General features: G+C 42.9%; 5 protein-coding genes across 7 annotated transcripts; 4 read left to right on the top strand and 1 right to left on the bottom strand.

The window, feature by feature from the left end:
• The first annotated feature begins 7964 nt into the window (after positions 1 to 7964).
• On the top strand, positions 7965 to 35466 carry LOC125078659 (olfactory receptor 151). 2 transcript variants are annotated; one of them, XR_007120950.1, is made up of 4 exons: positions 7965 to 8849; positions 12068 to 12141; positions 12494 to 12534; positions 34874 to 34902. XR_007120950.1 is itself a non-coding variant. In XM_047691668.1 (4 exons), the coding sequence occupies exons 1-3, from the start codon at positions 7965 to 7967 to the stop codon at positions 34914 to 34916; spliced, it is 969 nt and encodes a 322-aa protein (XP_047547624.1). In that variant the 3' UTR covers positions 34917 to 34945; positions 35295 to 35466. The 2 variants fall into 2 exon arrangements, 1 of the variants encoding a protein (XP_047547624.1); XM_047691668.1 differs by lacking the exon at positions 12068 to 12141 and adding an exon at positions 35295 to 35466 and having other exon boundaries at positions 34874 to 34945.
• Positions 35467 to 39616: 4150 nt separating this feature from the next.
• Positions 39617 to 45999, top strand: PANX3 (pannexin 3). Its single transcript, XM_047691667.1, has 4 exons — positions 39617 to 39797; positions 41002 to 41144; positions 43606 to 43820; positions 45360 to 45999. Exons 1-4 carry the CDS (start codon positions 39617 to 39619, stop codon positions 45997 to 45999), a joined length of 1179 nt encoding a protein of 392 aa, XP_047547623.1.
• Positions 46000 to 49563: 3564 nt separating this feature from the next.
• Positions 49564 to 62185, top strand: TBRG1 (transforming growth factor beta regulator 1). Of its 2 annotated transcripts, none has more exons than XM_047691665.1 (9): positions 49564 to 49936; positions 51704 to 51774; positions 52422 to 52654; positions 53242 to 53378; positions 53669 to 53815; positions 58132 to 58229; positions 58473 to 58583; positions 58877 to 59106; positions 59790 to 62185. In XM_047691665.1, exons 1-9 carry the CDS (start codon positions 49787 to 49789, stop codon positions 59903 to 59905), a joined length of 1293 nt encoding a protein of 430 aa, XP_047547621.1. In that variant the 5' UTR covers positions 49564 to 49786; the 3' UTR covers positions 59906 to 62185. The 2 variants fall into 2 exon arrangements, with proteins under 2 accessions (XP_047547621.1, XP_047547622.1); XM_047691666.1 differs by having other exon boundaries at positions 49566 to 49936; positions 58964 to 59106.
• Positions 62186 to 62896: 711 nt separating this feature from the next.
• SIAE (sialic acid acetylesterase) lies at positions 62897 to 102988 on the bottom strand. The gene is made up of 10 exons (XM_047691664.1): positions 102734 to 102988; positions 98421 to 98582; positions 89978 to 90153; positions 80375 to 80513; positions 76640 to 76817; positions 74925 to 75034; positions 74241 to 74374; positions 67103 to 67257; positions 65490 to 65679; positions 62897 to 64081 (listed from the first exon to the last, which is right to left on the bottom strand). Exons 1-10 carry the CDS (start codon positions 102798 to 102800, stop codon positions 63830 to 63832), a joined length of 1563 nt encoding a protein of 520 aa, XP_047547620.1. The 5' UTR covers positions 102801 to 102988; the 3' UTR covers positions 62897 to 63829.
• A 5-nt stretch (positions 102989 to 102993) lies between these two features.
• On the top strand, positions 102994 to 115925 carry SPA17 (sperm autoantigenic protein 17). Its single transcript, XM_047691670.1, has 5 exons — positions 102994 to 103091; positions 104204 to 104384; positions 110137 to 110207; positions 112306 to 112392; positions 115592 to 115925. Exons 2-5 carry the CDS (start codon positions 104231 to 104233, stop codon positions 115724 to 115726), a joined length of 447 nt encoding a protein of 148 aa, XP_047547626.1. The 5' UTR covers positions 102994 to 103091; positions 104204 to 104230; the 3' UTR covers positions 115727 to 115925.
• Positions 115926 to 144179: the final 28254 nt, after the last annotated feature.

The raw sequence follows: 144179 nt of genomic DNA on the forward strand, positions 1-144179 counted from the left end.
AAAGATAGAAAATTTGAGTAACAAAAGGATAATAATTGTAATGACACATGCAATATGTTTAAAGTGATGAGAGTATAATGATTCTTTCATATTATGTGATGTTAGTCACCATACAGTACATCATTAGTTTTTGATGTAATGTTCCATGATTCATTGTTTGCCTATAACACCCAGTGCTCCATTGAATAACATGCCCTCCCTAATACCCACCACCAGGCTCACCCATCCCCCCACCTCCCTCCCCTCTAAAACCCTCAGTTTGATTCCTGGACACCACAGTCTCTCATGGTTTGTCTCCCTCTCTGATTTCCCCCCCTTCATTTTTCCCTTCCTTTTCCTAATATCCTTTATGCTATTTCTTATGTTCCATAAATAAGTGAAACCAAATGATAATTGTCTTTCTCTGTTTGAATTATTTCATTTAACATAATCGCCTCCAGTTCCATCCATGCTGATGCAAATGTTGGGTATTCATCCTTTCTGATGGCTGAGTAATATTCCATTTATATACAGACCACATCTTCTTTATCCATTGGTCTATTGAAGGGCATCTTGGCTCCTTCTACAGTTTGGCTATTGTTGACATTGCTGCTATGAACAGTGGGGTGCTTTCCAAAGAAAAGTAGCTGGTTACCTTTGGAGGATAATAAGAAACCAAATCATTATTTTGAAAATCAGAAAATGAAGGTCATGTGAGTGTCTTTATCTGAACTGTGAATAAAGAACCTGTGCATGAGATTAAGTTGCACTGAACTAAATGTACACACACACACAAATGAGCACAAGTAAAATGGGGGAAACCTGAATGAAGTGCATGGGGTATGTATGGGCGTATGTATGTGTGGTATTGTGATGTTGCAGTATAATTTTGCAAAATGTTATCATTGGGGAAAACTGTATGAAGGGTATGCAGGATCTCTCCACATTGTTTCTTTCAACTGCATATGATTCTGCAACTATCTCAAAATTAAACGTCTAAAAATCTTTGTTAGTGAGATGCCTGGTTGACTCAGTCGGTTAAGTGTCTGCCTTTGGCTCAGGTCGAGATCTTAGGGTACTGGGATCGAGTCCCACATTGGGCTCCCTCCTCAGAGAGGAGTCTGCTTCTCCTCTTCTTGTGTGCCCTCCCCTCCCCCTCAGACAAATAAATAAATAAAATCTTTTAAATAATTAAATAAAAATCTTCATTAGCAACATTTTCGTAAGATATCACTGAATATAATCACTAAAAGTAAATTTTCTTATGAACATATTCCCTTTATGAATGAGAATATGCATGAAGAGTTCTTATAATTCTACCTCTTACATCCCTCAACCTCTTGCCATTCATTCCACAGTGGCCATTTATAGGTATGGCAGCAGGGTGACAAGTTTAGTGTTTCTTATAAATTTAACATCCCTCTACCGAAGCTCTGGTTTGTTTTAGTAAAATATTTTCATTTGTTTCAGAAACATTTAAAATAAACATTTTCAGCCTAATTGATTATATCTACTGAAGAGCAACATTGAGTAGTAGCCATAATGGTAGTAACGGGTGATGTGGGTGGTGATGACAAGTGGCGTGGTGAGTGGGGGTGGGGGGTGAGGATCACTAGGTTGTTGGCTGTCAGGGATTTGAAGGCTGGCATTAGACTCTAGGTTTCCCAAGCTGAAGATGACTCCAGATGAAAGGAAAATTAACACACCTGGGAGACAAACCATGCTTTACACCAAGACTCTAATTGCTCCTTCAGCAAGGACTCCAGGCTCCAGAGTGACGGTATCCCAGGAGGTTCTGCCTGTGTGTTACATAAACAGACCCCCAAGTCTCCCAGTCTCAGTGACCCCATTTTTCCTAACCGTGCTGGTGCCTCAGAATCCATTTTGGACTAGATATAAATCTGTACGGTTCTCTCCTTTCTCACTCTTTATTTCCTACTACAGGAATCAAGGCATCCCCTAAAATTTCCAGGAGACCGTGTTATTTTTTTCTCACCCCAGTTATTTAATTATGGATTTAAAGCAATTGTTTTGTAAAATATTTCTTCCATGAGCTCCTGTTTCTAATGCAGGCTTTATTTCTAACATTTGTCTACCTTCATCTCTCAGAGTCTTTTCTCTGTGTTCTGCATTCTCATCGGCAGCAATCCCAAGCCTCTGATGGTCAGGTAAAGTTAGAGGTAATCCTTGTAGTAACTGACACCAAATACATGGATCATGGTTTGCCAATTTTATATCATTGGATGATCATAGGAGTAAAACATTAACTCGGTGCTGTCTAGGATTTTCGCTATCTGCACCACACTGAGGGCTGTTTACTCTACAATTTTGTAAAGCACATTGGTTTCTGGTAATAGTATATTCAAGCTGGATTTTCTATGTTTCTTACTGTTTTAAGAGGTAAATATTGGGTACAAAGGGATATGTAAGATTTTTTTAATCTATTGTGATCCAGAAGAAATTTGTTTTCTCCTCTAATAAATGGGGGAAAAGTAGGTACTTCTGAGACTAGTTATTGTGAAGTTAAATGCCATACCACCAACAACTTAACATATGAGGTTTACAATGCAATGCAGATTTTCTTGTCTTCACACCACATCCTAAGGATTTAAAGACTGTTATATCTAAGAAAAGGAAACACAGTTAGTTGCCAGAGTTATTATTATTATAGGAATCAAATGAGACAATGTATTATAAAGTACTTTATAAAGTACAAAAAGCACATTACAAAATGTTTTTTTTAAATACATATATAAAAATACCTATATACTTATACACATGTAAATATATATTATATATATATACATTCACATAGAAAAAATCTAGAAAGATAGTCACTGCCGGTATTAGTCTCCAAATAGTGGGGAAATGCTGTTTTTACCTTTGCTTATTTGTATTTTTTTTTATGATTCATTTATTTTAGGGGGAGGGGCAGGAGAGAGAGAGAGATTGAGAATCCCAAGCAGGCTCCACGCTCAGCAGGGAACCCAACATGGGGCTCGATACCATGACTCTGGGATCATGACCTGAGCCAACAGCAGAGGCTTAACCGACTGAGCCACCCAAACACCCCTGCCTTTGTAATTTCTTAAATGCCCCCCTGAATAGGCAATGAAATCCATCCTGCATCTCCAAAAATTCAATAGCTACCCAAAGATAAGCTACAGCAAAACAATACAATTTAATGGAAGCAAAAGAGATGATAGAAGTCCTGGGTTATAGCCTACTTCTGCCTCTACTAACTGTATGATTTGGGGCAACATTTAGAGCTCCAATTTCCTAGAGTAGAGGATGAGGAAATAAAATGCTCAGGTAAGCATTTTAGCTAAGACCTCAGGTGTAAAGCTTAGCACTGTAGGTGGGCAGATATACAAGATTGCACACTTGGACTAAAAGAAATGAGCTCACGATCAGGAGAGAAGAGTTTGAGTTCTAAGTCACTGATCGTTAGTATGCTTCAAGCAAGACACTGAGGATCTGGTGTTCCTGTTTTCTCCATAGGAAAATGGAAATAAAAATCCTACTCAGAACACATTTCTCCTCATACCCAAAATTTTAGGAGTTAGAGATTGACCTTTGAGGACATTATACAAAAGTTAATAATTATATAAGGAAGCAATAGAAAGAATGAGAACTCAAAGTTTTTAGCCTAAGCAATATATCTTAGAGATGGGATATCTGTAAGTATCAGACCCAACAAGGATGATTCATGCTTCTTAGGGACATGTTGACAGTTTGAGTACCATGTCATTAGGGAGCTCATGAGGCCTGGTTTCATATTGCAATCTGAAAATCATCATCATAACACTAATGGCCTTTGGGCACTTACTCTGTACTATATTATGTGCCCGTGCCCACATTGCACACAGATCAATTTAATTGAACCTCTGTGGGTAGATCCCAGGCATCCATACTTTCAAATGCTCTGGGTGATTATAGTATACAGTCGGTGTTGAGAACCACTGTCTTAGAGCCTCAAGTCCCGTGAAAAACTAAGAACAAATTTCAGACACCTAATGACAGCTCACTTTTATGTGACCTGAGTGCTTGAAAAAAATTTCTAAATATGCATTATCCTGTGTTACTTTTACAACCACCTTTGAAATTGATATTACTGATTTTTTTATTTAAATTCAATTAGCCAACATTCAGTACATCATTAGTTTCAGATGTAGTGTTCATCACATCACGTATCCTCCTTTAATGCCCATCACCCAGTTACCCCATCCCCACACCCACCTCCCTTCAACCCTCAATTTGTTTCCTAGAGTTAAGAATCTCTCATGTTTTTTCCTCCCTCTCTGATGACTACCCATCCAGTTTTCCCTCCCTTCACCTATGATCCTCTGCACTATTTCTTATATTCCACATATGAGTAAAACCATATGATAGTTGTCTTCCTCTGATTGACTTATTTCACTCAGCATAATACCTTCCAGTTCTGTCCACACTGATGTAAATGGTAAGTATTCATCCTTTCTGATGGCTGAGTATTATTCCATTGTGTGTGTGTGTGTATCTATATATAGATATGTATCTACTACATCTTCTTTATCCATTCACCTGTTGATGGACATCTCAGCTCTTTACACAGTTTTGCTATTCTGGACATTGCTGCTATAAACGCTGGGGTGCAGGTGCCCCTTTGGATCACTACATTTGTATCTTTGGGGTAAATATCTAGTAGTGCAATTGCCAGGTTGTAGGTTAGCTCTATTTTTAACATCTTGAGGAAATTCCATACTGTTTTCCAAAGTGGATCTACCAACTTGCATGCCCACGGACAGTGTAAGAGGGTTCCCCTTTCTCTGCATCCTCTCCAGCATTCTTTATTTCCTGACTTAATTTTAGCCATTCTGACAAGTGTGAGGTAATATCTCATTGTGGTTTTGATTTGTATTTCCCTTATGCCAAGTGATGTGAAGCATTTTTTCATGTGTCTGTTGGCCGTTTGGATGTCTTCTTCAAAGATATGTTTGTAATCTCTTCTGCCCATTTCTTGACTGGGTTATTTGTTTTTTGGGTGTTGACTTTGATGAGTTTTTTATAGATCTTGGATACTAACCCTTTATCTGATATGACATTTGCAAATATCTTTTCCCATTCCATAGGTTGCCTTTTAGTTTTGATGACTGTTTCCTTTGCTGTACAAAAGCTTTTTATACTGATGAAGTACCAATAGTTCATTTCCTTTTTTGTTTCCCTTGCCTTTGGAGATGTGTCTAGCAAGAAGTTGCTACAGCCAAGGTCAAAGTGGTGTTCCCAAGGATTTTGATGGATTCCTGTGTCACATTGAGGTCTTTCATCCATTTTGAGTTATCTTTGTGTCTGGTGTAAGAAAATGGTCCAGTTTCATTCTTTTACATGGGGCTGTCTAATTTTCCCAGCACCATTTGCTGAAGACACTGTCCTTTTTCCATTGGATATTCTTCCCTGCTTTGTTGAAGATTAGTTGACTGTGGAGTTCTGTATTCTCTCCTCTGAGTTCTCTGTCTCTGCTCTGTGTCTGGTTTTGTGCCAGTACCATACTTTCTCAATGATTACAGCTTTGTAATGTAGCTTGAAGTAATGTAGCTTGAAGTCCCATGAAGCTGGGATGCCACCAGCTTTGGTTTTCTTTTCCAAAATTCCTGTGGCTATTTGGGGTCTTTTCCCGTTCCATACAAATTTCAGGATTATTTGTTCCAGCTCTGTGAAGAATGTCAAAGGTATTTTGATAGGGATTGCATTGAATGTGTAGATTGCTCTGGATAGCATAGACATTTTAGTATATGTGCTGCCGAAGCGAGCACTAGCATAGACATTTTAACAATATTTATTCTTTCAATCCATGAGCATGGAATGTTTTTCCATTTTTCTTTGTGTCTTCCTCAGTTCTTTAGTAAATGTTCTGTAGTTTTTAGGGTATAAATCCTTTACCTCTTTGGTTAGGTTTATTCCTAGATATCTTATGGTTTTGGGTGCAATTGTAAATGTAAATCAATTCCTTAGTTTCTCGTTCTTCTGTCTCATTGTTTTTGTATAGAAATGCAATTAGTTTCTATGCATTGATTTTATATCCTGCCACTTTGCTGAATTCCTGTATGAGTTCTAGTAATTTGGGGGCGGAGTCTTTTGGGTTTTCCACATAAAGTTTCATGTCATCTGTGAAGAGAGTTTTACTTCTTTGCCAATTTGGATGCCTTTTATTTCTTTTTGTTGTCTGATGCCTGAGGCTAGGACTTCTAGTACTATGTTGAACAATAGTGGTGAAGGCGGGCATCCCTGTCGTATATCTGACCTTAGGGGGAAAGCTCTCCATTTTTCCCCATTGCAAATGATATTCACTGTGGGCTTTTCATAGATGGCTTTTATGATATGATATATTCTCTCTATCCCTATACTGTAGATAGTTTTAATGAAGAGAGGATGCTGTATTTTGTCAAATGCTCTTTCTGCATCTATTGAGAGGATCATATGGTTCTTGTCTTTTCTTTTATTAATGTGTTGTATCACATTGATTGATTTGTGGATGTTGAACCAACCTTGCAGCCCAGGGATAAATCCCACTTGGTCATGGTGAATAATTTTTTTAATGTACTGTTGGATCCTATTGGCTAGTATCTTGGTGAGAATTTTGGCATCCCTGTTCATCCAGGTTATTGGTCTGTAATTCTCCTTTTTGATGGGGTGTTTGTCTGGTTTAGGGATCGAGGTAATGTTGGCCACATAGAATGAATTTGGAAGTTTTCCTTCCATTTCTATTTTTTGAAACAGCTTCAGAAGAATAGGTATTAGTTCTTCTTTAAGTGTTTGTTAAAAATTCCCCTGGGAAGCCATCAGGCCCTGGACTGATTTCGTAGTCAACAAAAAATATCTTGGAATGCAAGGACTCCATCAGAGGCAAGGAAAAGCTTCATTGCCCTGCAGTTTGCCACCAGTGAGACATGACTTTGGGCTACAAAACCAAAGTAGCTCTGTCAGGGAAGGATCAGGCTTGGAGTATAAAGAAGCAAAAACCTAGGGAAAGCTCTGTGCCCTTTATGGACATTGGTCAGACTCAGGTCCCAAGCTGCAAGTTTCAGGAGCAGAGTGGCAAGCAGGATACACAGCTCGCTATTTCTGGCAACAGTTTCAGGATGTGGCAGCCGCTAAAGAGCATGACAGGATGTGTTGCGAGGGGTTTTTTTTAAATGTTGCTGAATTTTGTGCAAGCTTGTCATCTCAGGCTGTGCTGACTGGTTTTGTTCCCCATGGTCATTTGGCCTGATTAAAATTTTAGTTTTTCTCCCTTGACATGAGGGCACCCATCTTGCCTGTCAGCCATTACTGTCAAATTACTGGGGCCTCTTGTCCTCATCTGCATCTTTCAGCTACAGACGCCGACTTGTCACTCAGTGATACAATTGTAATTGCCATACTATCCTGATACTGTGTGGATTTGAGATGGGTATTTGTGCATTCACACTCGAGACTATTTGGGAATTGCACAGATGACAAGGACATTTTATTTCTGAAGCAAAATACATCTCCAAGTACAAACTATGAAACATGCTGCTTGTTACCTATAGATTAAAGGTTCTCAAACCTAAGCACGCAGCATCACCTGGAGAGAGTGTTAAACCCAGATTGCTTCCCCCTGCCCCAGGGTTTCTGATTTGGTAGGTCCTGGGTGAGACCTGAGAGTTTGTATCTCTAACATGAGGCTGATGCTGCTGATCCAGGGACAACACTTTCAGAATTGCTGTAGGATATTTGAAAAGTATACAAGGGGTAAAAGTCCCAGATCTTTCCCCCCTTTTCCTCTCATCCTCATGATCTTTGAAACACCCAGAGGCTGGTCTTTCTCCCAGCAAACTGCAAGGTGAGGAGAGGATTCATCCAGAAAGAGCCCAGGATCGTCCAGCTGAGCCCAAGTGCTCAAAACTAACTTCATCCAAAAGTCAAAGATGCAGCCTTTCATGGGCTCTTCTCTCCCATCCCCACAGGGCCTCCAAAACAGGAGAATGGCTGCAGAAAATCACTCTACAGTGACCGAGTTCATTCTTAGGGGATTGACAAATCAGCTAGAGCTCCAGCTCCCCCTTTTCTTCCTCTTCCTTGGGATCTACTTGGTCACCATGATAGGGAACCTGGGCATGTTCACACTGATTTGTCTGAATCCTCAACTTCACACCCCCATGTACTACTTCCTCAGCAATCTGTCATTTGTGGACCTCTGCTACTCCTCTGTTATTACCCCGAAAATGTTGGTGAACTTTGTGTCAGAGAAGAACACCATCTCCTATGCAGGGTGCATGTCACAGCTCTACTTCTTCCTTGTGTTTGTCATTGCCGAGTGTTACATGCTGACAGTGATGGCCTATGACCGCTACGTCGCCATCTGCAGCCCTTTGCTCTACAATGTCATCATGTGTCGTCAAGTCTGCTCCCAGCTGGTGGCTGTGGTCTATGCCATGGGGCTCATTGGCTCAACAATAGAGACTGGCCTCATGTTAAAACTGTCCTATTGTGAGCTCTTCATCAGTCACTACTTCTGTGACATCCTTCCTCTCATGAAGCTCTCCTGCTCTAGCACTTATGATATTGAGATGACAGTCTTCTTTTTGGCTGGATTCAACATCATAGTCACCAGTTTAACAGTCCTTGTTTCCTACGTCTTCATCCTCTCCAACATCCTCCGCATCAGCACCACAGAGGGCAGGTCCAAAGCCTTCAGCACCTGCAGCTCCCACCTTGTGGCTGTGGGGATGTTCTATGGATCTACTGCGTTCATGTACTTAAAACCCTCCACAGCCAGTTCCCTGGCTCAGGAGAATGTGGCCTCCGTGTTCTACACCACAGTGATCCCCATGCTGAATCCCCTGATCTACAGCTTGAGGAATAAAGAGGTAAAGTCCGCCATGCAGAAAACACTGAGGAGAAACGTGTTTTGAGGTTAAGTGTTACTCTTTCTCAATTTTAAAATTAAGTTGTTTTAATGCCAGAGGGAAGCTCCCTGAATGCTTACCCAACCATGATGGGAAATGGGTGCTTGACTACATGGTTGGATGAATGCCTCCTCCCCTTCTTTCGTCTTCCTTCCCTCTTTCTCTGGACTCTCCTTTCTGTTTGAAATCAAATAACTTCAAGTTCATGTTTTCTTTCACTTGAGATCCATTTTTTCTGTCCTGGACCCTTTGGTAAACATTTACTATCTTAACTAGAATTTAACATAAATTTTAAACTTTCAGCATTGAGTTTGAAAGTCACCCATTGTTTTATTTATTGTTTTATTACCTTCCCTACAGAAAATATTATTCAACCCAATTCTTTTCTGTGTGTGTGTGCCAGTGAGTGCACAAGGCAAAGAGAGGTGAATGTGAAAGTCACTGAGAAGTGAGACACAGCTACTTGCTCATCCGGACCTCCTCTCCTCTCTTCACTCCTCTCTACTTGTTCCTGCCCGAGAACCTCTGCGTGATCCCTTTATGTAATTTCATAACAACAATAAAAGTAGTTAAGAGCCAGGCACATGTTTTGAGATGCTTACCCTGAGCCATGCAACTCCCCTAAATGCTTTAGAGGTATTATTTCAATAATGCCTCACAACACATAGGTACTATTGTTATCCCCATCTCACAGATATGTAAACTTGGTTCAGTAACTTGCTGTGGTCACACAGCTGGCAAACAAACAACACTGGAATCTGAATCTAGTAACTTAGAGCTCACAGTTGGCTCTCACGCATTATCCCTTCACCTTCAGGCTGACACTCCATTTGAACAGCCTCTTAAGTTTGACCTATATATGCTTTTCCAGTTTCGGGTACCTCCAAAAAATAATTTCTCAGGTCCCCACCTTTTATCGCCTGCCCCAGCCTTTTTCCCTTTGTAGAAAACTTCTTCAAGATGACTAAGGGAAGATTATACCAGAGTGAACAACATGACCCGGTTTGCCAGGCCTTTTCCCAGCATTAGCACTGAAAGCCCTACATTTCAGGAAATCTGTCCAGTCCCAGACAAAGCAGGTTGGGGGAGGGGTTCACCCTAGATGACACATTGCAGCAAAATCTCTTGTCCTGCTTAAATAACTGATAGACTTAATGCCAGCCTCACTCAGTAAATCCTGTGGCCTTGGGACAAAGTTTCTTCCTGCTCCCCTTGCTTATAATGATATCAAGGGTAAAAGGGTTAAACTCAGCGGCCTGACATAGGGCAAAGGATTTATGGACATCCTCTTGTCATTTATAGCTCTTTTTGGTATCAAGCAGTGGTTTATTATGGGAAACAGAAATAACTACTCTTCTCAAGGAGAAAGGAATCTAATACAGGAAACTAGTTGCTTACAGATTTTTGAATGACTGGAGAAGGGGTGAGAAGACCCCCAGAGTGACTCCACAATAGACATGATCTAGGCGTCCTACTGCCCCTGTCCTCACTTCCCCCATGAAAATTGCCTCTCACAGTCATGAATAGCAGAACCTAGGATGAGCATCACCTGGAAACCTGTCAGAAATGCAAATTCCCAGGTCCTCTATGGGCTCCAGGCCTATAGAATTAGCCAAAATCTGTGCTTTAGTCAACCCTCAGGTGATCCCAAGACACAGTGAAGTATGGGGAAACTCCTCCCACCACCTTTCCAGTGGCAATTCACATCCCAGGGCTCCAGCTACCAGGGCATCTGGGTATGTAATAATTAGTTTTTAACCTGACCAGAAAGAGAGTAGAATGGATATTGAAAGAGCCATTCCCAGGTGGCTACCCATTCTTTCCTGATCTTTCTTCAGAAATAAGATCGCTACCACTTATAAAAGCCCACTGGTTAGGAAAAAAAAGAAAAAAGAAAAAAAGTAGGAAAATACTTTTTAGCTGAAGATAAGACACCGTAAAGCCAAATAAATTGGTGAATATCATATATCAGAAATTAGGATATTTGTTCAGCAAAGGACACAGGGGATGGAGATAATAGAAATAAAGTGGAAGATGATATCTAACTAGCATATAGTAGAAATGCAGGCAAACCAACGAGAAGAAAACCATCAAGAGAAAACATGGGCAAGGTATATACAACAATCATGTTACATGACAAAACCTGAAGGGCCACCAAGCATGTCAAGAGACGCTTCAACCAATTACTAAATGGAGCAGGGCAAATTAAAAAGCTCTCTCTTTATACCCACCACGGGGTACATAAAAGGACAGGCTGTGGCAGAGACTCAGCAGCAGTTAGAAGCAGAGGATCAGCTATGAGTGATGGAGCCTAGAGCTCGAGGGCTGTGCGAGATCTACAACACATTACTTACGTATATAAAATTACATGCACACAAACAAACAAACAAATTAGAAAGAAAAAATAATAACATAAAATATACATTAAATAGGTTGGAATGGATACCCAAAGAGACAAGATGCATGGAAGTAGGGAGTGGGGAAAAGAGAAATAGAAATAAAAGTTCCTTTTTCTAGACTCAGCCCCCAGATGCATACCAATCAACACGGCCCAAGAGCCCGGGGTTCAGAGCTGGCCACTGGACTGCTAAATGTGGACACAGGCAAGCCCACCCTCAACGTCTGTGAGACCTAGAGAAAGATTCTCTTAATATTTGGAAATGAATAATCAAGCTAACAAAATGTTAAATATTTTCTTCTTCCTACCTTGACAAATATACCTTCACAACCAGCTAAAATGCCAGGTTCAAATTTAGAAATCTCAGAATGTTAAGAGTTCTGCACCAGAATGTGATATTAAGGGAAGGCTCTGCCTGGTCTCCAGCCCCCTGCCCACGGCCACAGTGTGCTCCCTCCACGTCCTCCCACCAGATTCAGCCCCCTCTGTGAGGGGCCTCATAAAGACACATTTACGGATATCCTCGAGTCCAATCTCCATCCATATCCCCCGGACGCAGCCATCCCCTGGTAATCCCTTTGGTCTAGGGATGAACAACCAGCTGTATGGTCTACTTTTAGGGGATGGACCTTGGGAAAAGCCCTATAAGCAGGTCAAGGGCATTCGAGGAGGGAATTCTGGCATCCCAACATTGAAAGCAAGTCCCCCTTAGATCTGTTCATCCTTTGGGGAAGGGGAGGCACAGCCAGAGAGACACTGAGGATGACACACCTCTCACCAGGTCTAAGAAGGCTGGAGTGGAGGGAGATGACCTTTGCCTATGCGTCTGCTCATAGCTGCTTCTCTCCCTGACTGGTAAGTCCTACAGTTGAGATAAGTTTGTCCTTCATATTGCACTTCCCAAAGCATCTTTTTTTAGAGTGAATTCAAATTTGTATGCAAAAGACTGTTCTTTATCAGAAAGCATACTAAGTTTGAGATAACTTTAATTTCAGCTTTCTTGGGGGTTTTTCCTACTTATTATGGGTGTGGCATAGAGTTTTCTTAAAAAGAGAGGAAGGCCATGTAAGTGCATAAACTTCTCACTCATTTTTCATACCATTAGAGAGAGAAGGAGAGTGTTCACTGGAACATCCTCTCTCATGTGTTCTCTGAGAAGGACACTCAGCCTGAACCTCAAAGGGTCTTTTTCTTTTTTTGCCTGTAGGTAACAATACGGCATTGTATACTCAAAGATTTGCGAAGATGGTAAGTCTTGTGTTGTGTTGGTGTCACAAAAAATTTTTTTAGATAGGAGACAGAAGGAAACTTTTGGAGGCGATGCATAGGTTCATGGCATTGAGTGTGGTGATGGTTTTCGTGGATGTATACTTATCTATGAGCTCATCTAGTTGTATACATTCAATACATCAATCACCTCAATAAAGTGTTTTTCTTTTAAATGGCATCTTAGTGCTCAACAGCAGTTAATGCTTACTGTCTTGTGAGACCATCTTATATAGAGTTTACAAATAAGAAAAATAGGGGGTGCGTGGGTGGCTCAGTTCTTGTGGCCTCCGACTCTTGGTATCAGCTCAGGTCATGCTCTTGGGGTCATGGGGTCATGGGATGGAGCCCATTGCACTCTGCGCTCAGTGGGAAGTCTGCTTCTCTCCCTTTTCCTTTGCCCCTCCCCAACTCGCACGCACATGTGCTCACTCTGTCTCTTTCCAATAAATAAATAAATCTTTAAAAAAAAAATAAGAAAAAGAGAGCTAAGTGAGTTGTCCAAAGTGTGGAAAAAACAAAGACCACCGAAAGAGAACAAGCAAAGGCTATTTATTCAGAGCTTGCTGTAACAAGGAACGAATCACTCTGGCTTGCCTTTGGTAGAGAGATTCATGAGGATGTCAAGGAGGCAGAAAAAAGGGAAGGGCTTCAGTGGTGCTCTCATTGGAGGTGGTTGACATGGGGAAGTTAGAGGCGGGGCTCCCTCTGTGATTGGCTGGGGGAGCGGATTTGGCTTTCTCTGGTCTGGGTTAGAACAGAGGGCAGACAGCAGCAAAGCTGGCAGTCAGCAACTGAATCCTGACCATTCTGGGCTAATTCTTTTTCTTTTTTTTTTAATATTTTATTTATTTATTTGACAGAGAAAGAGAGATCACAAGTAGGGAGACAGGCAGGCAGAGAGGGGGGGGGAAGCAGGCTCCCTGCTGAGCTGAGAGCCCAATGCGGAGCTCGATCGCAGGACCCTGAGATCATGACCTGAGCTGAAGGCAGAGGCTTAACCCACTGAGCCACCCAGGCTCCCCTTCTGGGCTAATTCTTGCACAGGCTGTGGTTTGGCTTCACAGGCTGGTTGCTCCACAGGTCGTGGGTAAGAATTCCATTTTTATACAAGGTCTGGCCATTACGTGTTTGTGTATTCAGTTCCTCAAAAGTTACACAGTGAAAAAACTGATACTACCATCCCTGGTCTTTCGACTGCAGCTTTCAAAGTTCATGCCTTTTGTACTTCTGTATCCTGCTATGCGATCCAGAGCTTTTCAGAAGGCTCTCATGTAGTTGAAACAGCTTGGAAAAATTCCAGGGCAAAGGTATAGAAAAGATGCTCTTTAGAATCAAATGCACAGTTTTGGAATCAGAACCAGAGCTAAACCTTCATTAGGAAAAAGAAGAAAATGCAGTCATAATAATCCCAAGCAGAGTCTTGGGGTTCCATTCTCATTCCAAACCTCAAAATGAGAAACTTCAACACATTTAAGCAAATTTCGCTCAAAGTCCCACACCAGTTATGGAGGGTCGCTGGCCCATAGCCTCCCTTTCCCTATCACCATGCTGAAAATTCCTTTGTGAGGGTTTAGCACAAAGCAGTGGAGCTCTACCAGTTCAGGGCAGCTCAGGGTAAGCAGTCTGACACTTGGCTCAGCTGAAGTTGGATCCTTTTCCAGCAAAGACTCTCTCAAGGCCAAGTATCCCTCTAATGACCCGAGGCCAGGACAGTTAGAGAAGCATCTCCTGCTCGCAGCATAGATAACTGCTCAGAGCCAGCTGCCTGAAGTTGTCCTATCCTGGGATCCCTCCTGCGGTCTCTGCCTCCCCACCCCTCTCCACCCTACCCCAGTGCCCAGCAGTATCTTGGGGCTTGTATACACAACTGCAGGGCACATGCTCTCTGAAGGCTCGTGGCCAACGTACAGTCACATTTATATCCTTTGGCTTCCTCCTGCCACTCATATCATTGGCCCACGAGTTACCCCCTCGGGAACTGCCACTGCATCATACAGTGGGAGTCTCCACCACCTTCCTGTCTTTGCATGGAATTTAGAGTAAGGCAGCTCCAAGTGTGAAGCATACATTGACCAAGTTTCATTACTTGGGGCTGGGCTGGAAGCAATGAAGCAAGTGCTTAGGTACCAGTAAATCGGGACACCAAAAAGATTTTTTAAAACATCTCTACAATCTCCCAGTTTAAAAAAGAAAAAAAAGCCAGAAACTACTTTAATTTCAGAATAGAGGTAATTTTTGCTCCATTTCAAATATTAAAATTAAATTTTGAATTTCACGTGGCTGAGAGAGAGTGGGCACCATAATTGATTCATGGCCTGAGACCCTACTGTCATTGAAATGTGTCCTTGACTGATAGAGGAGTGGATGTCAAACTTTAGCCTGTATCAGAATGACCTAAGAGGCTTAGGAAGACAATGTGCAGGGCTGTACCCCAGAGTTTCTGATTTACTAACTCTGGGGCCCGGTTTGAGAACCTGTATTTCTATAAAGTTCCCGGGTGATGCTAATGCTATAAGTTGGGGACTGCACTTCAAGAAGCACTGCTTTAATTAAAAGGTGTCCATGTAAGTCACATTATCAGTGTGTCTGACCTTGTTCCCTGAGGAAGTGAAATTCAGAATGTAGTCGTTATTGGGCTCCCCAGCACCAGAACCCCCTTGTCTGTCTGGAGACCTTCCCGGTTCGACTGGAATTCTTCCCAGTTGGTAGCTAGTAAGGCCAGACAGTACTCTCCAGATCTCTAAAAGGTACAGAGAGACCTCAGCCAATCAGATTCCCCCACTTAGATTTGCTTCCAGAGCAAGTGGTATGAAGAAGCAAGGAGAATTTTGAGTCCATAATGGAAAGACAAAGGTTATACTCTCTTGCAACCAATGGTGATATATGTGTAATGGAACCAGTGATGATAGCCAATGTCCGGTGTGACTTAAAGCAGCACATCCCTTACTTGTGGTCATAACCATGATTCTAGCCCCTGGGCCTTCCCGTGGTTCCTAATTATTTCCTAAACTTGGTTCCCTAGATTCTGTACAGTTTTGTCAATTACCCCGTATCTGTCCAATACATTTCTCCCCTGCTGAAGTTAACCAGAGTCAGATTGCTTCCTGCAGTTAGGAACCATCACAGGCTGTATCCAGAGATAGCCAGTTGGAGCACCCAAGGGAAGGGAGGGGGGCAGAGAGCATTCCAGGCTGGAGAACAGTTCTCACATCCTGTGACTGTCATGAGCCCCTCCACCATCTTCGTAGTGGGGTGAGAACAGCCCTCCCCTCTTGCTTCTACACAATACTCAATGTGTACTTATACTTGTTTTTTCCCTTCCAGACTCTTTTTACTGGTGTAATATACCCTCTCCCCAAAAAAGGACAAATAGGCCAAATTCCAGAGATGATTATTCCTTCAGAGAGCATCATCTTTGAGGAAGTGGGTAGGGGAAGTCTGTAGGCCATTTGTCTCACAAGAACTATATTTTAAAAAGATAAACTAGGGGCGCCTGGGTGGCTCAGTGGGTTAAGCCGCTGCCTTCGGCTAGGGTCATGATCTCAGGGTCCTGGGATCGAGTCCCGCATTGGGCTCTCTGCTCCGCGGGGAGCCTGCTTCTTCCTCTCTCTCTGCCTACTTGTGATCTCTGTCTGTCAAATAAATAAATAAAATCTTTAAAAAAAAAAAAAAGATAAACTAATGCTCTAATGTGAGCAAAACAACTCTAACCACATTTGCTTGCAACCTAGATATCTATGAATCTGCTCAAAATTTACTGGGAAACTTCTTAAAATAATTTAATACGTCACCCAAATTATTTTCAAACTCAAATAAGGCTGACATCCTTATTGTTTACAGGCTAACATGTAGCATAGTTGGCATTTCTATTTTAAATGAACCCTGGTTATAGTAGTGCTCCTTTTATGTGACACACACATGCACGCACACACATGTACATGCACACATGCACACTTTGTTGTCTGCTAAGGACTAATTCATTGCCTATGTTATACAATTTATTTAATTGGTTTTATGTTTTAAATGATTATAGTGTATAATACAGGGTGTGTCTTTATTTTTATGACAGATAATTGGCCAGGCCTTTATTTGTTTTATACTCAATCTTCACTTGGAAACCATGTCCTATTTCTTAACATCGTTGCTATGGAAATACATGATTAAGTTTTACAGTGTGCTAAGCACTCTTTTCTCAGAGTCCTAAATGATAAGTAGAAGGTGTCTGGCAGACAAGGGGAGAAAGATTTCCAGGTAGGGAAAGCAAAGCTAAAAAAAAGACAAGGAGGTATAGAAAATACATTGTGGAGCATAAGGAATAACACAGAGGACACAGGGAGATGGAGAGGAGAAAGGAGTTGGGGGAAATTGGAGGGGGAGATGAACCATGAGAGACTGTGGACTCTGAGAAACAATCTGAGGTTTTTGGAGGGGAGGGAGGTGGGAGGTTGGGTGAGCCTGGTGGTGGGTATTATGGAGGACACAGACTGCATGGAGCACTGGGTGTGGTGCATAAACAATGAATTCTGAAATACTGAAAAGAAATTTTAAAAATAAATAAAAATACAAGTATATTTAGGAAAAGGTGGGTGATAAGCTAAATCAGTGAGTGTACTGAAGAGTTAAATAAGAGAGCTTTGGGTAAGAGTGCTGTGATTCTTGATCTTATGTGTCAGTTTGGCTTTATCATGTTGGGAAGAAGTATGGCTTTGTTATTGTCTTTATATGGAGATTAAGTACAGTTCAAGGAGATACATTTAGATGCCAAGTTGACCATGGATGAACTGTGACAGCTGATTTTATATGTCAGCTTCTCTGAGCTATAGTATCCAGTTGTTTGATCAAACACTAGTCTAGAAGTTGCCCTGGATGTATTTTGTAAATATGATTAACATTTATGATCATCTGACTCTAAGCCATAGTGTGGGTAGCTCTCATCCAGTTGGTTGAAAGCCTTAAAAGCAAAGAAATTTCCTGGAGAAGGAGTTTTGCCTCAAGACATAGAATCCTGCCTTAGTCTCCACCTGCTGGTGTGCACCAGATTTGAGATTCAAAACTACAACATCAGCTCTTACTGAATTCCAGCAAGCCAGCCTGCCCTACAAATTGCAGACTTGTTTGCTTCCACAACCATGTGAGCCAATTCCTTAAAACAAATCTGTAGATTGGGGGCGCCTGGGTGGCTCAGTGTGTTGAGCCTCTTGCCTTCCGCTCAGGTCATGATCTCAGGGTCCTGGGATCCAGCCCCACATCAGGCTCTCTGCTCGGCGGGGAGGCTGCTTTCTCCTCTCTCTCTGCCTGCCTCTCTGCCTACTTGTGATCTCTGTCTATCAAATAAATAAATAAAATCTTAAAAAAAAAACCTGTAGATAAGATAAATCCTATTGATTCTGCTTATCTGGAGAACATTGACTGATATCGGCTGCTGATAATTAATCCTCCTCCCCTCCACACTCTGAGTGGTGAGCTAACTGAGAAAGAAGACAGGAGCCACACAAAACAAGACCAGCCCAAACACTGAGAAGTTGATAGGACGCACCGTCACCGCTAGCCTGTTGGAGCACCCAAGGGAAGGGAGGGGGGCAGAGAGCATTCCAGGCTGGAGAACAGCTCTCACATCCTGTGACTGTCATGAGGCCCTCCACCATCTTCGTAGTGGGGTGAGAACAGCCCTCCCCTCTTGCTTCCACACAATACTCAGTGTGTACTTACACTTGTTTTTTTCCCTTCCAGGCTCTTTTGTTGCTATAGTAAACCCCCCCACAAAAAAAAAGTACAAATAGGCCAAATTCCAGAGATGATTATTCTTTCAGAGAGTAACGTCTTTGTGGAAAAGGGTAGGGGAAGTCCGTAAGCAATTTGTCTTACAAGAGCATTATTTTAAAAAGATAAACTAAACAGGTTGGAGCTGTAACCATAAAAGGACTCTGTAATTTCCTACCTACTACCCCAGATTAACTTTACAAACCAGCAGAACTGGCCATAGTAGTCTTCCCTGCAAAGGGACAGGCCTGTCCTAAAAAGGGAAGGTTCAGGGGGTGGGGCCATACTTCACCAGTCCTGTGTCCTAGCCCCCACACTCAGGACTCACTATTTTCTCTTGGGGATGAGTCAGGAGGGAATGCAGACAAAGAGAAAGGATTCCTCCCATTTTTCATCATCCTGGGGTACAGAAGGAATAGGTACCCAGTTACCAGTTAGGCCAGAGCCGGTGGCCCCTTCACAGATGGGGCAATCATTTGCCCACAGCAGGTTCCCTTCCTGTCACATCTCAAAGACTCCCTTATTAAGTTCCATTAAATATAGTTGAATACTGTGATACCTTCAATTTTTAAACTACCCCCAAGAGATAATTAAGAAATCTTAAGATACAACCTCTTTAAAAGACTATTTCCCTTCTAGCCTTTCTCTCCACTGGTCAGAGTTTGGATCTGTTGCTGGGAACCCATGTGTAATTTGGGGTAAATACACAAAGTGTTTCTCAAGTCAAGAGCAACCCAGAGATCTCCCAATCCAATCTGGGAGTTCTTTTGGGAGACGAGCTGTTTGTGAGGGAGAGGAGCAGAGAGATGTACAACTATCATTCTTAATCTTTAGCTTTCCTGTGTCCTGTCCTTTTTTGTCCTGTGGGCTGCTGGGGCAGGCAAGGATACAAGACCGGATTTAGTGCACGGGATCCACAGAGCAGAGCAAATCTGGTATTGGGTGAGGCAGGGAGAAGAGAGAGGCCCTAGCCATGGGCCAATAAGGCACAGGAGCTAGAAAAGCAAAAGCAGGAAGGAATACTTACTTGAAGGTAGGCAGGAATCACTTCCTGCTTCCTGGTGACCTTTACATACAGAGTAGGGTAGGGCCACTGTCAGCGGCTGATCATTTCCTGCTTCCTGGTGATCTTTGCATACAGAGTAGGGCCACCATCAGAGGCTGGTGGGAAATAAAATGTTTCCCAGAGAGAGGACTTGTAAGAGGCAAGATTAGAATCTAGGTCAAGGAAATGAGGGCTTGCCCAGAAAATTCAGACAATGTCACTCAGAGTCCCACTAGAAAACAGCACACTCACATTGGACAGTTTACCCTACACTCAAGTTCCAAAAGAATTTATGAACAACATGAATGCTGAGGTGCCTGGGAGGCTCAGTCAGCTAAGTGTCCAACTCTTAATTTCGGCTCAGGTCATGATCTCGGGGTCATGGGATTGAGCCCCACTTCAGGCTCCTCACTCGGTGCCAAGTCTGTTTAAGATTCTCTCCCTCTTCCTCTGCCCTTCCCCTTGCTCATGCTCTCTCACATGCTCTCTCTCTAAAATAAATAAGTATATCTTTTTTAAAAGAGCATGAGTGCTAAAGAAATGGGGAAGGGTGAAAAGGAAAGAAGAGGAAGAGAGAGTGATCAGTTTTAAATGGACTCTATAGGTATTGAAACTTTGGACCTGCCCCCCCCCATCAGAGATGATGCCTACAGAGATAAAGTGAGTAAAAACCTGAAATAAAGATACTAAGACTGATGACTACAAAGTTAGTGCCCATGACTACAAAATCCACCAGGCATAACACAGGAGCTATTTCAGGAGAGCTAGAGGAAGGGGCTACAACACACCTGTTAAGAGTTGTTGCTGTTGTCATCAGAAAACGTGGTCAGTCCGGGCCTCCGGTCAAGCCACGGCTCTACCAAACATTGTAACGTGGGAACCAAGCATGTGCAGGAAGGAATCATTAGAGAACACAGCCTCCACAGTGACCATAAGCCACTAGTCTCAACACACAGTGGTCACTGATGACAAAGAACGAAATAAAAGTCTTGTAGTTTACGTAGTGATGATGATTAATGAGTTCAATTATTTGGGGTGCACTGAAAAATGAATAAAAGAAAACTTTGAAGGATAAACTAAAGATAAGAAAAATAAGAAGACGAAGGGGTATGGAGTGACACACCACTTCCCTAAGATTAAGAAAAGGTAAATGACCTGCGTCTCTGGTCTATGTGTGAACTCTGAAAGGATCTAGCAATCATGCCTGAGCCACCCTTTTCTGGACAGTAATCTCTCAGTTTAGAAAAGAAGAATCTTATTAGAGGTTGAGCCATTTCCTTACCTTCAGAATGAGAATTTATCTCCAAATCAAGAGAATGTCTAGTTTCCATGCAAAGGAAGGGGAGGGAGGTAGTAATGGCTATCCCTTCTTGTCCCTTTCCACACTTATGTGTGCTCTTCCCTTATAAATTCATCTGCAGGTCTGAAGTGTCCATAGGTCCTCAGCATATCTCCAGGCCAAGTGGGGTGGTGCCAGACTGTGCGCCAGAATCCAGTACTAACAGCATCTCAGAGAGATTGAGTAGTTGCCCAGGCTCTCAGAACTTGGCCTTGAACCAGGTTTAAGACTGGTACCTGGGGGAGCACCTGGGTGGCTCAGTGGGTTAAGCCTCTGCCTTCAGCTCAGGTCATGATCTCAGGGTCCTGAGATCTAGCCCCGTATCGGGCTCACTGCTTAGCAGGGAGCCTGCTCCCGCTTCTCCCTCTGCCTGCCTCTCTTGCCTACTTGTGATCTCTCTCTCTCTCTCTCTCTCTCTGTGTCAAATAGATAAATTTTTTAAATCTTTAAAAAAAAAAAAAAGACTGATACCTGGGAAGACCTCCTCCTTTGATTCATTCTCCCTCACCCCACACCCAAACAAGAGGAGGGGACAAATCCAAACCAAAATCCACATCCAAAACATTCCACTGTGGGACTCTAGGTTGGGAATGGTACCAAAAGACGTGAAATGCAGCCACTCTCCCAATAGTGACATCAGAGCTGAGTCCTATGTTCCCTTCCCCTGCTGCTTCTAGAAGGAAAAATGCTGATAGTGGAGGTGGGGGGCAATCCTGAACCTATATCCTTCTTTTCCCTATTATTCCAGGAAAAGAAGAGCCTAGTTCCTTTCTTTTTTGTTAGCCTGGCAGGAATTCTGAGCTAAAGACCATGATTTCCAATTAAGACTGTGCCTAGAAGCTCCTCTCCAAATGAAGAAGGAAAATATCCTTTGCCTGTATCACTGTGGCCATAAGATGATTTTTATTTTATTTTATTTATTTATTTGACAGAGAGAGAGAGAAAGAGCACAAACAGGGGGAGCTGCAGGCAGAGGGAGAACCAGGCTCCGGGCGAGCAGGGAGCCCGATGTAGGACTTGATCCCGGGACCCTGGGATCATTGCCTGAGCCAAAGGCAGACGCTTAACCAACAGAGACACCCAGGCACCCAGCCATAAGATGATATTTTAAAGAGTTTTATTTTACATGTAGATAAATCAGAGGCCTAAGTAGTAATCAAGAAGTGGTTTCTTCAAATACTCACCTAGATACTATAGGAAACAGGGTATCATGGCCTTTGAGATCATACGTGAAGCACAGTTTAACCAATATGGTGCACAATTTCACTTCAACCCTGGCACTGCTTACTTCAGAACAATGGAGGCAGGTGCCTACTCTTTCCGCTCCCCAATTTGGTCCCAGGGCCCAGAGTGGATGCTATGCAGGAATCCCCACACTGGCTGTCTTCAAAGATGACCAAAATTCCATAACACAACTTACAGATCTGGATATTGGATAGGGTTGTAACATTTCCACATGACAGTAGTGCTTGATTTTATTTTACTTTTTAAAATATGTATGTATATATACACGCACACACACTATTTTACTATGTATATGCATATATATTCCTCCATTAAATAAATTATATATGTATATGTGTATATATAAAATGTAAATAAGTACATATTTATGCACATAAATATGCACATATTTATGCACATAAATATGTACACATTTAAATACATATATATATATACATGTTTATATTTCCATTAAAAAGAGGTTGAAGATGGTCTTTAAAAATCAGCAAAGGCCTAAACATCTTCAATATGGGTTCAGACTGGATGATTCCTTTATCTACTGCCACCTGGTGGCAACATGCCTAAAATTCAAAGACGGAAATAAAGATCCTGCTCAGGAGCTCCCTGTAGCCCAGGAAAGACTGACGATTAGTTCATAAACGCACAGAAAACCCAGATTTTGATTTACAGGTATATCTGCACAGAGGTGCCTGGGTATTAGGAGAGAGAAATGGGAAAGGAATGCCATAACATTTAAAAATGAACACCAGCCCTTGAATGTAGACAGAAATGGAAAGTACAATATACATCAATATACAATATACATCTAAATTTTTTACAGTAAAAGAAAAAGAGAGGGAAAGGGTATTGGGAAGAACATTTTTAGTGTAAGGAGGGTGATCTTCTGCTTGTACACTGAGAAAAACAGTTAGTAGGGAAGAGAATATTAAAGGTACAAGGAAGAAAACGGAACATTTAGGATCTGAAGTACCTGAGGGGATGTGATGAGGTGGGGCCAAGAGCACATGAAAAGGCATTTTACCAAATTCCATACTCATTCATTATGTCTAAACATTAAATAAATAGAAATTGATAGTTCTTCAAATGAATTGAAAACATTCTTAATGTAAAGATATTCATTACTGTTATAGACTGGTTTGTGCTCCTCCCCTCCAAATTCATATGTTGAAGCCCTAATATGACTACATTGGGAAAGGGTCCTTTAAATAGGTAATTAAGTTACAATGAGGCCATTAGGGTGGGCCCTAATCCAACACCTCATCCAACTGGAGTCCTTATAAAATGAGGAAATTTGGACACTGAGAGAGACACCAGGGATGTGTGCATACAGAGGGAAAACCACGGGAGGGCACAGGGAGAGAACATCCATCTGCAAGCCAAGTGGAGGCCTTGGGAGAAACCAAACCTGCTGATACCTTGATCTTGATTTCTAGCCTCCAAAACTGTGATGAAATAAATTTCTGTTGTTTATGCCACCCAATCAATACTATTTTGTTATGGCAGGCCTAGCAAACTAATGCATTCCCATTAAAACCTACACCAAGAAGAGGATGCCCACTATACTTAATATTGTATAGGAGGGAAGAGGAAAATGCCATTAGGCAAGAGAACAGAATTAGAGGCAAAAGAATCAGAAAGAAAGAAGTAAAGCCATGTGTATGTGCAGATGAAATTATTATATATCTGAAAACTTCAAAAGAATTAATGAAAGTTACTAAAAATAATACCAATAAAATTGCAGGAATAAAGTAAAAAATCAACATACTTCATATACAAATAGTAGCCTGTTGAAACATGCAATCATAGACCTCATTATAATAGAAAAATTAAAATAAAATTCCTAGGTAAAAATTCAACAAGAACTTTATAAAACCTATCTGGCTAAAGATAGAAACATACTTAGGACACAAATGAGTTCTAACAAATAGGAAGACATTCCATGTTCTTGGCTTGGAAGAGTCAACCAAAATATATCAATTCTAATTCTGTTTGCAAATGTAACATCTCAATAAATATAGCCTCAGTTTTTTTTTTTTTTCTGGAGAATACAAACTGATTATAAAGTTTATAAGAAAGAATAAATAAACAAGAATAGCACAGAAAATCCTGGGGTTGTGGGGATTGGTGGGGAATGCACAATGTATAAGAGCTGACCCTAAGATATGGAGACATTATAAAGCTTCTATAATAGCACATGAAGAGAATGGTACATGGCTGGAGAAGAATATAAAACTTGCATATGGACTTGAGAACAAGTAGAAATTTAATATTTGATGAAGGTAGCATCTCAAGCCAGTAGAAAAAAGATGAGTTTCCATTTTTTTAAATAGTGATGGTACAACTGGATAGCCATATGAACAATAATAAAATTAGATCCATTTCTCACACCATAAACAGTGGAAATTTCAAATGTGTATATTTATATCTCAGACAAAAAGCTAAAGTCTGTAATATAGAGAGCTTCTAAAAATTGAGGATAAAAAGACCTACAACCCAAGAGAAAATGGACAAAAGACATGAATAGAGATTTCAAAGAAAATAGAAATATTAATTCCTTTTAAACACATGAAAAAATGCTCAACTTTTCCCATGTGAGATGTCATGAAAAGTATACAGAAAAGATAATTCAAGAAAAATTGGGGTTGAAACTTCCTCTTCCAACCATGAGGGAGTACTAGGGTTCAGATTTGCCCTATGCCTTAGACTAGAAAAATAGAATATATGAAACAACTGTTTTCAGATGTTGACAAAAAGCAGCAGAAGAATATAGTTCCAGGGGAAAAAGGCGGGGGGATAAATATGATCACTTTGATTTTATTCCTAGAGGCAATTTCCAAACAGGAGTGCAGGGAAAGCAAAGCAAACATAGTCTGGTAATTGTGCTGAACTGAGGAGACAGATGCTGGCAGGTGGGGAGCCCAAAGCAACTAGAGTATTGGAGCAAAGAGAGCCTGTTCAGGGGAGCTCCAGAAACCTGCATAGAGGTCTACTTGAGACTTTGGTTCAATACCAAATCTGAATACAGTTAAATTCCATGAGGCCAGATTTGGGGGAGGGAGGAAGGGGGGAAAAAAATCTAGGACAAAACCAACTACCAGAGAATATTAAGCAGAATAATTCCCAGAGCTCATGCAGCCTGGACTCATTTGAATTCCTGCCAGACAGAGTGAAGAGAGTTCAATAAATACATGGGGCATACCCTAGGCTATTCTAGATGTATCCAGAAAAGCTTCAAATTTTAAAAGAAAGCCTGCTGGAAGAAAGCCTAATACACTTAAAACAAATACAATAAGATTTTGCACTCAACAACATAAAATCTGTAATTTTACATGCCATTAAAAATTACTAGATATGGAAGAAGCAGAAAAATGTGATCTAAAACCAGGAGGAAAATAAGTCAATAGAAACAGCCCAGAAGTGACAGAGATGATGGAATTTGCAGATAAGAACTTTACAATTAACTGTTTTAAATATATTCAATATTCTCAATAATTTAAAGAAAAATGAACATGATGCTAAAAGAAAATGAAGATATAAGAAAAAGCAAATGGAATATCTAGAAACTTAAAAATAAATATCTGAAGAGGAAAAAAATCACTCAATTATATTAACATCAGATTTTACACTGCAGAAGAAAATATCAAGGCACTTGAAGACAGAGCAATAGAAACTCTCTAGGAAGAAAGACAGAAAAAAGACTGACATAAAAATTAATAGAACCTCAGTAACCTTTAGAACAATAGCAACCAGTCTTACCTCGTTCTAACTAACCAGGTATAGTTTGAGTCCTAGCAAGAGAAAGGGGGGAAAATATTTTTTTAAAGTAATGGTTGAAATTTTTCCAAATTAGATGAAAATTATATATCCATGTATCCAAGAGGCTCACCTAATCTTCAAGCAGAAATGACACAAATAAAACCACACAAAGTTGTACCATAATCAAATTGCTAAATAGCAATCATAAAGTGAACATTTTAAAAGCAGCCAAAGAAAATAAATGAAAATTAAAAATAAAAGCAGCCAAAGGATAAAAACACATTATAGACCAAAGAACAAAGATAAGAATTACTGCAGATTTCTCATCAGAAACAATGCAAGCAAGAAGATAATGGAATAACATGGTTAGAGTGCAGAAAGAAAACAATTAGCACTCTAGAATTCTGTATTCAATGGAAGTATCTTTCAAAATTGAAGGTGAAATCAAGATTTTTTCCATACAAAAGCTTCAAGATTCTGTTGTCAGTTGACTGCACTGAAAGAAATGTTAGGGGAATTTCTCTAGGCAGAATGACAAAGATAATTTGGGGAGCCCTTGAAATTGTAAAATGTAACCTTGTATATATAAATGTAAACTTGGAGAGCACTTAAAATTATAAGTACATGGATAAATATAAAAGATATTTTTGTAATTTTTTATATCCTTAAAAATAAAGCAAGGAAAGATGATAGAAAGGGAGGGAAATGGGCTGCAATTTTATGTAAGATGGTGAGGTTAGACCTCATCATAAAGGTGATAATTGAACAAATACTTGAAAAAGACATGGCTAAATTGTGCTTGGTAATATCAGCTATTCTGATGTCCTGTTGTGTAAACATAGCTCAATGAAACATCCTTCCCAGACAATACATTTTTGTCATGCATTTTAGTAACCATACCTTAATCCAAAGCCCTGGCTTTAAGGGAGAAAGTTTTAGACATAGAGATTAAAGAAGAAAAGGACTTTCTGAGCATTTTAAGAAATCACAAATGGGGATGCCTGGGTGGCTTACTCAGTTAAGTGTCTGCTTTCAACTCAGGTCATGATCCCAGGGTCCTGGGACTGAGCCCAGCATCGGGCTCCTTGCTTGGGGGGAAGCCAGCTTCTGCCTCTGCCTGCCACTCCCCCTACTTGTACTCTCTCTCTCTCTCTCTGACAAATAAATAAAATATTTTTAAAAAGATACTCAGGGGTGCCTCGGTAGTTCAATGGGCTAAGCCTCTGCCTTTGGCTCAGGTCATGATCTCAGGGTCCTGGGATCAAGCCCCGCATTGGGCTCTCTGCTCAGCAGGGAGCCTGCTTCCCCCTTGCCCTCTGCCTACTTGTGATCTCTCTTTTTCTGTCAAATAAATAAATAAAATCTTTTTTTAAAAACTCAAAAATCACAAGTCTTATAACAAAGGCACCTATGTTCTTTTCCTATATACCTATGTAGGTCTATAGGATATATAGGGTATATACATGTATACTATATACATATATATCCCTTTATAGGGTATACCTATATATCCAATTCTGTTCTTAAACACCCAGCCCTGGCTGCTCTGAATTCCATTCCTTGTGGAAGGGATCTGATAAACTCACTCCTTCAAGGACTAATACAGTTGGTATGTGAAAATCTGTATTCTACATTCCTTATTAGGTACATTTATATTTTAATGAGGACAGACTTTTTAGCCAATAAATCTTGATTTGAGGAAATTCAAGTTTCAGCAAGTTGGAGAGTTAGATGTATTTCTGGTCAGAGTTGAGGGCTGAAGTCCCTTTGGAGAAATTATGAAATTATAGCACAAATACCAAAATCCATCTTCTTCAAGGCCTGTTTATGTTGATGAGTATATATGCACACTTATCAGTGACTGCTTATTTTTCTTTATGGCCCCTATTCAACCAATCTCAGCAGTGCCAGTTGGTATCTTATTTATAGATTTTTGCTTAGAATTTTTCTACGTCCTTCAGTGTCATTAATAAATCCCAAGCTATCTCCTCAATCTCACTGTACAAAATTTACAAATAGAGAAAAACAATTCATTATCACAAACTTCACATAAGCCCCATAAGGCATAGTCTCCTTGGGACTTGAACACAAATAAGACCTCAGGGGTTCATTAAAAGTTGAGTTTTCTCTAAGAACCTTTGAGGCTCTTGCTTGGATGATAACAACCCCAGGAGGAGATCCTCTGACTTGATGTCTCTTCAGAGACTGTTGCCATGGAGACATCATTTCAAAGGCATCTCAAAACTATTAGAGCCACCTGCTTTTTTATTTTCTGTTTTATTTTTGGTTTCTATTGAGGTAAAATTCACCATTTTAAGCATTTTAGGTTGTGTATACTATAGTTTTTAGTACATTTGCAATGCCTTGCTATTATAAATAGTCACTCCCTACTCCCACCTACCCTCAGCCCCTGACAACCACTAATCTGCTTTCTGTCCCTATTGAGTTGCCTAATTCGGTCATTTCATATAAATGGAATTGTAAATATGTGGCCTTTCGTGTCTGTCTTCTTTCACTCAGTGTAATGTTTTCAAGATTCATTCACGTTATAGTGTGTGTCACTATTTCCACCTTTTCATGGCTGAATAATATTCCATTGTATGGATATACTACATTTCTCTTATCCATGCATCTGTTGATGGACTTTTGTAAATAATGCTGCCTGAAGAGCAGTCAGCGGTGAGAACTTAGGATCTTCTCAGATCTGTTCTGAGCACGTGCCCGTGCTGGGCATGAGTGTGCCATTCTTGATTCTCAGGAATATACAGGAACTTTTCAAAGCCTCTATTTCCCAAAACATCTTATTCCCTAGTCTTTCTTCCCAAGTTTGCCCCAACTCTTATCCTTACAGTCACTAATGTATTTGCCTTTAAACACTTCTCACACATGTCCTCTTCCCCTACAGCCACCCTAGCCCTGGGAAAAGTCCAGGTTACTTAAAGTAGAGATCTTTGAGCTGGCCTTTCAGAGAACCATCAGAGAGGTCAAAACAAATGACTGTATTCTTAGAGAATTGGGTCTGTTGTTCTCCCTCCAGCACTGGTACTTGTGCCAGGAATGCAGGCTGTTGTCTCCAAGGCCAACACCAAGCCAGAGCAGGAGATGCATCCAGGATAAATTAAAATACCACAAAGCTGTCCTCCTGAGATTTAGCTTTTTTCCCTTAATTGTGTGTCTCTGTTGCTGCAAGCTTTTGGTTGGTATCCAGAGTTCCTAGAAAGTTAATTTCAAAAGTCTTTCAGCAGTTTATTTATTGCTTTTGTGTATAAAAGGATGTGGGGAGTTCCCTACTCTGACATTTCTGCTGACATCCCTCTAGAATCATCAGATATATCCTAGTTCCGTGATAAATGATATGGCTCCGCTAATTATTCAGATCATACACTTTGGAATCAGTCTGATCTCAGTACAAATTCTGCCTTTGCCACTTCTTAGCTGAATGACAGTTGAAAAGTTGATTAACCTCTCTCTGACTTTCAAACCCCTTATCTTAAAATGGGATGATAAACACAACTCAAAGAGTTATATTTATGAATAAATGGTGCCATTTCTGGCACCATAATTTAAGGTATAAAGTTTATGATACAGTGTGGGTTTCTCTGTCTTTACCATTGAAATCTGAGCCAAGCCTAAAGGAACATGGTTAAGACGGGTATTGTTAGTGGAGAGGAGTGGAGGGAATCATATGAAACCATGTATTTTAAAATGCAACACAAAAAAGTAAGTTATAAACAGTGTATATAATATGGTCTCATTTCAAGGAAAAAAAGGCACATGTGTCCATACAAAAAATATCTGGGGGCGCCTGGGTGGCTCAGTGGGTTAAGCCGCTGCCTTTGGCTCAGGTCATGATCTCAGGGTCCTGAGATCGAGTCCCGCATCGGGCTCTCTGCTCAGCAGGGAGCCTGCTTCCCTCTCTCTCTCTCTCTCTCTCTCTGCCTGCCTCTCTGTCTACTTGTGATCTCTCTCTGTCAAATAAATAAATAAATAATCTTTAAAAAAAAATATCGGGAAGGTAGACATTAAGTAATTAAAAATGTTCATCATTAAATAGAGGAAATATGGTGTTTTTAATTTCTCTTTTTTTTCTTACCTACTTATATTTTCCCTTTTTTTCATGTGCATACATTGGTTTTGAAATTTTAAAAAAATGCTTTAAAATGCTTTTGAAATTTTAAAAAAAAGCAGTAATAAGATCCCTCTCCTGTTTATCTCCAGAAATCCAGTAAATCCATTTTACTTTAAAAAATAAAGTCCTACACAAAAGTCAATTATAGCAAAATGGCATGTTGCGGGATGGACTGGTGGCCAGAAGTCCTGGGTCCCAAGCCCAGTTCTGTCTCTTGCTAGCTACCTGGTAACTTGAGTAACTTTTTGAGCTTTAGTTTCCTGGAAGATGAAAAAATTATAATAATACAGCATTCCTCTTTTCCCCTGTGCTGTGCAAATAGCAAACCCTCAAGAATAAGGTGCCTGAGAGACACCAGTGTACATATTTAAGAGGATACAAACTTAGGACAGTGGCTCTCAAATGTTCATGCATACCAGAATCGCCTAGAAAAGTTGTTAAGACTCAGATCACAGGACTCATCTCCAGAATTCTGATAGATCTGGGTAGGGCCCACGGTTTCTATTACAAATTCCCAGGGGTTGCTGATCATGCTGATCTGGGCACTACATGTTAAGAACCACTGAACTAGAGGCAAGGAGAAAAAAAGTTCTTCGGTTTCAAGTTCCAAGTCCTCTCTCAGTTCTGTGACCTTGGGCAAATCTCTTAATCTATCTGCTCTTGAGTTTCTTCACTGATAAAAAACATATTACAATTCCTGCTAATAAGTACCATCTGCCCCCAAGATTTTTATGAGGATTAAATGATTTAAATGTGTGAAAGGAATGCATAAACTCTACTGAATTATGCAAATGGCATTAATTATATAAGTAAGGCAACTAAAGTAACTAGAATTTAAATTATTTTTATTTTAGGAAATACATCTTAGACACAGATGTCTGTCAGTTTAGATTCCCAACAATGAAGACGCACGCTTCTAGAAAACATGTCTAAGACTTGAGTACTTTGCCACTGTGGAGATAATAGCGCTTTGGTTAAATACCATGATGTGAACAAGTAAATAATAATAATAAACAACCCAAGAGTTGAAATTTATTGAACACTTGTTTACCAGGTCCCACGGTGATTTAAACCTCATGATTCTATGAAGTAGCTACTATAATGATTCCCAAGCTGTAGCTAAGGGAGTTTAAGCTTCTGGTGGTCATATAACTTGCTCGGGGTCACACAGTCAAGATGGGAAACAGAGTTTCTAAATAATATGCTTACAGTGATCTTTGTTGACTCACTTCATTTAGATATTACTTGTTAATTGAGGGCCCAGAATAGTGTCTAACTCATTATAGTTATTATGAGTTCTTTGCTAAGGTAATTATGCCAATTAGATTTGATTGGGATTTAGTTCTCTTAAACTTGCTGAACCCCCAATTCTTCTTTCCTATCCCCCCAACATACATACATCACAGTTTGAATTTCTCAATACTTATTGTCTACTGCACTCTAAGTATGTTTCTTTATTGGTTCTATTTTCTTTTTTCCAGAGTGAATGCTGTCCCCATGACTTTCTATGTCTTTCTTCTTAATATTTCTGCATACTTCACTCTCAGGAGTGGAGTACGACATGAGATGGGAATTTAAGAACAGACAGAGTTCTTGGGACCCCAATATAAAGGATACACAGAGGAGGGACATCTGGTTCCCCACTCAAATTATCTTTCTTTTGATCTATAAAAATATTATATTTTATTTCTAGTTTCACTACTTCTAACCCTGACCTAACCTGAATTTTCCTGAGCTCCTCTCAGTACAGAAAAACCAATAGATCTCATCTTTTTTTCTTAGTTCCCTGATTTTATTCAAGACAAACTACATTCCAAACCTAATCTACCTAATTTTTAAGCTATAAAATTATTCTGATCCTGAATTTTTCAAGCTAGAAAATTCTCAGTTGATATAATCTAATCTTTCTTTTTTTTTAAGATTTTTTATTTATTTATTTGACAGAGACAGAGATCACAAGCAGGCAGAGAGGCAGGCAGAGAGAGAGAGACGAGGAAGCAGGCTCTCTGCTGAGCAGAGAGCCCGATGCGGGGCTCGATCCCAGAACCCTGAGATGGCTTAACCCGCTGAGCCACCCAGGCGCCCCTAATCTAATCTTTCTTTAATAGAACACTGTAGAGAGTCATAGATCCTTGACTTTCCAGCATCATGGGGCTTAACCCAACTACCAACTTATTGGATTCAGTTTCATGTACAAAGAAAATCTAGTTACTGGCATAAATACACAAAGTACTATATCCTACTTTTTTTTTTTGCTTTTTCAAAATTTTCAAAACGTACACTCACAAACATATATAATTTTTCACAGATAAATAACTGATAACATACATCTTTTTTGTGTGGATATATGCAATTCCTTTTTTTTTTATTATTTCTTTCCTTCATCTTTGGCTACATCATCCATATACCACATGCAGGCATGTAAAACAGATTCTTCATGGTCTTCTAACTTCTACATCTGTGTGCATTAAAATTCAATGAGTCAATCTCCATTAATACCAATATGCATGATCACACGTGCCCCCCCCTTAATACCCATCACTGATGTTGGCTAATTGAACATAATAAAAAGAAATATACTGATATGCATGGGCTGTCAGAGTGCAGACTATACCCCTTTTACGTGCTGTCACCCCAATGACTGCCCTCTGACTTAGCTGGTAACTAGTCTCTCCTGCTGTATTGGATCATAGAGCTTCAGGTCCAGGGAAAATCTAAAGTCAATTTCCAGCTGCCTAATGGCAATTCATATTTCTATAGCAACTGAGCATTTGAAAAAAAAAATTTCCATATGCATTATCCCATTTTGGGTTTACAGAACACCTTGAGAGTTGATATTCTGACTTCTCACTTGGTAGATCAGGGCAGGACTTGTCATTCAGTACATGGCAGAACTAGAACCACGCCACGCTGCACTCCCTGGATTGGGATAATGTCAGCTTTACATTATCATGTTCTGGTGAATATTTTGGGATCGCCTGTATGAAAACGGAGATTAAATTTCTGAAGCAAAATACACATCCAGACCCAAGAAATGCAGCACAAAAAGTTTGATCTCTGAATGTATGAAAAGTCTGTAGGCAGGAAAAACTCCCCAGGCCTTGGCCATTTCCTCTAGCCATGCTGATCTCTGAAACACGGCCTGGACCTTCTGACTGCTAACAAACAGAGTGTAGTGAGATGAGTAAAACACAGGCAACAGTTCAGTGGGGCAGATGCTCATAGCTGGCCTCCCGCTTGGAAGAGAATTCCTGCAGAACATACCTGTATAGGGACAGAGCTCATTCTCTGGGACTCCCCATGGCAGCCAGGGCTCTGGCTCCTCCTCTTCTAGGGAGCACCACCGGGGCAGGAGGGTGGGGGGGTGCGCATGCTGAATGCTCTAATATTTCTTTTTTTTTTTTTAAGATTTTATTTATTTGACAGACGGAGATCACAAGTAGGCAGAGAGGCAGGCAAAGAGAGAGGAGGAAGCAAGCTCCCTGCTGAGCAGAGAGCCCGATGCGGGGCTCGATCCGAAGACCCTGGGATCATGACCTGAGCCGAAGGCAGAGGCTTTAACCCACTGAGCCACCCAGGCGCACCTGCTCTAGTATTTCTTACTTCTCAGCCTCACACTCCCATATACTACATCATCAGAAACTTACTGGTAGTGGTGTTTGTGATGGGGTTGATTGGCTCAACAGTAGACATTAAATTATTAAAACTGTCCTTTTGTGAATTATTCACCAGTCATTACTTCTCCCATAGTCTAGCATGCAGGATACTGATAGGATAATTTTCTTTTTGGCTTAATTCAACGCCTTTTCTCTCCTGCATCCTCCACATTGGCAGGCATCACGGAAGCGGGTCCAAAGCCTTCAGCAAAAGCTCTGAGATTTTTCTATGGTCTGATGCATTCATGCTCAGATTGTTGCCTCTCTGATTGCTTGCTGTAGAAGAAGCCACTGAAGGATCAATATCATGCAGCCTCCAGAAAACACGGTTACACTGTCCTCCAAGAATGGAAGTTTAAAAACCAAATAGTGTCTTATATTAATTGGGAAAATAGTTCCAGCCTTGTGTACCCCTTAAAAGCTCCTCAGGTACTCTCAGGGGCTCCTGGACCACATTTTAAGAACCTGTGCTTTACATTCAACAGACACAAACTTTAAAGTTGGAGGATGTTGGGATGCCCGGGTGGCTCGGTGGGTTGAGCCTCTCTGCCTTTGGCTGGGGTCATGATCTCGGGGTCCTGGGGTCCAGCCCCGCATCCAGCGCTCTGCTCAGTGGGGGGCCTGCTTCCCCCTTCCCCTCTGTCTGCCTCTCTGCCTACTTGTGATCCCTGTCAAATAAATAAATAAAATCTTTAAAAAACAAAAAAGTTGGAGGATGTTAATTGTCAGTGAAGATGAGGGAATATAGGAAACTTTGTGCACCACTGCCATTCTAGAGAGCAATAGGATACGACTTGAGACAAGGTAACTATATGCTGCCCTATGACCCAGAACTTCTAGGTCCTTGATATATATCCCGACAGAATTTTCCTGAAGGACCACGTGGGGAAATGTACATTTTCTGGGGCACATGTAAGAGTGAAATGTGTGTTCGTCAACAGGCAAAGGAGGAGGTAAAAACAACAGATTAGCTGTGAACATAGCAACATGAATTGACTTTAGAGGCATAGGGTTGTGTAAAAAAAAAAAAAGAAACAAACAAACAATAAGATATAAAACACAAAATCACTTATGAATATTAAAATTGTAGTACATAGGGGCGCCTGCGTGGCTCAGTTGTTAAGCGTCTGCCTTCGGCTTGGGTCATGACCTCAGGGTCCTGGGATCAAGCCCCGCATCAGGCTCCTTGCTCAGTGGGAAGCCTGCTTCTCCCTCTCCCACTCCCTCTGCTTGTGTTCCCTTTCTCGCTGTGTCTCTTTCAAATGAATAAAATCCTTTTTAAAAATTGTAGTACATAGACTTTTAGGTAAAGTGAAGTATGTCAGGGCAGGGAATAAAAGGCTATATTTTACAAATATATAACTACAAAAATTATGTTTTGTTATCAGGATATCAGGAAGCTTTGGAAGAAATAAGGACAAGGTGAATTAAACTTCCAGAGGGGACACACCCATTTCGAGGTAAGAGGACAATCTCCAGGAATTTTCACCCTGGAGGAATTTTCTGCTTGTGGCTGCCAACTCACCATTGGCTTTGGTCCAAGCAAAGGGGCTCTGTTGGGGCTAAAATGAACTATTGGAGCCCTCAGCAGTTGTTAGGAAGGTGGAGTGACAATTGGAGATGTGAGGGACTTTAAACACGCACCCAGACTTCCCCCACAGGACATTCCCCACATACTGGTGGACTAGACCAACAGTGACATCTCCTACAGCTCTATGGTATTTAGGAAACAAAGACACTGCACAGAGAGGGAGCCTGCATTCAACTCACTGATACAAATTCACTCAACCTGTCTCTCCTTCAAAACAGGGGCCAGATTGTGAAACTAACTACAGGCAGTGGGAGGCTAAAGAATTAAGCTGAAATCCTCTAAAGAGGATAATGGAAACTCTCCAGTCTTTCAGAGATTAAGAGACAAAGACCCAACAGGCTCCCAATCAAAAACCTGGAAAGATCAGGCTCTAAGATTAGAAAAAACTAAGTTGTGGAATGAATCTTATTAAAACTCCAGCGCTGGCCTAATTCAGCTCAGTCCCTGATCAGATTCAGTGATGAGCATCTTGCCCTGTGTACCTAAGGAAAGAAAGGGGAAGCATCTGTGACAAAAAATAGCATCATCTAGAGCCATCTCTGGTTCTTTCAGTGTTCAGCATGTAGTGCAAAAATGACAAGGAGGTAAGACCATTTGCAAAAAAGAGACAGTAGAAGCAGACCTTCAGATCGTCCCAATTCTGGAGTTGGCAACAAGGATTTTAAAATAATTCTGATTAATAAGATGGATGAATCAGACAAAAGAGTGGAGATTTTCACCAGAAAATAAGGATCCTTAAAAAAGAATAAAATGGAATTTTCTGGAGTGATAACATTCTAATCTTGAGTTAGGTGTGCATTACACCTGTGTCTGCATTTGTCAAACTCAGTGTATGCATACTTAAGTTTTGTGCACCTTGTATGTAAATTTTACCTTGAAAGAAACAAACTGTAAACAAATTTTAAGTATAATTAGTGATATTCATGCTGAATTATTTAGGGAGAAGTATGCGAATATTTGTCATTTACTTTGACATGTACCCAGAAAAATAACATCGATTGATGGGTGGATAGAGGGATGGATTGATAGATGTGTAAAAAAATCAAGCAGAGTAACATATACTAATGATGGAAATATTACAGATATTCACTGTATAAGCTTTCAACTTTGCTTTATGTCAATGTTTTCATGACAAGCTATTGCTACAGTATAATGAAAGGATATCGTAAATACTGGTATGCAAAATAAATTTGACAATTTAGATGAAAAATGGACAATTTCCTCAAAAATTTAACTAGTCACCTGTAGCGTTTTTAAAATATTCCACATATTTTTTGACACTCCCTTCAATATGTGGTGCCTAATTCCCCTCCCCTTGAATATGGGCTGGATTTCATGGCTCCCTTCTATAGAACAGTAAAAAAAAAAAAAAAAAATAGAAACAGCCATTGCAGTGTCAGAGGTGAGGTCCTGAAAGGCACTACAGCTTCCTGTTTGATCTATCTGTTGGAGCATCTGCTCTGGAAAACCGGCCGCCATATTGCCCCCATGGAGAGGCCCCCAGGGTAAGAAATGGAGGCCTCCTGCCGACACCCAATGAGGACCTAAGACACCAGCCAGTATAATCACTGGGTGAGCCTGGATTTGGATCCTCCAGTCCCACTGAAGCCTTTGATTGTGCAACACCTGTCCAACATCTTGACTATAACATTATGAGAGACCTTGAGTCAGAACAACCCAGCCAAGCTGCTCTTAGATTTCTGATCTACAGACTCTTTGAGATGAACTTTATGTACTGTGGCCATTCTAGAGAACAATATGATAGTACTCAAGATAAAATATGCTGCCCTATGACTAAAATTTCTAGGTCCTCGATATATATTCCAATTGAATTCTCTTGAAGGACCACAAGGGGAAATGTACATTTTCTGTGGCATAAGGAGTACAAGTAAAATGAATGTTCGTCAGCAGGCAAAGGAGGAGATTAAATGAATATATGATTGTTTCAAGCCCTCAGTTTTAGGACAGTTGTATACACAACAATAGAAAACTAGTGCCTTTAAGCTAATAGACGAGAGACCAGAAAATCTGAATAGTCAAATACTTACTAAGGAACTTGAATCCATTAACTAAAACTTCCCCACAAAGAAAACCCCATGCCTAGATGGCTTCACCTATGAATTCTTGCAAATATTTAGTGAAGAGAATTGACACTGATCTTGCACAAACTTTTCAGAGAACAAATAAAAAAGAAGTATTTTCTAATTCTTTTCATGAGGCCCGCATTACGTGCCAGAGTCCGTCCAAGAAAGGAAAATTAGATCAAGCTTGTTCTTTTTTGTAAATATAAATGCAAAATCTTTGACCAAATTTTAACAAACTGAAACCACCAAAAAAAACCAAGAACATAATGTAGAGCAAAAGAAGCCAGACACAAAAGAGTATAATCCATCTGATGCTGTTTCTAGAATGTACAAAGAAGACAACACTAATGTATGTTATTAGAAGTTAGCATAATGGTTACCATTTGGGAAATGATACTTGGGAAGGAGCACAAAGGTAGTTTCTGGGGTATTAGTAAGGTTCTATTTTTTGATCAGAAGAAAGTTCATTGAACTGTACACTTATGATATGTGATTACTAATGTCTGTATATCTTCCAACAAAATGTAAACTGATTTAGGCAAAAGAAAATACATACATACAAACCAATAATGAACATTTGGCAAAACACACACAATGAAAAGATATTGAAATGGGAGTGTAGAGAGACTAATGGAGAATAGAAAAGATAAAAATGGGGAATAGAATAGGTCCTGTTCCCATGCCTGGGTCAGTCCATTTAACACACAGGGCAGCTCTGAATCAGAGTCGGCCTCTAGCCTGGGAGTGAAGCGACAGGCAGATCCAACCTGAACATTTGTGAGCCCAGGAAAAGCAGTTCAAATAGAGGCCCACAGACCATATATCTAAACACTTAAAAGTTATAAATCAAGCTAACAAAATGTTAAATAAAATATGTTCTGTCGGCCTGCTTCCTCCTCTCTCTCTCTCTCTCTCTCTTTCTCTTCCAGCCTCTGCCTACATGTGATCTCTGTCTGTCAAATAAATAAATTTAAAAAAAAAAATATGTTCTGTCTACCTTGACACGCACACAGACATACACACACACCCTCTGTTGTCATCATCAGGAATACCAGATTGAATTTAGAATCCCCAGACTTTCCAGATCCCTTCCTTCCAAACCACCTAAGTCCCACATTGCAAGAAGCTTCACATGATTGCCTGTGTGGGCACCCCACAACTTTTAAATTCTAACCAAATCCCTACAACAAGCCATTTCTTAGGCCCAGGAGCGCACACCAGCAGCACAATCTGCCCTTGAGAGGATGCACCCGAGGAGAAGGCCCATACCAGCCCTGGAAGCAGGCCAGGGCCACCTCAACAGGGAATTACAGTGTCCTAGTGCTAGAAGAGTGGCCTACAGCCGGTGCATGTGCTCTGAATGGACACTTCCCCTCAGCCCCAGGGACTCTTGCCTTGTGAGAAGGATACCACCAAAGGGGCCCAGTGTGAAGGCCAAGGTCAAGGCCTCAATTGCCAAGTCTCAAGATAGTGCTAGAGACAAGAGTACCCTAGGCCCCAGTGTTTGCTTTTCCACCCACCCAGGTCCAGCAAATTGAAATAGAGTTGACATTTTCCCTGCACTTTACAGTTTACAAAGCACCTTCACATACAAATACTCTTAATCACCCTCACATTCTAAGATTACAACATAATACCGTTTGATAGATGAGAATACTAAAGCAAAAGTGACTCGCCTCAAGTCACGTAAAAAAAAAAAAAAAGAGTTCTGCTAGGTCTCCAGTGGGAGACTTTTCCCTCTAAAATTTAAAGACCATGTTCTTTCCACTATTCAATACTGCCCCTCATCCCCCAGCTTTCTAGAGAACTGATGGAAGCTTAAAAAAAATTGTAAATAGATGGAAATTGTACGTATGTGGTTGAAACTGTGGGAGAAGACCAGAGGCAAATTTAACAGCAAATAGTAGTTTCTGGGAAAGAGCCTGGGCCCAAGGCAAAACTCATCGTGGAGACAAAGAATACTATGTAGGAGCAACAATCCTGGCTGGGTCTTAGGGGCTCCACAACCCCCTAACCACAAAATGAGGGCCCTCAACATATTTAAGCAATCTCCACCCAAATTCCACACCAATTACTTGGGGGGCCCGGCTCCACCACCCTCCTTCTCTCCACCACCCCACCAAAAATACTTTATTAATGAGAGGGCAGCATAAAACCACGGACTCCATCTGCTAGGGGACAATCCAGAGAGAGCAGCCTGGCACCAGCCCCAGCTGAAGCCCGACCCTCCTCCAGTGAGGACCCACTAAGCTGTGCCTCCCTCTAATTACCAGATGCCTGGCTCAGGGCCTAGCCGGTTATTTAGAGAACCAGTGCCTGCTCCTAGCACATATCTCCGTGAGGCTGGGGCTGCAGTCACTGTCTGCTCAAAGCCAGCGCCTGAAGCTGCCACCCCTCCCCCACGACTGTTCTGGGACCCCTCCTTCCGCCATTGCACCCCGAAGGTCCCTGGCACCATGTCGCTCGCACACGCAGCTGCAGAATACATGCTGTCAGATGCCTTGCTACCGGACCGCAGAGGCCCCCGCCTCAAAGGACTGCGCCTGGAACTTCCCCTGGACCGTATGGTCAAGTTCATAGCTGTGGGCTTCCCCTTGTTGCTGATGTCCCTGGCCTTCGCCCAAGAGTTCTCCGCCGGTAAGTGGCCTCCAAGACCCAGTGTATGAGAGACCCCACTTCGTTTCACTCTTTGCATGGGCTCTGAGATGAGACAGCTCCCACCATGTCCAGCTTTTTGGTGACTTTGGCCTGGGCATTACCCAAAAGGCAGACGATGTGGGGCAGGGGTTGGGGGGGTGGGTAGGGCATCAGCAGAGCCGAGGCACTGAAAATTTTGAAAATCATTTCCCAACTTTTGTAATAAAAATATCTAGTTTCAATCGTGGTATTCCACAATGTTTTAAGTCATTGCAATAAAATAAACTTTCATTTTCATTTTCCTATGGATGAGAGAGATTGGGGCTCTGTGTTTTCAGGACATAGGACCGCTAACGGTTCTAGTCCGCCACGCTTCAGACAAGCCGCTCACCGTCTCAGCCTTCTCCTATTCTCTTTCCCCCCTCCAAGGCTTCCGATTTGAGGACTTATGTTAAGAGCCTGACATATAGGTGCTAAGTAAATCCATTTCTTCTTCCCCACAGACTGTAGCCACACACACAAACATGAACAGACACATGTCTACTGTTCTAGGCACTACATTAACTCAGCAGATTTCCTTTGTTAAAGAAAAGGTAGACTTCTGAGAATTGGGATTTATGGCTTTCTTTTCTGGCTGTGCAATTAGCTTACTGTGTTTCCCAAGGAGGCATATCAACCTCTCACTGCCTCTTCATTCTCCCACAAGATGGGGAGAACCATTGGTTCCCATTTCTGCCTCTCTCTAGAGAATGACGGGAAAACAAAACTCTCCCCCAACCAAGCCCACTTTCCTTTCTGCACAGCCTGTTCACCCCTCCTCTTGATGTGGGCTCAGAAGCCCAGGCAATTAACCCTCTAAAGTTTAGAACCTAGAAGATGTCAGTCCTCTCAGGAAGGTCTTACCCCCATACCCTGGAGAGTGGACGCCCCCATTGCCTGCATGTTCGGGAGTCCAGGGGGAGCTCTGAGAGGAAAGAACCCACATCAAAGGCCAGTCACATTGGCAGGCCTGAGCCAAACAGACCTGTAGTGACTCGGCCTTGCAGCCAGAAACTGGGGCCTGGGACAGAGAAAGTGCCTGCCAGATATGGAAATCGGCAGAGCCATGGTGGCAACCCCTGGGAAGCTCTCGGCTGGTTGATCCCTGGGTCCCCATTCCTCCACTCCGGCTCCGGGCTGCCTCCAAGCTGTGTTCCCGTTCCAGGGCCTCCCATCCGCTGCTTCTCTCCCAGTAACTTCACCATCCGGCAGGCCGCCTACGTGGACAGTTCCTGCTGGGATTCACTTGTTCACCATGAACTGGACGAGCTTGGCCCACACAAGATGAAGTCCCTGTGGCCTCACAAGGTAGGTGGGCCCGGGCTCCATCCGGCCGCTTTGGGGCAGGGCAGGGCAGGCCAGAGCCCCATCAGTGTCTTCTCTCTGGCCTCTTAGCCACCCCGCTCCCTTGCTTTTTTATTTTCGTCATTGACTCTTGTGTTTCTTCAAGTGTTCAGTGATCTTTTATCTGGTTGGATGCTTTGTGCCTATGGGTGACACTGGCTGACCAGCCTACTGATTACAGTGAACCCTTTGGGCCATTTCATTGGGAAACCCTCAAACATGGGTGTATGTGATCCTTTCTTTTGGGCCAGTTCCCAAGAACAATCACTGGGGAATCCTTAATCTGTGCAGAGGAGGCACAGAGAAGTGGGTTCTAAGCTCAGCTGCCAACCCACTCGGAACACAGCTGTGGTTCTGAGCACTCAGTAGTCACTCAACTAACATGGTCCTCAGTGTTGTTCCCCTGCCCTCAGTGGAGACAAGTGCAGAAGCTCTTTCGTTTAATGTTTCCAGAGAGTGAACCATAAACCTCTGCCAGGGGATGGAAAGGGCAGTCGCTTGATAAGGGCGTCATGTTCTAGGGAGGATCTGCGAGTCTGTGTTTTCAGTATTCCTGTTGACAACCCACCTGTACCCCATTTTCAGAGGTTCCTCATATCCGCAATTCTTGGGTCTTTCTGTCTCTGGAGTGCAAAGACAGCTTGCTTGGCCTGCCTCAACTCCCCATCCTGCCCACGTGCTGCTGCTTCCTAGCATGCCACTTTCCAGCTCGCAACATTTTACGGCTGGCTCTTGTCTCCTGTTTTCCTTGTCCTGATAGAATTAGGTCTTTTTTTAATCCCTTGATTATCATTCTCATGGGGCTTCATGAGGGAGCCAAAGTCATGTGTTGGTCCAATTCACTGTGTTGAATCAGAAGTCACTCGTGACATTTTCCAGCTATGACAGTCTACAAGGCCTCCAAAGGCCACTCGGGTCTGGGACCCAGACAAAACCAGAGACTTAATGGAAAGAGTTCATGGGGGTCTCTGTCACTGGAAGTGTTCAAACAGGATCCAGATGATCAAAAGGTCAAGATGTTGCAGACGGGATTCAAATGTCAGAAAAGAGTCAGACGGTCTGACTGTCAAGATCGCCTGAGTGCCCTTTAAACCCAGATTCTCTGGCTCCATTTCAAACCCACTGAGACCAAATCTCTGGGGGTGACGTTTATTTTCAAGAAATGCCATTTCCTGAGCAGGAATGAAAAGGTTCTGATTTTCTCCAGTGGACGGGTGTAGTTTTCCTAACCTGTCTCTGGTGTTTAGTTCAGAAACACACACACATGTGCACACCCTTTTCTTCTCTACCTAGGTGGAACCAAATATGCATCCTCCCTCTTTTTCTTCGAACTCTCCTCTAAAATAAAAAAGATCCTTTCCTCAGCAGAAGCTTTAGTCAAGTAGTCCCTAAGGCGATAAGCTCCCAGATCAGACTGCCTAGTTCCTGATCCTGCTCCCCCCGCCATGAGATGTGTGACCCTGTCCGGGTCACTTAAGCTTCTCATGCTTCACTCTCCTTGTCTGGAAGATAGAGATATTAATAGTGTCTGCCTGGAGGCATCCTCCTGGTGGTCAAATGAAATACGCATGTGAAACACCTCACACAAATGTAGCTTCAAAAAACTGAAACAAGTAGAGTTTTTACTGTGGCCAAATAGTGGCTTATCTCAGGTAGCAAAGTGTGTAGCGAGGACGCAAGACTCCCGCGTACCTAAGTGTCAGCTTGTGTGCATGCATAACAGAAGTGGCCTCCAAAGAATTCCAAGACAGTCCCCGATGGTGTCGTTCGACGTGACCATGGCTGCAGAGCTGAAAAGACCACCGCACAGGAGTCAGGGAAGGCATGCAGGATGTGGGAGTGGACCTCCCCTTCTCAGCAATGTTAGGACCCCTGGTGGTTGGGGTTTGAAAGCTAACAGACTCTGGATGCCTGGTGATAAGGACTTGGAGCAGTCAGAGAAAGAGAAGTTGATGGAGAGTGAAGATTGAGAATGAAGCTCGCTCTCACCGGGGATGTGACTCCATGACCACAGCTGGCCATGATCTCTGGTTAGCGACCCAGGCTAACATTCGTGGGGGACGGGGAGAGGGGAGGGTTGTCATGTTCTCTCTTTGTTCCCTTCTCCCCTTCTGTCTCCCTCTTTTCCTCCCTCTATCCCTCTCCCTCCTTCTGTCCTCCCTGAGGTCCTCCACACCTACACAGACCCGAGATCTGAGGAGTGGAGCTGGGGAGCAGAGAGACCCGCCATCCCTTCTCCTCTAGGCTTCACTATATTCAGCCAAGTCAGCAGAGAGCCCTAAGTCCTGGGCCTGTGGTGGCTCGTTGCCCACACTGCCTCCCCCTTCTAAGGCAGGAGGCGGGAATGAGAACCCCTCACTAAGAACTCTCTCTACAAGGCCCCTGCCCCCTGGGCCTCCCTCCTCTGCTCACTGTCACCCCACAGGCCCTCCCCTACTCCCTGCTGGCCCTGGCGGTGGCCATGTACCTGCCGGTCCTGCTGTGGCAGTATGCGGCCGCGCCGGCCCTCAGCTCAGATCTGCTCTTCATCATCAGCGAACTGGACAAATCCTACAATCGCTCCATCCGCCTGGTCCAGCACATGCTGAAGATCCGGCAGAACAGCTCGGACCCCCACGTTTTCTGGGATGAGCTGGAGAAGTGAGTGGCCTCTCCCACCTCTTTCTGAAGGACTCAGCTGCGCACTAACACGATATCCTTGCAGGGTCATCTTTAAACTATCCTCTGTACCATCCTTCTCAAGAATCCAACGTGTTTAACACACCATCTCACCCACTTTCTATCATTTCTCTACAGGGAGGGGAGAAAAGACACCCCAAGTCATGGGGAACTAATCTCTCTAATGTACCACTTCCATGTACCATTCCCCCACTCAGAACCTCCCCCCATGCCTCCAGAAGAAGACCCAAATTCTCCCAAGTATTTTTCCAAGGCCTTCCACACACTGTCACCAACTACCTTTTCACACCTCTGACCACCAAGTGACAGAAACCTCCCCCTCCACCCGCAGTCTCCTCCTCTTCTCCTGAATAACCGTTCATTCACGGAAGCATTCACACAGCCTTTGCTGCATCCCAGGTGCTGTTCTGGGTGCCTCCGACCCCGTGTGTGCTGTGTGTGTTGGGGCAAGGGTGCGGGGGAAGACAAAGCTACACCTATCCATTCTACTGAGGGGAAACAACAAATAAACACAACACGTAAGCAAATTATATGGCAGAAGATAAGTGGTATGAAGGGGGAAAAATGTAAAGCTGAGTGAGGGGGTCAGGAAAGCTGGAAGGTGGTGGAGGGCTGCGTTTTAAATCGGGCAGCCAAGGGAAGCCCCACCAAGAGGAGCGTTGAGCTGTGACCTAAAACCGTATTCTGTCTCATGTTTGTGCACACAGTCTATCTTCTGAAAAAATGTCCTCTCCCATCTACCTCTCTGAACTCGATCTACCTCTTGAAGGCCATGTCTAAGACAGTATTCTCCGTAAAGTTTTCTAAACGCTTTGGGCCGTGCCATTACCTCTCTCCTAACTTTTTATGACACCGTGGTTTATATCCATCATTTTAGCCGCAAATCAAGCATGATTTTCATTTCCTGTTTGCTTATCGTATCTGCCCCTTCCCCACAAGCCGGACCATAAGCTCCTTCGGAGCCAAGACTGGCTTACACATGCCTGAACACCACAGCTCTCCGCAGACACCTGTTAGCATGTTTGTTTTTATAAAATAAGATAAATAAAATTTGTAATATAAAATGAAATAAAATTTATAAAATAAAATAAAATTTCTAGGTTGCCCTAGAAATCATCCACAGAGTATGCAGACCGAGAACCAGAATGTGTTTATCTAGACTCCCAGGCCAGTGCCAATTTAATAAGCCTATTGCTACCTAAGGATCCTGTTTTAGCTTGAAGGTTTAGCGTGCTCTGTGGGGCAGAAGTCGAGTGTAACCCTTTGTTATCCACTGATCGCTCACTGCGTTGACCACACTGCACTCACTGGTTGGAGAATGAAAATCTACTCACACACCCTTTGGGGAGAGGAGGAGTTATGCTCAGGGAAGGCAGATCATCACGGGAGCCCAGAATGCCACGTCGGGTACTCAGATTCCATTACTTCCCCACATGGCTCTCTCAGGATGTCGTTCTAAATGATCTCTCCTAACCCTGCCTCCTTTCTTCCCCTGCCCAGGGCTCGGAAAGAACGATACTTCGAATTCCCCTTGCTAGAGCGGTACCTGGCATGTAAGCAGCGCTCACATTCCCTAGTGGCTGCCTACCTGCTGAGGAACTCACTCTTGCTCCTCTTCACCTCAGTCATCTACCTGTACCTTGGCCACTTCCACCTGGATGTCTTCTTCCAAGAGGAATTCAGCTGTTCCGTCAAGACAGGGCTGCTAAGTGATGAGACCCACATGCCCCATCTGATCACGTGCAGGCTGACCTCTCTGTCGGTCTTGCAAATTGTTAGTCTCTCCAGTTTAACAATATACACGCTGTTGGTTCCAGTGATAATATACAACCTCACACGACTGTGTCGGTGGGACAAACGACTCCTCTCCATCTATGAGATGCTCCCAGCTTTTGATCTCCTGAGCAGAAAGATGCTGGGATGCCCCATTAATGACCTCAATGTGATCCTTCTTTTCCTCCGAGCCAATATCTCTGAGCTCATCTCTTTTAGCTGGTTGAGTGTCTTATGTGTTTTGAAGGACATGACCACCCAGAAGCACAACATTGACACAGTGGTCGATTTCATGACATTATTGGCTGGTTTAGAACCCTCAAAACCTAAACATCTCACCCACAGAATCGGTGATGAAAACCCATAGTTAGGAACCCATGGAGCAAGAAAATTTTATGGTAAGTAAAACTCTATCTCCTTCTTCACAAGCCTCACACACTAATGTACAAAAATACCACTTTAGAAATGCTAAGTGTGGTTTCAGCTGAATCATACATCCTGTATTATGTTTTCCTAAAGGTGAGAAGATAAAATCAACGCATGAAAACAAATCTGAAAGTTGGAGCTGAAGAGTCAAAGAACTAAAAGAAATTAGGCCTAGAGCATTCTATGATAGAAAAAAAAAAAAACTAAAACTAAACCAGCAGTCTAAATATTCTACAAGGAAAGAACATTCTGAAGGCTATTTATGGAGGCAGGTTCTGCTCCGTGTATTTACTCCATGACCCTTCTAGGATGCACACTCAGCTTAACCCAAAGAATATGTGAGGCAATCTGCCAAGTGAATAAAGTGAATAAAAATGTGAAATCCCTGGAAACCCTGTGCTGTGGCCTGAAATCCTAGGAACTTGCCAGCTTGCTTTGTGGAAGTCATTGACTTGCCCAGACCCTGTGTGGCCCGCAGAGTTGGCCAGAAGATACTGATGCAGGAACTTATCTGCTCTTGGAAGTTAGGCCAGCATAGAACAAGATTAGGGCCATGCCTCAGCTGTGGGTGGAGCTACGGTGGTTTTCATCATCTAAACCAGAGACTCATGACGCCAAGGGCTGGGATTATGGACTGTGGACTCACAACTCCTAATGGGCCCAGATGTGTTTCTAATATCCCAGGGGATGCTATGCTTTCTCCACTTAGAGCCAATCACTGAATAGCAACCACTTTAGAACTATAAGGGAATGACAGTAAAGTGCTGTTGAGCCCCTTCTCTCTCTTCTCTGACTCATTACCCTGTCTTAGCTTCTAGCTTCCATTCCTATGTCTGGACTTAATGGAAACTTGGTCTGAGTTCAGAGGCCCTGCTCAGGCTACAATACCAGGTTGTCTCTCATTGGATATTTCTTTTTAGAGTTGCAGATTTCTTCAGAGAATTTTTGTATAAGCCATTTAGCCCCCTCTTCATATAGGTGAGCAGAAAAATTACATTGTTCCCTTGCTTCTAATGATGCTGAGCCTTTGAATGTGCTGTCTCCACTGCCCAAGATGCCCTCCTCTGTTCTTCACTGGCCAGGCATCAGCTCTCCTTCAGAGTCTGTCCAGCCATATTTTCTTCAGGATGGTTTCCAATCTCCTCCCCTCTTCCCTAACTATATGCTACCATATCATTCAATATCTACCTCTGAGAGAAAAGTTAGTAGACTGTATTAACACTGCCCATTTATTGGCCTGTCTTTTCCTCTTAAACAAGTTTCCTAAAAGTTGTGTCATAGCAGGCACTCAATAAATACTCTTCTGAATAAATGACTGAATGTTGCTTGACAATGTTACATCGTTTGGAACGCACAGACCCAGCCCCTAAATAATCTTGTCTAAAAAAAGCTTTGTGGGGCACCTGGGTAGCTCAGTGGGTTAAAGCCTCTGCCTTCCACTCAGGTCATGATCACAGGGTCCTGGGATCCAGCCCCACATACTCCTTCCCCCTCTCTCTCTGCCTGCCTCTCTGCCTACTTGTGATCTCTGTCAAATAAATAAATAAAATCTTTTAAAAAAATAAAAATAAAAAAGCTTTGTGCACAAAGGTGCGCTTCACAGCAACTGATGACCAAAAATCCAAATAACATGGAAGTAAACATGTAAAATTCTTATGCCATAACTAGAATATTAAGTATCAGTTTGAAATTATGCTTATAAAGCAGTCATAATAACACCACAAAATAACTATAATAATGGTAAGTGAACAAGAAGAAAACATTGTATTATCCAACTTACATCAAAATGCATGAAAGTATTAAACACACATGTTAAAAGTGGCTCACCCTATGTGCTGTTGAATGTGTGGGGCAATCTGCCAAGTGAATAAAGTGAACAAAAATTCACTTTATTTTAGTGAAATAAAAGAATGAAGAATGAAGATCTTTATGCCTATGTGGCAACATTGTGGATTTTTAAAAATCTTCTTTGTACTATATGTTCTAAATATCTAAAATTTGCACAGTGTTTTATGAGTTGTAAGGAAATGTTTTTAGTGATGAAAAATAATATTTTAATGCAAATTCCACTGAAATCCATAGCCAGAGCAGCTTGAAAACTAAAGCAATGATCACACTTTCCTCCCACTAGTTATGATACTGGTATATGAAGAGGAATAGTGAAAATAAAGTCAGATCAAAAAGCCTGCAAGGACAAAATACAGCTGGACAGCAAGTAAATCATGCAGTTGTCAAACAGATTTTAAAAAAAAAAAAAAAGACAATCTCTTCCTATCACTGTTATCTTTTCTCATGTTCCAAGAACCAATCTATATTAGCAAAGGTAGGATTGAGGATATTTTGTAGGCTGAAAATATTCCTGGCAGTTTCCAAAATGATTCTGTTACGGCTGCCTTTGTGAAAGCACATTGGCTCCCTGAAGAGTTGCTCTATTAAAACCCAGACAAGTCCAACAAAGGGCAGCTTTCAACATGGAGGGACATAAAAGAACTTTAAAACTATTTTGTCAGGCCCTGTCACTATTTTTTAGTTATCAGAAATTACATACCTGGGTCATCAATTCTAAACCTCTCTTCTTGAACTCTCTAAGTTACTTAGACCCGTTAGCGTTACATTTTCCTGCTGTAATTCACTGAACCTGTTTAATTGCACTTTCCTTAATTTCCATATACAACTCTAGAAGTCTACATTTGGAACTTGTAACTGTAATTATAGTTTACATCACTAGGAGTATGTTCCAGCTCAGAACCCCCATTAGTTCCCATTATTCCAAACAGGAGATTCCGTTCTTAAACGGAAGACCTGTGACGCAGGGGCTCACTCCGCCGGTTAGCGGCATTGCTGGAATAAGCAGCAACACAAGCCTTTCATTTTCCTACCGGAGCCGTTACCAATACTGCTTCCTAAACAATTGTCTACCCTCTTTGTTTGATTACTTCGGAGACTCCTTGGTTACAAAGTTAGCGCTAAATAAACATAGGCACAGGTCCAGACACATACTTTTAGTGTCGTCAAGGAAACGTTTACCAAGTGCCTTGGCCCTAGCATGTTATCAAAACTGCGTGTTGGACCTTGTTTTCCCGATTAGATTCCAACCTGAGGAGGCACCGGCCTGGTTTTCTGTTCACTAGTGTCTCAGATCCTCGTCAAATCACTGCCCTAAAAGGCTCTCAAGAGACCTTTCTGCGAGCTCCATACAAGAACGCCGCAGTCCCAGCTCTTGGGTTCAAGTGCGTCCCACAACGGGAAGACTGTGTTAGGAAGTGTGGAAAACCGGCGCTGAAACGCAGCGGGCTGGAGGGAGCACGGGTGACGTTCGCGCCGGGAAGACTGAGCGGGAGGGGGCTAGGCGTTAGCTCCAAAGACTCCTCAGCTAAGCGCACAGCGCGCAGTCACAGAGCCCTCTCACCCGCCCCCTTTCCCGCGGCCGGCGGACCAGCAGAGCGGCGACCACCGCAGGCTCACGGGCCCGGAAGTTACACGCGGCCGGCGCCATTACGTAACTTCCGGCCAGGGCTCACTTCCGAGACAGACGCGGAAGTGCGGGAAGGTCCCGGGCCGAGGTCGGTTGCTGGACTTCTGGCGCCGCCGTCCGCCTTGCGAACGTTCTGGAAGGATAGATTCCTAAGAGGCCGGATCCCGGCAGCCCATACAAGACGAAACCGGCGCTTCTCCGCTTGGGAGCCGATGCCGGCTGCGCCCCAAAGGCCCCGTAGCGGGGCCGGACCATGAGCCTGCTGGGCGGCCCGGCCTCCTCGCCTCGGACCCCGCTGCAGTCCGGCAAGGCCAGGATGAAAAAGCTCCCGAAGAAGAGCCAGAACGAGAAGTACCGGCTCAAGTACCTGCGGCTGCGCAAAGCGGCCAAAGCCACCGTGTTTGTGAGTCTGACCGTCACTCGGCCCCTCTCCGCTTCGACACTCCTGATTCGCGACATCCTTCCCCTACGCCGTTCCCCTCCCGAGTGGCAGGAACAGTAGCATTAGCTTTTGCAGTACACGTTACTTGCCAGTGGCCTTGTGTCCTTGAACAAATTAGGTAATTTCTGTACTCTTCTCTTTCCCGACCCGTGAGAGCCAACTGCTTTTCAGAGTTGTGAAGATTAAGTGAGGAAAGTAAAGTGCCCATAAGTCTCAGTCATTGTAGTTCTAACCGCAAAACTCTTGGAAAGGCGTTTGATTCTCAGGAGAACCCTAGAGTGAGGCATTGTTTTTAGAAATGGCCGCACTGAAACCCAGAGAGATGACTTGCTCAAGGGCACTGTGTCAGAATCCAGCTTACACACCCTGGTCCTCGTTTCTTTACTACTTCCACTACACAGCCTAGGCCCCAGCACCCCACCATAACTGACCTCTTCCCTCAACAGGTTTGTGAAGCTTTCAACAGTTTACCCCTTCTTATTCCTTGAGTCTCCCAAGTATTTCTGCTGTTCTTTTACTGTCGAGGCACTGAGTGTGTTGAATAAGAGAACTAGCGTGCCTAACAACTTGTGGTGGGGTACTCTGGCTTGCTGGAGCTCGCCTCAGTGCTGGGCAATAGGGAATGGAGTCCTCCAGTGGGCTTCCATGTCTGAGTCACCACCTTACCTCTTCTTTCTGCCAAAAGCCTTGAACATCTCTCAGCATTTTTGGAAGGATAAGGGAAGGTTTGGAAATGAGAACATTCTTTCCAAAAGCACGTGCTTTGTGCTCTGGAGAGAAATGAAGAAAATAGAATTAAGGGGACTTGATACTTCATTGGCCATTCCCCTTCTTTTATCCCCTCCATGTCAGAGGTACCTAAAGTCTCTGTTCCTAGGATGTTGGGTCCACCAAGGACATGAAGTAGGCTTTGTGAAGAGTCTGAGGTCTCACTTGTGGAGCATCCAGATGGGAGCATTTTCTTTACAACTGATGCTTGGGAAACAGATCAAGTCAGGAAGATGATACTTGAGTACACATAAGTAGATTATGAAGTTCAAGAATTTTGCATACTACAGGTGATTTTATTCTGTCCGGTTTTTCTCTTTAAGGTTCATACTGCATGGGATGCTTTGAGTTAGGTTGGTTTTATAATTCAAGGCGCTCAGGAACAGGTACTTCTCATATTTGTAAGGATTAAATTTAAGCAGTATGCCCTTTTCTCTGCCAAAGGCTACCCCAGTCAGGGTGATCCTACGTCTTGGTTTGCCTAGGAGACCATAGCCTACCATACTGTACTGGCATCATAATTAATAGCACCCGCTTTTCACTCAGATATGCCCCAGATTCAGTAAGTCTTGTAATTACCCATAGTGGAACTTACTCTACCTTTACCTGTAGGTTTTTTTAATAGTTTGCAGGGTAGAGTAGCTCATCCTTCTCACCCAGCAACACAGACTTTTTTGGTTTGAAATATAGCTCCTCTTGGGGTGCCTAGGTGACTCAGTCTGTTAAGCACCTGACTCTTGATTTTACCCTGTGTTGGGCTTCTTGCTGGGCATGGAGCCGGCTTCAGATTCTCTCTCTTTCCACTCCCTCAGCCCTTTCCCCTCACCTTCCTTCCCATCTCGTTCCTGCATGTGAGCTCTCTCTCAAAAAAGAAGAAAAGAAACACAGCTCCTCTTCTGAGCGTAATACTTTGATCTTTTATTCTTTTTATGTGATTATATCCAAAAATTTTTCTTAAAGGAAAATGCTGCTATTTGTGATGAAATTGCTCGTCTGGAGGAAAAATTTCTTAAAGCGAAAGAAGAAAGACGGTGAGCTGCCTTCATTTTGTGTTCACAATCACGTTTTCAGTGATTGATATGGTGTTACTCTTCTGGGAATTTTTCTCCAGTGGAATTTTTGTGCATTATACAACCCATTGGCTACTGATCAAGTACAGAGAAACAGTCTCTAGTACTGGTTCCCATTTACCCAAGTCTTGTTGGACCCTGGGGATGAGACAGCTCCTATATTCACCTTTCTCACACAGCCCTCTTGCCACATCTAAGGAGCTATCTTCTTATAACTCCCCAATTATAAAGGAGAAGGAATAAGAGAAACTGCCTCTCATTCCACAAACACTCAGTATGTACTGCTCTCTGCAAAGCACAGTGGGTACATATAAAACATATACATAAGCAGGTCGTGGTGTGCGCCCTTTGGTACCATAACACCTGTCAACATCAAAGGAGAGGAACCCTTGTGTAGATGCAAGAGAGATAAGCTACAGTCCTTTTCTTTGGCTCCTTAACATACTGTCCTCTGGAGCTTCATTATTCCCTGGGCCCAAGAAGAACCTTGTTTTTATAAGTATAATAATCTTTGTATATAACTTTGGCTTTTCCAATGCTTGAGTGAAATACTGAACTGAGATAAACCGGAAGTTCATACCTCTGCTCCCTTTCCTTCCCCACCTCAGGTATTTGCTAAAGAAGCTCCTTCAGCTTCAGGCTCTAACTGAAGGGGAGGTACAGGCCGCAGCTCCTTCCCACGGCTCCAGTTTGCCCCTGACTTACGGTCTGGCCAGCTCTGTGGGAACTGTACAGGGAGCCGGGTCCATTTCTGGGCCCAGCACTGGGGCTGAGGAGCCATTTGGGAAGAAATCCAAGAAGGAGAAAAAAGAAAAAGGCAAAGAGAACAACAAACTGGAAGGTACCTTGGGGAGAGGGTATCACTTGCCCCAGTGGCCCAGTGACTAATGGCAAAGACTTGGAACTAACTGATAGACACAAACGACCACGGATGTCCTGAAACCCTCCTTTGACCCTTAACCAGCCCTAATAGCCTTGGAAGGCAAGTGTATTAGAGCCACTTTGGGTGGAAGAATTCTGGACAGACCTGGGTAAATGTGAAGGGAGCAGGCTCAGGCCACACACACACACACACAACCCTGATTCCCTGGGGTGCCTTCAGTTTATCTTTCCCAGAGGCAGGAAAATGAGCTAGGTGGCCTTTTGAGCCTGCGAATGGCTTGGGAGATTTCTGATCTGATAAATGAAGGTAAGAGGCCTTAAAAAGTGCAAGCCTTTTAGGTCCTCAGCACTAATACTAAATTAGCGACTGCCAGGTGGGTGGGTTAGAAAGATACTCTGGGCTTTGAGGGAAAGTCCTGTGTGCTCATTCAGTGAGTACATAGAAGGAGGATTGGCTTATTGCTCTTAGCATTCACATGTAAATTTTTCCCTTCCCCTCCGCATTGGGAGGGGCCTAAAGTGGGTGACCCCAGATTTGCGTTTCAGTTCTGAAGAAAACATCCAAGAAAAAGAAAATGGAGGGAGGTGCTCGCAAGCTGGTTCAGCCCATTGCCCTGGATCCCTCAGGACGGCCTGTGTTCCCCATCGGACTGGGGGGTCTAACAGTATATAGCCTGGGGGAGGTGAGTGAGACCAGCGATACATAGAGAGGAGAATCAGAAATACGGGAACGGGGTTGAGCCTTCCCTCCCTGTTCCCATTAGCCGCAGCCCTTTGCTGATCCAGACCAATCCCAGAGAACTTCCAGTCCCTAGGAAACAAGGTCAGTTTTGTCTGCTGCCCAACCAACACACTCTGTAATTCGAGTCACTCTTTGCAGCCCCAAAGTGGTCTTAAAGGCTCCCACAGTCCACTGGATTCCTGAATTCTCTCCAGCTACCTCATTTGCTGATTGGGGGCATCTTTCTTATAGATCATCACCGACCGACCTGGCTTCCATGACGAGAGCGCCATCTATCCCGTGGGCTACTGCAGTACGCGGACATATGCCAGCGTAAAGTGCCCAGATCAGAAGTGTCTATACACCTGCCAGATCAAGGATGGCGGCATGCAGCCTCAGGTACCCGCTCTACGAATAACCACCCTTTTCCTTTTCTTTCTTTCTTTCCTTCTTTCTTTCTTTCTTTCTTTCTTTCTTTCTTTCTTTCTTTCTTTCTTTCTTTCTTTCCTTTTCTTTCTTTCTTTCTTTCTTTCTTTTCCTTCCTTCCTTCCTTCCTTCCTTCCTTCCTTCCTTCCTGTCTTTGAGAACCTTCTGTGTGGCAGCCACTCAAATAGGTATTACCTGATTCAACACTTAGAATACATACTGTATAATAACCATCTGGGTAACTCCAAGATGCAGAAGAGCGATTGGCCCTAAGTCAGACCTTTGCTTAAGTTGGGATTTGAATCTGTCTGTCTTACTCCTGACACCCTTTCCTTTGAACCCTGCCACTTGCACTGTTGCTATGGTGACCATGAGTCTGAGCGAGTCTGCTTATGTGCGAGGTGCAGGCCTATATACCAGGACGAGGACTTGGATACTCCACTATTTCAAGAAGGACTGAAACGGAGGAAGCAAAGAGACTGCATATTGGTTTCTGATTGTACACACTCTTAAGGACTTGGGAGACTTGAACCTTAGGCTTATGAAATATCTTTGTTCATCCTTCCCACTGCTGTGATTGAAGGCAGTTCATTTTCCCCAGCCATCACCTCTGATCATTGGGAAAAAACAGACCATTTTCAGAGTTCCAGGCTTCACTGTCTGATTATGTTACAGATCACTAGAAAGTTAGGTGGAAGGAGGTAGAGGCAAGGAAAGAACCTTTGAGCAGAAGCTGAGAGCCTGCCTGATGCATGTGGATAATAGCGCCTTGCCCCAGTCCTGGTTAGAGCACTGTTAGATGCACGTGAGTGTTCAGATGACCTGGCCATCGCAGGAGTTCTGTGTAGAAAGTACTCCAACGGAAAGAGTCATATTGTAGCAATATACCCTCTTTTATAACAGATTTATAAATTCAGTGCAAGTGTAATCAAAAGTTAATAGCATTATAATGGATATTGACAAGCTGATTCTTAATTTCCTGAAAGACAAACTGCTGGACTATTTCTGAGAAGAAAGGTTTGTGGGGTTTTAGTTTACTTTTTTTTTTTTTTTAAACTTGTTAACCCCTCTCGACATAATTTTCAGGTACATCATGAGTTTCAATTCTTTTTTTTTCTCCAACTAACATGAAGTGGTATCTCTAGTGTGCATATAATGCATAGAATACTTGAGTATGCTTCCACATGATTTTTCTTCATCTCTTTGTTTATAAATGCTACTAGGACTTTTAATTAATGTAGCTTTATAGAATGTTTTATACTATATGTTAACAGAAAATATAAAAAAATATTTTTATAATCTTTGAGGTAGAAGCTTTTCTTTAGCAAAGCATGAACTGTAGTAGGAGCCACGAAGGAAAGTAGTAACAGATTTGACCATTAAAAATTTAATGAACGACAAAAGGCCTAATAATCCAAGTTAAAACTCAACGAAAAAACAGGAGGAAAATATATAACAGGGAATTAATATCCAGATATAGTGCTTCTGTGGTCAAATATAAAAAACAAGCAGATACAACTGGTATTGCATAGAAACAGTACAGATGGTTGGTAAGAAAGGACCTCATTAGCAATGAGGGAAATGCAAATAAAAAGGTCTTAGTTTGCTCATAGGTGAACAGCAGAGAGAGTGATAAAACTTAGTGTTGGCCAGGGTGTGGGAAAACAAGTATGCATTAGTATGTGTGAAACTGTTTTCAGTCTTTTGGAAGGCAACTTGGCAATATCATCAAGTTTAATACGTGTGTCCTTTGACCCAGAATACTGCTAGGTATTAGAGCATCTCCTAGAAAAATGTGCAAATGTGAATAAAAGAGTTACATATAACAATATACAGCATGGCATTGTATGCAATGGCAAGAAATTAGAAATAGCCGAAATGAACATCAGTAGGAGAATGGTTAAAAATTAACATTTATCCACCTTGTGTAATATTATGTAGCAGTTAAAAGAATGAAGTAGAGTTATGCATGCAAACAGGGAATGCTCTCCAAGACAAAAATTTGGGCCTTTTATTTGCTCTTTGTGCAAAACAGAATAGTGTACGCACAATATAAAAGGTTGGAATTGACATGGCCAATACCAAATAAAAGCGTCTTCCTGGGGTATTTGAAAATAATTGCTTGCAGTTTTTTCATGCAAGGCTAAGAAATAAATACAAACCATCAGTATCTTCAGTTGGCAACATATGTCACTGGCTGAAGTAACAAAACCACTGACTAAAACTCACAAGACAAATTATGGAGAAAATTGAAAGAGCTCTGAATTTGACACAGTAAAATTGAAGTAAAAACTGCAGAAGAAAACTTAACAGCTGCAGAAAGTAGGTAAAGTAGGTTTTGGATTCTAAGAAATGATTAATCACATGATTGAAAATACACAGAAAATAAATTAATCTTATGGAATGATTTGATTAAACATTAAAAAGCTGGATACTGTTTTGTTTTTGTTTTTATTAAGTTTTTGTTTAAATTCTAGTTAACATACAGTGTAATTAATATTAGCTTCAGGAGTAAATTTAGTGACTCATCACAAGTGCCCTCCTTAATCCCCGTCCCCCACTCAGCACCACCTCCCCACCACTCCTCCAGTAAACCTCAGTTTGTTCTCTCTAGTTAAGAGTCTGTTTTATGGTTTGCCTGTCTCTCGCCTTTTTTTCCCCCATGCTCATCTGTTCTGTTTCTTAAGTTCCACATAGGAGTGAAATCATGTGGTATCGTCTTTCTACTTACTTCTCTTAGTATAATACATACTAGCTCTATCCATGTTGTTGGAAATGGCAAGATTTCATTCTTTTTTGATGGCTGAGTAACATTCCAGTGTGTGTGTGTGTGTGTGTGTGTGTGTGTATGTGTGCCACCTCTTCTTTATCCATTCATCAGTTGATGGACACGGGCTGTTTCCGTTATTTAGCTGTTGACAGTGGTGCATGTTTCCCTTCAAATCACTGTTTGTATCCTTTGGGTAAATACCTAATAATAGTGCAGTTGCTAGATCACAGAGTAGTTCTATTTTTAACATTTGGAGGAAACTCCATACTGTTTTCCAGAGTGGCTATACCAATTTGCATTCCCACCAACAGTGAACGAGGGTTTCCCTTTCTCCATATCTTGGCCCAACACCTATTATTTCCTGTGTTGTTAATTGTAGCCATTCTGACCAGTGTCATGTGGTATCTCATTGTAATTTTGATTGCATTTCCCTGATGATGAGTGATGTTGAACATCTTTTCATGTGTCTGTTAGCCATCTGTGTGTCTTTGAAACAAATGGATACTGTTTACTTTGTAGAACACTGGTCAAGGAGTTTAGTTGGCAAAACAGAACTTACTACAGAAATACTTTCCTTCGGTTGTCTGGGTGGCTCAGTGGGTTAAGCCGCTGCCTTCAGCTCAGGTCATAATTTCGGCGTCCTGGGATCGAGTCCCGCATCGGGCTCTCTGCTCAGCAGGGAGCCTGCTTCCCCCTCTCTCTCTCTGCCTGCCTCTCTGCCTACTTGTGATCTCTGTCTGTCAAATAAATAAATAAATAAATCTTAAAAAAAATTTTCCTTAACAAAAATTCACTGAACTTACAGAAAATTGGTCAAAGAATTAAGTTGGCTAGATAGTATTTGTTACAAAAATAATCTCTTGGCAAAAATTCCTCAGTATTAGTATAATTTTAGTATTAGAGGTTTTTTTATAGTCAAGATATTTTGCAGTTCAAAAAATAAATGAGCCTTGCAGTAAAAATGGCTATGTTCCTCCTAGATACTACAAAGTAAAGCTCAGATTACATGATCTTATTTTATTTCATAATTTCTAAAACACCATTTGTGGGGTGCCTGGGTGGCTCAGTTGGTTGAGCATCTGACTTGATTTCGGCTCAGGTCATGATCTCAGGGTCATGAAATGCAGCCCCATGTCAGGCTCCCCTCAGCAGGGAGAAAGTGGTGCTCTTTCTCTCTATGTCAAATAAGTAAATAAATCTTCAAAAAATTTTTTAAAAATACCATTTGTATTTGTACTTAATAGATGTAAGTAAGTGGATAGGAAAAGTACATAACAAATTGAAGTGTTGACTGCTGGAGAACAGTCAGGCAGGTGTATAGAACTGAAACAGCCAGAGACCTTTGTGTTTTCTTGGACTCGTTTGAATTTTGAATTGCACTCTAGGAAACTGTGCCCACCTGCTAGTGTCGTGGGCATCAGCTTCAAGACCTAGAGTGAAGAGGTAGTTAGAGGAGGAGCATGACTTTCTACCACTTGCTTCTCCAAGGTTGAGCTCATTGCCCTTTGGTCTTTCTCAGTTTGAAATCGTTCCTGAAGATGACCCCCAGAACGCCATCGTCACCTCTTCTGCAGATGCCTGTCATGCAGGACTGCTCAAGGCCATAAGTGCTGCTCTGTAAGTTAAAAGCTTGGAGACAGCCTAAAGAGATCACTTGTGGTACAGTAAGACTTCCCTTTTGTTTAATGTCTGGAGACCCCATATCTGTAGATAGCTCTCTGCAGATTCCTGCATCCTTTGTTTCTTACCACAGAGTAGCCACGTCAAGAAAGTGTGTTCTCTACATTCATACCCCAGTCCTAAACCCATTCTCATCTCCCTCTCCCCTCGTAAACTACAAATCGTTCCTCTCCTATTTAGGGGGAAACTAATGCCCAACCTGCTTCCTTCTGGAGCTGACTTTTTTGGGTTTTCTCATCCGACTATTCACAACCTGATCCAGAGCTGTCCAGGAGCTCGAAAATGCATCAAGTAAGTGTGGTCAAATCCATTCTCTTGAGAGAAGCACCGTGAGCGGCAATTACTGCTTTGCTCGTTCTGACGCTCACTGAGCCGCTTCTGTGTGCAGAGCGCACTTGCTCCTCAGCCAGTGTACCTCAGTGGTGGCGCTCAGCCTCAGGTGAGCGGGAGCCAGCACCCCACGGAACCAGAGTTACCATTTTCTCTGAGTACCATGACAGCAAAGGCACTGGGAAGTCCTGCAGGAGAACGTGTCCCTGCAGACACTGATCTTCTCTTAGTTACTTTGTTAATATGATTTTTAGATACATATGGGGAGCAATCTCTGGAAGTAAGAATGGGCTGTTACGGCTCACAGACATCCCCTATGACAATGCCCTTGGATCCTGCAGTTACCAGTGGGTGAAATTTGAGGTGTGGAAACCTGGAGACGGGCAGCCACCGCAAGGACTGCCAGACACTGATGCAGCTATAAGCTTCGAAGCCTTTCAGAAACAGGCCTTTGGTGAAGATCACAGTGATCCCATCCTGCCAGGTATCTTAATTTTACCTTTCTGGTTTGAAAATGGACTATTTCTAGGCTGACCTCTACGCTTCATTCAGAGTTGAGTACTGCAAATTGCTGGGCATTAAGGGATAGAAACTTCACCGCCCCGACCACAGAGTCCCGGCGTGAGGACGGGCTGGCCTGCCGGGCTCCCCGGCAGTGCTGGCAGCAGTCACACGGAGTGGCCGCCATCAGGATGAGGCAGGGCCCGCAGAGAAATTAGGCTTTTTTCCTAACCTGAGTAAGACCCAAGCAGAGCTCCAGGGGAGAGTCTGCTGTGTAAAATTTCAAAGGAAGTGGAGGAAACCAGGTCATGGGCTTGGTCCCACCTATGTTTGGTGGATTCCCCCCACCTCCCCCCGCCGATGGGTGGAACAATGAGGGATCTGGCACTGGGTCCTATAGGGAGAGCTCTGTGCTAGAAATAATAGAATTCAAATTCTCTCTCTTTCTCTCTGTAATTTACTGTATAACCTGAGGCAAATCACTGAATCTATTTTGGCCACAGTTTCCTTCATTGTAAAAGTCAAGTTTCTGTCGTGTCTTCCCAAACAAGGGCAAGATTTGGCTGACAGGTGTAAGGGTGTTGGGAATTGAAAGGACATCCATGTGTCTGAGCAGTTCCCTGAGATTCCCAGGCAGCAGGGAACTGAAGGGATTTTCTTCTCCAGGATCCTTGGACCTTCCAGAGCTTCAGCCCACACCCTTCGTGTCTTCTTACCAACCCGTGTTCCTGACGCACGAACCCCTGGTGGACACTCTCCTACAGCGCCTGAAGCCTCTGTAACAGTGTAGCCCAACTCCATCCTCAGACTGAGCGGGAGGGGATCACATACCATGTCATTTAACTAAAGTAAAATTCCGAATATGGAAGAAGACCGCATTTCAGGAGTGACGAGATAGCACATTTTGTCATGGAGGCTCCTGTGGTGACAGTGTTCCCTGGGAAAAACTTCAGCTGCTTTATTTTTAGCAATAAATTTCTCTTTACAAATCTGCTTATTTTCATCTTGTTGTAATCAGGATTTTTTTTTTCACTTAGCTCTGCCTGAGGTAGAGTAAACTTAGTGTTCTGTGAGCCCGAGTGAGAAAAGGCTGCTGACTCAGGAGGGAGAGGTAGGAGTCTGACAGCCTTCAGCCTGGATTCTGAGCCTAGCTCCAGGAACGACGTCCCGGCCCCTGCTACCCAAGCAGCTGCCTTATTTTCATGTCGGTATGCTCACAGCCCAGTGCTGCTTGTCCCCAAGCTGGAGAGGCCAGGCCGAGGCCCGCCGTTCATCTTTTTCTTCACACGCTACATCCTTCAAGGGAATCAAAAGGTCCTCAGTAATCCTGTCTGCCCACTTTGCTGTTCTTTATCCGAGAATGTGCTTGTTGCTGAACGCAGAGTCCACATGATCACACAGATACATCGTATCGGGGGGCAGCCCCCATCCATCCTCACGACAGGCTGACCCCGTCACTTCGCTAGCCGGCTAATGACATGACTGTATTCCATGCATCCGAACGTGTCGGCCTTGCTTACGGGGCTGAGGGGGAGGTTTCAACCCTCCTCACCGGACCTGGACCACAGTGGAACCGTGCGCCCCACCAGGTTCCCCGGGCCGGCTGGAAGGAAGTCATGGAAGGACCCCAGAAGGGGCAGAACGGGGAAGGAGTGGTGACAGGTGTCCCTGTGCTGCAGTTCCTAGCTGCTGACTGGGGACAAGAAGAAGGGGGATCTTGTTTCCCAGGAGTAGATGGGTCGGACAGCCGCTTTGAGAGCAAAGCACACTGGCCACGGAACTCAGAAACTAGAGTAACCTCTGTTAACTCTATGACTCTTCCCTATAGTCCTTTTATAAGTTTGTATAGTTTTTACAGTGTAAAAAGATAAAATTTGGGTAACAACAAACCAGAGGTATAAAGGGGAGACTCAAAGCTGTTAATGCTTTCATGTTTTCCTTCTGTCGCTGCCTGAGTTGGCTGGACATGTACACTTCCACAGAAATGACAGCTGCTGCTTTTACATAGAGCAAATATCTTCTCCTTGTAGTGCTGTTGTAGTAAAACACATAAAAGCGAGCCTCGCTTTTTTTCTTTTTTTTTTTTTAAGATTTTATTTATTTATTTGACAGAGACCACAAGTAGGCAGAGAGGCAGGCGGGGGTGCTGGGGAAGCCGACTCCCTGCTGAGCAGAGAGCCCAATGCGGGGCTCCATCCCAGGACCCAGGAGCTGAGCCGAAGGCAGAGGCTTAACCCACTGAGCCACAAGGGCACCCCCTCAAAAGCAACCCTCACTTTAAGAAAGACTTTTTTTTTTTTTAAATAAGTTATCATGCTATTTGCTTTAATCTGAGTATTTACTTTGTATCTTTCCTAGAGGAGTGGTTCTAAATACAGATTTCAACCCATTGTTTGCTCCTAAACTTAGGGAGCCAAGACCTCTATTTTTTAAATTAAATAAAACAATTAGAACTAAGTAGAAGACATCACATGTCAAAATGTTGAAATTTGGGTTTCAACTATAGTGTGTATATGTGTATTTATATAAAAATCACTGCAATACACACAAAAGGGGTACATGGAATAAATGTAAAATGTTTTTACTGCGGATCATTTTTAAAAACTTGATCCCCCCCCCCCAGTAGGTTTAAATTTGACAATATCCAGTGTCAGTGGGAGTGAGGCTAAATGGCACTATACCTTGGGCTGTAAACGGTTGGACCCTTCAGGAGAAGTAAGCTGTAAGTATCAAAATTTTAAACATATTTTCCTTAAAACTGTTACTCCACATTAAGAATCCCAAGGAGGTAAGTGCACTATGATGTCTGCACATAACATTCTCACAGTATTTGTTACAACAGGGAAAGATTGGAAGAAATCTCTATGTCCACTGATGGAAAATTGGTTAAAGTAGGGGGCTCCCACAAACTGAAACACTTAAGTTATACTCAATTTACATAGGAAAAATATTTTACTAGAGTAAGTCAAAAACATTATAATATGATGCGTAGTGTGTAAAATATAACCCAAGAAAATCAAGTGAATGTTTACCAAAATATTAAATGTTTTTTGCCAAATGATGAATTTTGGGGGTGATTCTTACTTGTTTATTCTTTTTTGTTAGTGTCCAAATCTGCAGTAATTATAAACTTCATTTTTCAAATACTAAAAAGTTATTTTCATTTGGAAAATAAACTGAATTCCCACAGAATGTTTTAAATGATTCAGCCATTAAAAATGAAGTTTCACATGATTTCTCATTAATTTATCTACTACTTGAAGCTGATTTCCTCCCTGTGTTGCACTTGGTGACTGGAGAAGGAAGGAGCCTGGACGTATGGGTCCTGAACATGTCGAGCTACCTGCAAATTAGAAAAGCCTGTGTGCATGTGTGTTGGCCTAGGGGAGGGCAGATTTACTTTTTCTCAGGAGTCTGTTCCTAGGTTTGTAGTTCCCCTTAGGTCAGATGCATACGAGGTCAAGGCATGGGTGTTGGGAGTTAACTGTACACCAAGAAGCCCTCTGAGGAGCCAAAGTTCCTTGCAAACTGTGTAGCTGTATTGGTTTTTTACAAAATAAATCCTAGCACTGACTTGGGGATGCTCGGAGCTACACGGGGCCCCCTGGGGTCAGGTGCTTCGTGCTTTAGTTCTTTTTCCCATTAAGGGAAAGGAAGCTACTCATGCTTCAGAGGACAATTTACAAACCTGTTCCTAACCTGGTTTTGATGGGCTATAAATTGCCACTAATGATTATATTTTTATTTCCAGATTCCAATAGATGACACAGTTATCAAGTTGCTGTTAGCTGTTTTTAATCAACCAATAAATAGCATTACGATTCTTAACAGTCCATACAGAGCGCGCTTTCACATTTGTCCCATCTGGATTATTTTTCTATATGCTTATCATGGAGCTTTATTTTCAGCCTCTTTTTCCTTCCATCTGGGTTATCCTTTTTATAGGTAAACCTCTTACCTTAAAAAGCCTGAGATTATACTGAACCTGCTTGCTTCTCAGGAACCTCTGTTGTCATGTCCTGAGCCTGTGACTCCCCCACCCGTCCCTGGCTGCCCACATACGTTCCTGGGCCGCTACCAACGCCCCCATCTCCTCCTCCCTCAGGCAGCCCCTCCGCGCCATCCCACATGCCTGCACACGGGGCTGGTTGGTTTCAGACAGTCACATTATCATTATTTAGACTGAAGGAACAGAACTGTTTTTGGCTTCGAGAACACAAATAGGGCTAGAAAGTGTTCAGTTCTACATAAGGAAAAACTGTTGGGAAGTTTAGAAACTTTGTACAGAGATTCAGTAACCACTCGCCAGATCCTGTAAAGAACACATAAATAATGAGCCTTGAAATCTCTTCCAGCCGTGAATTTCCACCCAACGCTGTATGTAAGGTGACAAAAGTGTGACACCGCACGATCTCCACAAGGCAAGCGAATGACACAGGCTCCATTTGTTTGTAGCTGGGAATTAGTCCAGTAAGACACTAGGCTGTCTAGGGGACAAAAGGCAAGCATCTATCTCGTTTGCCTGCCAGCACTGGCTTGTCTCCTATTCAGAATCTAGAAACAACCATGTGCTGGCTGGGAGCTGGCCAGGCGGCTTTGCTATTAGTTGCCTTTAAAAGCATTAGTTGTCATCACTTCAACACCTAAATGCCCAAATCTCAAGAACCCACACTTAAGTCCAAGATGAGGGTCGTGAGGCCACTACGTCACTCAGCAAGCTCGCTGTGCTCGCCCCGCCTTGGGTCCGTCAGAGACGCAATGAAGGGAGGGGCTGGCAGGGTGCTGCTGGGGTGGTAGAGTGGGCACTGCTTATATTCACAAGGCCACGTGGTCCAGGCGTAACGAACAGCAGCCAGAACGCCACGGCATGAACGGATATTCAGGGCCAGCATCTGGGCTGAGAAAGCGTCCATGGGAGCTGGGAGCCACTTGCACTGACGGTCACGGCAACATGAGACCTAACAAGAGAATGATATCGCAATACTTGGGTCAGTGAGGCCATTCCAAGAGACTGGAAACTCCTCATTAAACAGACTAGGAGGGAGAGAAGGAGCCACGCTTAGCCAAGGATGCCTTTCCTACAAGAACCAGAACAAACCTGAGTTCAGGTTGGGTTTGGTCAATACAGCCATAGTGTGATGAGAAATGCTCATGTGATCAATCTATCAATAAACCGTTCAGTGACAGGGAGGCAAGGAGGCATCATCACATAGAGCGTTTAGAGAAGGCTCCCAGCAACATCCGCGTCTGACCAGATGGCACAGCACGCACAGCAGGCAGGAACCGAGCCCGTGGAGCGGTCCAGCTGCTGCGAGCGCTCTGGCCCGCCCAAAGGAGCTAGGGAATGAGGAAGGGGCACAAAGGGACCTTGGATAATAAGCCTCTCTCCAACCAGAAACAATCCAAGGAAGGGGACATAAATTATCCAGTACCCATAGGTGAAATTCTGTCCTGCTACCAACTAGGATTCTGGGTCTGGATGACAGGCAGACTGCCAGCCGCTGACAGTTCGGTTCTCTACAGGGGAGAACCGAACTCAGCATGGAGACTTCTGGAGAACCAGAATTACCTTAGCCCCAGTGTCCAGGGAAGCTCAGGGCGGTAGGTGCTGCCCAAGCACCTGAGGCCAGTGGGTGTTGCAGCTGGGACGCCAGAGGAGGACAGCCCTAGATAAGCTAGTGTATAATTCAAGTCGGTCTTTCGTGTTCTTTCATTCCTGCCAGTGCCCTCTTTTCATACACTGCTCCCCCCGCCCCATCCAGCCTGATGGCCTCAGGTTCCCAGAGACACTCATCTCCATGTTCCAAGACGAATGCCTCGACCCGCACCCCCAACCATGGAAGACCCCTACACAGGCTCTTTAATTATTTGCCCTCGTTCCACAGTGGAATGACCCTCACTAGATACTAGAAGAAAGTAGTTTCATTACATTAATTCACACTGGCTTACAAACCCCCAAGCTAAGCCTCTCAAAGGAAACACTAAATTCAAAAATATATTAGAATTTGGGATCGTGTGATATAAAAAGACATCCAAGGATGAGGGAAATACTCAGGAGTAAGGAATCTTTCAATAGGTAACCTCCACAGAAAGCCCCAGGCCCTTACCAGAGCAAAGATGGCTGCTCTGGGAGCAGAAACACAAAAGGAATATTTAATGTGAATTCCTTTCCTGGACTGTCCTTTCAAATTACCACTAAGTGAAAGAATTAATAGCTACTCAGTCACTCCTCTGAGATAAACTCCACCCTACTAAAAGCCAAGCTCTACCTCACAGAAATGTTACAATTAGAGATGGGCCTCGGTGTGGAGAAAACCCTGATTCCCGACACAGGACGAACCCCTACTGTGTCAACATTCTTCTCACCTCAAATATCTTGTCCTGCTTCTGCACCTGGATTTCCTGTGAATATGTGAGGTTGAGCAGCCCCTTGTCAGCCAGGAGTTCCATGTTCTCAGGCAGTGGTCCTTGAAAGATCAACTTCTCACCATAAGCCACAGCCCGGGCCCCCAAGTGCAGCCTGTAGGCCACTGTCTGTTTGTCTCGAGGGTGGATGCTACAGGAGAAAGAACAAGCAGAGAACTTGAGCGCAACAGTAACCACACTTAAAAAAAAGAAAAAAGATGGGACGCCTGGGTGGCTCAGTTGGTTGAGCTGCTGCCTTCGGCTCAGGTCATGATCCCAGGGTCCTGGGATCGAGTCCCACATCGGGCTACTTGCTTGGCAGGGAGCCTGCTTCTCCCTCTGCCTCTGCCTGACACTCTGTCTGCCTCTGCTCCCACGTGCTCTCTCTCTCTAACAAATAAATAAAATCTTTAAAAAAAAAAAAGAGAAAAGAGAAAAGGATTACACAAAGCACCCTTCAGGAAGGTAAGAATGAAGATGACTAAATCTAATAGCCAGTGACCAGTGGCTCATGAGTTTAGGAGACACAGTGAATTGTGACCATAAATGGGGCTCTGGGCCTCCTATGGGTGAGAAACCATGAAAAAGCAGGTGACTTAGAAGGGAGGAATAAAGGTCCCCGAGGGAGGGAGGAAAGGCACTGGAGGAGAGCTGATGCAAAATTCTTCTAGCCACTGAAAGTCCTGTGTTTCGTCTGAATCCATCGGTCATCACTCAGTCCCCTCCAGGTTTTATTCATTCAATCAATCTTCATTTGTTCAAAAATAAATATTTGGGGCACCTGGGTGGTTCAGTGGGTTAAGCCTCTGCCTTCGGCTCAGGTCATGATCTCAGGGCCCTGGGATCAGTCCCGCATCGGGCTCTCTGCTCCGCAGGGAGCCTACTTACCCCTCTCTCTCTCTCTGCCTGCCTCTCTGCCTACTTGTGATATCTCTCTGTCAAATAAATAAATAAAATCTTTAAAAAATAAAATAAAAAAATAAATACTTGTTCAAGTTCCTACTATAAGCCAGACACTATGAGTTGGGCCCCATTTCACTTCAGATCCCCCTGTATCCCACAGCTAGCATGTGGTAGTCACTGGAGCCATTCACAGATATCCCGTCACTGCCCCTCTGAGGTCAGGGAAGAAGTCCACTTCCTGCTCACCCCAAGCCGGAAGCTTGAAGCCTGGCAAAGCCAGATGACCTGCTCTGGCCAATGCAATGTGAGCAAAAGCTCCTTTCACCACCAGGGGGAGACTTTAAGGTGCCTGGAAACCCAGATCAACTTGGAATCTGTCCCTCTGGATCTGTGAATGACTCTAACCAGCAAAGCCTCTCCGATGACCTCCGTTGACCTTCTTCAGACATGTGGTGTGAACAAGAAATAAAATGTCCTTGCACCAGGCACTGAGACGTGGAGGGTTTCAGTTACTGCAGCCCATGCCAGTGTAAATGATGAACAGATAATGCCCCTAAGGTCCAGTCCTTACAGCACCCACTCTTTGCCCCCTCATAAGTGAACGTCAGAGTGAAGGCCACAGACAAAGAACAGGGAGTATTGTTCAAACAAAGCCCAAGAAGGACCCGTACCTGCCAAAAGGTGACTTCCTATCACAGAGATCCATTGCTACTGCCATGAAAGTGTTGGGCATCCTTGCGTTGGGGACATAGCCAAAGTCTGCTGTTTGATGCCAACGGATCTGGGGGAATGTGTCATCCGAGGTTGCAGAAAGATATGAAGATAACTAGAAAGCAGAGAATGTTGCATCAGAATCCTGTCCTAGAGTCTTCTTCATAAGCAGACTCTGCTTCATTCATTCATTCAAATGCTCATCCAACAAGTACTTAGTGAGCTTCTTACCATTGTGGCTAAATACCTCTCCCCCAACACCCCAGTGTGTCTGTGCTGTCCCATCCATCAAGAGGCAGAGCCTATTTCTCTTCCCACTGAATCTGGGCTGAGCCTGTAATATTCTCCACCCAGCAGAATGCAGTAGAAGTCACCCTCGGCCTCTGAGCCATTGTCCCGAGTGCCCTTGCCTTCTGATTTCATTTTCCTGGCACCTGGGGATGGCCAGGTAAAAACAGTCCAGCTGTGCTGCTGGAGAAACTACATGGAGACGGGGGCCTTGGACATCGAAAGATCCTTAGGAGGGAGAGGGGTTAATGACCCTGTGGGCTCAGCAGAGGGGACAGTCACGTGAACGCTTGAGCCTTCAGTTCAAATTGCAGCCACAGGAGCAACCCAGGCTGACATCACATCGAGCAGAGCCGAGCCGCCCCAGCTGAGCCCTGCCTGACCCACCCATAGCATCATGAGCAAATACAATGGCTGACGTTTTAAAGCCACTAAGTTTGGGCTTGTTTGTTACACAGCAACAGGTAACTGACAAATCGATCTAAAACATGTTCAAGTGCTATAAGGAACCTGAGAGGAAAGCGCCTGTGAGCATGTGGTAAATTGCAGCAAAGACCCCAATTCTTCCCCCCTTCCTACAGCCACACCTTCCTGCCTTCTGGCTTTGGGGTTTCTCCAAGGAAAAGAAAGACTGGGTTTCCCCACCACTTTCTAAGGTGGTTTTCTTTGGTCAAAAGACTGAAACAGAAGTTAGGACACGTCAGTTCCTAGCCTCAGCCTCCAGAGACCCGTGTGGTTCCACTTGCTGTGTCACATTTCTGCTGTCGGGAGAATGACATGCTTGGGCTAGCCCACAGCTCTCTGCTGAGGGGAGAGTGCCATGGGACAGACTCTCCTCCTCTAACCCACTCCAGCCAAGCCTAAGTGAGAGCCCCCACCTGCCACTGACCCACAGAGATATGAAAGAGTTCGGTGGTGCTCAGCCAAGATCAATCAGCCCCCCAGTGACCCACACATATGAGCTATAGTAAATGTTATGCTAAGCCAAGGAGTTTTGAGGCGATCTGTTACATAGCAATAGCTAAATGGTACAAGTACTTCCCAGCTTTGTTGAGGGGACAGACCTGTACATAAGAAATGTTAGTCAACAGTAAAATAAAGTAGTATGAATTAAATGCTACGATGGAGGCACAGACAGCAAGTACTTTGCATTAAAGTTTATTATTCTAAGACAATAGGGCCTCAGAATATGTAAAAAAAAAAACAAAAAAAAAACAAAAAACAAAAAAAAAAACCTTGGATGGGCCCAGAAAACATGAGTAGTCACTACAAACAGGATATGTCAGAATCTTATAATATGCAAACCCAAGAAAGAGAAAGGCAATTTTGAAAGCAAGAGAGAGAGTAATCGAGTTGAACCGAAGGGTTTATGTAGAAAAGACAATGTTGTTAAGACGGTGAGGCAAGTGTTTGGATAGAGTTTCTAACTCCCCCACAAGCAACAGGGGATCACTATGGAGGTGACGGTTGCAGAACACTTGAACTGAATGCTTTAAAATGGTTAATTCTGTATGAATTCAACCTTAATTTAGAAATTAGAGAGCCACTGAAAATGATTAAAGGACTATTTCAAAGGATTCATCTAGTGATCATGCAAATGATTCCGTGAAGAAAAGAACCCAAAAGCAGAGAGGCTGACTGGTTTAAAAGCTACCAAAACATTCTAGACACATGAGAGAAAAGGCCTGACCTAGGAGAGCAGCAGAAATGGGATGGGCAGGAATAAGACAGCCTAAAAGACAAAATGACAGAAGCAGGCAACCACCTGGATAGGGGATGGGACCCAGAGAAAGAACACCCATCTCGGGATTCTGCAGATGTAGGTAAGGCCCTTTATGGGCTGACTTCAAGATAACCCAAGGAAGAGTAGATGCAGAGCCCAACTCAGTCAGCGAATTCTTTAAAAAAGGGAAGTCTGAGAAGAGAAGTCTGAGACTCTCTCCTGCTGACCTTCAAGAAGTCAGCTGCCCTGAGTTCTACAGCTTCAAAGAAACAAATTCTACCAACAGCCACCTAAGCTTGGAAGATAACCCCAAGCCTCAGCTGAGACCCCAGCTGAGACCCCAACACCTTCACTGCAGCCCCAAGCAGAGGACTCAGCTAAGCCAGGCATGCCAGACTCCTCGCCCACACAAACTGTGAGATAAGAAATGTGTGTAGCATTGTTTTAAGCTGCTAAATATGCAGAAATTTTTTATGCAGCAACAGAAAACTAACATACCAGGGAAAGAACTTTCCAGGCAGAAGGAAAGGAAAATGGCCGGCCCTAGGGCCGAGTATGCCTGGTGTGCTGGAAGACTAAGGCAGCCAGTGCAGCTGACGTGGAGCAAGTGAGGCAAAGAGAGTTAGGGCGTGAGGGCAGACGGGCAGTGGCGGCAGGGGCGGACCGCCTGTCGCTTCGCTGACCTCGCTTGCGTGGCGGAACCACTGGAGCCTTCTGATGCAGCTTACATTTCAAAGGATGGCTTTAACTGAAATGATGAGACTATCGTAAGGGGGAGACAGGGTAGAAGCAGGAAGACCAGGAAGGAGGCAAGACTTCAAGGGAGAGATGATGGCACCTCAGACTAGTGCTGGAGCAGTAAAGGCAGTAAAAGGGCATCTGACTCTGTAACATCCTGAGTAAACGCTTTCATCTCGACTTAAAGTCGACAGACTCCTACTCCTGCAGAGGACAGAGCTCCTGGGAAAATTCTTTAATATTACTCAGACGCATGTGGCCCCAACCCTTCCTTCCTCACTTCTCTGATATTTATATCACCCTGTTCTCTGAATTAGACCACACCTTATTCTTAGCCCCCATCCAGCCAGTGAGAGGCATCAACCCACCACCCCTCTTTCACAGCCATGATCTAACAGGCAGTCAGGCCACAAGCTGGAAAACGGTGTGGCGGAGCAACCACACTATCTTTGGACGCCATTTGCAAATTTCTGCCCCCATCAGGGGAGATACGTCATGAAGAGACTGCTCCCCCAGCCTTCTCACTCTCAGAGCCAGCAAATAGCTGAGATCATCCCGACAAATGTGGCCAAATGGAGCTTTGAGCACAGGAAGTGTTCTGCTTCTTGACCTTCTAGAAAATCCTCAGGAAAACACTGGAGAGGTTGCAATGGTAGAAGAAAGGACACGATCTTGAAGTAAGGGGACACTTCCAGTTCTCTTATTAAAATCTCTTAGGCAAATCTGCTTGAACATATGAAATGATAAAAGCTGCTGAAGCTTCATAAAGGAACTTGGTGAGAAGACACAGTGAGTGACCCTACTCCTTCCCACACCACCCCCAGAAGACTGAGAGCAGAACCGTGGTCACCAGCCAGTGTCACGATGAGGATCACGGCAACAAAGCTACCAGAAAGAGTCTAGGGTAAGTAGTAGCCTGAAGCACGAGAGAGAGAAATGCTAAATGCAGCCACGGCAGCCCAGGAAGTTGTTTCAAAATGGCAGCACGGAGGCCTGTTTCGTGGCTTGCTCTACTCCAAAGCGGCCACAGGGAGGCACCAGCACACTCCATACCCAAAAGAAATTCTTGTTTTCCCTGATCTGAGATCTACTAAGGTGCTGTTCAGCCTCCAGTAGCAATGAGTAGAAATATTGCTCCTAATGAAGGCATATGATTGGCCACAGAATAATAAAGTGGCCACACTCAGGGCACTTTACAACAGCATACTGCACTTTGCAGTCCACTCCACCGTTCCTCCAGACCCTTCGTACAAAAGCATACTCCCACGGACTTCCTAGCCTCCTGGTCTTCCTTTCCTCCCACGCTCCAGATCACCTTCCTACTACCTTTTGCACACACGTATCTAACTCCACTGAGCTCCAGTCCTCCCTCTCTAACGTCTCTCTAGCTATTAGCACCATCATTTCAAACTCAACACCGCTATAAACTCATCTTTCCTCACAGACCAACTGTCCCTCCAGAGGTTCTGACTTCTCACATTGATAATAATTAAGACTAACATTACCTGGCATGGGCCAGGTTTTATATGGATTAACTCACGTAATATCTAAAATAATAAAGATAATAATAAAAATAATATTTCAGGGGTGCCTGGGTAGCTAAGTGGGTTAAGCCTCTGCCTTCAGCTCAGGTCATGATCCCAGGGTCCTGGGATGGAGCCCCACATCAGGCTCCCTGGTCAGCGAGGAGCCCACTTCTCCCTCACCTGCTCCCCAGCTTCTGCTCTCTGTCAAATAAGTTAAATTATTTTTATATATTTTTAAGTTTATATTTAAATATATTTTTATATTATATTTAAATATAAAATATTTAAATTAAATATTTAAAAATATATTTAAATATTTTAAAAATTTATATTTAAATATATTTTTATATTTATATATAAATATAAAAAATCACATGGCTGGAGTCAGAGCTGGATTTGAATCCAGGCAGACTAGCTCCACATCCACGTGCTGAACCACTATTTTGTCTTGTTTGATATGTCCCCTTAAAGGTATACGTTTGCATTCTCAGCTTTCCACAAGCAACCAACAGATTTTTGTCGATGATGATCAGCTAAAGCCGGGAGACTAAGGGACTTAGTCTCACGAAACAGAAAGGCCTGAGTGCAAGGACCAGGTCTCTCTGATTCACGCTCTATTTCTAGCACCTTACACAGTTCATGGCGTATAATAAGCATACAACGCATGGCCGGAATTGGCTGAAGTCACATTCAAATCACCATCTACACAGCAAAGACAAAAAAAGAACCTCAAAAGTCCAAATGGAGTTTCCACCAACAGAAACACAGAGCTGATGACAGGGCTTGCTATTTTGATAATAATGAGTAGAATCATCTTGTTTTGAAGTCAAAACAAATGTGAGAAAGGAGAAAGAACATGGTTGTAAAGTAATTATAAGTGGAAAGAAAGTCTATAAAAATCTTTATCCAAAAAAAGGTATGGTGAAATAGGACAGGGTGGGGGAAATGTGAGGACGGCGAGTGCGAGGGATCTGGGGGCCGTGCAGAGCCAGACAGCTGGATGCACGTGTGTCTGATTCAAATATTAAAGCCTATTCCATTATCACACTGTGAGTTGGGCCCAGCTTTTCCAACACCTTACTTGTTTTATTTCCTATATTCCAGGCAAGTCAGAATGACCACCCTGCTAAGATGTCTATGTCTTGGAGGGGCCAAAGGAACTTTCCAACTAGTTGCCACTAATTAAAAGTATGATTTCTCTTGACATCTTTTTTCATTCATGTGTTAGGCCGTATTTCATGGACTGCCAACCAGTAAGGTACTGGGACGCAAACGTGATCCAGGAAAAGGAGGTGATGTGTGCAACTGACATGAAAGTAACATGGGGAAGGAGAGGGTGCTAAGTACCCCAGATGCTAAAAACTCACAGAAAGCTTCCTAACCTGATACCCAGGCTGAGCTCTAAGGCATGAAATTGGCTAGGAAAGTGTGGGAGAGGAAGGTTGCTCCAAGCAAAGAGCACGAGCAGTGGGCGGGCAGTGAGAGAGCAAAACTTCGCTGTTGGTGGGGAAGAGGCAGCACTGGTTAGGGAGGCTATGGGGAAGTGGACATTCTCACACATACCTGCTGAGAGTATACAATTAATCCAAATTTATACACTTCTACAAAGAAACTTGAGGACATGTTCAACGCCTTAAAAAACATTCAACTTGATCTAGCAATTTCATTTCTGGGAATTTATCTTACGGAAAGAATTAAGTACGTATGCGATGATTTAGCCACAAGGAAAATAAGCATGCTGCTGCTTTTAAAAGCAAGACGTTTAAAGCAACCTAAAGGCCCATTTATTGAGAACTAGTTAAATAAATTAGAATACAGCTGTATTTCAAAGTACTCTGCAATTATTACAAGTTGTGCTTAAGATTAATATTAACTGGCATGAAAAACTGCTCACAATTTAACATTAAGGCAGAAGCAAGCTATGGTACAATGTTATGGTGTGGATCTCATTGCAAAAACACATGAGCAGAAGAGGTCTGCCTGGGACGCCTGGGTGGCTCAGTTGGTTGGACGACTGCCTTCGGCTCAGGTCATGATCCTGGGAGTCCCGGGATCGAGTCCCGCATCGGGCTCCCAGCTCCATGGGGAGTCTGCTTCTCTCTCTGACCTTCTCCTCGCTCATGCTCTCTCTCACTGTCTCTCTCTCAAATAAATAAATAAAATCTTTAAAAAAAAAAAAAAAGAAGAGGTCTGCCTATGTCAGGATTGGGGAATTAGAAATGTATATGCAACTGATGAACCATTGAACACTACATCAAAAACTAATGATGTACTATATGTTGGTTAATTGAGGGGCACCTGGGGGGCTCAGTGGGTTAAGCCTCTGCCTTCAGCTCAGGTCATGATCCCAGGGTCCTGGGATCAAACCCTACATTGGGCTCTTTGCTCAGCGGGGAGCCTGCTTCCCCCACCTCTCTCTCTCTCTCTGGCTGCTTGTGATCTCTGTCTGTCAAATAAATAAATAAAATCTTTAAAAAAAAAAAGAATGTTCTATATGTTGGTTAATTGAACATAATAATAAAAAAAGATAAAAATAAAATAAATAAAGTGGAGGTTGAGTGACCAAAAAATGTTTCAGCTTCTTTTTTGCTTACTTTTAAATAGCTTTAATGCACATATATACCTTTTTTAATAAGTATTAATCACTTATTAACCTTATGTTGCAGATGCACTTGCCCATCTGTGAACTGAAATGAATTAAGTCTTACACTCATTTCTTGACCAGACAAAGAGGGCAAAAAAAGGAATATGGATCCCAGGAAAGAGACCGCCACAGCACAACCGCCACACCGATGCCCAAACCTTCCTTCCCTCAACACATACCTGGACAAATCCAAATGGGAAGAAACGCTCTGTCTGCCCCTGGGACCCCCGGTGGAAGGTCTGGCGCCAGTCTTCAATGAGCGCAGGGAATGTGCAATTGTACAGGTCCCTGTTAAAATCCACGTTGGACTCCCCTAAAAACAGTCCAGATTGTGAAAGGGGCTTGGGGTGGTTGCAGACACGGCCACACATTGCTCCCCAACCTCTATCCATACCCTTAGGGAGTGGGCCTTCCTGCAGTCTTTCTGGACTGGCCAAGAGGGCCTTAGCAAACAGGCTGCAAGCAGAGGCTTGAAAAGTATTTCAGCTTTGGGTTTCTCTCTCTCGATGCACGGGGAACCCTGACACTGCAATGTCAATGATAAAGAAGACTAAACTAATTTGCTCAAGGCTGAGAGGCCACTTGAGACCATGGTGCCCCAAACCTTGGTCTCAAAAGACAGACAGGAAGGAGAAGCCATCCTAGGTCATCCAGCCATCAGACACCTGCCAGGTGGCCAAAGACACATCAGACATCCCAACAGAAATTAACCAAAGCAGTCTGTACAGGAAAACTACCCAAATAACCCAGTGAATGGTGAGCCAAATAAAATTATTTTTGTCTAAGTCACTCAGTGCTGGGGTGCTTTGTTATGCAGCAGAAGCTAACTGATACAATGGAGAGACAGCAGAATGAGCACTCACCCTGGTACCATATCACCCCTTTCAGAGTCATGTTATGCAGTGGGTGGATCATGGCATTCCAGAGAACAGAGTGCTTACTGGGACCCGTCACAGAATCAGACTGAGCGAACCTGCAATTGATAAGATCCACAAGTGTCACGAGAGCGCTAGTGACATGATGATCCCAATACTTGTATCTATCCAGCTTTCACTTGGGGTGAACCTCTCATGAAACCACACAGAATCAGACTGAACCACTCTGTTTCCCATGTGAACAGCCTCCAACTTTCATATCTATCCAGGTTCTCCCTGGGATAAATGTATCAGTCAGCTTTCTGTGAGTCCAGAGGGGGCCATCCCAGTTTCCAGATAAAGTCACTAAGACCAGCGAGGAGGAGTGTTTTATTATGAGTGTCTCATGCAGACATTTTATCTAACCAGCATTCAGTGGATGGACACTTGTATTAATTTTTCTTCTGATCTTCCTTATAGCTAAAATTACTGCATAGAGGCTTAATTATGTCCTTAAGATAAATTCCCAGAAGTGAAATTCCTGGGTCAAAGGGCATATTTTTTCAAGGCTTTGAACACATTCTTAAATTTGTCTGTAAAATACATCGATGAGTTTATACTCATATCAGCTGTATATGAGAATAATGCCCGCTTCCCCGCACAGTCGGTGGAGTGCCTTCCTGTCTCCAGGGATCTAGGAAGCCTGGCTTGAGATCCCTCCCATTCTCTCAGTTCCAAAGCTGACTGTCTTCCCTCCCCCACAGGTGTGTCTTTACCTGAGCTACACCAAGAGCTCAAGTCCATCCTCTCCCCAGGGGCCTTCCCAGAATGAATGAAACAATGTCTGAGAAAGCATTTCACATCCTGTAAATCTCTGTGCTAATATCAGTGTCAGAATTTTATTAACTACTCCTTTCTCCCCAACTCCACATCTTCTTCTGGATCCTGCTTTTCCTGATGGTGCTTTCATCATAAGTATTTCATAATCAAATAAATTTCTTTGATCACGTGTATATTTGTTTTTCCTATTAGACTCTTTGTTCTTATGGGCAATACAGCATGGTGGCTGAGAGCACTGAAGTGCTCTGAGACACTGTGGCTGAGACACTGAAGCCAGACTTTGCCCCTTGCCAGTTGTACCCATGAGCGAGTTACTAAACCTGAGACTCAGGCAACTTTATTCACATATGATTTAGGTTAATAGTATCCACACTTCTAGAGGCTGTCGGGAGTACGGAGCGAGTTAATGCATAGAAAGTGATTACAACAGTATCTGACATAGAGAAAGCTTTCAGTAAGTATTAGCTATTAAGGAAAAGGATCGTAATGGCTTCCTGACATATCCTCAGATGAGGCTGGTGCCAAGGACAGTGAGAAAAACACCTGACGTGTTCGTGGAATAAGTTACGTACATTCAATACCTATTTGGACATTCAGCAAATCCTTGATTCTCCCGAAAAAACTATTGTCCTTCTTTCTTATAAAATTTCCTGGATCGGAGCGCCTGAGTGGCTCAGTGGGTTGAGCCTCTGTCTTTGGCTCAGTCCTGGGATCCAGCCCCGCATTGGACTCTTTGCTCAGCAGGGAGCCTGCTTCCCACTCTCTCTCTCTGCCTGCCTCTCTGCCTACTTGTGATCTCTCTCTCTCTGTCAAATAAATAAATAAAATATTTAAAAAAAAAAATTTCCTGGATCTTTCTCCCGGACTTCAGGATACTTTCTTACCCTCGCGCTGGAACACCACAGGCTCTCAGCGGCCTTCCAGAAGACCACGCTTCAATGGGTGTCCCACCCCATGAGGAGGACATCAGCCCGATGGGGTACTGCAGGATGTCATACAGGTGGCGCCCGAAGAGCCAGCACACTGCTGACATGTACGTGAAAATCCCATGGCCTAAGTTCTCTGTTGAGGAAAAGTTCAAGAAAAGAAGTCAGAAACGCGGTAGTTCTACTGCTGCCTGTAGGTCACCGGCTTGGCACTGCAGAACACCCACACTCCAAACAGTGCTGGCACTCCAAACGTTGTCAGTGTAATCCTGGGAATTCAAACCAATTTCGAATGAAATAAAATTAACTGAGTGCCAAAGGCCCTGGCTGGGATACAGTAAATAAAGAGACACAAAGGCTCTCCTCATAGCTCTTACATTCTACACAATAAGTCAAACATTTAGCTGCACAAAATACATGGCAAGATATAGTTAAGTGCCTCAAGAAGTACAAACAAGTGGTAAGGGGTTTCAACAGCAAGACAAAGAATAGCAAATGGAAGGCAGATAACAAAAAGCCTATAAGACTGACCCATCCCCTGGGCTTCCATAATATTCTCTGCATAGTGTTTCCCTGACCCCCCATAAACTATTAGCTAGTCAAAAACAGGAACCTTATCTTCTTCCCTTCTACATCCCCAGTGTCTACTACCTAACAGGGGCGGGGGGGTGGTCAGTAAATGTTCATTGGCTGGTGTCCGGTGGCTATGGGTATAAAGGTGGACCCACTGATGGGCAGGGAGAAGGAAAAGGTGATAGGAGGAGAAAGGTGGGGGATGCAGAGCTGGCGTTCTAGACAGAGGAAACAATATGCCAAAAGGCACGTGGAGTAGGAAAACTGTTGAACGGATGTGACTAGAGCCTAGACCACAAAAGGGGAATAGCGAAAGATTAGATGGGGGGGGAGAATCACATCTTGGAGGAAAGAAAGCAGAATGCTGGAAAGCCACTTGAAATGCTTGCGAATGAGACTGTGTGGAAGCCAGAACAGCCTCCAAAGATGTCCACACCCCAATGTCTGCAGTCTGTGGCTATGCAGTCTGGGGCTTTGTAGATGTGACAGGGGTTGCGGACCTTGAGATGGGGAGACTGCCCTGTCTTACCCAGGTGGCTCCCATCTAATCATGAGTCCTTCCCAGCTGTAGTCAGAGAGACGTGACAACAGAAGGAGAGGTGGCAGAAATTTGGAATATGAGAGCGACTTGACCTACTATGCTCTTCCCCTATATCTGCACTGCCTCGCCTTTCTCAGATGGGACCTCCATGGCCACTCTCCACTGGAAACCAAAACCCCAGCCCAGCCCCAACAGTCCTACATGCACTCCTTTCCCTGATGTATTTCATTTATGTATTTTTGTCTCATTAGTTTGCTCACCATCTACCCTATCATACCCAAATGTATTTGGTCTCCAAGTTTGGAGTGAAAGGGAGCTGGTAGCAAAGTGAAATACATTACCCAGATCTAACTGATTCCTGAGCTTTGGATAACACACAGGGAAAGTTCATAGACCAAAAGACTTATCCAAAAATTAACCCAAATCAATTCAGCTCCTGAGTTCTCATAGGGAGAACTTAGATAGAGTGGTACTGGGTGGTATATAATGTACTGACTATTATTCATTTCCTGTATTCCCCCGCACTAGAACGGAAGCTCCATGAGATCAGGTGTTCTTGCCTGTCTAATTCGCTGCTATCCCCGAAGCACTTAGAACAGTGCTTAGCACACAGCAGGCTCTCGAATATTTGTTGAATGAATTAACACTTGAAAATGTGGGAGCACGCAGGAAACGAAAGATGTTGGTGAGGATGCGGAGAAAGGGGAATCCTTTTACATCATTGGTGGGAATGCAAACTGGTGCAGCCACTGTGGAAAACAGCATGGAGGTTCCTCAAAAAGTTGAAAATAGAGCTACCCTATGACCCAGCAATTGCACTGCTGGGTATTTACCTCAAAGAACCAATGTAGTGATCTGAAGTGGCACCTGCACCCCAATATTTATAGCAGCAATGTCCATGATAGCCAAACTATGGAAAGAGCCCAGATGCCCAATGACCAATGAATGGGTAAAGAAGATGTGGTATCTATATACAATGGAATATTACTCGGCCATCAGAAAAATGAAATCTTGCCATTTGCAATGATGTGGATGGAACTAGAGGGTATTACGCTAAGCAAAATAAGTCAATCAGAGAAAGACAATTATCATATGTTCTCATTCATACGTGGAATTTAAGAAACAGAGACGCCTAGGGGAAGGGAGGGAAAAGTGAAACACGATGAAATCAGAGAGTGAGACAATTCATAAGAGAGTCTGAATCACAGGAAACAAACTGAGGGTTGCTGGAGGGGAGGGGAGGGATGAGGTTACTGGATGATGGACATTCAGGAGGGCATATGATGTCATGAGCACTGGGTGTTCTATGCAACTGATGAATCACTGAACTCTACTTCTGAAACTAATAATGCACTACATGTTAATTAATTGAATTAAAAAAAAAGAAAATGTGGGAGCAGAGGTTACCAAAGTAAAGCAGGTACAGACAAAAAAGAAAAGAGATGAGAAAAAGCACAAGGGACATTTGGAGGAAGGGACGGAAGAAAGCAGAGAGAAAGAGGAAGAAGTCAGAGGGAAAACTAGGAAGAGGAGACATCATGCAAATGAAGAATGTGCAGTTTCTTTTTTTTTTTTTTAAGATTTATTTATTTATTTATTTGGTGGGGAGGGGAAGAGCGAGAAAGAGAATCCCAAGCAGACTCCCCACTGAGCACGGAGGATAACACAGGACTCCATCCCAGGACACTGAGATCATGACGTGAGCAGAAATCAAGAGTCAGACGTTCAATCAACTGAGCCACCCAGGCGCCCCTGGAATGTGGAGTTTCTAAAAGCAGTGGTCAGCAGTGTCAAATGGTAGGGTGTCCAGAGAGCATAACTGGAAGAACAGTGGTAGCCTTGAGGTGAGCCCATTGCTGAGGTGAAGCAGAAGCCAAATTACAAAGAATGAACACAAGGAAAGGCAGTCAAAAGAATGAGAACAAAAAATGTTCTTAGAAAAGCTTAACAAAGCAAAGGAGAGAGGTGAGGCATCATGAGAAGGATGTTTATTACATTCAGTTTTCCTTCGTTTTGTCATAATAAAAGAAAGGCTAAATCTGAGAGCAGGGCCTGTTTCTGCCCTGCTCACTGCTGTATCCTTGAGGCCCAGCACAAAGCCTGATACAGAACAGGCAGGAAATAAGGATTCTGTGCTAAATGGACAAGGGCGTGGAAGACAAGAGCTCAAAGGGTAAAAAAAGGCTGTGGAGGGGGTGAGTGCCTGCATCAGAGGCAACCCTAAAAGGACACCAGCCCATTGCGTTCAGACACAGAAACAAAGGAAGGGAGAGAAAAGGAGAAGAACATTGAGGCAGTGGGGAGAGATGCTCGCAGAGCTCGTGCTGAAGGGCCTCAGGGTGCTCAGCAAAGCTCAAGGAAGCGTCATCTGCTCAGAGCAAGGAGGGAGAGTCACTAGCGGAATCTTGGGAGGAAACATGAAATGGCTACCATCAGAAATTGGGTGGAAAGTCAACAGAAATGAGTAAAGGGATGGTTGAATTACAATAAATAGATCAGAAACTAACCCAGGATTACAGATTCCACCTAGGGCACGGACCCATTATGTAGGCACTGGCACACGTTCCAGAATTCCTTACCTGAGGAGGGCTTAGCCCACTGCAGGTCAACCTGAGCAAGGTCCTCCAGCTCCTGCTCTGCCTGAATAAGTGACACGGAGAAGATGCGGACAGACTGATAGGCCGCAGTGTTGGCCAGCTCTCTTGTGGCATTGAATATCTAGAAAAGAAAGAGGAATGTCATTTCTTACACCCACCTACTGGGAGGTCAACTATCCTACTACCTCTAAGTAAACACTGCCAACCCTCAGAGCTCCTTCTAAGCCTTCATATACCAAGATTGATCAAATAAGTCACCAAAACCAGTGAGGGGCTGGTCTGAGTCACCTTGAGCCACCTTGATGAACAGAGACCATGATGAATCATGTCCCCAAAGAAAAGAGGAGTACAGTGAAATTTGAGATCTCAATGAGCAAGTCTGAATTAGATGAGGTTTAGGCTGAAGAAGGTCAACTATCAATTAGACCATATAATATAAAAATATACAATAAGAATAAAATACTTCTATTCAGAAAAGGTATCTCATACCATAAAACCATAGCATCAAATTCTTTTCAAAATGGAGCCCAAAAGACCAGGAGGAGGTAGAGTTGCATAATCCACAGCACCTAAAAGAAGTGTTTTCAAAGGAACACACCTGAGAAATGACTGTAAAAGTACTGAAACACACTGAAACGTTTCAAATGCTTATATTCTCATCTCATCATGGCAAATCCTCCCAAGAAAAACATGGGAGGAGGTAGAGCAGTTTGAGAAAGGTGGTGGTGTTTGGTGCGAATGCTAAGCATAGTCCCAAGGAACCAGACAAAGAAAAGCATCCATCCAAGACATCACTTTTCCCCACATCCCTTTACGAAACCTTCCCAGTTGCCAAGAGTATGACAGGAATGGCTTGGAGATTTTCTGGATGAGAACACATTCTACAGAGGAGCTTCTTTGTTAGTCATTCCTCTGTGAGCTTCCACAAAAGTGCTATTTCCTTCCTTCCTGATTTTCTAGTTAGGTTTTTTAAATTTAATTTACAAAGAACATTATAAATATATTGTTTTGGTTTGTTATCTGTGTGGGTTTTTTTTTCTTGCCTTCTCTCTGGCAAGAAACTATCCCCCTGGACTAGTCTGGTTTTACCAAAACAAAGGGCTAAAAGGAGCATCAGGAAGCCCAGTTATTGGCCTCCTTGTTGGCCTCCGGGAACAACAGCTCCAGCTGACAGGACCGCCACAGCGAGAGGCATGAGAGGCTGGGAGACTTTCCATTGGCCGCTGGCCACAGAGTATGCAGCTGACTCCCTCTCCCTCCCACCCACCACGGAGAATACAGCTGGCCCTCCAGCCCACAGCGTGAGAGAAACTGCCTCCAAGCAGCCAGTGTGCCCCCACAGGGAACTTCATTGAAATAGGCTGCCCCTTGAACTGCCTTTTGACTTGCCACGGAGCCTGCTGTGGCCAATAAGAGGGCCAGCTGCAAGTGAAATGTCTCTCGGGGTCTCCCAGGGAGCCACAGCCTGAAATGCCCACTGGGTGACAGCCGCTCCAGCCGGACAGGGTGACTGGTGGTCCTCGCTAGCAGGACAGAGATGACAGATGGTGGCGGGAAAATTCCATAGGAAATCCAGCCCTGTTTGTTCCAAGTCCTGCCTGGCAAGCATACTGTAAAATAAACAGTAAAGAGTGAAAACAGGCTCAAGTGCTCTCAGTCTATTCTGGCAGGAAAAGTATTTTTCAGCGGCAAGTACCTGTAAAGTCACCTCCCTTGAAATCAGCTCCACTCTCAGCGCAGAGGATCATACGTCGCTGCCATGGGAACAGGGGATGAAACTGCCTCCCTTCCCTCCACCCACACTAGCTTCCGCACTGACTGGGAACTCAAGTGCCTCCTCGCAGGGAGATGCCAGCGCGGGGAGGTGGTATGGGCGAACCAGCTACTTGTCATGTAGACCGCTGCGAGCCCTGCAGAGCAGCACAAGGCCACCAGGGTTGGGCGGCTGGCACCCTCCAAATTACAAAGTGCATGGTACTTGGTCCCCAACCCTCGGCTGGGGAAAACTTCCATTTTCAAACTCACATTGGTGTCCTATCTCAAGCCAAAACTCGAAAGCCACAGCAAGTGTTAAAAATGGGGGTCAGGGGGATGGGGGGAATTCTTGCTCTACCTGATGGCAATTACTTCTGAAATTGGTACCCTTTCCCAATATCACCAAGCCTTCTTGATGGAAGCATTTCCTCGGGGATATTGGCAGCAAATTTAGGAATAAAGAGATTTCAGGAAGATTTTCATTTAAATGACACTTGGTTTCCCCGCTGATGAAAGGGGAAGCCTTCCTCCATCTGCTGAGATCAAATTTCATCTCATCAAACACCTCAGTGTAATTATTTTTCTACCAAGTATTTAAATGAGGATGTAAATGAATACCAAGGTATTTGAAGTCATTAAGGCTGCCTCGGCTGAGAGGGAAAACCATTGGCTCTCAAGGGACCCGCAGTTCACCATCAAAGCAGCTGCTCCCCGGTGTTCATTTTGTAACCTTTATGCCACATTCTTGAATTAATGAAGAAACGTCAAGAATCTATTTCCTCAGAGAATCTTGGCATGGGGTCTGCATAAGGAAGCAAGGCACATGTGTGTGTGTGTATGTGTGTGTGCGTGCACGCGCGTGAGCGGGGGCAGGGGACAAGGGTGAACTTTACTTAAAAAGACTTTGGATTCTGTAAGTTATAGTCCCTTCCACCACAGTATAATAGAGCAGGTTTAAAGTTGAGGGAATAACTATAAATAAGCCAGCCATCATCATTCCCATGAATATTTTATTGTGATATGGTACCAACTCTTTTCTTCTGGATTTTGACTTCTCCATGTGTAAGGTAGGAATGTCAGGATATTGAAAACTGGGTTTCCTGTCTCACAGCGGCCATCTTCTTCTGAGCCTAACTAGAAATATCCAAGTCTTAAGACCTACCCTGACTTAGGAGGCGACAGATGAACATTTAGACTTTTCTCCATTTATACACATCTCACTCAGTGTTATAAATAACACTCAATCTTAAAATTCTACTTTACCCTAACAACAAGATGGGCATACAATCTGCCATTCCCTTCATTTGAATGTGAAGAGTGGTAGGTTATAGTAGAAATCTTACCTCCTCGGAAAAGTCACGTGGAGGGGATCAAAAAGAAGAGATAGACACTGTGTGTGTACATGTGTGTACGTGTGTGTGTGTGTCCGTGTAGGGAGTCTTTAGATGAAAAGGAGAAAAAGGGATAAATCATATAAAGCACTCTTTTGATCAAAAAAATAAAGTTTTACACAGTGTTAAGAGACTGGAGAATTTGGTTTGGATACTGTCAGCACCTAAAATGTTGTCTTACAAACTAAGTGTATGATTTAAAACAAAAAATTTTTTAAAAAATTAACTCTTGGCTGTGTTAGAGGGAATCTTTTTTCTATCTTCCTATATGCCAGAGCTTGTAGCCTTGGTCTAATACAAAAGATGCATAAGAGTAAATTCTAGGCAGAGAGAATGTGTTCACTCTTAACAATATCAAAATCTCATTCAGCTTGACAGAAAATGGGATGAGATCCCCTGGCATAGACTGCTATTGGGAACCTGACTGTATAGATACAAATACATTTGGTCCATGCCTTTCTGTGCAAACAGGGAACTACAATTAAAACATTAAGGAAAGTACTGTTTTCCTTAGGGAGTTAGCAGCAATCCCACTTCTGTACAAAACCATGCTTTCTCTTAAGATATGAAACTTCAATTTTGCTTCCACTCACTGGTGCTGAAAGGGAGCCCCATTAAAGTTCACCTTAATAAACATTTAAACTCAAAGGTATCCATATATTTAAGCAGGGCAGGAAGCAAGAGTATATAAGATATCAGTTATGAAAACATAAATGCAAGAATTTAGATTCTGAATTACAAAACTAATAAAAAATGAAGTAGATATGTCCAGAGTAGGACCTTTTTTAGTAGCACTATTTAGTGATTGGTTAACAAATGAAAAAGAAAAAAAAGCAATCAGGGGTAGAAGAAATAGAAGCAAAACAAGAAATCAAAGTATGTGAAAGGACTCAATTTTATAATTTTCTTTTAAGATAAATGAACTGAGATAATAGTGTCATCATAGAGATTTTTAAATCTCAAATCTAAGTATTTCTCAAAAATGGAGAAGTAGATAATGAGAGAAAGGCAGGAAAATAAAAATCAACTTGAGAAGAAATTAACTTTTAGGAAGACCTGGGAAGACAACAATGTTTTCAAGTTCTTAGCCAATTAAAGGAAATAAATCAAAGTACGCAGAACATATCCGTGCCAACCCATAATGCAAATTAAAGAATTTATTCCTAAGATTCCTGTTTATATAATAGGACTCTTCATTGTAAACTGCGCATTTGATAAATATTTAAGAGATTAGTTAAGTCAATATCAATTTCCGTTCTTACAGCTTTCTTTTAAAAATTAGTTATTTCATATTCATTATAGAAAAATAAGAATATACAGATAAGCAAAGAAAATCAATCCCAGTTTCAAATGTGTCAAAGAACTTAAGTCAGAGTAATTTCTCTTAAGTTCTGATACTGCACAAAAAAATCTTTACTCCTCTTTCAGCAATACTTTAAGCAGATATAGTTTCAATATATCTATGAACTTGCTAACACACTGTTCATCCCTGATTCCAATTGAAATGAAACCACAACAGTCTCCCTTATTTTAATTTTTTTTAAAGATTTTATTTATTTATTTGACAGACAGAGATCACCAGTAGGCAGAGAGGCAGGCAGAGAGAGAGGGGGAAGCAGGCTCCCTGATGAGCAGAGAGCCCGATGCAGGGCTTGCTCCCAGGACCTTGGGATCATGACCTCAGCTAAAGGTAGAGGCTTTAACCCACAGAGCCACCCAGGTGCCCCTCCCTTACTTTTATTTTTAAGTCAGATAGCTTCCACCAAACCAATGAAGCCATGATCATTCGGAGGCCCAAAGCACTAAACCTATCACACCCTATCCCAAAATCCAGCCTCCTCATTCTAGACAGTTTTGGGGTTTCATTCGGAAAGTAGAGCAGATTTTAAAAAGGAAGCTGAGTGCTAAAGACATAGAGCACCAAGGCTTTGTGCTACCACTGCTGTCTTGCTAGAATACCAAAGTACGAGGCGTGCTTCCCTTGGCAACTCTTTCCAGTGTCCTTTCTATCCAGCTTTACCTAAGAGACCTCACTCAATCAGAGGGGACCTATTCTCTAAGAGCAACAAAGACATGAACCTTCAAAGTGAATTTCATCACTGACGGACATATTGGCAAATCAGAATTCCCTTGCTCTGTCCCACTTGATTCTCCATGGACTTTATGTGCCCCATCCCTCCTTGGGAGCCTACCAGTGCTCTTCCACCCAATATTCTAGCAGTGAAGCCTCTATAAAGTTATATAATAAGGGAGGAGAAAAAATGTGAGGTCTCAAAATTTAAGAACAGTTACTCTTCAAAGACCATGACTGAAAGAGAGAAGAATTGATGCCAACAAAAGAAATCCTAGGTATGAAAAAACTGAGCAAAAATAATCATCACTGGCCTATTCTCTCTCCTTTCTGTGTAAAGAAAAAAATATTTAAACATATTAATTTGACATATGAATATATATTAATTTCATATATGACACCCAAGTGAAGTATCAAGATGTCTACAGCTTACCTTGAGATAGTTCACACACACACACACACACACACACACACACACAAATACATAAACCAAATATGGCAAAATATTCACAACTGTCAATCTAAGTGATGGGTATACAGGTGTGTATAAGTCTCTTAACTTTTGTGTGTGCCTGAAATGTTTTATAATAAAAAGTTTAAAAAATAGTGACATCTTATTTTTAGACAGCAGTTTTCAATTTATAAAGACCTTTTAGAAACAAACACAATAATTTAATCTTTGTAAATTAGGTCAGATATAATCACTATTATAGTACAGTCATGAAAACTAAGTCCCAGACTTTTAACAAAATTCAACATACTTTCATGATTAAAAAAAAAAAAATTCAGACAACTAGAAATAGAAAGAAATTTCCTCAACATGATAAAAGGCACTTATGAAAAACCCACAAGTAAGATCACACTCAGTGGTGAAAGAGTGAAAGCTTTCTCCCTAAAACCAGGACAAGACAAGGATGTCTGTTTTCACCACTATTACTCAATATCGCACTAGAAGTTCTATCCAGAGGTATTAGAAAAGAAAAAAGAAATAAAAGGCATCCAAATAGGTATAACTATCTCTATCCACAGATGATATGCTCCTACACTAGAAACCCCCCCCCCCCAAAAAAATCTACAAGGAAGCTACCAGAACTAATAATTTGGCAAAGTTTCAGGGTACAAGACCAACATGTAAAACTCACTTGTTTCTATACACCAGCAATGAGCAGTCTTATGAGAAAATTAATTTATAATAGTATCAAAAATAATTACTTAGGAATAAAGCTAGCAAAGGAGGTAAGAAATGTGTACATTGAAAACTGTAAAATGCTGCTGAAAAAAAATAAAGATGTAAATTAATGGGAAAACATCCCTTCATATCAAGAAGGCTTACCCCATTAAAATGTCAATATTACCCAAAGCAATCTATAGATTCAACACAGTATCTATCAAAATTACAGTAGCCTTTTTTTTGCAGAAATGGAAAAGTATACCCTCATATTCATACGGAATTGCAAGGGACCATGACTAGCAAAAAACAATCTTGAAAAAGAAGAATAAAGTTGGAAGACTTATACTTCCCAACTTTCAAACCTTCTACAAAGCTACAGTAATTAAAACAGTATGGTATGAGCATAAGCAGAAACATATAGATCAATGGAATAAAAGAGGAAGCCCAGAAATAAACACATATATATGGTCAATTGGAATTCCAAGAGTGTGATAGCAAAAGGCTAGTCTTCAACAAATGATGCTGGGAGAACCGGATATCCACTTGCAAAAGAATGAAGTTAGACCTTCACCTTATACCTTCACCCAATAAAAACTGACCCCCCAAAATGGATCAAATAATCCAAAAAGTGGATCTATAGTAAAACTATAGAATTCTTAGAGGTCAACACTGGGGAAAACCTTTGTATTTGGCAACAATTTCATCAGTATGACACCAAAAGCATAGACAACAAAACATTAATAAATGAACTAGACTTCAACAAAATTAAGAAATTTTGTGTATCAAAGGATACTCTCAAGAATGTGAAATGACAAACTACAGAGTGGGAAACTATTTGCAAATCAAATATCTGAAAAGGGATTAATATCTAGAATATATAAATAATTCCTACAACTCAACAACAAACACCCCAATTGAAAAATGGGCAAAGATTAAGGAAGGTATATTGCATGGCACACTGGGTGTTATATGCAAACAATGAATCATGGAACACTACATCAAAAACTAATGATGGGGGCACCTGAGTGGCTCAGTGGGTTAAAGCCTCTGCCTTCGGCTCAGGTCATGATCCCAGTGTCCTGGGATCGAGCCCTGCATTGGGCTCTCTGCTCCATGGGAAGCCTGCTTCCGCCTCTCTCTCTGCCTGCCTCTCAGCCTACTTGTGATATCTGTCAAATAAATAAATAAAATCTTAAAAAAAAAAAAACTAATGATGTACTGTATGGTGACTAACATAATGTAACAAAAAATAATAAAAATTTTTAAAAAATAAATAAAAAGAACTTAGACAGTTCTCCAAGAAAATAACACTCAACATCATTAATCATTAGGGAAAAGCAAATCAAAACCACAATCATATCTACTAGCATGGCTATAATAAAAAAAAAATTTTTTAATTAACAAAAAACTAGAAAGTAACATGTGTAAGAAATTGAAACTTTTGCAGATTCCTGGTAGGAACATAAAATAGTACAGGCACTGTGGAAAAATGGTTTGGTGGTTCCTCAAAAGTTAAACATAGAACTAACAGATGATCCAGCAAATTCACTCATAGGTATATATCCAAAAAAACTGAAAGCAGGGACTTGAACAGATATCTGTAAAGCGATGTTCCTAGCAGCGTCATTCACAACAGCCAAAAGACAGAAACCCCCAAGCATCCACCAACAGAAGAATGGATAAAGAATGGATAAACAAAATGCATCATAAAAAAGGGCAAAATTTTGATATATGCTACAACACGAATAGACCTTGAAAACATTATACTTAGTAAAATGAGTGAGACATAGAAGGACAAAGATTGCATAATTCCATTTACAACAGCATCTAAAAAAGAAGAAAAAGAAAGGAAGATGGTTTCTAGGCAGAAAATGAATGAATGAATGAATGAATGAATGAACTAAAGAACAAATGAATTTAATACTTGGGAATAAATCTAGCCAAGGAGGTAAGAGACTTATACACTGAAAATTGAGGTAAAAGAATAGGCAAATTCATAGAAAGAAAGCAGGACAGAGGTTACCAGGGGTGGAAGAGGGAAAAAAGGAGGAGTTCTTGTTTAATGGGTACAGAGTTTACACCAGGGATGATGAAAAAATCTTGAGTATAGATACTGGTGATAGGTATGCACAGGACCGTGAATATATTTAATGCCCCAGAGTTGTACACTTGGCAATGGTTAAAATGATAAATATGATGTTATATTCATTTTAACAATGATTGTTTTAAAAAGTACGTTTTGAATAAGTCAATCGGAGAAAGACAACTATCATATGATCTCCCTGATATGAGGAAATGGAGATGCAAATGGGGGGTTAAGGGGGTAGGAGAAGAATAAATGAAACAAGATGGGATTGGGAGGGAGACAAACCATAAATCACTCTTAATCTCACAAAACAAACTGAGGGTTGCTGGAGGGAGGGGGGTTGGGAGAGGGGGGTCGGGTTATGGACATTGGGGAGGGTATGTGCTATGGTGAGTGCTGTGAAGTGTGTAAACCTGGCGATTCACAGACCTGTACCCCTGGGGATAAAAATATATTATATGTTTTTAAAAAATAAAAAATTTTTTTAAAAAGTACATTTTGAAAACAAAGTCTCAGAAATACAGTGATTTGCTCCAAGTCATACAACTGATGAAAGGCAAAGCCAACATTTGGTCTCAATTTGTTAAATCTCCATGACAACAAAAGACGTGTGTTCTACTAGATGCATAGCTTAAAGCAAAATCTAATTGTTTTGATTTCCCAGGCTCTCTCCAGAAGCTCATCTTCTAAAACCTATCAAGAAGAAGAGTAATCTACTTTTTCTTCAATTTGATATGAAATCTGCCTGACCATGAGATACTCCAGCTTCTGCCTTTAGCGCAGGAAGGGGAGGAAAGAATGCCCCACTCCCTTACAGTGCACCAGGTGTGATTAAGAAAGGCTCTGGAGTCACCTGGCTCTACTATTAACTGCTGACCTTAAGCAGGTCATTTTAACCTCCCTGGCCAGTGTCCCCATCTAGGAAATGAATGATATTCACCTCATCAAGTCATTAAATCAAATTATTACATTCTAAACACTTAGATTTTTGGCCTTTAGAACAGATTTTGGCCTCTGGTAAAAAAGAGGGTTTCTACCTCCTCCTTCCTCCTTCTTTTTTCTTCTTCTTCATCATCATCAACATTATTAACACTGAACTTCTGAAAATTACCTGTGAAACTGTCATCTGCATGTTACTCTGCCCACTGCAAAGCCAGACATCTCCAAACAGGACATCATGAACTCTCAGGGTGCCATTCGTTCTCCCAAAAGTCTGTTGTGCCACCATCTCATAAGGTCCCCCAGGCTTCATAGGATCCAAAACCACCATCCAGCTGTTAGAGTGTCCTGAAAACATTAAGAGGCTCCAAGGAATTAATCAATCAATTAAAATGAAATTAAAGCCCAGTCCTGCCATGCGTCACACTCATTTGTGTCTTAACCCAGACATTGTGATGAACTGAATTCAAAGACAGGAAGATTGGCCAAATTTCACACAAGCAAATAGAAATAACAAAAGCAGTGGCATTTCTATCCTTAATCTGTACCAGTCCCTCCTTCCTTGTAACTGAAGCATTTACAGGAAAAATAAATCACCCGGTTGTAATACTAAGTGAGAACAGACAAAAACATACTGAGATTAAAATTCAGAGAGTTTAATTAAAAAAAAAAACATTAAATAGAAACTCTCAGCCAACTGCCAATATTAATAGGATTGTAATCTAATGGATTTACACAGTGCCCCAAACTAGTCTGTATTATATAATCAAATATGAACGCAGGTTAGAGAAAATCATTTACAATCTGGAACTTTCCCCTTACTTGATGGTATCATCCTTGTCATCACTCCCCGGCCCACTCCCCATGTTGCATCCAAGGATTAACGCGACCATTGGGTCTGGGTTCTCCAGACTCACAGGTGAGCAGAGAAAGTGACATACAAAGAAACGGTTGGAGCATACAAATGAATCTCTATGAAGAAGTTATTCAGACGTGCCCAATTAATTATTTTCAGAGTTATTTACCAGACACAAGGTTTTCGGACTCAATTAGGGAGATGAGAAAGCTATCCAAGACCCTATTTCAGAAATTCATAGCATATTCCTTAAGAACCACCCCCCTACCACCTTCCTACCTCTCACCCACTCATACCACCACCACTGCCAACATCATACTCAGAAACTTAAGGAAAATATCTTCAAAATGGCAAAATTATGCCTCGGAGAACCAAACAACATGCACAAAGTTGAAGAAATGTGAGTGAGAAAAATAAAGAACATAGAGAAGTGATCATTTAAAATAAATATTCTTGGCACAATGCCAAAGGATACAAAATCATTTCTAATCTGTGCCCATCGGATCAATGTTAGTTCAGAGGGAAAGAATGGTAAGAACTGGAAATGGAGGGACGCCTGGGTGGCTCAGTTGGTTGGACGACTGCCTTCGGCTCAGGTCATGATCCTGGAGTCCCGGGATCGAGTCCCGCATGGGGCTCCCGGCTCCGCGGGGAGTCCGCTTCTCTCTCTCTGACCTTCTCCTCGCTCATGCTCTCTCTCACTGTCTCTCTCTCAAATAAATAAATAAAATCTTTAAAAAAAAAAAAAAAAGAACTGGAAATGGAGCAGCCTGAAGTCATCACAGCAACCTGTAAACAAAATAATAATGAAAGAATACTATCCAGGTGCCTACTGTGTGCTAGACACGGTGCTAGGTTCTTCCAAATCAGCAAAAGCTATGCAGGAGCATGAGGGGTCCAGATGCATGATAGGAGATGAGTAACAGCTCGGGCCATAACAGGATTGCTCAGAGTCTTGGGGAAAGTGTCCAAAAGGCTCAAGGCACCAGCAAAAGGGTGCATGCGTGTTCCTCTCAAAAGTAAAACTGACTGAGATTGCTTCTCCCGTCCCTTGGAGGTCAATTAAAGCCAGGTCCAAATGTTCACTATCGTTTTTACACCACCAATAGCCAGACAGCAACATATTAAATGTATAATTCACCTAAAGCGGAAAAATCACTGTTTTGGAAACAGTGGGCAGCTAGTGCAGATTGTGTCGCACAGGTGTGATATGTGCCATATGGCTCATGCTTCTGAGCAGACAGACACTCCAATCTGTCCCAACTACAGTCTTGCCAAGGTCTTTCCAGGCTTCTTGCACGGACATATCTTCCTGAAGCTCTGTCCTTCTGCCACCAACGTTACTCATTTACTGATGAGGAGCTCAAAAAACTTATGCAGGACGATTTTTTAGCTTTCTACTACTAAACAATCTACTTCTACTCTCTGTTGCTTACTGGATATTTACACTTCGCCTCAGTCACACAGTATGGCTGGTGAACAAAATGGTCTTCACCGGGCCCTCTAGAACGTTTTGCTGCCCAGCAACAAAAAGACAAATAAGGGTAAGGGGAGACGTTTGGACAAGAGATGGCAACATTGGCCTACGACAGCAGGAGGATGAGCTCCTTCTAGAACCTAAATAGTCTGAAGAGGACTAGGGATGCTGGCCTGACGCTTATCCCAAGCACTGCTCTCCTGAGGAAAGCTCTCAGCTCCCTCAAAGACCCTGGAGAACTGCCTCCGCCCTGCTCCTCAAGTTCTCTCAGTTTCAAGCAGTTTCCCTCTCCCATTTGATAAAAATAAATAAACTCTGACATAATAATGAGGGTGAAGTGAAGCTGCCTGGCCCGGAACACAGGAGAAACCAGACCCACTGCAGAGAGCTGACTAGGGATCAAACTAACTCAGAAACAATTCAGTTAAAACAATGCAGATTCCCTCCCTGGTTAAGTACACACAAAGGAAGGCAACCCCTGCGAAGGCTGCTTCTTAGACTAAAGGCAAGGGTAGAATGACGAAGTTAAAAGTCACCCCATTTCCCACAGAGAACGGCTGGATAAAGAGGAGCTCACCACAGGATGACAAAATCCACTTAGAGTTTTTAGAAACTGTGTTGACCCACCACATCCATGAGGTTGAAGCCAAACAATACAACTGAGTCACTGACTAATAAGAGTTGGAAGTTCACCACCCAGCTGGCTTTCCGCTGATCCTGATGGGCTTTCCGAGCAATAACTGCTCTGGTTCCTTCTTCTGGGCCCTCATCACCTGCCATCTTACCACCTCACTTGTCAATCCAGGCCCAGGTTTCTGTACATTCTCATTTTTGTTGCATTCAAATTTCTGCTTCCTCACATTCTTTCTTTTCCCATGGGGGAAGATTCATGTCCTTCCTTTGAGTGTCTTTGAGTGCTTACAGTGTGCCAGGCATGCCACAGAGAGTAAATGCCAGCGCTGAGTTACACCACCAAGAAAGTGACGCAAACCAATTAGGGCTTTGTGTTTCCGTGTCCAATGGTGAGCGTATCTCGTGGCCTATTTCTTCCTGTCCCTCTTCTCTTCCTACTTCTCTACATACCGGGCTAAGGGCTTAAGTAAAGAACTCTTTTCTTTTTTTTTTTTTCTCTCCATCTCCCTGACCAACCCCCACCTCAAAAATCGGAAGAACAAATCATCAAAGGGAAAAAAAATTAAAGGAATTTGTCTAAAGACATGATTAGTCATAAAGTGCTTTCATGCTTTCTTCCCTTTTGCTATTCACATCAGATGGTAATTAGTTTTCGGGTTATTGTGCCAAATCTCAGATGCCAAGAGAAAAAGGAAAATTATCCATGACCGTTCCCTTCCCAAAAGGAAAGCCTAGAGCTGGAAGAAGCAGCCTTATTTGCTTCTTCTCCCACAGAAACCCTGGCACTTCACCAGCCGCAAATCAGTTCAGTGATTTGTGGATGTGACAGAGATCTCAGCGCCCAAAATGCCCCTTGACAACCTACATTTATTCTGTATAAAGTTCATCTCCACCACCACCAAATATGAATGTAAAAAGAAAAAAAAAAAAGCTTGACTATTTTTCTAGCAATAAAACTGTTTATGCAAGTTGTTTAAATGATAGCATGCTATGGCAGACACAGTGACCCCCCCCCCATAAGTCACACCCTTATGTAGTCCTCTCCCCTTCAAATGCAGGCAGAATCTGTGATTTGCTTCTAACCAACAGAAAATGGCATGGGGGAGGAGATGTCATTCTTGTGATGACTTCGTTAAAGATAAAGGAGTTTTGCCAATGGAATTAAAGTCCCTAATCTGCTGACTTTAAGTTAATGAAAAGGGAGAAATCCTTGGGTGGGCCCCGACCTAATAAGGTGAGCCCTTTAAAATAAAGAAAGTCTTGGGGCGCCTGGGTGGCTCAGCGGGTTAAGCCTCTGCCATCAGCTCGGGTCATGATCTCAGGGTCCTGGGATCCAGGCGCGCATCGGGCTCTCTGCTCAGCAGGGAGCCTGCTTCCCCCTCTCTCTATGCCTGCCTCTCTGCCTACTTGTGATCTCTGTCTGTTAAATAAATAAACAAAATCTTAAAATAAAATAAAAAAATAAAGAAGGTCTCAAGATCGGAGACTTGGAGCCACAGAACTGTTTCCATGAGTGCTGTCGGCATAAGGACATGAATCTGCCTGCAATCTAGAAGAGCGGGGCATCATTCCCTAGTCAAGCTTCCAGACGAGAACACGGCCCAGCCAACACTTGGTCTCAGTCTTGTGAGACCCTGAGCAGAGAACCCAGCTGAGTGATGGCCCAGGCTTCCAGATCGCTAGAAACTGGGTCATAATAAATATGTGTTCTCGTAACCACCTAAGTTTGTGGTCGTTTCTTTATGATGTAGCATAGAAAAGGAGTATGCATGCTAACACTGCAACCGGGAGCTTTTTGCTTCTCTAAGGGGTTTAAGCTTTTTGGAATTCTCTAAGTTAGAGAAAATATCTCTGCTTACCACAGTCGTGATGACAAATCCAGACACACCCTCATGTTAGCACCCCCCATGCATCCCCCATGTGCATCAGAGTGAGAGGATACACGCTATCCCCCCTCATTTTATTCCTTGGGTCTGAAAGAATCATCAGGCATCATTTGACAAGATGGTCTGAATAGGCCCAGTACCTGACCCATATTCCCAATCATTCCCTCAAGTTTTTAATTTTCCCAAAGCTTGAGTGTCAGTCTGCTGGACAAAAACCTTCATGCTGTTAAATCCATTTTGTTGCGGGCACCCAGGGGATTGATTATAGGTAATAAGGTAAATATTAACAGAGATAGAGTGACAAATTGAGGTAGTCTAGCTGAAAATCCCAGAGCCCTCATGAAAATTCAGATAGAAATCAACCCTCTGATATACCCTGTAGTGTTTCCTTTGAGAAGCATTTTCTTTGCTGCCCTATAAAATTTCCTATATGTCTACATCCTTTACTCCAAATAACACTTTATCTGTTTTGCTTCTTGTGCAGAACAGAGCGAGACGCCCCTATCGGTAGTTCATGGATCTACATACAATGCATACCTTTCTTCCTTACCTAGCAAACGTGGACAGCCTAATAAAGAGATCTACCCCCACTGCTACCAATAACATCCCCCCTTTTCCTGCGAAATTACCGTCAATAGTCCATGAATCACTCGGTTCCCTTAGGCTGCTGCTGGATATTTTAACTTCAAATGACACATCACTCTGCAGTAAAGCAACAGAAGCATTACTGAAACCTAAAGTACCCAATGTGAAAGGAAAGCATGAGAAAGTGCGTTCCTTCAGGATGGGCACAATTTGTATTCTTCTTCATATTTTCTAGGGTTTCAGTGTTTTATACACAATAAACCTTCGATTGATATTTATAGGATTGAACTCAAGATAAGTGAGCAAGTTCACTGTCACCATGAAGGAAAAGAAAGGCTCACCCCCTAATTAATTACATTTCACGCCTTGTTGTCACTACCTACCTTCATGTCCCATCTCTGGCCATTCCAAATATTGGTCTTACGATCGCCATGAGGGGAGAAAAGACTTAAAATAATGCATAAGAACATTTTTAAAAATCTGAAAATGCTATATATATGGGCAAAGATCAAGATGCCCCTATAAGGAGGTTTATGGATCTACATTAAGTAAATACCTTTTTTTGTACCAAGCAAATGTGGAGAGCCTGATAAATATATATAAAGTATAAACATATATACATGTACATGTATATATGTACACACATACATATGTATATATGTATATACATATAAATATATATACATCTTCTGTATCTACCATTATAGTACTATGTAGCCTCTGTCTTCTAAATATTTATTGGTATGTTAATTATTGGCACCAAGGAAATCCTATTTATTATATTTAAACTACAGTGGTTCTTTGGATTTATAAATCGACATCATTTACTGAGATTACGCTCAATAAATACTCTGTGCTCCTAATTTCTGAGATGGACACAACACAGAAAGAAAGCACCACTCATCTCTTGAATTCCTTTTCAGTTTATCCTATAGGTCACCAGTAGCATTTAAATCTAACAGAGAACAATTTCTCAATCAGCTTAAGCTTCCCTTTTAACTCTTAGTCTCACCCAATAACATTCTTACCTCAAGAAGTTTTAAAATCCAAGAACTAGAAGCACTCGCCTTGCATCTACGGCTGGTACATAATGGTTAAAAATATTCATTGAATGGAAATTAATTACAGAGAGCCTGCACCAGGGTCTGGATCACTCTGAATTGGATATTGACAAGAACTGATTCAGCAATCTTTGTTTTCAAGGGCCAAAAGAATTTCCATAAGCTTCCTAGTCATCCACAATTCAACTCACAGCTCAAACCACCAACTCCCACCTTCACCCCACTGCTCCCCAGAGTACCCTCCTTACCTGTCTGCCTCTCACCTTGAATACTCCATAGCTATATTGCTACTGCTAACCAAGATCTGATCCAGTCTCCACTTGACCCAGCCCTGACTGTGACTTCCTGCCTCCAGTAAATTCCACCTATGCTCTTCCCATGCTATCTTACACAGCTTTATCCCTTCTCGACAGAGGATCCTTTGTAGGACCTGTCTGCTCATGGAAGCTTCTGGTTCTCAACTTCTTGAACATCCCCTGCAGCCACCACCTTGGGTCAGGCCTTCACGGTCTATTGCCAGAATCTCATAACTGCCTACCAGTTCTCACCACCTCTACTCTTACTGATATCCAATCCATTTTCCACCGTGCTGCCAGAGTCATCTTTCTAAAATACAAATCCAACTGAGTTGTTTTGCTGCTTAAAATCTAAAAATCCAAACCAGAATATATACTCCTTAGCAGTGACAGACAAGCCTTCCTACATTTCCAACCTTCTCCCCCATCATCTGCCAGCAGTCACACACCCCAGCGTTCAAGCAAACCAGCCTGTTTGCCATCTCGCCAAGGACCCGTGCTCACTCACACCTCCATGCTTTCGTCCAGGCTATTCCCCCTACCTGGTTTGCCCTACTCATCTTTCAAGATAAACCTCAGGCTAAGTGAATTATCTCCTCTAGGCACTCCCAGAGCACACTGCACTTCTAGACTGTGGCACCTAACGCACTTACCTGTCATTGCTTATTATTTTTCTCTCTCCTCCCCTATCTGTAAGCTTCCTTAGAAGACCACATCTAGGGGTGCCTGGGTGGCTCAGTCATTAAACGTCTGCCTTCATCTCAAATCATGATCCCAGAGTCCTGGGATGGAGCCCCACATCAGCTTCCCCGCTCAGCAGGAAGCCTGCTTCTCCCTCTGCCTCTGCTTGTGTTCTCTCTCTTGCTGTGTAAATAAAATCTTTAAAAAGAAGAAGAAGAAGAAGAAGACCACATCTATCTCGCTAATCATGGTATCACAACTACCTAGCACAGTATCTGGCACACAGGGACTCAATAAATATTTGACCGACTAAATATAACAATATAGTGGCAGCTAACATTTATTCAGTACTTCCTGTGCGCCTGGCACTGTTCTAAGTACTTTACATGTGTTAATTCATTTAATCTTTGCAATAATACTAAATATCATTTTTTAAAATATCTTATTTATGTATTTGAGACAGAGAGCACAGAAGAAGAGTGAGAGGGAGAAACAGACTCCCTGCTGAGCAGGGATCCCGATATGGGACTCGATCCCAGGACCCTGGGATCATGACCTGAGCCGAAGGCAGCCACTTCACTGACTGAGTCACCAAGGCACCCTTAAATATCATTATTATCCCCACTTTAAAAATAAGGAAATTGTGATGCAGAGACATTAAATAACATGCCTGAGGTTATATGGTGATAATGTGGCAGAGTCAGAACCTGAAGCCAGACAGTGAATCCAGAGCCTAAGCTCTTCAGCCCTCCTCCATACCGCCTCTCCTTCATATGTGATTCAGTTCAAATGGTAGTTTCTGCAGGAACCATCTCTTACCATCCAGTCTGAGTCAGACGTTTCTCTTCTGAATCCCATGACACCCTATATACACCTTCACCATAGTATTCATCACGCTGCAATTTATGACTTGGTGTCTATTCCCATTACTCCATAAGACCATGGACGGCAGGGGCTTTGACTTTGTCTTGATTTCCTTTGTATCCCCAGGGCCCTACACATGGTAAATACTTGAGCTCTTAGGGATGGTGGATAATGGATGGCTGCGATAACCTGAGCTAGAGCCTAAGCATTCATTTCCAGATTATCCAGCAGGTGGCAGAAGAGGACAAAAGCTGAACAGAGGACCAGCCTCCTTACCTTTCACACTTGTCACTTTCTTCATGATGGTTTCCTGACCTTGCCACAGAGTCACTGTCACTGTGGCTCCCGATGTGCCATAGCCCCAAATCACTGCCCCGGCAGGCTCCTTCTGCAGCACCATATAGTTATTGATGTATGAGGCGAAGCGAAAGGCGACATCTAAAAAATGTAACAAACCCTTAGAAAAGCGTCATCACCAATTGAACCTGCTCAAACAGCAAGGAACAGAAAGTCTTCATACAGGACAATTTGACTATATCCAGCCCTTTTCATTCTTCTAAGCCCAGATCTTATTCCTCCCAACAAGAACGGTTGCCAACAATAGACATCATAGTACAAGGTGACCAATAAAAGAAAAACTCAAAGAGCCTAGGGCAACCCATGTGCCACCAGCCTCCTCCCCCTCAGATTCCTGATCTGACTTTGCCCTGGGGCTTGGCCCTGCTGCTTCACTTTCTCCCCCCAAATTGCTAACATGCTCCTCTTATACACCCCACAGATGGTATTTATGAGAAAAATAAACCACTTCCTTCCCCTACTTTCTATTACCATGCCCACTCCTTGTTGCTGGGAATAAAGAAACCTGTCTCCCTCCAACACAGCCTTCCCTAATCTTTCCCCTCACTCTTTATCTCCCCTTTTCCATCCTACCAGTGTCGATTTCCCACAAAGAATTCCCCTTATTGTGGGTTTTTTTTTTTTTTGGACAACCCACTGAAAATTCTAAATAAGCATTTATGAATATCTACAATGTCTGCTTCCCTCTAAGGCAAGTACAGATAAATTAAGATGAAATAATAAGGTCAGTGAGAAATAGAAGGTCAAAATGTCAGAACAAAGGTCTTCTGTCTCAATTTTACCCATCTCACAAGCTAAATTATATAAAAAGAACAAGAGGGAGAGCACTTGAAACTGCAGATTCTATTCTAGAGTCACTAACAAGACTGAATAAGAACTCACTTTAACGAGATCATTCCTATTTTTAACATGCAGCCTATATTGAAGTATTTTATTAATAACAAGCATCTATCCAAATTATCTCAGTGAGTTCCTCATCAAAACTTAACAAGGGAAAAAAAAAAAAAAAAACTTAAGTTATGTCCCAATTTGTCTAAGCAAAACAGACTAAAATCCCTAGAAGAAAATAATTAACAAAGTTATGGGGTTTTTTTAAGGGCTTTAAGCAAAAATGATAGGCAGGAAGGAGAATGAGAACTAACAAGGTTGACATTTTCCTCCCTGGAAGCTACAAATAAGGATGGTCCCTTAGGCTACCCTTAACAGGACAGCACAGTTAATGGGGTCTATCCCAGACAGACCCGGTGGCCTATTTGTCCTGTGTTTTGAGTAACAGCCCAGTCGCTAACCATGCTCTGCTCTCCCTCCCTCTTTTAGTCCCATCATACAACCGATATGACAACCGAAGATCATCCAGAAGGCTGGATAATGGGCTGGAGAGGCACAGCTACCACAAGCAAAATGCTCCGAGAAGAGACTCTCCCACCCCACAATTGCATAAGCAGGTTGGCAGCAAGCTAAAGGGAAGGGGAGAGGCACATGTGTGGGAGGGCCTAGTCTTGGGTAGGTACTTCATATGGAACAAAAACTGGAAACCAAAGGGCTAAGAGCTAAGCAGAGAGAGGGTGAGGGGAGGGGGGAACAGAATGAAGGAAACCAGCTGTCTGCTCCCACATGAGCCTGTGCAAACCGATGGGCTCTCTGAGTGCAGCCATTGTCTTCCAGACAGGGGACACATCTTTCCGAGTCTGTCTGTTTTCGCCAACATGCATTTACTGGACCTCCTTGTGCCTGGCTCTATTCTGTGTTAAAGAATTTTATTTATTTTTTTTTAAGATTTTATTTACTTATTTGACAGAGGGAGACACGGCGAGAGAGGGAACACAAGCAAGCGGAGAGGGAGAGGGAAAAGCGGGCCTCCCGCAGGGCGGGAAGCCTGATGTGGGACTTGATCCCATGACCCTGGGATCATGACCAGAGCTAAAAGCAGACGCTTAATGACTGAGCCACTCAGTCATCCTGCGCTAAAGAATTTTAGAGGTAGAAAGGATCTTTCACACCCCAACGTACAATCATGTTACGTACTGATCACCAGACTGACACCCAGGTAGCTTAGGTAATTGCAGTTAATAGCCTGAGTATTAATTAATTACTTTGACAAATATTTATTGATGCCTACTGTGTGCCAGGCACCACTTTAAGCACTGCGAATATAACAGGAAGAAAAAGAAAGAAAAAGAAAACTGACAACAATCCCGCTAGCAGCAGGGAGCTTACGTTTTACTGGGGAGCTTACTTGTGGCAGGCACAGTGCTAAGTACACTGCACATCATCAACTCCTTTGACCAATCTGAAACCACACAGGTGGTTTAGGACAGGCCTAGAAACCAAGCCACCTTGGATTCCAAAGTTACTGCAATTTCCACTCTGCTGCAGTTAGATACTGGTGGTAAATTTAAAAAAAAAAAAAAAAAGTCCTATTCCCTGCCCTTATAAAGCTCACATTCCAAGCCGATAAGAGTAGACAGTGGAACATTACCAAGGAATTGAGCAATGGACAAAATAGGAGACTAGGAAAGGAGGCGGAGCTGGTCATTCCTTTTGTCAAATACAAGACACTTGGCATTTGAAATTTTTTTTTTTTTTTTTTTTAGGTCTTCAATTTTTCCTTCATTTGGGTGTTGGAGTAGACAACAGGAATTAGCATTCTGGGGACATTAAAAGTAGTCATTAAAATTAGACTGACAAGGGGCGCCTGGGTGGCTCAGTGGGTTAAGGCCTCTGCCTTCGGCTTGGGTCGTGGTCTCGCGGTCCTCGGATCGAGCCCCGCATCAGGCTCTCTGCTCGGAGGAGACCCTGCTTCCTCCTCTCTCTCTGCCTGTCTCTCTGACTACTTGTGATCTCTATCAAATAAATAAATAAAATCTTTAAAAAAAAATTAGACTGACAAAATTAGGACAGTGTTTAGGTTACCTCTGATGGATGCATTGGAGAGGAACACCCAGAGAGTCTCAATAAAATGCAATGACCTAGTTATTAAGTTGGGTGCAACACCCGTGGGTATTGAATTTTTTTGTTTCATTGCTCATATATTTTTTATACATTTCAACTATTTTACACAGTCAACATGGGCACAGGGGGAACGACTGGAAAGAAAGATGCCAGGATATGCAACCAAATAAGAAGTAAAGAAAATTTAAAGCATTAATGAAAAATACAGTCATTGTAAATCAAAGTAATGGAACGGTAAGACCCAAAGGTGAAGACAGAATACCATATTGGCATTAAAGTTAACAGCCTTTAAAAGAAAAACTAATTTGAAAATGGCCTTACTCTCCTCTCCTAGGCTGGACTCAAAGGTCACTGAGTGGGAACGAGAGTCAGAAAGTGCTATACAGAGCAGTGCTGGTCTACACTTTTGTTAAAGCCCCAGACACTACTGATGGGCTGCAAGCGGTCTCAGTCTGGGTACTTCTGAGTTCGCAGGTGGAGCAAGAGTCATTTCTCTGCACCCTGTCCCCATTCTCACTTCAACTTTCTTATCTTAGCAGGGATCTCTGGGGTCCACTGTTTGAATGGTTTGAGGGAAACAACGGGTCCAGCATTATCACTGTACTTGACATTAGCGGGCGGAGTCCACCCTCTGGTTCTCCAGAGGTTCTGGTTCTGGTTGTGGCTCGGTGTCCAGCCTGGAGTAGTCAAATGACAGGATCCGCCCTGGACAGTAGTCAAAGTGAGTCGCCCTCCTCCCCGATGCCGTGCCTATTATCCCACCACCGAAATCCGTAACCTGCGCCAGAAATCAAGGCTAAGCCTTAAATATTCTTAGCTAGTGAGGGGGTTGTATTTCCTAATCCTAATCACCACTTAAACTAGTCAAATATAATTCCCCTAAGGAACCAGGCTTGAAGCAAACCCTCCCCAAGGGTACTACTGAGGGGGCAGCAGGGAAATGTTGGGGATGACTCAGTCATCTGTTTCCAAATATTATCTAATGAGCTTCGCCACCCCCCTTCGACTTCCCCTGCGGTTATTCAAAGACCCCGAGGGCCTCGGTCGGGGACCTTTGGGCCTCCCCCTTAAGATACGCCCACATGGGCCTCTGAGCCACACCGGTCATCAGGACCGTGCAAGGGTGTGGAGGAAGCGGACCGACCGCAAACACTGCGGCCTAGGCCTGGGTCCCGAGGCCCGCTCCAGGGTCGCGGTTCGCGGGTTCTGCAGAGGACGCTGCATCTCGGGAGCCCGCGCAGGCGGACGGGCAGGGGTCGGGCCGAGCCGGGCCGCCTCACCTGCACTCGTGTCGGCCGGCAGGATTAAAGGCAGCACCAGCCCAAACACAAATCCCAGCGCTACCATGTTGGCGAAGATCCGCCACCCTGGTGCGGGACTCTGGACAAGGACTTCAGCGGCGGAGATGGGGGGGGCGGTGCCGGAGTCGTGGGCGGGGCCTGCGCGGGGCGGGGAGGCCTGACTCCACCCCTCCCTGGCTGTTCTGTCGCGAAGCCGGCCCCTGGCCTCCGGCTGCGGCCCTGCCTCACCCCTTCCCGGCCGCCGTAGTTGAATTAAAAAAAGAAAAAAAAAAACGGTTACCCAGCAACGAGAAATAACAACCGGAACCATCGGCACCAGCTCTGAGAGAACGGAGAGGTGAGGCGGTTTACCCCACTTCCTCTCCAAATCCGACACCTCGCCTTTTCCCTTCGCCTCTTTCATTCTCTCAGATCCCAGACACATTCCGGGATCGCGAAGGCAGATTGGGCGCCAAGGCAGCCCGTTCTGCGAGAGTCTGAAATCCCAGATCCTCGACGTCCCGCCGCCGACTAGACCCGTGTCCCCCCCTCCAGCCGCCCTCCACTCCCCACAGTGGTTCAGGGGGTTACCTGTCCTTCTCACAACCCGACAATGATTCAGTGCCTCATCTCCTGTTCCCTCAAAAACAGTCCGCACTTTGGGACTCATCAAACCTTCTAGTCCCTCACCTAGACCCCTACTACGGCTTGCGGACTTGCCAAAAAATGGGCACTTTCACGAAAAGGCCGGGTCCCTGAGTGTCGTTTGCATACTCAGCAGCCCAACCCGCTGCTTGGCAGCTGTCCTTAATCCAGTCCTTGTATTCCAAGACAGGAAGATAAGACCTGGTCAAGACAAAACCAGAAAACACAAGAATCCCAAATCATGGACCTTCCGACTGCAAAATCGTGATCTTGCCTCCGCCCCCCTCTGACCCTGCTGCCCCTTTCAGAGTATGTAGGTGCTTTGGGGCATTTTAGGTCATGCTTCAGAAGTGGAAACAAAGGGCAAGACCTTAAGTGTTAAACTTCTTCATTCAACGAATTAGAATAATTTCTAGAACCAAGGTTAGTTCTTAATTCAATTTTTTAAAAATTTTAGACCCCAAACAGCGATTTATGATGAATTTTGAACAATGCTTCTCTCTAAGTTCCTGTGGGATAGCAGAAATTACCCTCACCTTTTAAAGACAAGAGGGACAGAGAGAAAAAGTACTTAACGTTGTGAAAAATCTGTAATTTTTGTAATTTAAAAAGATGACTTGGCCTAGTAAATGAGTCTGGTTTTGTAATATTCTAATTAATGATGGAGAGTTCAAAACTCGAAGAAGTGATGGACTGGAGTTGTGTTGGGGAGAAAGAACTGAAGTCCAGAAAATTGGGAGCTCAGGAATAATTTGTTGTCATAATTGTGATTATATAAGTAAAATCAGACAAATTTAAAGACAGTACTCTCTAATGAATCTCTAGGTACAATAGGCAGTTCCTTCCAAGGAGATGTCGATTCCATTCTCCAACACCCACTACCGAATTCCACAAGGATTTGGAAATCTTCTTGAAGGGCTGACACGCGAGATTCTGAGGGAGCAACCAGAAAATATACCAGCTTTTGCAGCAGCATACTTTGAAAATCTTCTAGAGAAACGAGAGAGTAAGATTTTTTTAAATAGGCTTTTTTTTTTTTTTTTTAAGAGACTAAGTATTTGGTTATGGTGAAACTGGCTTAAGTCCTCATTCCATAGAAAGTTTTTAGAAGGCAGGTAGCTTCAAATAACCGTTCTCGCTATTGAAAACATGTGCCTTTATGACAAGATCTCATAAATCAAGTTATTTCACATTATTGAAAATTACCAGTTGGTTACACAGACCTTCTTCATTGTATTCTTCATGGACACACTGGGTGGAAGGAAACCTCAAGAGGTCATCCAGTCCAGCTCTCGATTTTCCAACAGGCTGTTTCAGTGCATGCCAGGCAGTTGACTGTCTCGTCCTCCTAGGAGGAAAGTTTGTGGTTTTCTTTACATGGTGACTCTTCTTACTTGAAAGTATTATAAGTATTGTTAAAAAAAAATAATAATAATTCCATGCTCCTTAAATAGATTGGTATTTGCTGGGGTATATGAAACTAGCCTGCAAAAAGTCACAGAGAAACACTACTTTTAAAGTGAAATTCCAGAGGTGCTTGGGTGGCTCAGTCAGTTAAGCATCTGACTCTTGATTTTGGCTCAAGTCTTGATCTTGGGGTCATGAACTCACGCCCCACATTGGGTTCTACACTGGATGTGGAGCCTACTTAAAAATTAAAAAATGAAATTCCAGCTTGGGAAGGTGATTTATATCCTTTCTCTATTCTCCCAAGGTCCTGTCCTGCCCAGATTCATACTCACAGTGACTCTTTGGCTGAGAGCCAAAGCAGTTTCTTCATTTCCAGAAATAAAATGTCCAAATTCCCATTCTTGAAGGTTCATAACTATCAAGACCTGATCCAGTAGTCAAAATGAGAATTATTACAGCTATACATTTCTATTTAAAAAAAACCCTTTTTGACTAGAACAACCACTTTGTATAAGCTGTTTCCATCATTACTTTTGACTACAGTATTCCAACAGAGTGGTAAAGGTAACAAGAAATAACTACAAGTAAGTAAGCATTTGATTTGAAATCATTTTCCAGAAGAAGGAAACCTTCCACAAGTTTTTTTTTTAACTTTTTTTTTAAAAGATTTTATTTTTTTATTTGATAGAGAGATCACAAGTAGGCAGAGAGGCAGGCAGAGAGAGAGGGGAAAGCAGGCTCCCTGCTGAGCAGAGAGCCTGATGCGGGGCTCGATCCCAGGACCCTGAGACCATGACCTGAGCTGAAGGCAGAGGCTTAACCCACTGAGCCACCCAGGCGCCCCCTCCCACAAGTTTTTAATTCAAGCAACTCCCATACACACTGCACAGCTCCGCCATCTTCTTTGCTGAACCCTGGCAGAGCCTAGAATCTCTGCCAAATTCCTGAATGTTGCTGGTCTTTTCACATTGTGAATATCTGTTGCACAATTTAAAACTTATGTGCCTCTAAAAAGCTATTAAGAGAAATCTTTTAGGGTAAGAGGTGAATTCTAATGAGCATTAATTTAATTTTGTTATTATAACATTAATTTTACAAATTCATGATTAAGAAGACTTTAGTCATTTCTTTAATTTTAGATCTCAGAAATGCCCCATTACAAAAACATTTGAGTCATTGTTACTGATCATGATAATTAAAGAAATTTGTGATTCAGATTAATGGTCTCAGCTTACTAGTCTCTAACTAATAAGAATTAGACAAAACTATTTGAAAAAATTTAAAGCACCATACCCATTTCCATTTACGCAAACTAAAGGCGAATTATCCAAATGATACATCTATCAGAATGTAGTCTCTCCAAAAGGGAAGAAAAAGTCCTCTAGCCCAGTCTCTCACACGATGCAAGATTTCCCTTGCCAGCATTCTTCATAGGTAATTATTAGTCTTAATTTTGATTTTTTTCTGATAGAAAACGTATCAGCATTTGATATAAGTGGTATCTGAGATCACTAGAGAGAAGGTAGACTTTTTATAAGGTAGACTATGTTGAGATAAAGATGGAAAAAGATAAAATTAGATCTGTTCCTTGCAACATACACCAGGGTAAATTCCAAATTGACCGAAGATTTAAATTATTTTTTAATGAAACCATACAAATACTAGAAGGAAACATGGATGAATTTCTCTGTAATATAAGAGAGGAAAAAATTTTGCTAGCTAAATTGCTATCAATAATTACTTAAAAATTCAAAAGCAATTAGGGAAAAAGACTAATAGGATTGACTACATAAAAGTAAACTTTTCCGGGGCGCCTGAGTGGCTCAGTGGGTTAAAGCCTCTGCCTTCGGCTCAGGTCATGGTCCCAGGGTCCTGGGATCGAGCCGGAATCGGGCTCTCTGCTCAGCGGGGAGCCTGCTTCCTCCCCTCTCTCTCTCTGCCTGCCTCTCTGCCTACTTGTGATCTCTCTTCCTCTGTCAAATAAATAAATAAAATCTTTAAAAAAAAAAAAAAAGTAAACTTTTCCATGACAAAATCACCATAAGAAAAATGAAACTACAAATGACAAACTGAGGAAACCTTGTAATTTATATCACAACAGGTTAATAAACTTGATAATTAAAGGTTTGTAAAAATACTGAAGAAAAAACTAGGGGCACCTGGGTGGCTCAGTGGGTTAAAGGCTTTGCCTTCAGCTCAGGTCATGATATCAAGGTCCTGGGATCAAACCTCTCATCAGGCTCTCTGCTCAGCGGGGAGCCTGCTTCCCTGCCTCTCTCTGCCTGCCTCTCTGCCTACTTGTGACCTCTCTCTGTCAAATAAATAAATAAAATCTTTTTAAAAATACTGAAGAAAAAACTAATAAACCTTGTATAAAACAATGGTCTAGAGATATGAGCAAACACACACAAAATGCAAATGGCCCTTAACATATGAGAACATACTAAAACTAACCCATAGCAACAGAAGCCAAAAATCAAAACTACAGTGGGGACCACTCCCATCAGACTGGCAAAAAGCCAAAGTTTGCCAATTTATTCCAGGCAAGTCTGAAGGAGAAATAGGCAGTCCTCCTATACATTGCTGGAGGAGGTACAAAATGATATAACACCAAGGGAGAGAATTTGACATAGAAATTCAAATTCTCCCCATTTCATGGCATCATTCTTTGAGGGAACAAGCCAAATATCCATCATATGGGATTTGTTGTATAAACTAGAGGACATCCATTATATACAACTGTAAAACAAACAAAACCAGAGTGAGGACGATCTCTATATGTTGCCATGGAGTGATCTTCAGGATACATTAGGTGAAAAAAGTAACATAGGAAAAAGTATGTTTAGGGGCGCCTGCGTAGCTCCGTCAGTTAAGCGTCTGCCTTCAGCTCAGGTCATGATCCCAGGGTCCTGGGATTGAGCCACTATCAGGTTCCCTGCTCAACGGGAGCCCCACATTATGCTCCTTGCTCCGCAGGAAGCCTGCTTCTCCCTCTCCTACCCCCGCTGCTTGTGTTCCCTCCCTCACTAGGTCTCTCTCTGTCAAATAAATCTTGAGGAAAAAAAAAAAAAAAAACTAGAATTCTCTGAATATATCTTGAACTGAAAATCATAAATGTTTAACATAAAGTGGAAATAAATTTTTAAAATTGTTGAATCTCTAAAGTTCATTAGCAAAATGAAACAAACAAACCTAGCTAGTATTGACTGGGTAGATATAACCACACAGAAAAGAATTAATTCTTTTTTTTTTCAAGTGACTTTATAACACAGTAATTTGACTATACATCCCTCAGCGGAGATAGCCTAAAAACAAAATGAAGTTAGAGGTCTTGAATTGTTTTCAGTAATCATTGTTAATAATATCATAGTTTAATTAAAATTATAGTATAATTATAGTTCTTATACACTGTGGGACATAGCAAATAAGTCACTATCCTACTGTTATTAGGACTAAGATTTTTACCATAAGAAAAATGACAAACATATAAAAATGAAGGAAGTTAATAATCCTAAATTTGAACAGAAAAATATCAGTGTGACTTCAATGACATGTTTTCTCTGTAAAAATGAAAAAATGTTTTCTAACTGTATGCATTTTTTAAAAGGCCACAAAACAATCATTAACCCAGTACTGGTGAGCACTTAGCTTCTAGACTGTGGCCTCTAGCTACCATTTCCCAGGAACCAAGGTTTCTTAGAGAACTACCTAATTCTGTGAATTGGGGAGGAAATATGAGCCTGAACATCTAGTCCCAGAAAAGAAGGAAACTGTCAAAGATTACTAGAGTTGTTTCCAAAGCACTCCGGAGCATCTGAACACCTGAATGAGCTCCTACCAGCCAAGTCTGGACAATTAGAGCATCAAGAAGAAGAATAAATGCAAGGGATTGAAGTTGAGCCAATTTCTTAAATATTCATTTGTTCATAATGATCAAAACAAACAAACAAAGAAAACCTCCTTAAGAGGATCCTAAGGAACCAACTGATTATTCTGTAAACTGGTTGATAAGGGGAAAGAATCAAAACTTTAAAATGCCTTTTCTGGATGAACTGTATGTCAGGGTAACCAAATAGTTGCTATGGGTAAGTTTTTCTTTACTGATTACTCCAGAAATAAAGAAGTCATGATCAAATAAGAACATTGCCATTTTGCAACCCCTAAAGAAATGATCTAAGCAACCATCATCAATGGGCCTTTAAAGATTATAAAAAGAGATACAACCAGATATTATATCCTGACAATTACACTACGCTATCTATAAAGTACGCTTGCCAAATAAATAAATAAATACCTAAATAAATAAATCCTGAATCAGCTACAGGAAATTCAAAAGCAAAGGAACTTGTTAAAAGTCATCATGGGAGTGGAATCAGAAATATCTAAACTGTGGAAAACTCCAAAGGAAAAATGATCCAATTTCCTCAACAAAAACATTGCAGGGAAAAAATGTGGGCTGAGAGATAGGTGACAATCTCTTTCAATTAAGAGATGGGAAAGGCATAACAAAATACTGTGTGTGCCTATTGTTTGGGTTTTGATTTGAACAAATCCACAGTAAAAAAAAAAAAAAGCCAAAAATATATTAGACAATAGGGAAAATTTGGATAGCTGATATTAAGGCATTATTGTTAGTATTTTTAGATGTGATAATAGTATTGTGGCTTTAAAATAAATATTTGTAGATAAAACAATAGGGTGCCTGGAACAGGCTTAAAAATAATCAGACGAAAGAGAGGGAAATTGAGTGAAATTACAGATAAAATAAGATAAATGATGAGTTTATAATTGTTGAATGTGAATAATGTGCACATGAGATTCTGCTATATTATTCTTTCTACTTTCTAAGTTTAAAATTGTTTATAACGAAAAGTTAAAGGAAAATTCTGCTTGAATATAAATACAGCCTATGTCTACTAACTATATAATATGCCTCATTTTTAAAAACCTCTCCGATTCTTCACTTTTCCAAACTTCCTTGCTATTTAGCATTTATTTTTATACATTTTCTTGCGTTTACTGATACATGTTTATGAGTTTCTGTATTTGTATTTAAGTATTGGCATTTGTTCTCTCCCATATTATAAATTCTATAAAGCAGAAATTATATTTTTTTTTACTGCCTTTCTAAATATCCCCAAGGGCTCATCTAATGTTTATTAATTCATCATCATATATTCTGTGATCACTGGTTATGTTTACAATGTTAGGTTATATACATAATAATATTTTCAACTGGCAGCAAAGAACCTGTGGTTTGAAAAAGAAAACTTGTTTTGTGTTACTATTCTGGATTTACTTTAATGAACTCAAAATAAGTCTGAAATTATAATATTTTTGTTATTTAGAAACCAACTTTGACCCAGCAGAATGGGGGACTAAGGTAGATGACCGCTTCTATAACAACCATGCTTTCAAGGTATGGACCCAGGAAACTCATGGATTTGGTTATCTTCTTCTCCCTGCCACCAAAACAGAGAATATTGCAGTCTTCCCAGAATCATGAACATCATGAAAGGCAAACAAATATCTTATTAAACCTTTTTAATTGTGCTGTTCTTTCTGATGAGAAATTTTTTTCTAAATTATTTGAATCATGGACAGATACTTAGCTGAAATGGAAAGGTGATCGACAGGAAGAATGAACTTGAAAGTTACAGAATAATTACTCATTTATTCTTCAAATAGTATTGGGTATCACAATGCTTAGCAATAGCAGATATTCAATAAACTTTTGTTGAATTCATGAATGGCATTTCATAAAACACCATCCATCCAGTTGTTTCATCATCATTGACATCTTACAAAAGACTGATTAGAATTTAAATTCATAATGGGAGAGTTTTTTCTACAAAGCTAATCTGTTCAGAGACTGAACCTACCTTCTCGTTAGCAGCATTCTCAGAATCAGCCTTTTTCAGCCAAGGTTCCTCAAAATAATTAAGCCCTAGGGTGCCTGGGTGGTTCAGGTCATGATCCCAGGGTCCTTTGATGGAGCCCCGCATAGGGCTCCCTGCCCCACATCAGGCTCCCTGCCCTGCATCAGGCTCCTTGCTCAGCGGGAAGCCTGCTTCTCCCTCTCCCACTCCCCCTGTTTGTGTTCCCTCTCTTGCTGTGTCTCTCTGTCAAATAAATGAATAAAATCTTTAAAAAATAAAATAAAATAATATTATTTTGCCTAAGCCAAAGGCACTGATTGCATGTACGGAATAGGTGTCCCTCCTTTTTTCCTCGAATGGCTTTAATTATATACCGTCCTTGAGAGAATTATGAGACTAGTCACTCAAAACTTTCTGTGTTCTGTGGTCCAGAAGAGGAACACTGGTTGAGAAAAGCTTTGTGTATCCCTGCATCACTGGCATCAACTAACTGGGAACTTAATGGAAATTTTTTCTCAGGCCCCTACTCCAGATCTGCAAGTTGAAAGCTGAACTTTAACAAGCTCCCCCAAAGTAATTTGTCGGTACATTCAAGTCTGAGAAGCACTCTTCTAGACAACTGAGATATTACGTTAGCCACAAAGCACCATCAGATATTAGAATAAAAGGGAATTAGCCAAGTTCAAGTTTTGATGGTGTTCCCCAGTAGATTTGGGGAATTTCCTGGGGAAATACCTGTCACTTAAATTCCGTGAATTCAAAAGTAAAGTTCCATCCATTTGTGCCTGCCAGATATGGGGGTGTTGAGTTTGTTTCCATCTAGTCATTTAACAAGATTCTCTGTGTTCATGTTTTATTTCAATCAAAGGAATAATGTCAGAAAGTTTTAAATCTTTGTGTCACATAGCAATTTCAAGGTGTTTTTTTCATCTCTTTTGAATTCTAAAGACTTTACTAATTAGCTTATATGTCTTCAAATTTCTGTTTTATAGATTAAAGAAACTCTTCCCATAGGCTGTGAATTAGCAACGCCTCTATATTTTGGTGGAAAATTTCAACAACCATGTCAAAATAGGCAGAGCTAATTTCCCTTTTTTTACTTAAATGGTTCCCCAAGCAGAACTTAACTCTTTGACATGGTTTGGAATCTACAGACTCCATTAAAAAGTCAACTTGACTTTCCCCAAATTCCCCAAATCTACTGGAGAACACCATCAAAACTTGACTCACACTATGGGACACAGTAGCATATATTTTGCTCTTATTTTAAAAACTAACAGCACTTCTTTTTTATACTTTGTTCACGATTCATTACAGCATCTTAACACCTTTTAGTATAAGACAATAGCTTGTTTTTCATATGAAATAGCGTTACACACATTCCAAAAGCAAAAAAATCTGCATTTTTCACCAATTCACCAATCCACCAATTGGTCATATTTGTTTATGCATATTCCTTTGAAAATTTTCATGTATTTCTCTTTTTTTCCAACCTACTTTCCTTTTTTAAAAAATCAGTATGTATTTAATTCCTACTACTTCTCAATAACATACAGCAGTATTTAAAGACTTTAAGAGGTTTGATCCAAGACTTTACTATTTTGGATTGACTCTTTGGCCCTGTCACCCCTCTTCCAGGAGCATGAATCACCTGAGAGTTGTGAGTCTGAAAAAGAAAAGTCTAGCACATCTGTGAAAGAGGATGAGACACCAGTCAAAGCCTTAGTAAGTTATGTTTTCCATATACTATTAGATTCCTACAAAGAATCATATCACTCAATTTAAAATTATACTCCAAATAGGAATCCAGTCTGTTACCCATATTGCTAAAATTATGATTTTGCTTTCTAGATAACTGGCATCAGTGATAAACTAACTGGTAGATCATTTTTAGCTATGCCTATCGTAAAGGAAAACTCCTTCTTCCCCTTAAAAATTAAATCTTTTTTTTTTCCAAGGATGTCAATGAGTGGGGAAATCTCCCCAAAGGGAAAAACAGACAGAACTCACTGCCTCACTCTTAATCCTTCAGATTCACTTTCCACATTGAAAATTTTTCACTAATTGATGCTCTCACCACCACATAGTGACAAAGGTTCAGAGATAACAAAAGGAAACCCAGAGAATCACATACCACCAAACAGAATGGCTTTACACAATGTGTCTTATTCACCTTCCATGCACTGTTGTCTACAAAATGACTTCCTGATAAGCAGCCTACGCCTAAGCAATAAAGACTTGAGTAGGGCCCACCTTCAAAGACACCTATGCCCAGGAGTGTGCTACATCCAGCTCTCAAGAGACAATTGTGCACATCTCTATACAACCCATGATCAGCAATGTCTGCTTGGTAGCTTGAAATCAGCCATGGTAGGAGTATGAAGATCATGGCCAATACTGCAAATCAGACATTTTTTCTGGAGACTCTATATCTAAGCATTTACCAGCATATCACTATCTATACTCTTCATAGTCCAGACTCAAGACGACCAAACCTAGTGAGAAAGAACTTACTCTCTACAGTGCTGAAGGCCAAACTTCTGAGTTCCTTTTCATGTTCTAATGTCCCCATTAGTCACCCATTAACTGACACCCAAAGTAGGCATCCTCTTCAAGGAATACCTTACCTCCTCCCCAGTTGGAGGCTTAACTTTTACCTATAACCTTTATAAATTATTCCAGAATTATATCAACACAACCCAATCGGCCTAACATTGCCATAAGATGCAATGGGAGGTCAGGGAAGAAAGGGAGTCATTTCCTTATATCTTTAGTAGTTGCCCTTAATCAGCATTTCATGACTTTGAATTGAGATCCTATTGATTTCCAGCTTCATTATAATTCATTTGCTCGTACTGGGGCATCATCTCAAAGGATTTAATACCATTCTGTTTGCATTTAGAAGTTTGAGATCTACATTTGCCTCATTGTTTTTTTAATGGGGTGAGGGGTGTAAACAACCTGAAGGTCCATCAACAGGAGACTGAGTAAATAAATCAAGTTGCTTAGTACATGTAATACATGGTGTCATTAAAAAAGAAGAAGAATGGGCAGTTACATACTGAATAATAATAAAGAGAAGAGAACCAAGATATATAGTTATGAGGAAAAAGTCATTGGGAACACTGTAATTAGTATGATCTCATTTTTAAAATAAAAAGCCATGTATATACCCATATGAATACTTTTTATATAGAGAAATTTTGGAAAGTTGTATATACTCAACCCATAGTAATGGTTACATCTTAGAAGTAGATTTGGAAAGGGGAAGAAAACTTCCACTATGAGTGACATTTAAGTTTTTATTTATTTATTTCTTAAGATTTTGTTTATTTATTTGACACAGAGAGAGAGAGTACAAGCAGGGGGAGTGGCAAGGAGAGGGAGAAGCGGTCTCCTGCGGAGTAGAGAGCCAGACATGGGGCTCAATCCCAGGACTCTGGGATCATGACCTGAGCAGAAGGCAGATGCTTAACCTACTGAGCTACCCAGGCTCCCTGATGTTTAAATTTTTAAGTGTATATGTATCACTGTTATAATTTAAAACCATGTATTAAAAACTATGTATCAGGGACACCTGGGTGGCTCAGTGGGTTAAAGCCTCTGCCTTCGGCTCAGGTCATGATCCTAGGGTCCTGGAATCGAGCCCTGCATTGGGCTCTCTACTCAGCATAAAGCCTGCTTCTCCTTCTATCTCTGCCTGCTGCTCTACCTACTTGTGATCTCTGTCTGCCAAATAAATAAAATCTTAAAAAAAAAACAACAACTAAATATCAGACACCTAGGTGGCTCAGTCGGTTAAGAATCTGCCTTTGGCTTGGGTCATGATCCTGGGGACCTGGGATTGATTCCCACATAGGGCTCCTTGCTCCATGGGAAGCCTGCTTCTCCCTCTGCCTCTGCCTGCTGCCCCCAAACCCCTGCTTGTGTATTCTCTCTCTCTGACAAATAAATAAATAAATAAATAAATAATTTTTTAAAAACTATATATCTTTTGAATTAGACACTTAAGATCTGTGTGTCTCACTTATTATAATGTAGGTAAATAATACCTAAATTTTATTTTTTTTGAAAGGTTTTGTTTATTTATTTGTTTATTTGAGAGGAGAGAGCAGGGAGACAGAGAAAGACAGAGACAGGCAGACTCCTTGATGAGCATGACGCCCAATACAGGGCTTGATCCCAGGACCTTGAAATCAGGACCTGAACCGAAATCAAGAGCCATGTGCTCAAGGGACTGAGCAACCCAGGCATCCCATACCTAAATTTTAAAAAAACAAAACAAAAACAAAAACTATATGCAGAAGTTCAGCCAACCACCTTAAAACTGACATTATTGGACTAAAAGGATTTCTTTGGCAGTCCACTTTACATGTATGATTCTGATTAGCTAATCATTGAAAAATTAAGAAATTTCATGTAATCATTATTTTGAAACAGCACATTTACTATTCTTGACTATTCTTGACTATTCTGCTTTAAGGATTCTTACTTATTTTCCCCAAAAAAATGTCATTGCTTAGGAAACTGTTAAACAGGAGCTATTTTGAGGGGGGAAGTTGGCACTGATCATTTATTGCAGAGGCATAATAAAGAATGAGAAAACAAAATTCCTGCTATTTTGGCACTCACCGTTTGGAACATACACAACATGACAGTCTATAAAATTCCCTTAGGAAGCAACAGATCTCGACTGTTACATCCCTATATTGATTACATTTCTGCACTTATTTTTATGGCATCAAAATATTGGATATTTAATTATGGACATTGGGGAGGGTATGTGCTATGGTGAGTGCTGTGAAGTGTATAAACCTGGCAATTCACAGACCTGGACCCCTGGGACTAATAATACATTATATGTTAATTTAAAAAAAATACTGGATATTTAAGAAGTCTCTTACTTTTTCTCCTTTCCATGAAGGAAACTTCTGAAGAAGAAAGAGAGAACGCTGCTCTCAAAATCCAAGCAGCCTTCCGGGGATACTTAGCCAGAGAGGAGGTGAAGAAAATGAAATCGGGTGAGGCTCAAGAAGGGAAAAGAGAAGAAAACGAGTGAGAAGACTGGTTTTACTCCCCCGCTCCCCAGAAAAAAACATGAAAAAAGCATCCAGATCCATCAACCTCGCTGTGATTGTTGTTTTTTTTCTTAGTAAGGGAGATTCGATGTAGTGAAATAACATTTGTTGCTGTTGTGAAAATCTGTCATGAGCATTTGTTTAATAAACATGCCATTGAACACATGCCTCTTAAAGATTTCTCTGAGTTCATGAGTCTTATTTATACTTCTCCCAAGATTCTGTATGAAGACCCCTGGATTTAAAGTTTTAGAACTGGCATATCTGAGTTTTTAGGACTCTCAGTGCTTATGTGGTCTAACCATTATCTAACAAATAAATCCTCTATCACCTCCCTGAAAAATGGTCTTTCTGCTCCTGTTTCACTCCCAGTAATAGAGAATTTTATTGCCTTTCCCACATAGTCCATTTAATTTATGAATAACTCAAATTATTAAAAAGATAAGCTGAATCCAAAATCTGTCTCCCTGTAAGTTTCATCCATATGTTTTCATTTGTCATGCAGGCAGGCATGGAGTCATTTACTGAAAAACGTATTGAGCCCAAAACATGTGCTGGGATTTGGTAGGGAATATCTGTTCCTACACCCATGCCGCTAAAACTTTTTTATTATCTTGCTCTCCAGAACCACACAGAATAAGACAAATACATATTTGGAAAAAAAAAAAAAACCAGAAGCCATCATAACATCATAAATACTCTCCCATAAATACTAGAACTTCCCAAGTTTTCCCCAAAGCATGAATAGTAAATACCTGTGTCATAAACTCAGAGGCCTTATGTCTGTTTTTTTTTCCAGTGAATCATTCAAGCCCCCTTTTAGAAAGTTTAGTCTCTCCTTTTTTAGACCTTCTCATCCTTGAATATCTTAAGACACTGTGAGGTTCATGACTTAGACCAAAAGATGCAGTTCCCTTCCCAAAACAAAACAGAGGAGGTGGAGTCTTGTTTAACCAATGCTGTTACCTTCTACAGCAATGAGCGACACATGGTAACATCCTGGCTGGTTCGGACTCCTGTCTGCACACACTGGGTGTCCCGAGCTTTGGCTCTAGGACGACACCTCTCTAAGTTCACAGTCACACAGCCATTGTTCCCCAAAGCTCAGTAAAATGTCTGGCTCTGGCTTGAGGAGCTTCTAAAACCAGCCCCATGTTATGCGTAACAAGAGTACACCTGCCAACACTTAGATCCTTGTCTCAAGCTCAGACATTCTCTTTCTGCAAAGCACTTTTATTTCAGGTGCCCCATTTCCCCCCACCACCATCCCTGAGCCCTTATCAGGCTGTACAACAGAAGTTCACCCAAGTGATCTTCTCCACTCAAATCAGATGACTTGTGAAAACAATTTCAAGGTTGTGGCATTCAATCTCCAATCTCCACTCACCTCCAGAGAGCCATCCCCCCTTCCAAGGTCTGACTGCCACTAGGGAGCTGCATGTTAGCTAAACACAAGTCTCTAATGCCCATTGGACCTCTTCCTCCTAGCCGAACCCCCAGCCCTCTGCCTCCCAGGCTTAAGGAGAAAAAAATTAATCAACCAGCATCCCAGCTGCTCATTCCCCTATTCCTTTCAAAGCATCAGCCTCCAATCTACTTGCTCTTCAAAGCCATCCTGCTTGCAGGATTATGAAGGGGTCCCAGAATTAATACAAAGACTTAGCTTCTCCATCCTGGAAAGAAATCCAGAAGAAAAAAAGGAGATTTGATTTTCCCCCTAGCGAGTATATAGCAAGAAAAAAAGAAAAATATATACCTGTTAACGTTTTAATAATTCTGTTCTATATACAAAGTGATTAACACTGTGCTTTCCACATATCCACACACACATACACAAATCTAGTGGTGGTGACATTTTTGGTGAAGGAAGAAGGAAGAAAAGAGAAGAGAGTAGGGAAGAATAGATGTCATATAACAACACATATTAATAACACTTTACTATCATTTAACTGGTTTTCCTCTTATCTCTCTGCCTGATCCTTCTCAAATTCCTTCGCTGGTAACTTCAACTCCCCAACCATGAAACTCTAAAGTGTCCCCAGGCTCAGTCACTGGCCCCCTTTTCAAGTGATCACACTTACTGATCTTACCCAGTCTCATGGCTTTAGAAGCCATCTACAGACTAGCTACTCTCAGATGTGCACCTGTATACACTGTATACTTGTATACACTTTCTCCAACTCCAGACTTGTATATTCAATGGCCAGCTTAGCATCCCTATAGATGTCTAGAGGCAACTCAAACTTAACACAGCCAATACCATGTTACTGCTCCTGACAATCTCTCTTAATATTATGCCAAGTCTTCAAGTCCCTCTGTTTTTTCCATCCCAGAAAATGACCATTCCATTCTCCTGTTTGCTCAAGTCAAGAGCCTAGACTTCATCCTCAATGTCTCTCTTTCTTTCACACTCTATTTATAATCAGCTAAACCTGTGGGTTCTATGTATAAATACATCTAGAATCTGACTACTTCTACTGTGACCACCCTCATCCTAGTTCCCATCCTCTCCTTCTCTCTCATGAATTATTGCAATTACCTCCTTAGTGCTCAGCCATTACCACATTAACGCCTCATAACCCATCCCAAAGTCAGAGATTTAAAACAATTATTTTTTTCTCATGAGTCTGTGGATCATTAGTTGAGGTAGGCTGGAGGTAGGCTGGAGATTAGGTTCAGATCGGCTGTATGCTGAAGGTTCATGGATTGATTGGGGAAGGTTTGCTTCAGGCTATAAGAACAGGAGTCAAGTGCAGGACCTCTGCTTCATGCGTCCTATTCAGAGTCCATACTAAAAATGCTACCAAAGGCATGCTCTTCTTGTGGTAGTCACAGAAGCACAAGCAGGAAAAGCCAACATAGAATAGTTCAAGCTTTTGCCCATATTACTTCCCCTGACATCCCACTGACCAAAGAAAACCACTTGACCAAGCCCAAAGTCAAGAGGTGAGAAAATACACTGCTCACCACGCAACCGTAGCAAAGTCCTCATATATCCATAACACCACTACAGGGTAATGAAGAACTGTGAAGAACCAATAATTTAAGAGAGCACAGTCTGCTCTCTTGGTTATAACTATTCACATCCCTGTCAAATATACACAAAATAATTCACTCCTATTCCCAAGACCTCTAAAAGAGCCAACAAATTCTTGAAATTCTGGATCCAAATCAGGTCCAGATATGCCTGTTCTTGAGCCTATGGATTAAAAAAGCAAGTTTCTGGGACACCTGAGTGGCTCAGTTCGTTAAGCAGCTGCCTTTGGCTCAGGTCATGATCCCGGCATCCTGGAATCGAGTCCCACATTGGGGTCCTTGCTCACCAGGAAGCCTGCTTCTCCCTCTGCCTCTGCCTGCCACTCTGTCTGCCTGTGCTCACTCTCTCTGACAAAAAAAAAAAAAAAAAAAGAAAGCAAGTTTCTTCTTCTAATACACCCAGCATGAAACAAATGATGGGCAGAGACAATGCAACCATAAAAAAATACTCTTAGTCAAAAAATAAAACAATGGAAAAAAAGTAAAAATAAAACAATGGGAGCGAAGAGGAGTCACTGGTCCATAACAATTATGAAATCCCATTGAGTGAAGATTGTCAGGTTCCTATATTTGGGAAAAGGGGATAATGGTCCATGATTAAGCACTGGTTCTCCTCTTCAAGAATAACTTTCCAGTCTATTCACCATAACTCTTGGTTCTTCAGTCTAGAAAATTATCCTTTTCCCATCATCTTCCTTAGTCACTGGTAAAGGGCATTGGCAAATATGTCTTTCTTGGTGGATAAGTGAATTTCTTTTCTTTTTATTTTCTCCTAAGATTTTATTTATTTATTTGACAGATAGAGATCACAAATAGGCAGAGAAGCAGGCAGAGAGAGAGGAGGCAGGTGAGAATTCTACCACTGAACCACCCATGCCAGAGAGAGAGGAGGAAGCAGGCTCCCTGCTGAGCAGAGAGCCCAATGTGGGGCTTGATCCCAGGACCCTGGGATCATGACCTGAGCCAAAAGCAGAGGCTTTAACCCACTGAGCCACCCAGGCACCCCAATAAGTGAATTTCTGAACCTGATTCCTGCTTGTAGAAAATTGAGAGCCCAAATTTCTGTTCACATCTTGCACATCGTTATCTCCTTTAGTTGTTGGAAATACTTTTGCCAGTAGACTTTTCTTAAAAACTTTTTGCAAGTTTTTTGTGTTTGACTCTAATCAACTTCAGAAGCCAAAAGCTGAACCTATAATTTCTTTCAAGATATGCCTCCCCCGCCTCTAGATTTAATTATATTAAAAGGAGTGCAGAATTGGAACCAATATATCAATATACTAAAGCCTCATAACTGTCACAACCATCAGACTCCCTACTTCCACCATTTTCCTTTTTCAACACAACAGCCAGAATGTCCTATGGTAGTTTAAGACATACCTTGTCATTCCTCTGCTTGAAATTTCCAATGACTTCTCATCTCACTCAGAGTAAAAGCTAAAGTCTCCATAAGAGTCTACAAAGTTGTTGTTGTTATTGTTTTTTAAGATTTTATTTATTTATTTGACAGAGAGAGAGAGATCACAAGTAGACAGAGAGGCAGAAGAAGGTTCCCTGCTGAGCAGAGAGCCTGATGCGGGCCTCGATCCCAGGACCCTGAGATCATGTCCTGAGCTAAAGGCAGAGGCTTAACCCACTGAGCCACCCAGGCACCCCAGTCTACAAATTTTTACACAGATCTTGCCACCCGTTATCTCTGTACTCCTTCCCCTTACCAACTTTTCTCCATGTTTCTGAACACCATCTAATGAATATTTCTTGTGTACTGCCCTCTTCCTCCTACTAAAATGTATGTTCCATGAGGACAGAGGTTTGGTATTTTGTTCACTGCCTTGTTCCTCTACTACATGCAGCAGGAAAGAGTGAAATGTTTCTAGTGGCTCACACAGAAGTGGGAGGAGAAAGAAGAGATATTTATCTTCTTCCATCAAATTAGCTCTGATTGGGTAATACACCCATCCCTGGATAAATCACTGAGACCAGGGAAAAAGGATATGATAATTGGCTCATCAGAACCCACTCCTGGGAGTAGAGGGTCAATTTTGCCCAAAAAAAAAAACCTGGTTGATGGGACGCCTGGGTGGCTCAGTTGGTTAAGCAGCTGCCTTCGGCTCGGGTCATGATCCCGGGGTCCTGGGATCGAGTCCCGCATCGGGCTCCTTGCTCGGCAGGGAGCCTGCTTCTCCCTCTGCCTCTGCCTGACACTCTGCCTGTGATCCCACGTGCTCTCTCTCTGTCAAATAAATAAAATCTTTAAAAAAATGTTAAAAAAAATAAAATAAAATAAATAAACCTGGGTTTGAAGTTCAGGGAAGCTTGAAGTGCCTTCTAGGAGATAGAGTAATATTGTCAGGAAGGAGGGATAGGGGAAGCTGGGCAAGCAACCAACAAATAGCCACCACAATGATTTAATCACCACATGGCTTCACATTACACTGTGCTGTAGAGTCAATTATTTGCCAAAACACTAGGAAAGTATCAAAAATGACAGGAAAAACTTAAAAACAACAGATGAGGGGCTAACAAACATGGAGGGAATCTGAGTCACCTGCCACAGAAATTGCAACGGTAATGGTACTTCTTGGACTTATGCCATGAGGACAGGGGAGTCTCCCAAGAGAAAGAGCTTTAGAGTCTAGGAGAACATGAAAAACCATGCGAGAGAGAAAGAACTGAAACTGTTTTTAAAATACATGCCAAATTGTGTTCTGTGGGAGGCTAAGTGTCAGCATTTGTGACCCTGAGTTTTTCATAAAACATTTTTTTAAAGATTTTATTTATTTATTTGACAGAGAGAGATCACAAGTAGGCAGAGAGGCAGGCAGAGAGAGAGAGAGAAGCAGGCTCCCTGCTGAGCAGAGAGCCCGATGCGGGACTCGATCCCAGGACCCTGAGATCATGACCTAAACCAAAGGCAGAAGCTTAACCCACTGAGCCACCCAGGCACCCCTTTCATAAAACATTCTTAAGAACACCGTACCTAATTTAAAATAATAATAATAATAAATAATGATAATAAAATTTTTAAAAAAAAGAACACTCCTATTTAAAGGGACTTTCTGGGGGTGCCTGGGTGGCTCAGTGGGTTAAAGCCTCTGCCTTCGGCTCGAGTCATGATCTCAGGGTCCTGGGATCGAGCCCCACATCAGGCTCTCTGCTCAGCGGGGAGCCTGCTTCCCCCTCTCTCTTCCTGCCTCTCTGCCTACTTGTGATCTCTGTCTGTCAAATAAATAAGTAAAATCTTTAAATAAATAAATAAATAAAAATAAATAAAAGGAGTTTCTGTCAAGATCATCAGCCAGTCTGGTTTATTTATTTATTTATTTATTTTATTTATTTGATAGAGAGAGATCACAAGTAGGCAGAGAGGCAGGCAGAGAGAGGGAAGAAGCAGGCTCCCTGCTGAGCAGAGAGCCCGATGCGGGGCTCCATCCCAGGACCCTGAGATCATGACCTGAGCCGAAGGCAGAGGCTTTAACCCACTGAGCCACCCAGGCGCCCCCAGCCAGTCTGTTTTAGTAAACATAAGTCCAGCATAAGAATCTGGAGGGACAGGCTCCCTGTTGCACTGTGATATGGAGCTCAATCAGTGTCTGTGAGTGAGAGATGAGCCCAAGATAAGAGCCTGAATTGTTGCTGCCATTCTGTCTCTAAATAGGACACCATCCACTTTTGTTGCTGGTCTTAGAGCAAACAACAGTAACTTCCCTAATTTCTCAGTAAAAGTAACCCAGTAGTTTCTCTATACCTCAAGCTAACTTGAGGTATAGAAAGCTAATATATGGAAGCATTTCAGCAGGTATCATATTTTCTCCAAACTGGGTTTTGTCCTATGAAAATATTTCCATGTTCTTGTTTTATGGGAGAGAAGGGAGGTTATAAGAACCAAGTACTAATTTTCTACATGGAGCTCTCTTAGCCTGAGGATATTTTGAAAGAGCAGGTTAAAATATAAGACTAGGACTTTGGCTCTTTGCTTTTAGTCCTATTTTCCCTCTCCCATCTGCAATGAACATATCTGTAATGAACATGTAATAGACCCATTTTATATGAATTTATGATGGGGATAAACTTCTATCCAATCGGAAGAGCTTTTTACAAACATAGCTACTGGGGTTGACAATCACATCTGTGAAGCTCTCAGAAGAGAGCGGACATGAAAAATGCGATACTTCAGAACGTAAAAAATATTTTTGTGAGTATAATATGCTTGGGAGTACACAATCCCTGTTGTATAGAGACAAAATATAAAAGTCTGCTTTACCAAATACCTTGGCACGGGACTGTCAGCACTCCACAATCAAGAGATCACCACAGGAAGGAATATGCTATCCCCGGGGGGTCAGAGATCATAGAAACGGTACGAAAGTCTGCTGTCCTTCTATCCCTGAAGACACCTGTCTCAGAGGGTTCAACCAAAATCTCAGGCATTTTATTCCACTGAAATTATAGTATTAAGAAGCAAGGCTCAATTTGATAAACCAGGCATTCAGCCAATTTTGGAAGCTGCCAGAAAGACTTGTTTTTGAAATCCTCGAGATAACTGAAAACATGCTTGCCTGGAGACGTAAGCAATTAGAAGGGGAACATGATCAGTGACTGCAGTGCTATCCCCACGATGAGTTTAGAGGCACCTGCTTTTAGATTTTTCGAGTCCTGTAGTGAAGGCTATGGTTTGCTGCCCACGCTTCCCCCTCCCTCACCACAGGTTTTCAGGACTAAAGGCTACTTCCGTTCCAGAAAACGCTGTCAGCATTAGGGAGCTGTTTCCCGCTTGGTCGCACCCTCCCTGGAGACAGTTTGCATCTAATGACGGTCCAGGGACATGGCCCCTTGCCTCAGAGTGAGACCTCTGTGCAGGGCCTGCCCAGGTCTCAGCCATACCATTGGCTGAGCCTCTGTTGCAACTTTAGCCCAGTTCAACATCCTCTTCCATCCGGTCCTGCTTCCTAACAATCCTTACAGCTATTGTTCAGTAAACCACCTCTGCTCAAACTCTCAAAACCATCAGTCTCAGAAACCATTTCCAGGGAACCTGACCTATGATAGTTAACTCAAAAGTCTCTGACATACTGGCACGTATATAAACTCTTGACTTCCTCTACTGTCATCTGTATGAAAATTCAATGATGGGCATACTAGCTGATCAGGGGCTAATCTATAATGGAAAAATATGCATTTTTACTTCTTCTCTAAATGAATTATAATTACCAAAATTCCAAATAATGAGAGTATGGACTGAACTGTGTTTCCTCCAAAGTTTGTGTGTTGAGGCCCTAACCATCAATGTGATTGTATTTGGATATGGGACCTTTGGGAGATACTTAGGTTTAGATAAAGTAATGAGAGAAGGTCTTCATGGTGAAATTAGTGCCCTAATAAGATGAGAACTCAGAGATATCTCTCTCTCTCCCCTCACCACCCCCACCTTCTATCCATTATAATGGAAGAGATAATGAGGGCTTGGGACTCATTGATTAATTATCAGGTATTATAATGGGAGAATATGGCAATGGTCATTTAACTGCCACTTTGAGCCTCGTATCAGATTTTTCTGGGGGTAGTCTTTCCTTGACTATCAAGTGTCACCTCTACCTTCCCATTAGCACCTAGCTTTTCTCTTTGATTTCTACCCTTCACCAACACAAAGCAAAAGTTGAACCATCTCTAGAGAGAAGTCCAGATTGGCTTAAGCCAAGTAGCACCTTCTATGATTGTTTCCGACCAGACACATGATTTAGGCCCATCAGATTAGGTGAGCAGATCTCAACTGGGGGTGATCTCACCCCCCAGGAGACTTCTAGCAATGTCTGGACCCATCTTGCTTGTCCCAGTCCAAGGTGGAGAGGAATGATACTGGTATCTAACAGGTAGAAGCCAGAGATGCTTCTTAACATCCTACAATGCTCAAGATAGACGCCCTCCTCAACAAAGAGTTATAGCCCAAATGTCACTGAGTTAGGCATAAAAATGTCCTGTCACTGTAATGGAGAACAAACTTTAGCATAAAGCTGACAGGGGTGCCTGGGTGGCTCAGTGGGTTAAAGCCTCTGCCTTCGGCTCAGGTCATGATCTCAGGGTCCTGGGATCGGGCCCCTCGTCAGGCTTTCTGCTCGGCAGGGAACCTGCATCCCCCTCTCTCTCTCCCTGCCTGCCTCTCTGCCTACTTGTGATCTCTGTCTGTCAAATAAATAATTAAAATCTTTAAAAAAGAAAAAAAGAATAAAGCTGACAGAGTAGGAAGTAGGTCAAAAAGATAGAAAAATACTGTATCTGGTCACTGACCTACTCTATGATCTGCTGAAGTTCAAGGCTTTCCACTTGTATGATCCTATTAGTCCCCTTTATTTATTTTTTTTAACTTTTTAGTAATCCCCTTTATTTCTAATAGTTTTTGGCTATAAGTGATAGTCTTCTAAATGCATCACTCTTGCCTAAAAGAATAGGAAGGAGAAATGCAGACATGAAGATAAAGGGAAAAAGAGCGAAGAACTCAAGATAGGGACTGAAGAGATCAGCTGCGAGACCCAGATAGGCAGAGAAAGACAATGTGCCGCCGTCCATCAGCTAGGGCTGATGACCCATCAGTTGGGATTTACTGGAATTAATATTGTAGAAGATGAAAGTACATAAATCATGATCCTTTCCTTAAGGGAACATAGAGATTTATCAAAAAGATAAGACCTACAAAGAATACAGGAAAGATAGAAGAAGGATTTTTAAGATGTAACACAAAAAGCACACCCCATAAAAGAAACATCTGATAAATATGATCACATTAAAATTTAAACTTTCATATATCAAAAAACACCATAAGCAAAGTGAAAAACACAGCACAGAATGAGAGGAGATATTTGCAATTCAAAATGCATAAAATTAACAAAGGGTTAGTATCCAGAATATAACTTCTACTCAGTATAAAAACTTTGCATGGGAATGGCACACTGAATTCCTGATAGTGATTATTGTGGAGAATGGAAGAGAATAGGATTGAAGAAGGGAGCCAAAAGGATCTCAAGTATATACATGCTTTATTTCTTAAAAAAAAAACAAAACAAAACCTAGAGTAAGACAATGAATGAATACAAATAAGACAATTTAATAAAGCTCGGTAGGAACATGCATGTTTTTTATATTAGCCTCTATTCTTATCTTTATGTTTCAGATACATTTGCCAAAAAAGTTAAGAGTTCCTGCAAATCATTAAGGAAAAAAATTAGGGAAATGGGCAAATATATGAACAGAAAAGGAAATCCAGTTCCAGTAAACATATGAGAAAAAGATGCACCTCCCCCTCCTAAGGGAAACAGATTAAACAATAGTGAGATGCGATTTCTCATTCGGAGGTTGGCAAAACTTAAAAGTAGATGATGTACAAGCACTTGAACTCATCCTGCTTTTGGGAATGCACGCACATTGGACCATTAGCAAATCAACTTGTTGACACTAAGCCTACTTGTTAATGTTTATGGAGGTTGGTATTTGATACACCATGTTTCTCCTTTGCCAGCTGATCTCTTTTAAGCTCTGACAATAAGGCCCATTCAGGAGAAACTTCAAGGCTGGTGGAGGAGGCTGGCACTTGTCTCCTTTCTTTCTTTCTTTTTTCAAGATGTTATTGATTTATTTGGGAGAGAGACGCAAAGCACAAGTGGGGGGAGGGGCAGAGGGAGAGGGAAGAGCAGATTTCCCGCAGAGCAGGGAACCCAACACCGAGCTCCATTCCTAGACCCCAAGATCATGACCAGAGCCAGAGGCAGATACTTAACCAACTGAGCCACCCAGGTGCCCTGACATGTGTTCTTTTCTGTTTAACTTCTCGTTGGCTTCTGTGCCTGTTGCTATCTTTCAAGGCTGCGGCTTCCTCCCCCCGGGCAAAGGTTCAGAAGCAACTGAATGGAGCTTTCCAGGACTCCTAGCTGGCCTCACCATCTGGGCTCAGAGACGCCCGCTCCAGCCAAGTGTTCTTCCTCAGATGCCTGAGTTTCAGCTCCGGGAAGCCCTTTCATTAAGTTTCTAACTTATAGTCATTTCGACTTCCTCTCTTTGTTCTGCAGGCCTAGGAGCAGTAGCTGCTTCCCACAATTTCTATTCCCCTAACAGCTGAGTTTTCTATTCTAGCTTTTTAGTTAACAATTCTTTATACTTGATTAACAATTCTTTATATTAAAGTCTATTAAAATAAGTATAGTAGTTTTTAATCCCCTGATTAAATTGTGACTAATTCAGATGGGAATAAAAATATCAGATTTTTTTTTGCACTTAGAATGGTGAATTGGAGACTTCTGGATTAAGATGGAAGACTGAACACATGCATCCAATTCTATATCATCCAGAAACTCCATTAAAGCAATAGCAAATAAATTTTTTGTTTTGTTTTGTTTTCCTAATTTTTTTAAAAGATTTTATTTATTTATTTGACATAGAGCGAGAGAGAGACAGCAAGGGGAGTGGGAGAGGAAGAAGCAGGCTCCTCACTGAGCAGAGAGCCTGATGTGGGGCTGGATCCCAGGACGCCAAGACCATGACCTGAGCAGAAGGCAGACGCCCAACAACTGAGCCACCCAGGCACCCTCCTAATTTTATTTTTGAGTTTAATAGCATTGCTATTGCTTTTTTTAATCTTTTATTTTTTTAATCTTTTATTTTTTATTAACATATAATGTACCCCAGACCCCAGGAGTACAGGTCTGTGAATCGCCAGGTTTACAAACTTCACAGCAGCAAATGAATTTTTTTAATTAAAACATAGTGCATTGGGAACTGAGACAAAATTAACAAGTTTTGGAAACTGGAAACCAGATTCAGAATAACCAAAAGAGCCAAATCCCAAACCCAATGTGAGGAAGACTGAGAATGAAGACAATTTGCACCACAAAATTCATAAAAGTCACAGAAATTGGCAGTATCAGTTAAGTTAGCACAGGATCTAGAGGTGAAAGGGAAAAGGCTAAATAAAACCGAGTAAAAGCTGTTTGAGAAGAAGTTAGATCCTTAGGTTCTTTTTCCCACTCCATGCCACTAGGAACCTACCCCCACCCTTATTCTAGCTGAAACCTAGAGGTTTACAGTTCAGAGAGAATAGAACAGCCTCCAGACCAGAAGCTACCAGGCCCACCGAAGGACAGAGACACTATGCCCAAAGAGGGCTATAAGGTGACCATGTGCATACTGAATTGTGAATCCAGAGACTTCCAGCCTTCTTTCCCCATCACCCCACCCCCAGCCCAGAAAACAGGTAGAAAGATCCTACCCTTCCACAGGAGATTGGAAGGTCCTTCTCTGAAGACTCTGAAATAATTGACATTAGGAGTTCTCAACAAACAACCCATCAAATCACTTTGACACTCAAAGCCAACAAGACTACCCACATGATAGAAAGTATGATCCAACCAGTTTTCCAGTTCCTCATTCTTGACTAAAACCGTTCTTGATCAGCCAAGGATTATGAGACATAGAGGGTAGGCAAAGCCTCTAACATAGAAACAGACTTTTAAAATTAAATTAAATTAACTTTCAGACAGACTATACAGGGAGAAGAAATCTCAAAAAATAGATATATCATGATACTCTCAGGGAGGAAGATATTACATTCCATTTTTACATTCCATTTTTAAAAAGAAGAAGCATTCAGATAATTTTTTTAAAGATTTTATTTATTTATTTGACAGACAGAGATCACAAGTAGGCAGAGAGAGAGGAAGGAAAGCAGGCTCCCTGCCAAGCAGAGAGCCCGATGTGGGGCTTGATCCCAGAAACCCGGGATCATGACCTGAGCTGAAGGCAGAGGCTTTAACCCACTGAGCCACCCAGGCGCCCCGCATTCAGATAATTTTAATGAGATGCTTAGAAATATCAAATTCGGGGCACATGGGTGGCTCAGTGGGTTAAGCCTCTGCCTTTGGCTCGGGTCATGATCTCAGGGTCCTGGGATCGAGCCCCACATTGGGCTCTCTGCTCAGCAAGGAGCTTGCTTCCCTCTCTTTCTCTGCCTGCCTCTCTGCCTACTTGTGATCTCTCTCTCTCTCTGTCAAATAAATAAAATCTTAAAAAAAAAAGAAATATCAAATTTGATGGTAGAATTTCAAAACTTAATGGAGTTTGACAGTTCCTCAAAAACTTAAACATAGAATTGCCATATGACCCAGCAACTCCATCTCTAGGTATATAGCCAAAAGAATTAAAAACATATGTTTTCACCAAAACTTGTACATAAATGTCCACAGCATTATGCATAGTAGCCCAACAGCGGAAATGACCCAAATGTCGAACAACCAATTGGTGGGTAAAGAAGATGTGGTATATCCATACAACAGAATATTATTCTGTCATAAAGAGGAACGAAGTATTAGGGCACCTCAGTGGCTCAGTTGGTTAAGTGTCTGAATCTTAATTTCAGTTCAGGTCATGATCTCAGGGGTCATAGGATCAAGCCCTCTGTCAGGCTCTATGCTCCAGGGGGAGTCTACTTGAGATTCTCTCCCTCTCCCTCTACCCCACCCCTGCTCATTCTCTCTCTCTCTCCTCTAATAAATAAATCTTTAAAACAAAGAGGAATAAAATTGTATTACTACATGCTAAAACATGGATGAGCCTTAAAAGAAAATAACTATGCTAATTGAAAGAAGGCAGACGCAAAAGGCCACGTGTTGTATAATTCCATTTCTATGAAATGTCCAGAATAGGTAAATCTATAAAAATAGAGAATAGGTTAATGATTTCCAGGGGATAGGAGTAGGAGGGAATTGGGATTAACTGCTAATAGGTACAGAGATGTTAGAAATGTCCTGATCGGGCCCCTGGGTGGCTCAGTAGGTTAAAGCCTCTGCCTTCGGCTCAGGTCATGATCTCAGGGTCCTGGGATCGAGCCCCCCATTGGGCTCTCTGCTCAGCGGGGAGCCTGCTTCCCCCTCTCTCTCTCTGCCTGCCTGTCTTCCTACTTCTGATCTCTGTCTGTCAAATAAATAAAATCTTAAAAAAAAAAAAAAGAAATGTCCTGATTTTCTTGGGATGTTAGAAATGTCCTGGAATTTGATAGTGGTGATTGTTATGCAACATAGTGTATATACTAAGAATCACTGAAGCATGCACTTTAAAGCAGTGAATCGTATATTTTGAGAGGCATATCTCAATTTTAAATGGTATTAAAATAAAATTCAACAGAAGGATTGAAGGAAAAGTTTGGGGAAATCTCTGAGAAAGACAAAGATGGAAAATAGGAGAAAATTAGAAATTTAGGGGAAAGGGAGGAGGGTAGCTCTGGCAGCTAGAGCAACTATGCTGATTCTCACTGTAGGTCTATAGGATAGTTGGACCAACTCTGTTCCACATGTCTCTCATCCTCATCCTCCTTGGGCTAGTATATATATACTTCTGTCATGGTGATGAAAGAAGCTCATAAGAATATACAAAAACGGGGGCACGTGGGTGGCTCAGTGGGTTAAAGCCTCTGCCTTCGGCTCAGGTCATGATCCCAGGGTCCTGGGATCGAGCCCCGCATCGGGCTCTCTGCTTAGTGGGGAGCCTGCTTCCTCCTCTCTCTCTCTCTGCCTGCCTCTCTGCCTACTTGTGATCTCTGTCTGTCAAATAAATAAATAAAATCTTTAAAAAAAAAAAAGAATATACAAAAACGGGGGCACCTGGGTGGCTCAGTGGGTTAAGCCTCTGCCTTTGGCACAGGTCATGATCTCAGCGTCTTGGGATCAAGCCCCACATGGGGCTCTCTGCTCAGCGGGGAGCCTGCTTCCCCCTCCCCCACCCCACCACCTGCCTCTCTGACTACTTGTGATCTCTCTCTGTCAAATACATAAATAAAATCTTAAAAAAAAAAAAAAGAATATACAAAAACAAGTGGGAGGCACCAGGGTGGCTCAGTTGGTTAAGCATTTGCCTTCAGCCCAGGTCATGACCTCGGGGTCCTGGGATCGAGTCCCACATCAGGCTCCCTGCTCAGCAGGAAGTCTGTTTCTCCCTCTCCCTCCGCTCCTCCTGCTCCTCATGCACATACATGTGCTCTCTCACTCTCTCTCAAATAAATAAATAAAATGTTTTTTTTTAAACCCCAAAAACGGGGTCACCCGGGTGGCTCAGTGGGTTAAAGCCTCTGCCTTCGCTCAAGTCATGATCCCAGAGTCCTTCGATTGAGCCCCGCATCAGGCTTTCTGCTCAGCAGGGAGCCTGCTTCCTTTCCTCTCTCTCTGCCTGCTTCTCTGCCTACTTGTGATCTCTGTCTGTCAAATAAATAAATAAAATCTTAAAAAAAAAAAAAAAGTGTCATTCCTCTTAAGGTCTAAGCTTGGAGCTGGCATCCTCTCACTTCCACTCACATGTCATTGACCAAAAAGTCACATGAGCAAATCCAAAGACAGGAGGCAAAGAAGTATGCTCCACCCCTAATGAGGACCCAAAAGGGTATGGACAGAGATAGGGATGAAGAATTGAACTGTACTCAATCTAGCATCCCCACACTAAGCTTTTTAATAGTCACTTTATTAAACCCACCTCAGTGACATGTGAGTGTGCCACATGTTTCCTGCTAGGCTCTAAACTGATGTAAGAATAGATATCAGGAAGGACCCAGAAAACATCTCCCCAAACCAGAATTCTGATATTCTATTGCCCTCGTCGTTGAAAAGCACAGGACTAACCTCCCTACCAGGAGAAAATGGAATACTGGTTTTCTATTCTAATAATGGCATCCAGTGGCATCACAGTGACTCAACTTAGCCTACAAGGTGGCAAGGAATGAAGTGCTGGTGGAGGACAATGGAAATCAAGTCACCGTTGCACTTAGTCTCCATGGAGACAATCATGATTATAAAGACGGTGGTGTTGGCTGGCTGCTTCTGATGGCTCCCCAGAGAGTAAACAGTGAAAAGGACATACTGAAAGCCTCTTAATATCCAACTCAGAACCAGGTAGATGATCAGAAAGTGTGTATGGTAGCTCTAAAGTACTCCATCTCTTGTAATCTCTGAATTGATACAGGTGAAGACCAAGTCTAGAAAATAATTTTAATGGTTACAGAGTTGCAACCCAATTAAATACTCAAATCCTTCAGTTTCAGTCTCTTAGACTAAGCTGAGGGTGCTGATGGGAAGCAAGTGGAGCCCCAAGACATGGGATGGACACATTTATGTAGACATGATGACATGATGGGACTAAGATCTTGACTGTTCAAAACTCACTAAACCTCCCTGAATGTCCTGCAGTCCTTTCCCCACTGAATAAAAACTTTTCAATGACCACACCAAGGAAATTCAGTTCCCCTCAGGACTCACCTCCTCTACCCTCATCGCTTCCAGATCCTCGAGGAAAGTTAAAAAATAGCACAGTTCAGACTATAAAGTACCAGCCCTAGGCCTTGAGGGGGGAAACCATATGCAAAAGAGTTGCAGGACTTCGGGAGTCTGAGGAGCATGTATTTAAGGGTATTCTAAGTTTGTTAGACCAAGAAAAACACACCTTACCTTGATTACCTAAATCTTTGAAAATGAATGCACAACTGGGAATGAAGATTTAGCGTTAAGGTTTGAGCACTTGGGAAGTGGTGTTACTAGACAAGTAAGTTGGCCAATCTCAACTATAAGCTACAGCCAGTAAGATCAAAATGTCAGAACTTCCGTGGCATATACAGATGGAGGAAGAAGTCTAAATACTACAGAATATGAGAATGTTAAGATGAATATGTTCTATGCAACCTGTTCACCACCCCCTATCTATTCCCCCAGAGGATACTCTATTCTTCAAAGCATTAAGAAATAGCTGAATTAAATTAATCCTAAAATCTGAAATACCCTCTTATATCACTAACCAGAGTGTGTTTATGAAAGTCGGGTAAAAAATGGAGTTTTTGTCCAAGTCCAGCGAGACCATAGATCGAGGTCAGTTTCTAGGTCTTAGAAGGTATATTTTGAAAAGATATACTCAGTAACTGGAAGAATCTTCATCGTGGTTCCCTGACCCCTACAGGGTGAGGTCTATTATGGCCAGAAGGGAAAACCAAGTAGAAGGCCCTAGAACTGCCCTACCTCAACCCACTACCCCCCTGCCACAACAGTAATCCAAAAGCAAACCCAGCATCCTGAAAGAATTACAGAGTTAGAGCCACCATTAAAACTTGAAAGAGGCAGAGGTGTGATTCCAATCACATCTCCATTTAACTTCCTCACAGGCTCTTGCACAAGCCAGATGGTCCTGGAGAATAGCTATAGATTATCACACACTTAATCAGTGCTGCCATTACAGCCAACTCTGCATGTGGTTACTTTGTTGGAACAACACAACAGAGCCCTTGGAAGCTGGTATGCAGATGCTAAATTAACAAATTCTCCCCCACTCTCCATTCCTATCACCAAAACTAATCAGAAGCAATTTGACTTCATGTGGCAAGGACAACAGTATACTTTCACTGTTAATGTTCCTGCTCTTTGCCATATAGTCTTGGAGACACCTCAATTAACATCATACTAGTCCCTTACACTCTTACCATGTTCAAGGGTTTACCACATCAGTGAAGTTCTTAAGGATCTAGTCGTCTATCGCATGTCAAGGTATTCTATCTAAAGGAAAAGACAATTGATTGCATTTACCCATTGAAAAAGAGGCACACTGCGCGCCTGGTTGGCTCAGTCGTTAGGCATCTGCCTACGGCTCAGGTCCTGATCTCAGGATCCTGGGATGGAGCCCCTCATCACGCTCCCTGCTCAGCAGGAAGCCTGCTTCTCCCTCTTCCGCTCCCCCTGCTTGTGTTCTCTCTCTGGCTGTCTCTCTCTCTGTGTCAAGTAAGAAGATAAAATCTTTAAAAAATAAAAAACAAAAATAATAAGAAATTTTAAAAAGAGTCACAATATTCAGCAGGACTGTCGATTTTAGCAGCAACCTATAGTACCTATGAGTGGGTTTCTCCTACTCACTTATCAGGAAACTCCTAATAAGGCTGTCGGTTTTGAACTAGGTCTAAACAAGGAAAGACTTTACAACAGGCTGCTGAACAAAATACTTCCACTTTTAATTGTATAGGGCAATGCTGACTACCGGTAAGGGAATGGGGCCTATGGGGCGCCCTCTGCACAGATTACTTCGCACAGCTATGGTCAAGGATGGTTTCTTGGGGGAAGAAGAGGTATGGGATCATATGTTGGAGAAGCATGAGTCCATTTCAGCCAGGTAAAACAGCCAAAAGGCTTGTGTATTTCCATTTAGCTTTGTTTCAGAAAACCCAATCTCTGGAAGAAGTATCATTTCTACATTGGAGAGGTCACATGAAGTTCAGAGTTTCCTATTCTCTGTTGACACAGTCAGGATTAGGAATCATGGGCTTGCTTCTACCCAAGTTCCTTGAAACCCCAGTGTAACAGTATGAGTGTTTTAAAGTAAGTCTTTGCCACCAACACCATCTCTGTTGATATGCCCAACACCGGGAGGTGACCCAAAATGGGGAAAATGAATGCAATACCCCTGGGTAAATCTTCACCAGGATAGTGGCTACGACCTTTCCTACCCGATATATTTATTCAAGAATGATTTTTTAAAATTGTTTTCCATTCTATAACGACCACAGTCCCTAGAAGGACAGACTCCTTCCTGGAACCAGCCCGTGGCTGTCTTAGAGGTGGTTTCTCTCTGGAACTTTTCCTTAAGGGTCCCCAAATCTCCCGTGAGGCCGGAGGGAAGGGGAGGAGCGGGATGGGTGCCCTGTCTGGCTCTGCCTTCCCTCTGCCGTTGGCGGAGTTGGAAATCAGCGGCACCGTGCCCCCAGCGCCCTGACCCCTCGGATTCTAGGGGAGTCCAGCGAACAGCCAGAGAATCGTGGGTCTCATTGGCGAGGCCAGCAAAAAGGAATCTTGAGACTCCAGCTGCCGCCCATGCCCGGCACCGATGTGCCCACGCCCCCGTCTCTCGGGGAGAGAAACTGTGTCAGAAGCAGGCGTCTGCCACTCAGTCCTGTGATGGCTGAGGAGGCGGGCCAGGGCGTAGTAAATATCTGGCAGCCCCAGCAGCTTCCCCAGTGGGTATGGAGAAGCGAAGGATGCAGAGAGCGTCATGGAGGCCCAGGCAGGCCCGAGCATTGTTCTCGCTCCTGCTCCCGGGGAGAAGGAAACAGGCCGCCGAACACCTGCCTGCCCCCGGCGCAGCTCCCCTCCTCCCGCGGCAGGCGTGCAGCCCCGCGCCGGGGGCCCGGCACCCGGGACGAGCGCAGCGCGGAGGCGTGGGGACAGCTGGGGGCGGCGGCGGCGGCGCGCCCACTCGGGCGGCGGCGCCCTTGGTGCGGGGAGCCGAGATGCTGCCGGGGGAGTGGCGGGCGGCGTCCTGATTTGCTGCTCCGCAACGGCACGGCGGTTAGCGGTGGTGTTTTCATTGCCGCGGTTTCGCGCTTGGCAGCGCCTCGCCTCCCCCGGCGGTGCTCGCGGGCTCTCGGGCCCCCGGGACCTCGGCCGCCCCCGCTGGGCTCCCGCTTCCTCCTCCTCTCCCTCCGCGTCCCCCGCGTCGGCCTTCGTCCCCGGGAGCGTGCCCCCGAGGAGGGGGCCGGCTTCAGGCTAAGGTACTAATTGTATTAACGAAAATGGCAAATACACATCCTTCCCCATCTGGCAGCACAAAAGGAGAGGCTGTGGGAATGCAATTACCCACTACAGGAGAGAGTAAAATATTTGTCAGGCTTAGCAATGAAATTAATATCCCCAATTACTAGAACTTCACTAATGAGATGAATACGAATTGCCTTTCCTATTTGCAAAAGGAAGAACCTGTCGCATAAAACCCTGAGTGCGGGGGGTTTGGGGTTTTTTGTTTTTTTTTTTTTTTTTCTTTTCTTTTCTTTTCTTTTCTTTTCTTTTCTTTTCTTTTCTTTCTTTTTTTTTTCCCCCTTGCAGGAATCTCTTGCCTTTGAGACAGCTTTCTCCCCTGCTGAGGATTCAGGGTTGTGAAGCTGGAGATGATGTTCTGATTGTTGGTGACGCACACCCTGACATTACAAACTGGGGTTGTGTGTAGGGGGGTACGTCCATCTGGAGCCTGTGCTCCCAGGACTCCAGAGGGCTCTGGACAAGTCCCCAAACCTGCATGACAAGATGGCCAAGCCCCCCACGCACCCCGGGCCCACCCAGTCACTTTGGCGTGCACCTGTGTGCCTTCCAGGTCGGCTGCAACAAATGGTTGTAGCCAGATATTTCTGTAATTTCCGACATTTTTTTTCCTTCATGAAATTTGTATATAGCAAAAGCTGGGTTTGCTTTAGGCAGAACATATGCTTCATATTTATTGGAATAAGTTTTCTGGTTCCTTAGCATTCTGTTCACTGATATTCCGTATGTTAAAAATATCTCCACTTTTTCCCCTGATACTCAGTAGTAGGCAGCCACAGTTTTCCTCTATAGTTTTTCTTGGTAGAAACCAGAATCTGTTCTCCACAGCCCGGGGGAGTATTCTATGCCTTTGGACAGGGATGACCTGATTTCCCACCCATGAAGAGAAATACGATTTTCTTACTCTTGGCCAGTCTCACGGATAAGGATATCAGGCAGCCTGATTCCAGGGAGCGAAGAGCCTGATTTTAGAAAGGAAAAAGCTAAGGCCAAACTCTTTGCCTGTCACTTAGGGATCCTGGAATTCTGATTCCTCTTGCAGGTCTATAATGTGTTCCGTGTAGGAAGCGCAAAGAAGAGGATATGGACACGTCAACGAGTGGGGGACTCAAGGAGATTGCAAATAAACTCAGCAGGGGCACCCTTCCCAAGAGGAGTGGGCTATCATCCCCTTGGGACCTCACACGCTGAGCCCACGGCTGTAAAAACTCTGTGATTTCCCAGAGGTCCAATGGGGAGGCCATCTTCCCCGCTGAGTCCCCGGGAGCCACCGGGAACTACCATTTCTGCAACGGTAAATTACAGTGGTGGTAAATTTCAGCAATGGGAAATTGATTTTTATGACAATTCCAGCAATAAGTGAATAAGTGAATAAGCCAGAACTATCCTCACTTGAAAAAAACACTTTTTGGAGTTAAGATGGTGAAATCAATATCCAAACTCATATGCGTGTGTGTGTGTGTGTGTGTATACACACATAATATACACATTATAGACACACACATAATGTGTGTGTGTTTGAGAGAGGGGGAGAGAGAAACAGCGAAGAGACAGAGAAAGACATCCAGAGAGAGAGAGACAGTCAGAGATGCAGAGAGAGACAGAGACGGAGAGAATGAGATGGTTGGGTGGGGCTGGGGGAAGAGGGAAGAACAAACCATTCCTTAGAGCAGCCCAAGTTGAATATGTCCCTCGTGTGCTGAGAGAATGGATAGAGGATGGAGTTGTCAAGGCCAAGGCTATTCATCTACTGGTCCCAACAGCCCCTCGGACACCTCTTGGGAAGACCCTTTCCCTCAAAACCCATTCACACGGATGCCTGAAACTTGTTGCCTTGTCTGAGCAAGGGAGCTGTCCAGGGCTCTCCAGAGCTACATGTCATGGCTTCGTAGGCCCACTAGCAAATTAGGTGCCCAACCCGGACCCTGACCTCTCTTCTCTGGGCCCAGCCTCAAAAAGATTCTGTAAGCCGACCAGACTCACAAACTCCTTATGTTTCTAATATTCTTTTGTAAGCTGATGCTCTTTCATTTAAAATGCCTTTTCTAAAATAAACAGCATATTCGTTCACTCACCCAACACCTGTTTGCTGAGTCCCTGCTCTACCAGTTGCTCGAGACACAATGGGGACATAGAGTCACAACCTCAGATCAATCCGTAAAAACCGGTTCAATCCATAATAAAGGCAAACTAATTTTTGTGTGTGGGAGAACTACATCCCGAGCTCCATCTTGGACTACCTGGAAAATAGCATTCCTTGCCTTGGCAATAGCAGTTGGAACTCCCACCTGGTCCCTAAGCAACTGCAACCGTAAGTAAGAAGTGCAGAAGCCAGTATGTGCTGCGTCCCGACTGTATGTCTGGCTGCGCTAACACTTTACATACATCTACGGGATATGGCTCTCTGAGACAGACACAATTGCTCTCATTTTACCGATAAAGCATCCAACTCTCAGGAGCCAAGTGAAGTTGCTTAAGGTCATACAGATAGTGACTAAGCTGGAATTCGAGCCCAGGCTGCTGCCACCAAAGCCCATGTTCCTTCTTCTGGTCATCCATGGACTGCCTCAGTTCGGCTTTTGGCCCAGAAATGTGGGGCAGCTTGGAAAGGTGAGGCCGGAAGGTACCCTTCCAGGGCTCTGACCACGGTGGGCCACGGGGCCACAGGGAAGTAGAGCATACAGATGTATACATGATTTATCTGTCGAAATCAAGCTCTGACAACACCAGCCACCTTCCCTGGCATGGCTTGTCGCTGTTATGTGCCCAGCCACCTACCCTGGAATCCTCCAGACTGACGATATATGCAAGTTCCCAAGACTCAGCTGGAACTAAGAACCCTTTCCTTCCATGGTGTTTTCTGAGGGGGATGATGCTGAAGACAGGCAGGAGGAAGCCAGAGACTGAGTAATGGAAGAGTTGCTTATATAATACGAAACCACCCAGTCTGGGCCACATGGACCTCTCTGGGAGTCAGGGAGCCCGAATTCCAGAGTTCTGTTCCAAGATCTACCGAGCATGGACCTTTCCCTTTGAGCAAATCGCCCACACCTTCCCCCATTTTCCACCATGTAACCTTGATGTGGGTGGTGGGGAGGAATGCTCTTCCTCCCATTTCCCACTGAGAGGCTCCCAGGAATGCCTGCAGCACAGGGAGCTGTGTGGCAATTTGAGAGACATCCTTTTCTCTCTAACCCCCAGCCAAAGCCTCTTGCCTCCAGATGCTAACTTTTCCACCGTATTCCCCAGCGGGGATGGCCCCATTTGTCTCTCAAATGTCTTTAGACTTATTTGACATACCTAAGATGCCTTCTCCCCCAGGGCCCCCCGTCAGGGTGATCGTGGCTTCTAATTATCAAGCTGTGTGCAAAGGAACACCAACAGCAGTTTCAACTTGAAATGAGTCTCGGCCTGGATACCTGTTTTCTCGTCATCCCTTCTGCCACTAATGAGATCTCTGTCTTGGGGAAGTCACTTACATGTCTGGAACTCAGTTTCTTCATTTGTAACAGAAGAGGATCAAGTTGGCTGTCTCTGAGAGTCTTGGCAGTTTCCTGTTTTTGATCCCCTTACCTAGGAATCGCAATCATCTTCTACAGGTATCCTCCACTTCCCGAAAGTTCTCCTTACGTCACTCTGCTTTTACGAAAGACGTACGATAACGACACCTGTTTTCACTCACTGAAAGAAATCCAGAGGGGATTTCCGCTTTTATGACAGAAGGTGAAAAGTGAAAATAGTGTTCGGGGTGTGTTTGTCCCAAAGAGGCAATGTGCACACCCGCTCCCCCAAATAGTGAGAACAGCCCCACCAGAGTTTTGACCTGTGACTGTGAGCACCTGTGCTTGATCTTGATTTATTTCTTGCATCCAAGAGGCACCCTAAGATATCAGAAAGGCCCGAGGAAGGTTATTTTGGGCGTCTGCAACTGTTAAAAATTTTTCCATATAAATCGATGGTAATTGGTTCTTCACTTTATATCATTTTGATTTAGGAACGATTTCAGAGGAATGCTCTACTTTTGGGTAGCAGGGGAAACCTTACTTTCTTTTATTTCATAACCTTAGGAGTGACAAGACTCCATGGGTTGATCAAAATGGACACACAGGAACATGCCCACAAATCCAGGCCCTTCCCCAGTCATGTGCCTACTTGGTCCCCTAGTGTCAGGTTCTGAGAAGCACCATTCCAACCACTGCCATCATATGTCTTCACTCCAGCTGCCGCCCATCCCACCCTGGCACTGCTCCCCAGAACCTTTGCCCCCATCCACTTCCTGGAGAGTTTCTTCTGCACAGCAGGTGGCTGCCCACCAGACAGCCGCTCTCTGAAGTTAGAGGGCCGAGCTGGAAGAGGACACTCGCTCCTTGCCCAGCCACCCGCATCCCAGCTTCAGGACAGCTTTGCTGTGCTCCACACGCCCTGCGTGGGTTGGCTCCTGTTGCTAGGAGAACCTGACCATTTGCATTTCCTGCTGTTTTTATTTTAGATTAGCAGCCGCACTGCTGCAAGAACACAGGGTATTTTAAGAAAGACAGAAAAGGGAAGGGTGAGGGGAGCACCTATCATGGGACCTCCTTCCCAAAGGGGGCCGAGGCACTCAGACCAAGGGGATACCCATCCCAGGCCTTTTGCTTCCTCTCCCCTGAACAGCACCACCTCCCCGTCCTGACACCATCACAAGCACCTACCTGCCAGCCATACAGGAACAAAACAACAGCCTTCTTCCAGCACGAGATTGAGCCATGTACTCAATCGAACGCACACAGAGCACCGGTCATTCCCTTAAACAGACAGGTAAAAACACTTCTAGATTCCCATAGGGATTTCCAACTCTGTCAAAATACCTCATCTCCAAAGAGGGCACACGTTTCTTCCTTTCCCTTGCCCCTTCTCTCCAGGCCTGCCTTAAAGACGGAGGCTTGGCTTTTCCTTCAAGGCCTCCCAGAAATCAGTGTTACCCATCGCCTTTAGGGTTCCTGACCCCAATTCCAATGGTGGGGGCTGGGGAGCAGGCCCACACACACTACACCAAGTAATTCTCAGAGAGCCTGCTGGTGTCTGAGAATTCAATTCTGACAGCAACTACCCGGAGATAACATCAGGTTATCCTGTGGTTAAAGGTTCACTCCTACAAGATGCTCCCCATCCCCCCACTTCAGATGTCAGTCACAAGCCCGAGGCTGACACCTTTGCTTCTGACCAACCAGCTACAGATTGGAGGCTCCAACAACCTCCTCCTTAGACTTAATGAATATGCTAGAACAGCTCACAGAACTCCTGGAAACGCTCACTTACATTTACCAGTGTATAAAAGGGTGTGATAAAGGATGTAAATCAGCAGCCAAATGAAGAGATGCATAGCGTGAGCTCTGTCCTCCTGGAGCTTACGGCCCTACTCGGCTGCATGTAGGGGCATTCTGGTTCCCCAAGCATGGAAGCTTCCCTAAAAAGAACCCAAATACTGTCCTCTTGGTTTTAATGGAGGCTTCATTACACAGTCATAATTGGCTAAGCATTTCCTATTGTCCAATTCAACCTCCAGCCCCTCTCCCCAGAGGTTGGGGGAAGGAGGCTGAAAGTTCCAACCCTTTAATCAGAAGGTTGGTCCTTCTGGCAACCAGCCCCCTCACTTGGGTGGGGTCCAAAAGTCACCTGTATTAGTAATGAGATACCCATCATACTCATTTCACCTTCATGGCTCTGAAATGTTTTCAGAAACTGTGCATGAAGACCAAATATATCTGATGAATACATTTTGGTCATCTGAATTATATATATATATATATATATATATATATATCTTATAAATTATATTGAACCTTCCAAGATCCCCTGTTGTTTAATTAATCTCTCCCTCCCCCTTCTAAAAATAACCTGCTTCTTCTCACCGTTACTTTTGTTTCAGATCAGGAATCTATTCTCCTGTCTTACCCTCTAGACTGTTGAACTCCCAGAAACCAGTATCTTTGCAATTTGTTTAATCCCCTTCTTAATTCTAGATTATCTGCTCACAATAGATGCTCATTAACACTTTCAAAATGTGTTCATCCCCATCAAACAGGTATCAAGCCCTACTAGGACTTGCACACCCTAAGTAATCATGAAACATTCTCTATCATTTAGGAGCTCTTGGCCCAATGGAGGAAAATAAGTCAACAATTTTAAACAAGGTGATGAATGTTGTAATAAAGATAGGTCCAGGGGTGCCTGGGTGGCTCAGTGGGTTAAAGCCTCTGCCTTCGGCTCAGGTCATGATTTCAGGGTCCTGGGTTCGAGCCCCATATCGGGCTCTCTGCTCAACAGGGAGTCTGCTTCCCCCTCTCTCTCTGCCTGCCTCTCTGCCTACTTGTGATCTCTGTCTGTCAAATAAATAAGTAAAAATCTTAAAAAAAAAAAAAAAGATAGGTCCAGAACTGCAGCGAGTTTCCTGAGGCAGGGGTGAGGGTGGGATATGGGCAAGGGGAGTCAAGAACGGTTTCATGGAACTTACTCTTGAAGAGGGATCAACGTCCATCATGGGAAGACCACTTCTGTTAGGAAGAGCATATACAAAGGTTCAAAGACTAAAATAAATAAATAGGATTGAATTGAATATACAACCCAGGTATTCAACAAATGGAATCTCTCACTGGCCCAATTCACCTCTCTGACACCCACATCCCAGACTCATCCCCATTGGCGTCTTCCCTCAGAAAGTAACAACTTTGGGGCACCTCAGTGGCTCAGTGGGTTAAGCCTCTGCCTTCAGCTCAGGTCATGATCTCAGGGTCCTGGGATCCAGTCCTGTATCGGGCTCTCTGCTCAGCAGGGAGCCTGCTTCCTCCTCTCTCTCCGCCTGCCTCTCTGCCTACTTGTGATATCTCTCTCTGTCAAATAAATAAATAGAGTCTTAAAAAGAAAAGAAAAGAAAAGAAAAGTAACAATGTCTTCCTTCTCCTCAGCCACCTATTCCAGGTTGTGGGGAACAAAGTGCTACCAGAAAGAAGGTAATTATGAGAGACCAAACAAAGCTGTTCCTAGACACATACAACAAAGCCTCCTGTGAGCCACATTCCTCAGGGGAACAAGAACCAGGGTAGTTAGCTTCCTTTCAAATAGCCATCCTTATCGGGGACTGACCCTGCCCCACCTCACGTGGGACCGCCAGCTGCTGAAGATCCAGCTTCAACTCTGGAGTAGCTGACGGGACTCCATCTGAACAAAGGAGGCACCTGGATTTTCGATCTGTTTTTATAAGCATCTTTGTCTGGGCAGTGGGCTTGGAACCCTTGGCCAGATGGCAACATCTTCTCCCCCAGATCTGAGATTCTTGACCTTTTGCAAGACAGAGACTGCTGCAGAAATTTCTAGGGGTCTGCCACTCTCTCCTTTTTCTTATTAACAGAAACACTGATTTTATATGGAGCTGCAACACAGTCAGTTAAAAGACCGTATTTCCCAGCCTATCCTGCAGGTGGGTGTGGACAGTAAATTGGAGGTGAATTTCTGGGATAGCTTACTAATAGGGGGACAGAAGACTGGAGTGGATCTTTTCTGCCCTCTCTGCCCACCCCAGCTTTCTCCTGCTCCCTATCCAGAAGACAGATGCTCAGCTAAGGCTCTAGCAGCCATCTTGGGCTTTGAGGTGACCTGAAAGGCGGATACCACAGGCTGAGGATGACTCTGCTGAACATCACACCAGCCCTGATGGAAATTCACTACTGCCCCGCAAAGCCTTTTACGCATGCACACATAGTTTTGCAACTATGCAAAACACCTGCATCTTCAGGGTTTTGTGAACCCTGTAACCAATGCATGGACCCCAGGACCCTTGCTTTAGACTCCTGGGGAGAGCCAGCTCTACCACAGTTGTTAGATCATGACTGTTAAAGTAGAGGGAGCCTAGGAGGGTGTTGTGACCACGTCCTCTGTAACCTGCAAGCCCTCTACTTCCTTCTCCAATTCCAGCACCAATACCTGGGCTGCCTCATTCCTCTTACCAGCTCTAAGGCAGGCCCCCCCATTGCTCCTGTCCTCCCCTCATTCCCCCTCCCCACCTATTCTGCCTGGGCTCCCAATCCCACTGCAAAGTCTCCGTATACCAGCAAGGAAATTAGCATTTGTGTTGGGATAAAAAGTGACACTGCTCCGCTCTCCCTGTCATTCTGCTTTTAATTAATATTTAACCTCTGAGACTGTGCCGCAGACGGAAGTGGGGAAGTGGCGGGAGAACAGAGCCCGGGCTGACTCTCCCTCTCAGTGCTGCCTCCGCGACTCCCAGCCTCACTCCCCGCATCTCAGGGCCCAGAGGGTCCAACAGGAAGTGACGATGAGGCGCACCAGTGGACACCCCCGGAGGATACCCTCGATGATATTTTATGGATTTGCTCCCTCGGATTTCCCATCCAAACAACACTTCTGTGACAAAATGGGAGCAGCTGGAACTCTCCCCAGTGCCCAGAGCTAGACCCAGGCGTGGCCTGCCCAGAAGGATGAAGAGACAGGCAAGGGGGAAAGAAAAGCAATGCAAATGTGCCCCTCAACAGATTATATTTAATGCACTATTTTTAGTTGCCTTCAATCCCTCGGGGCTGTCAGGGCGGTTGCAGCCCCACTCCCCCGGGGAGAGGAAATGACAGGCATTATTACCCAGCCCAGAACACTGGTGCAGTGCGTGGTGGGTGGGGGAGGTGCTGCCTTGCCAGCTCCAAAATTTGGGAACTTTACTTCCAACGGGAAATTGAGGACACCCAGAGAGATCAGGCTCCACACAGAAGGGCCCACAGGACCCCCTCCTCCGTCTCCAGCCAGCCTGCCAGACCATCCCCAA

The sequence above is a fragment of the Lutra lutra genome, chromosome 10 (genome assembly GCF_902655055.1).
Source record: "Lutra lutra chromosome 10, mLutLut1.2, whole genome shotgun sequence".
In the NCBI taxonomy this organism is placed as follows: Eukaryota; Metazoa; Chordata; class Mammalia; order Carnivora; family Mustelidae; genus Lutra; species Lutra lutra.

Bases quoted from the DNA above. Each gene is read 5' to 3' on its own strand.
- LOC125078659 (XM_047691668.1), top strand. From the start codon at position 7,965: ATGGCTGCAGAAAATCACTCTACAGTGACCGAGTTCATTCTTAGGGGA. The intron at 8,850-12,493 runs GTAAAGTCCGCC...TTTTGCCTGTAG, and splicing joins ACAGCTTGAGGAATAAAGAG to GTAACAATACGGCATTGTAT. The intron at 12,535-34,873 runs GTAAGTCTTGTG...TTTTGTTATCAG, and splicing joins CTCAAAGATTTGCGAAGATG to GATATCAGGAAGCTTTGGAA.
- PANX3 (XM_047691667.1), top strand. From the start codon at position 39,617: ATGTCGCTCGCACACGCAGCTGCAGAATACATGCTGTCAGATGCCTTG. The intron at 41,145-43,605 runs GTAGGTGGGCCC...GTCACCCCACAG, and splicing joins AGTCCCTGTGGCCTCACAAG to GCCCTCCCCTACTCCCTGCT. The intron at 43,821-45,359 runs GTGAGTGGCCTC...TCCCCTGCCCAG, and splicing joins TTCTGGGATGAGCTGGAGAA to GGCTCGGAAAGAACGATACT.
- TBRG1 (XM_047691665.1), top strand. From the start codon at position 49,787: ATGAGCCTGCTGGGCGGCCCGGCCTCCTCGCCTCGGACCCCGCTGCAG. The intron at 49,937-51,703 runs GTGAGTCTGACC...TTTTTCTTAAAG, and splicing joins CGGCCAAAGCCACCGTGTTT to GAAAATGCTGCTATTTGTGA. The intron at 58,584-58,876 runs GTAAGTGTGGTC...TATGATTTTTAG, and splicing joins GGAGCTCGAAAATGCATCAA to ATACATATGGGGAGCAATCT.
- SIAE (XM_047691664.1), bottom strand. From the start codon at position 102,800: ATGGTAGCGCTGGGATTTGTGTTTGGGCTGGTGCTGCCTTTAATCCTG. The intron at 74,375-74,924 runs GTGAGTGCTCAT...GACTGTTTTTAG, and splicing joins AGGGGTGATATGGTACCAGG to GGGAGTCCAACGTGGATTTT. The intron at 67,258-74,240 runs GTATGTGTTGAG...TCTGCTTTCTAG, and splicing joins TCCCATTTGGATTTGTCCAG to TTATCTTCATATCTTTCTGC.
- SPA17 (XM_047691670.1), top strand. From the start codon at position 104,231: ATGTCGATTCCATTCTCCAACACCCACTACCGAATTCCACAAGGATTT. The intron at 104,385-110,136 runs GTAAGATTTTTT...TTTGTTATTTAG, and splicing joins TCTTCTAGAGAAACGAGAGA to AAACCAACTTTGACCCAGCA. The intron at 110,208-112,305 runs GTATGGACCCAG...CCCCTCTTCCAG, and splicing joins ATAACAACCATGCTTTCAAG to GAGCATGAATCACCTGAGAG.